The 144,179-nt window shown below is 36.1% G+C and overlaps 10 protein-coding genes, 1 non-coding gene and 1 pseudogene across 19 annotated transcripts; 6 read left to right on the top strand and 6 right to left on the bottom strand.

Moving 5' to 3' along the window:
* Positions 1-3,064: 3,064 nt before the first annotated feature.
* Positions 3,065-6,690, bottom strand: LOC111920173 (heavy metal-associated isoprenylated plant protein 7). Its single transcript, XM_023915771.3, has 5 exons — positions 6,591-6,690; positions 6,351-6,504; positions 5,933-6,138; positions 5,749-5,842; positions 3,065-3,619 (listed from the first exon to the last, which is right to left on the bottom strand). Exons 1-5 carry the CDS (start codon positions 6,597-6,599, stop codon positions 3,186-3,188), a joined length of 897 nt encoding a protein of 298 aa, XP_023771539.1. The 5' UTR covers positions 6,600-6,690; the 3' UTR covers positions 3,065-3,185.
* A 21,012-nt stretch (positions 6,691-27,702) lies between these two features.
* Positions 27,703-29,828, top strand: LOC111920171 (UDP-arabinopyranose mutase 1). The gene is made up of 4 exons (XM_023915770.2): positions 27,703-28,172; positions 28,711-28,961; positions 29,048-29,216; positions 29,316-29,828. Exons 1-4 carry the CDS (start codon positions 27,849-27,851, stop codon positions 29,661-29,663), a joined length of 1,092 nt encoding a protein of 363 aa, XP_023771538.1. The 5' UTR covers positions 27,703-27,848; the 3' UTR covers positions 29,664-29,828.
* A 14,026-nt stretch (positions 29,829-43,854) lies between these two features.
* LOC111920170 (F-box/LRR-repeat protein At5g63520) lies at positions 43,855-46,927 on the top strand. The gene is made up of 10 exons (XM_023915769.3): positions 43,855-44,185; positions 44,283-44,390; positions 44,725-44,817; positions 44,937-45,080; positions 45,314-45,415; positions 45,490-45,529; positions 45,625-45,777; positions 45,881-46,062; positions 46,171-46,289; positions 46,370-46,927. The coding sequence occupies exons 1-10, from the start codon at positions 43,967-43,969 to the stop codon at positions 46,791-46,793; spliced, it is 1,584 nt and encodes a 527-aa protein (XP_023771537.1). The 5' UTR covers positions 43,855-43,966; the 3' UTR covers positions 46,794-46,927.
* A 7,474-nt stretch (positions 46,928-54,401) lies between these two features.
* LOC111920169 (agamous-like MADS-box protein MADS4) lies at positions 54,402-58,095 on the top strand. 2 transcript variants are annotated; one of them, XM_023915768.2, is made up of 8 exons: positions 54,402-54,645; positions 54,804-54,885; positions 56,481-56,548; positions 56,624-56,723; positions 56,957-56,998; positions 57,115-57,156; positions 57,583-57,728; positions 57,810-58,095. In XM_023915768.2, the coding sequence occupies exons 1-8, from the start codon at positions 54,461-54,463 to the stop codon at positions 57,880-57,882; spliced, it is 738 nt and encodes a 245-aa protein (XP_023771536.1). In that variant the 5' UTR covers positions 54,402-54,460; the 3' UTR covers positions 57,883-58,095. The 2 variants fall into 2 exon arrangements, with proteins under 2 accessions (XP_023771536.1, XP_023771535.1); XM_023915767.3 differs by having other exon boundaries at positions 54,403-54,645; positions 57,574-57,728.
* A 179-nt stretch (positions 58,096-58,274) lies between these two features.
* LOC111920138 (uncharacterized) lies at positions 58,275-58,848 on the bottom strand. The gene has a single exon (XM_023915713.3). It carries the CDS (start codon positions 58,621-58,623, stop codon positions 58,414-58,416), a length of 210 nt encoding a protein of 69 aa, XP_023771481.1. The 5' UTR covers positions 58,624-58,848; the 3' UTR covers positions 58,275-58,413.
* Positions 58,849-63,954: 5,106 nt separating this feature from the next.
* Positions 63,955-67,541, top strand: LOC111920168 (CBS domain-containing protein CBSCBSPB1). Of its 2 annotated transcripts, none has more exons than XM_023915766.2 (15): positions 63,955-64,109; positions 64,227-64,396; positions 64,583-64,751; positions 64,830-64,962; positions 65,060-65,230; positions 65,326-65,404; positions 65,515-65,628; positions 65,706-65,772; positions 65,876-65,981; positions 66,061-66,119; positions 66,226-66,335; positions 66,428-66,558; positions 66,642-66,727; positions 66,880-66,969; positions 67,083-67,541. In XM_023915766.2, the coding sequence occupies exons 2-15, from the start codon at positions 64,269-64,271 to the stop codon at positions 67,266-67,268; spliced, it is 1,629 nt and encodes a 542-aa protein (XP_023771534.1). In that variant the 5' UTR covers positions 63,955-64,109; positions 64,227-64,268; the 3' UTR covers positions 67,269-67,541. The 2 variants fall into 2 exon arrangements, with proteins under 2 accessions (XP_023771534.1, XP_023771533.1); XM_023915765.3 differs by having other exon boundaries at positions 63,964-64,122.
* A 245-nt stretch (positions 67,542-67,786) lies between these two features.
* On the bottom strand, positions 67,787-67,868 carry TRNAS-UGA (transfer RNA serine (anticodon UGA)). The gene has a single exon. It is a non-coding gene; the product is annotated as a tRNA-Ser (tRNA).
* A 177-nt stretch (positions 67,869-68,045) lies between these two features.
* Positions 68,046-70,423, bottom strand: LOC111920166 (protein NUCLEAR FUSION DEFECTIVE 4). Its single transcript, XM_023915763.3, has 3 exons — positions 69,990-70,423; positions 68,986-69,896; positions 68,046-68,723 (listed from the first exon to the last, which is right to left on the bottom strand). Exons 1-3 carry the CDS (start codon positions 70,320-70,322, stop codon positions 68,249-68,251), a joined length of 1,719 nt encoding a protein of 572 aa, XP_023771531.1. The 5' UTR covers positions 70,323-70,423; the 3' UTR covers positions 68,046-68,248.
* A 421-nt stretch (positions 70,424-70,844) lies between these two features.
* On the top strand, positions 70,845-72,096 carry LOC111920167 (thylakoid lumenal 17.9 kDa protein, chloroplastic). Its single transcript, XM_023915764.3, has 4 exons — positions 70,845-71,184; positions 71,271-71,385; positions 71,481-71,550; positions 71,747-72,096. The coding sequence occupies exons 1-4, from the start codon at positions 70,871-70,873 to the stop codon at positions 71,965-71,967; spliced, it is 720 nt and encodes a 239-aa protein (XP_023771532.2). The 5' UTR covers positions 70,845-70,870; the 3' UTR covers positions 71,968-72,096.
* Positions 72,097-73,081: 985 nt separating this feature from the next.
* Positions 73,082-96,703, top strand: LOC111920190 (acetolactate synthase 3, chloroplastic-like; annotated as a pseudogene).
* Positions 96,704-98,421: 1,718 nt separating this feature from the next.
* LOC111920164 (protein DETOXIFICATION 31) lies at positions 98,422-103,476 on the bottom strand. 2 transcript variants are annotated; one of them, XM_042900029.2, is made up of 9 exons: positions 102,869-103,476; positions 102,217-102,758; positions 100,279-100,365; positions 100,110-100,166; positions 99,771-100,021; positions 99,326-99,444; positions 99,170-99,256; positions 98,917-99,062; positions 98,422-98,846 (listed from the first exon to the last, which is right to left on the bottom strand). In XM_042900029.2, the coding sequence occupies exons 1-8, from the start codon at positions 103,133-103,135 to the stop codon at positions 98,991-98,993; spliced, it is 1,482 nt and encodes a 493-aa protein (XP_042755963.1). In that variant the 5' UTR covers positions 103,136-103,476; the 3' UTR covers positions 98,422-98,846; positions 98,917-98,990. The 2 variants fall into 2 exon arrangements, with proteins under 2 accessions (XP_042755963.1, XP_042755965.1); XM_042900031.2 differs by having other exon boundaries at positions 99,771-100,009; positions 102,869-103,475.
* A 7,768-nt stretch (positions 103,477-111,244) lies between these two features.
* On the bottom strand, positions 111,245-116,185 carry LOC111920163 (TITAN-like protein). 6 transcript variants are annotated; one of them, XR_006189018.1, is made up of 10 exons: positions 115,776-116,185; positions 115,545-115,616; positions 115,050-115,176; positions 114,643-114,916; positions 114,474-114,523; positions 114,281-114,341; positions 113,480-113,892; positions 113,250-113,361; positions 112,001-112,075; positions 111,245-111,786 (listed from the first exon to the last, which is right to left on the bottom strand). XR_006189018.1 is itself a non-coding variant. In XM_042900023.2 (8 exons), exons 1-8 carry the CDS (start codon positions 116,084-116,086, stop codon positions 113,341-113,343), a joined length of 1,329 nt encoding a protein of 442 aa, XP_042755957.1. In that variant the 5' UTR covers positions 116,087-116,185; the 3' UTR covers positions 113,058-113,340. The 6 variants fall into 6 exon arrangements, 4 of the variants coding, with proteins under 4 accessions (XP_042755957.1, XP_042755961.1, XP_042755962.1 ...); XR_006189019.1 differs by lacking the exon at positions 112,001-112,075; XM_042900023.2 differs by lacking the exons at positions 111,245-111,786; positions 112,001-112,075 and having other exon boundaries at positions 113,058-113,361.
* Positions 116,186-144,179: the final 27,994 nt, after the last annotated feature.

Below are 144,179 nucleotides of genomic sequence, written 5' to 3'. Positions count from 1 at the left end.
CATGTGACATTTTAGGATTCTTTTTATTAAAAGAAGGAAAAGATAAAATACCAAGTCTTTTAAACATATGATATATGTAACATCCCGGAATATCAAGAGTAAAGTTGAAGGGCTAAAAGTGTAATTGGGAAAGGACAACTCGGCGAGTCCACGAGTGGACTCGGTGAGTAGGGTCGCGACTTTGGTCGCGTGTTAAGTGGCCAACTCGGCGAGTCGGCGGCTGGACTTGGCGAGTTGGTGCTAAGTGGAGAAAACCCTAATTTCGGAGGATAAGCCCTATATAAAGGACATTATACCCTCCCCCCAGCCTCCTTACCCTCCCTTGAAGTCCAGAAAACCCTAGAAACACGATTTGTGAAGGATTTGAGTGCATTTGAGCCTTGGAGAAGAGATTTTGGAGGAGATCTTGGAAAGTTAGGAGGCTTGGAGCAAGGGGCTTTGCTAAGATTCGGATTTCCTTGTTGTTGGGGCTTCCTTTTGAGGTATTATCTCGTTCTTGGGCTGCTATTCATCTAGATTCATCATTTTTGGGATGTGTGGGAGGTTTAGCTTGTGGTATTTTGAGTTTGAAGGATAGATCTGAGGTTGCTACCTCAGATCTAGAATGGAGAAGGTCTAGAGTGCATTAAAGTCCCTGTTCTTGAGTGTTTGGTGAAGCCATCTTGTCCCAAACCATAGCCCTAGAGTGTAAAATGCCTAGATCTCTTTGGATTCACGTAAAGTTTGCCACTTTACGTGATGGATGGGTTGTAGGAGGGTAGATCTACGTTTTGGATCAATTGCATGGCCTGGAAAGCTTCTATATGGGATGAGATCTAGAGGCACTTGGCAAGTCACAAAGGTGTACTCGGCGAGTTGCTTGAAGATGGACTGGAACTCGGCGAGTTGGAAGAACAACTCGACGAGTAGGTTGAAGATAGCCTTAGACTCGGTGAGTCTGTTCTTGGACTCAGCGAGTCTGGTCGTGAGGTCCTAATCCTTCTTCAGGGTAAGTTGTGTATTAGTGAGTCAAGGGATGACTCGGTGAGTCGAGTGTGGAAGGACCCAGAGTTGTTGGACTCGACGAGTCTCGGGGTGACTCGGCGAGTTGAGTCGCGGAATGGGGGAAATTCTGAGCATGGGGACTTGGCGAGTCATCGGGTTGACTCGGCGAGTAGAGTCAGTCAGGGGTTGACTTTGATTTGTCTTTGACCAAGGGTGGTTTGGTTATCTTCCGGGGGCATTTTGGTAATTGTTGGATATTGTTTTGAGTTTAGTGTTTTGGTGGTTGGCCGGTGGTGGAGATCATATCAGTGGTCGGAGCAGCTTGGGTTTATCTGCTCAGTCGGCAGTTGCGAGGTGAGTTATCCTCACTATATCAACAGGGTCTAAGGCACCAAGGCCGGCCCTTTATCGGATTGAGATCCGGGTATTTGTTGTCATGTTATGGATTTGTTATGCTTGCATCCTGGTAGCTAGGATGGTATATGTTAAAAACCTGGTTAAGGTTGGTATCCTGTTAGGTAGGGTGATGCTATGCTAGTGACCGGTTAGGTCGGTATCCTGGTTATGATGATGATATGTTATGTGATCTGTTAGATCGGCTTGTTGACTGTGAATTGTTATATGATTGTATGTTTATGTGCATGGTTGTTGGACTGGGGTTGGGTTGAGGCGGGTCTGCTTTGTGCTGTAGGCCAAGATACCCAGGGCGGACCGGTTGTCCCGAAGGCCCAGCGAGCGGTCCAGATAGGCTGTAGGCCCCAAGAGGGCGGACCAGACGTGCCGAGGCTCGGAGAGTGGCCCAGGCCGACTGAAGGCCCGGTGCGGGCGGACCAGTCATACTGTAGACTCAGAGAGTGAACCAGGTGGATTGAAGGCCCGGTGCGGGCGGACCGATCACACTGCAGACTCGATGTATATGGCTAGACTCGGAGGGTGGACCAGGTGGACTGTTGGCTGGTGCGGCGGACCAGTCACACAGTAGACCCGAATTGCATGGCTGTTCTGTGATCGGATATGATATGACATGTTATGCGTGTATGGTATATGTGGTTGGTATTTTGGGGATATATCACTAAGCTTTCGGGCTTACAGTCGTGGTTTAATGTTTTTCAGGTTCTTCAGGAGACCGTGGCAAGGCAAAGGCGTGATCGTACCGCTCCTCATGTTTACGTTTTGTGATGTGATTCTGGGAATACTCTAAATTAATTGTATTGAAAACCTTTTTGCAATAATTTAATGAAATCGGGTTGTTTTTGAAAAATTTAAATTGGTTGGAATTTTTCGGTCGTTACAATATATGGGCGATTATGTAGGCCATATTTATTGGAATTTATATTAAATTACACGTTTTTATTCAAATTTCAATTAAAGATAGTATTTATCCACATTTGAATATATATTTTTTCATTAATATGCAAGATTTTAAAACGGGTTCTATAAGAGATTGAATAGAAGAAAAAAATTTAGGCATTAGAAGAATGTCAAGTGGCAAATGACATGGGGCATTTTAGGATTCTTTTTATTAAAAGAAGGAGAAGATAAAATAACAAGTCTTTTAAACATATAATATTTTAATATTTTTTTTCTATGTGCGACAAACAATTTTGACAAACATATTAAACTACCACCACCGATACACTATCCTAACATTATTAATTGATTATTATATTATTAGAAATTAAAAGGTTTATAGCCTAATAATATTAAATGTTATTTTTTTTTTTTTTTTGTATTTTTAAATCTGAGATTCAAATCCCGCTTGTAACATAAATGGATGAGAAATTAAATATCTTTTTAATTTTTTTTCGTATAAATTCTCCTATCCAATTAAATATTGACATGTATAACATTTAATGTTCATTTAATAAAATTTAATGATATTTTAGTAAACTAATATAACACATGTCACTATTTAATTTGATAGAAGAATTTGTAGGAATAAAAATAAAAGAATATTTAATTTCTCTAAATGGATTTTAAAACAGATTAGAATTAAATTAGATTTGACGTTGACGATTACTAAAAAAACAAAAAAAAAAATGAAATTTAAAATAATGGGGTGATGTATTTGAGTGATTCATAAGAAGGAGGTGAAAAAAGAAATTCAATTTGATTATAAATATTATAATTTTATTTGATTGGTACAATAAGAATTAGAAAGGAAGGGTCAAAATAATAGCATACGAAATGAAGCAGGCTTTTCACATAACAGAACACGCATTAGGATTCTCATCACTGAACAACTGTGGAGCTGCCGGATAACCATACACCGATTCCACGACGTATCTCGGAAGGTTTGTTTGGTGACAATTGAATTCAATCTTTCTCAAATCTACGACTTTCGTCTCTTCTCCACCGCTCGCCGCCTCCTTTGGTTGCGCCGCTACTTCGCCGCCGGCTTCTTCCGGTTTCTTCTCTTCCTTCTTCTTATCGGCACCGCTTTCCTTTTTCTTGACTTTTACATCTTTACCTTTGTCGTCTTCAGGTATGTTGGGCTTTGGATCTTGTTTCACAATCACAATCACAGTCTGTTTGCCTACTTTCTTGGTAACGTATTCCACCAGTTGCTGTGGCTCAAATGCGCCTTTCACCGCCACCTCTGAACTTTTTAGATCGGCTTCTGCACTTTCCACCCCTGCACAAAAGATCTATTGAATTGCAAAGGAGATATACAGCCAATAAATGGAAAAACGTAAGAGAATTCACAGTGGTTAATTTCTATCATAGATTTATTATTTTTGACTTTTTGTCATGTTTTCTACAAATTTCATTTAACAAAAACTAACGTTAACTGTTTCAAAAACCTTTCTCTGAAAATTTAACTAACTAATAATCTTTATTTATTTGAAATACTTTTGTTAAGTATTCATAAATAAATTTTAGTTTTTAAGCGTACATCGTTTTTAATAAGATATTTCAAAAGAAATATTGTTCAGTAAGATTTAAATAATTATTTATATTATAATAGGAGATATTATGTAGTATATAATAAAATGGGTTAATTAGTACAGAAATAATAGATATTTAAAATTTAAGGTTTGGGATTGAATTTTGAAAATAATAATTATTTTTTGGTAAAAGTAATTATTAGATTATGTGGCATCAAACACACACACAAAAAAAAAATGAATTAGCTTAACAAAATATTTTCAAGAAAATGATTATTAGGTTAAAATAAAAACATTATTTTCCTTTTGTCTTACGATGGTAAAAATCATTTTCAAAAGATAATATGGAAAAAAAATCAAAAGGTTGTTATAAGATTAGGTTAATAAAGAATATAGTTTAAGATTTTCTTTTAGAAAATCTTTTGTATTTTAAGGGTGTTTGGGATTGTTTATTTGAAACAATTTATGTTTGTTTATAAAAATGTTTATTATTATTCGGTCTTAAAATCAAGTTAAAAAAATGTTTGAATTAGTTTATCCGATACCAAAACATAATAAGATAATACATTGTTTTTTAGGTCATGTTTAGCAGAGTAACTGAAAAGTTAGTTTATACATTAATAATGTTTGATAAAAAATACTTTATAAACTAGATTGCAAATGAAAAGTTAGTTTATATATTAATAATGTTTGATAAAAAATACTTTATAAACTAGATTGCAAATGTAAAATGACTAAATGGAAATTTAGATATGTAACTAAAAACTAGCATTATATATAATTAAGCGTATATTTGAAATGTTTTTGAAAAAAACTCTAAGCTTCTCAAAAACTGTTTTAAAAGTAACTTATCAAAAGCTAGCTTATAAGCTAAAATAAACATCTTATGGTTTTATAAAAAAGCAAATTGTAGTAATTTTATTTTGGCCAAGAAAGTCTTTGTGTTTGACAAATTTTGTTTATTCACGTAAAATGTCCAAAAAAATACATCTTAGTATATAAAAATGTAGGGTTATGATAAGGTTGGTATGGTAATTTAGTTTAAATAAGTTATAAATTATTTTAGATAAATTAACTTATGAAAAACTCATTATTTATGTATTTAGGGACTTTTATATTTGAACTATCCAAACACTAATAAGTATTAGCAATGTCAAAACATAATAAGTGAATAAACACTTTAATACTTTTAAACCTTTTTTACACTATCGAGTCACTTTGATTTATTTGAAGTTTTGAACTCTTAAAAATACTTTTATGAGGGTATATAGGGTTTTTCTGCCAAAAGATAGACAACTCCACATGGTTTTCTTAATCAAATTTGGTAAAAATGCATAGTTTTGGAGCACTTATCTATAAATATATGAATTTGACAAACTCTCTATTCTATCTCCAAATATCAAATGAGTAAATTTATAATCTTAGCTTACAAAATAAACGGGTTAAAGTGGGTGAAAATGGATATAGGTAGATATTTAATATATTTAGCATATCAAATATTTATATTCTCAATAAGACCCCTATATAATTTAATTTTTAAATATCAAAAGAATCATACGAATACCAACTAGTATATTGGTTTTTGTGATGACATTTAATTTATCAATTAATAATAAAACTTTAACCGAAAGAGAAAAGGCATTGATAAACCAATCCAACCCGAACCTTACCAAACGTCCGACCCGCTCGTTAACGTTTGATTCATTTCAAACTCGAATTGAGCCTAACGTTAATGTAATGGACTTTAAAGTTCAAACGAAATTCAGTGAATTAAAGGCTCAAATCAAAGATATTTTTTCAAAAGATTTACAGATTACGGAAAGGGGGAATTCATAGCTGATCAAAAATTGTGTTGAGAATTTGAAAAAGAAATTACCTTTCATCTTCATTATACGTTTTCTGATTTCTTGTGCACAAGCTTCACAATGCATATGAACTTTTAAAACCACCGTAATCACCTGTGGAGGAGCCTGTGTTTTGATATTATATATAAACCCTAATCAAATAAACTGGATTCAGTGAAACTGAGATTATCAGAACAAATATATTAATTTCCAAACCTCCTCTTTCTTCTCTTCAGGTTTCGACGCCTCTTTATCGTCGACTTTTTTAGGCTGATCAGCCGGAGCTTTCGGTACCGGAGAGAGAAGCTCAACTTGCCGGTGGTTCTTCTTCTGAATCCGTTCTAGAACCTTCAATGGATCTGCTTTCTCTCCCTTCACTACTACCGTTTGCGTCTTACAATCCGTCTTAACATCCTCAACGCCTGATCGGATCACATTATTTTTCAAAAAATTAATCCAATCTATCAAGTCAGCAAGAAGTAGAGAAATTAAAGCCAGATATAATAACAAACAATCAAGCCTTTGAAAATTGAAATATCATTGGATCGAATCACATTATCAGTTAAACATTATTAATCCACTTCTTCAGATTAAAAATAAATAGATAAACGAAGATCAGATACAAATAACAAACCTTCGAATCCTTTGAGACATCGCCGGAGTTTGCTAGCACATCCTTCGCAATGCATGAACACTCTTAAAACAATCGGCGGAGGTAGAGATGGCTCCTTTGATTCCTCTTTACCATCGGCGACCGGTTTTGGCTCTACTTCTGATTTCTGTACTTCCTAAATCAAACAAACAGCATTCAAATGCATGAATATGAAGTTCAATGAAATGAAAGCTTCCAATCAAATGCATTGAACAGAAATACCTTCCCCATAAGCTCTGATTTACCGACTCAAAAATTTCAATCTCGAGTGTAAGCACAGAGTGTTGTGTGTTTGATAACCGTTAGATCTAATATAGGGAGAACTCACGTGCGACAGTGGAGATTGACGTGGCATGAGGGTCATTTCCCTTTTACGTCGTCGTATTACAAGCACGCCTTTATTGTTTGTCATGCTATTGGACTAGATAAAAACGATTAAGTACATAAAACCCATATAAATGGTTTCATTAAAACAATAATTAAGTTTTTTCGGTTTTTTAAAAACTAACCACTATCTTCTGAACATTTCATTTCGGAATAGTTTGGGAAATGGACTTGATAAAGTAATTAACTTTTCGTTTTTTTACATCTAGGTAATTTTTTTTTTTATATATCTAGATAACAAACTTTTTGGAAGTGTTCACATATGCCCATTATGACCGTCTATAGCAGGTTACATCCGGTCATAACCGGTCGTAATGGTCATATGTGAATACTTTCAAAAAGTTTGTTACCTAGATATATAAGATAGTTACCCAGATATGAACAAACCGAAAATGTAAGAATAAATTACACGAATGGTCCATGTAGTTTGGGTAATTTGTGCATTTAGTCCCTAACTTATTTTTTAACTTAGATGATCCTTACCGTTTATTTTTGTTGTGCGTTTGGTCATTGTCTTACCTCAAAAGACTATTGTGCCATTTTTTTAATTTATTTTTTAATTAATTTTCTTATTGATGTATTTATTTTCTATATATTTTAAAAAAATAGTAGACCCTACATATTTGTATCTCCTCACACTAAACCCGAAACCACATGCGAGAAATTTAAGTTTGGTCCCACCAGTCACCATTCTATCTGTCATCCTCCTCAACTTCTCTTTCCTTTCCATCTTTAATGATATCAACGTCTTCATTATCTCTTCTTTTTTCGATCATTCAACTCCGGTGAACCAACATAATAACCATTCTATTGGGTTGTGGTGGTGGAAAATCCAATGAAGAGACAGTGGGTTGTGGGGTTGGTTCGTCGAAGTTGAAGGACCGAAAAAATAAGGGATGATGAAGACGTCAATATCACTAAATATGGAAAGGAAATAAAAGTTGAGGATGATGAGAGATGGGATGGTGACTAGTGGGACCCAACTTAAATTTCTTAAATGTGGTTTCAGGTTTAGGGTGAGGAGATGCAGATTTGTGAGGTCTATTAATTTTTTTTAATATATAAAAAATAAATACATAAATAAGAACAAAAATTAAAAAATAAATTAAAAAGGGCATAATAGTCTTTTGAGGTAGGACAGAGACCAAACGCACAAGAAAAATAAATAGTAGGGATCGTCCATGTTAAAAAATAAGTTAGAGACCAAACGTACAAATTACCCAAACTACAGGAACCATTCGTGTATTTTACTCTTACCTTTTCGGTTTGTTCACATCTGGGTAACTATCTTCTTTTGTACATATCTAGGTAACAAACTTTTTGGAAGTGTTCACATATGACCATTATAACTTGTTATGACTGGATGTAACCTGCTATAGCCAGTCATAATGGCCATATGTGAACACTTCTAAAAAGTTCGTTACCTAGATGTGTACAAAAAAAAAATAGTTACCCATATGTGAACAAACCGAAAAGTTAATTACCTTATTAAGTCCATTTCCCGAATAGTTTTGGTTGAATTGGAGTTGGTGTGATTTTGGTTAGACCTGATGTAAAATTATTTCAAAATCTAATAGCATACATTCTAGACTAACGTTGTCAATGTCAGACTTACATTCCAGATTATATTTAAGCATTCCACACTGTCTTTGTACATTCCGGACACATATTTCGGAATATGTGAATTACATTTCTTATGTTTTCAATCATCTTTTCTATCATTTACCGCCAAGATTTTGTAATTGTATTTTATAATATATGAAAATGAGTTGTCCAGATCGTGATCACAAAAAAAAAAGCTTCATAAACCTCCCCATAACATTCACATAACTAACCTGAAAATTTCACCAATATCAGGGCATATGTTATGTAGCATTTTCAACTATGTTTTGTAGCTCTTGGATATGGTGTAAGAAGCATTTTGCTAAATAACAATTGTTTATTTTCAGTTAATAATTTTGTTACAATTGATGTTGCAAAGAAAATATAGGTTCATACAAGTGTGCATGCTACCAGTGATCTTTATATGAAGTGTCCCTCTAAAAGGGGACTATATACGGTCAATGTTCAAAGTAGTTGCTATGAACGGAAACCATCAGACCCAACCTACAATGTTTTGTCAAGGCATGACAAATAGTGTTAAATCTTGAACCCAGTTCCTGATGAGGTTCAAACAATGTCTCATGAACTTAGGCAAGCAACATTCATAACCACTATGGTTGTTGTTAAAGACTTTCCCTTAGTCAGGTCATCCCAATCTCATATCATGGGTATTGTTTGCGGCTTAAGAATGGTTGAAGTAGAGTAATAGAAGTTTTGTTATGGTGGACATGTAAATCATATATAATATCTTATTTTGAACAAAATTTAGTAAACTAGAAATCTAGAATGTCATTGGATCTTTAGCGAGCAGGACTAAACATGACTGGTTTGGAAATATTAATCATGTGAAATTAACAAATGTCTTTTTCCCTAACATATGTGTAAGTATAGTGAACATTGATATTCCAAGTGTCATTATCATGTTATCGATGGATGAACATAATTTACCAATAATGATGTTCATTAAGGTTATATGTGAGACATTTCAATGAATTTATGTACAACATGGTGATTTTGGATGTAAATTTAGTAGGAAAAAAATAGAAACTTAGTTGCCACATGCCACTTTAAATTTACAACATATCTGTAACACCCTGTTTATAAAATAAATAAATAAATGTATAGAAGCCCTAAAATGAATAATAATTGAGCGAGGCGATAGTTTTGAGGAGTTAAAAGTCATAATTACAGAAGTCAGGGTGCGTTTGGTAATTAATGGACTTAAATTGAAAAGATTTGAAGGCTTAAGATTTTATTGGTAATTTAGGGAGCTATTATGAAAGGAATTTATGGGAGCAGGGTTTAAAAGGTAAGTTTTGGATTCAGTTTCTAAAGATTCCATAGGGAGGGACCAAAATTGTAATTATGGGAAAGTTTTTATATTGGAGGCGAGTATAAAACCTAACCCTAAGGAATGAGAGGCAGCCGTCACCCCCCATCTTCCTTGCTCCAGCCGTCATCGCCGGCCTTCCCTTGTTTCTCTGATCACGAGCCACCTGGTGTGCTGAGCACCGCCATAACCCGCTGTCGGTGAGGTCACGAACAGCTAAGGTAGGACCGTCGAAGGCCGAGTACAGAGAGTTGTTGTCGTTGGTTCCGTTCCGACCACCGTCGCTGCTGTGATCGTTCCAACAGCCGTTGAGCCGCCTCTCCATGTTTCTTTCTTCTTCTTCTATTACTCAGTCAGACATGTCGCCAGTATCGTCAGGATGTGACGCCGCCATGGTCGTGGTGGAGTACTGTCGCCACTCTGCCGTTGCTAGTGGCTTTCATTCAGCGATCTCCACCGCCATCTCCGGCCTTTAGCGTCATTGATGTCGATTCCGTCGATGAAGTGTTTCACTGATTCATGGGTTCGACCTACTGGAGTGTGTTGCTACGAGATTGGGAGCCAAAAAGGAACCATTGCCACCACCGTGAGGTGGTGGCTGTCAACGTGAATCAATTGTTGTCGCCGCCGTATGCCACCAAGGGGAGGTGGCTGAGTTCGTTTTGGCAAGCAGAAATTATATGTGTGTGTGTGTTTATTTCAGTTTAGTGGTGTTTGGGTGTTTAGTCTAGTCTGATATAGCAAGGAAGCCACTACCACCACCATGAGGTGGTCGCTGCCGCCAAGCGCCACCGCCGGCACCATGGTGTGGTTGGGTGTGTGTGTATTAGTTAGTGTGTGTGTGTGTGTTAGTGAGTGTGTGCATTTTGGATTAAAGCCTTGTAATTGTAATTAGCAAATTGAATAATGAAAAGAATCATAACCACCACCGTAAGGTGGTGGCCGCCGCCTCGAACCGCCATTGACCACCACTACCCGAGGTGGTAGTGGGTGGTGCCTCGCTAGCAAACCCTAATGGGCTTAGAGATTCGTTTTGGGCCTATTGGGTCATGCTTGGGTGGAAAACCCTAATTATGAGTATTGGGCCTTAGACTAATTGGCCCACTTGTGGACCATTGGGATTGGATTGTGAACTAAGCCCAAATTATTCCATGCCATTTATCTAGTAGATTAAAGGACTTAATGGATTAAGTCCTTAATGGGCCAATTGAGAAAATACTAATATTTGAGAGATTATCAGCACACACACAAAAATTATTTAATAAGTGAATATTAAATAATAACCATTGGCAAAAATTAATCTAAGCAATAAAGGACTTAATGGATTAAGTCCCTAGTGTGTTAAGTCCTTAGTGGGTTAAGTAAGAAACACTTAACCTTAGTTATCATTTGATGTGAAACCCTAATTTCACTTGGGCTTTGTGTTGGGCCATCCGAGAATAATCAAATGGACTAGAGTAATTAGTTGGGCTTTAGGGTAAGGCCCATATGAAGGATTGGGCCCAATTTGGAAAATTAGGCCATAGATGGGCCATAGTTGGGGCCTAGATGGTTGTATGATACTGGGCCCTAGAATGATACATGTTGGACTGGATTGATCAATTGGGCCTTAAGGGAAGTCCATGTAGAGGTTCGGGCCCAATTTGGAAAATTAGGTCATATGTTGGGCTTTGATCCCTAGTTGACTTTGGGCCTATGGATTGGGCCTTGGGCTTGGGTAAGCCAAGCTAGGGGTAATGTAGTAATTATCCAAAGCATGCATTTTTAGTTATGTGTTAGAACCCAATTATTAATTGGGTGTTATTTGGTGTTGACAGTTCGGGAATCTGTCAGCCAGCAGCTAGGGTGGAGTCTGCGGGACTTCAGCAGTGTGGGATTGTGTCTACGGGACTTCAGCAGTGTGATGTGAGTTTCCTTCCAGTAGGAACGGGTCTACGACCACAATGCCGGCCCGTTTAGTTAGCAGTAGTTCCGTACTTCAGTCCGATGCAGTAGTTCAGTATGCTTGGTGTCTTTGTGATACAGACATAGTATGAGTTATGTGTTCCGGACTATGGTCCGATGCAGTATGAAGTATATATATTTATATTATATGCTATGATTATGTTATGCTATGTTCAGTTAGTTCCGGACCTCGGTCTGATGCAGTAGTTAGAGTGCTTGATGTCTTTGTGATTCAAGCATGTTTGTGTTATGTGTTCCAGACTCTGTTCCGATGCAGTATGCAGTATATGTATTCATGCTAGTTGATATGTTTATGCTATGTTATGTTCAGTCAGTTCCGGACTTCGGTCCGATGCAGGGGACAAGGTCCCAATCAGTTCCGGACTTCGGTCTGATGCAGTTAGTTCCAGACTTCGGTCCGATGCAGAGGGCAAGGCCCTGGTTAGTTCCGGACTCCGGTCCGATGCAGTTTCCGGACTTCGGTCCGATGCAGAGGGCAAGGCCCTGGTTAGTTTCCGGACTTCGGTCTGATGCAGTGGGCAAGGCCCAATAGATGCTTTATATGTTATTGTATGGTATGTGGTAGTTTGGGGGAGCTCACTAAGCTTCGTGCTTACGGTTTTCAGTTTTGGTTTCAGGTACTCAGTTTTCAAAAGAGGAGCTCGGGAAGATTGCAGTGCACACACCGTTTGTTCAGCCTGGGATGTTTATACTCTGATATATTTGACAGTTGTTAAGATATTTTGAGATACATTCTTTATGATTCTTATCTGACGTTTGATGAATATGGTTTTATTAATAATTTTAACAGAAATTTGCAGACTGTATTTTTGGAATGTTACAATATCATCTTAAATTCAATACTCACCACCTACCACCTTCAATTTATCAACTACTAATTTATTTGAGCATTATATAAAATTTTGTAATCAATTTAGATTCTTAGGTATGATGAAGTGTGTTTGGAAAAAATAGGAAGAAAATACTAAAAATTTGTTGATTCCATAGAAATTGAAAATTGGTAGATTTAAGGAACCCTTAATTTATTAATGATCAGAAACTTGAATTCAAAGAAATAATGAATGAGTCCTTGAGTAGTGAAACCTTATCTACCTAGGAAGTAAATAAATTACGAAAAAGTCAACAAAATTTAAAAAGAATAAAATTTTGTCGAAAAAACTATTAAATCACGATTTTTAACCCTCCTGATAAAGGAGTTCTTCTCAAAATGTCATTTCTACCTAAAAATTAAGTTAATCTGAATTTGGTGTTTAACATTGTGAAAAAAGATTGTTTTGATATTAACTCATTTTCTAAACGAACTCAAAATTGAGTCAGATAATTAATGTTCGAACGTTCTAACGGTACAGGTGAAAGAAAAAGAATTATAGGTTGTTGGAACTCATAAAAAGTAAAATCGACTAAGAAGTGGATTCAGGTGCAGCATAGAAGTCATGTTGTTAATTAAGGTGGTTTTAAACATAAGTCGTTGAAATCAGTGATGTTAAAAGATAAACCGATAAATATGTGTATAGATCAGGTTAAATATCGATCAGACATTAACAACCATTTAACACGTACACAAAGTCACAACCAATAAAATCATAATGTCATCAATTTTTGCACTTTACTCTATTCATTACAAAGAAAAATAATTTGAGTTTTAGTTCAAGGGCTATTTTGAAATCTATCAATTAATTTTAAAGTACCTTATTTGTATTCAAAATATTCGTTTTTTTTTCTTTTATGTTGCTTTACCATAAATAAATAAATAATAGTTTAAAAAACATCCTAGTTAAACCATGGTCATGAAATAAATCAACTACTAACATTTTTAGATACACGAATTAAAGTGGAATGTTGCAGAAATAGTAAAAGAAATTTGTAATAGATTAAAATAATATTTTAAATAAGTTATTTTTTCATAATATAAATATTTTTAAAATCAAATTATATATATATATATATATATATATATATATATATATATATATATATATATATATATATATATAGAGAGAGAGAGAGAGAGAGAGAGAGAGAGAGGAAAAATCATTTGAGAACTCATAGTTTTCCGAGAACCTGAGAACTAAGGCGGAACGTTAGATCAAAAAAATGAAAGGCTTGGAGTAGTAATGGCATGATTATAATTATTACTAATTCCAATAACATTTTAGGACTTTTTATGAAAATATGAAGGGTAATATTGGAATAAAAAGTTATTCCCAGAAAAATTATATTAATTACCTTCCCAGTTCCCACACAGATCGTATCCCCTTCTCTCTCTCACTTTTTCTAAGGTGTAACCTAGATTCCGACATTGGTGATCGATCTCGTTCCTACAATGGTCCAGTCTGATGGTGAAGATGGAGACACTAGAACATAATCGGTACAATTCATTTGTGTTAACTTGATGCAAGTCAAAATCAAAGAGAATAATGATCTCTTACACACATATGATTCATCAGATCCCACATAGATCGTATCCTCATCTTTCTCTCACTACATGTAACTTAGATTTCACCATTGGCGATCGATTTCGTTGCTGCAATGGTCAAGTCTGATGGTGAAGATGGAGACACTAGAACAGAATCAGTACAATTCATTTGTGTTGACCTGATGTAGGTCGAAATTGAAGAAAACAATGATCTCTCACACACATATGATACATCGGATCCTTATCTGGACTCCTTCCACTTCGATCGATCACTACACACTCCTTTATAAGACCTATCTCTCTCTTCTTCCTCTGTCCATCGCACATTCATCACAGGAGATCTCTTTCTTACATCGATCTAGTTTGGTGAGCACATTCATCTCCTTCCTCCATATCGACTGTCTTTAAGAGATTCTGAAGTTGCCTCTCCTCAATTTGAAAGAACCGTCGGTCTAAAACTTGATACACTCCGATCACAATAGCCACACTCCTCCCTTTTTCTCGTCGTCTTTAACAACCACACCTCGTTGAAACAACAAGGTAAATTTCATAAGTTTAAAAAATTGTATATGTTTTGTGATTATTTGACTGTAATCATATGTTTGATGCTTAAATGCTTATAGAATTAAAGAAAAACCACATATATTTGTTGATAATAGTAAATTTGCACTTAATCTCAGGTTATTAATATTAATATCATGAATCATCCTACTCAAGCCCTATTGTTATTATCTTCAAATTTCAAATTGTTTGTTTTTTTATTCACTTTCAGAGAAAGTTTTCTTTCATCTCTACAGTTTTCTCAAGAAGATGTCTGGCTTTCTTCATTCTATTCATGTTTGATAAAAAAAAGTACCTAAATACATCCACAACACCCATGTGACATGCATCAAAACATCTTATACTTTCCAACGTATAATATTTTTCATTTTTTGTTTATTTTCAATACGATAAATCAAATGTTGTGGAAGATAAATTCAATGAACCAGAGAAAGAAGACATTAGCATCAAACCATCAAATCAATCCTTGACTTGTACATTGCAAAACAACAAAGATCTTTTAGCTTGTAAAGCTTAATACTACCATCAATGTGACAGAGATCTTTTAGCATGTAAAGTTGAATACTACCATCAATGTGGCAAATATCAGAAATTCTTTGAATTGACTTCAATGTTGTTTATGTGCTGATTACGTGATGAGTTTGTAACAAAGAGGAAACGGCAGACTTAAAGTTCGAGATCTTACATCTGCATTTTAGGACTTTTTATGAAAATATGAAGGGTAATATTGGAATAAAAAGTTATTCCCAGAAAAATTATATTAATTACCTTCCCAGTTCTCACACAGATCGTATCCCCCTCTCTCTCACTTTTTCTAAGGTATAACCTAGATTCCGACATTGGTGATCGATCTCGTTCCTGCAATGGTCCAGTCTGATGGTGAAGATGGAGATGCTAGAACATAATCGATACAATTCATTTGTGTTAACTTGATGCAAGTCGAAATCAAAGAGAATAATGATCTCTTACACACATATGATTCATCAGATCCCACATAAATCGTATCCTCCTCTTTCTCTCACTACATGTAACTTAGATTTCACCATTGGCGATCGATTTCGTTGTTGCAATGGTCAAGTCTGATGGTGAAGATGGAGACACTAGAACAGAATCGGTACAATTCATTTGTGTTGACCTGATGTAGGTCGAAATCGAAGAAAACAATGATCTCTCACACACATATGATTCACATGTAAATCACATATGAATTACATGTGATATACATGTATATAATATCTAATTCACATGTGAATTACATGTAATTCATATATGATTCGCATATAAATTACATGTAATTCACATATTAATCACATGTAAATCACATATCAATTACATGTGATTCGCATGTAAATCACATATGAATTACATGTGATTCACATGTAAATCACTAGTGAATCACATATAAATTAAGTCAATATGCACACATGCATTTTGTGTGAGTGGTCTTTGTTATTTTTTTTTAATTTTCTTGTGAATTTCACATTTAAATCTTAAAAAATACAATCACATGTGAATATCACATTATATAATCACATTTGAATCTTACATGATATAATCACATGTGAATCTTACATGATATATACTTGTGTATTTTTCTGAGTGTTCTTGCATTAATCATTTTCTTAAAAATTTCTTGTAGGTTTTGAAGAATTTGTTGAAAATATTGAAGAGGTGAAAAGTGAAAAATTAAAGAAATTATAAAAATCTTGATATAATGAAATGATGTCACTGTGAATCTTTGTAGTTTTTTTTATCTTTTATTTTGTATCGAATATTATAGTATAAGAAATTTGAATATCTGCATTTGAAAAAATATGCATATATGCATCTAAAACGTTGATTTTTTTGTTAAAAAGATGCAGTTTTGAAAAAAAAAATGCACTTTTTTATAAAAATCACAGTTTTTTTTTTTTTTTTTTTTGAAAAAAAAGCAGTTTTTCAAAAAAAATGTTGTTTTTTGAAAAAAAATGCAGTTTTTTTTTTTGAAAAAAAAAATACAGTTTTTTCTAGAAAAAATGCAGTTTTTTTTTAAAATGCGTTTTTTTTTTTTTTTAAAATGCATCTTTTTAATATTTTTTTTTCATTTTTTTTGAAAAATTCATATTTTCTTAAAAATTAAAAAATCTCTATTTTTTAAAAAAATCAAAAATTATATATATATATATATATATATATATATATATATATATATATATATTAAAATAAATCCGAAATTTTGAGTTATTTTGTTAAATTTTATACATTTATATTAATCTATTAAATAACACAAATAAATTAAACATTAAATGAGATTGGTAAGATGACGATCATTATCTTAACGAATTACTTTTGATCCAACGCTCCATTTTGAGTTCTCAGATTCTCGGAAACTTTGAGTTTCAACCGATCTCAACCATATATATATATATATATATATATATATATATATATATATATATATATATATATATATATATATATATATATATATATATATATATATATATATATATAAAACATGTTATTTTTCTAAAGTTTATATTTAATTTTCATTTTTATTTATCAGGTGACACATGACATCCTAACATATTTTTTTTCAATTATTCAGTTTTTATTTAATTCTATTATTTTCTTTTTAAAAATTTAAATCAAATTAAGTATATATACATTAGTTTTAGCCATGATTTTACACAATATGAATATATAATAAAATGAAAACTTAAATTTTTGTTATCCAGTAAGTTAATTTCATTTTAAACAATTAACATTTTAATTAAAATGTCAATATTGAAAAGTGTAATCAACGGTTACAACGTTAGCATACGTAAATATTTTATTAAATTATTATTATTAACAAATTGTTATACATAAAAAACATATCTTAATAATATATTTTATGTTTTTTTTTTTTTGATACATATAATTCTTGCAAAACATTAGTAACTAGCTAATCAATTTATTTCATTTTGGTATTGAATATAATTTCATTTAAACATTATTCTCTAAATACAGTTTGACACCGAACACTATCTACTCTGCTACAAACTTAAAACTTTTTTTAACGTTATAATATCATCTTACATTGACAATCATTTTTCAATATATTATAGTATTGAATTTTTATTTTATTTTTTAAATTTTATCAATCTACTTTGATTGTCTATCTTATAATAATGGTTTACTCGGTTCTCTCACCTAGTAGAGTTATATAAATAAAATTAAATGATGTTATATATATTGAAAGATATTATAGATAAATCACATGTAAAATCTACAAAGAAATAAATTAACTATTTAATACCTTTTGTTAAATTATATGGTTTTGATATCCTTAAATAAACAACAAAAATAAAATAAAATAGGGGAATTTTATCAACTAAAATGTTGGAAATAAATGTTCAATGTCATAATTAAATTAGTATAATGTTGGGAATAAATACAAAATCCATTTTGGGTTGCCCTCAAGAGCTAAAATAGCTAGAATAGATTTGATAGATTAAGATAATTAGTTAATTGGTTTTAATTAGAATTAATCAGAAATTGATTAAAAGTGTAGGGTGTGAATGTTAATTGTTCAAAAGTTGAACAAGATGAGCATTTCAGAAACCCTAAAGAAGGTGGACGGTTTTTGAATTTTTTGGTTATGAGAGGTAGTCTTCAAATTTAGTTAGGGGCATCTATATTTATACTTGCTAGATAACCTAGAAACTCTAAATTTGAATAATCAAATAATGGTATTTTATTCTTATTCAAATTATGTTTCTTTATCTGACTATAAGGCTTCCAGAAACCCTAAAAGAGCTCCTTATAACCGTCTACCCCTAGGAAAGTTTTAGATCCTCTCATTTTCTCAACTCTTGAATAACTGTAGTCCGATACTTGTACCTCTAGTTAATTCTAATTAGCCCATAACTAATTCCAAATTAATTCTGATTAATTCTCAGTTAACTATTACTATTTCTAATTAACATATTGATCATATAACAGATTAACAAATCATTTATCTAGCTTATTATTAATCCAAGTTATTTCCTAGTTATAAGGGTAACCCAAAAGGACTTTACTTTTATTCATCAAGATTATACCAAATTAGTTAAGACCTTACACTTAATCCAACATGTCCTTCATTAATTTTGTTCCTAGCCTTCCCTACAATTAGAGAATCATATTACTCTAGTATCTTCTCTCCTAAATATTCTAGTGTTTTAGTCTTTTGGATGTGAGCCATTAGAGACATTCTACTTTGGGTGTTAGTCCTTCCAACCGATTGCCAGGAGTTCAAGATCTTCAAGTGGATCAAGTATATATGATTATACATGAGAGGTTAGTAATCATATCCCTTTTGATAGTTCAAATATTTAGTTTTAAAAGTACATTGCTATAATAGTGAAACTTAAATCCTAGGGTGCATGTACATTTAGGATTATTTTTGAATGTTTATGTTTCCTTAATATAATGTATAGTTGCATAGAAAACTCAATAGTGGTATCAGATGCATAATTTTATGTTATATGCACATGATTAAAAACCGACCATTTTCAAAAATCAAAGAAACTTGAATCGCAGGACACACGACGCGCCCTGTCGTGTTTTTGATAAATATATAATGGGTAAAATGGTCTTTTACCCTAAGCATGGATGAAGGATATAGATTTGATTCCAATTGTTAATTGGGTATTATTGGGTATTGATAGTTCGGGGGATTGTCGGACCAACTGTCAGGGATTATCAGTGTGATTCAGCAGTGCGAGGTGAGTCTCATCATTATTCTATAGATCGAGGCACCAATGCCGACCCTATTGGTTTATGTATTGTAGGAAGACTAGGGGGTGGCCCTTGGCATTTGTACGGAAGACCCGAAGGTGGCTCTTGGAAAATTTGTATGCAAGACCAAAGTGTGGACTCTAGCAGTTAAGTAGATAAGTAGTTGTAGATTGTACGTTAGTTGTCTTTGTGATGCTTGCATGGAAGATTAGTAAGTGACTCCCGAAACTTGTCTGTAAGACCTAGGGTTTTGGCCCCCGACCTAACAAGGAAGACCATGATACTGCTTGTGGCATAATGGCGAGACTATGATTGACACATAGCATTTGTTATCACATGTTTGATATGTATAACATGTATGACTCATATGTTATGTATGCCATGTGGTATTTTGGGCAACTCACTAAGCTTTGTGCTTATAGTTTTCAGTTTTGGGTTTCAGATACCTCTTCCTCGAAGGGGAAGGAGTCGGTGCGGTAGAAGCGCATCACATACACACACAGGGTTACACATTTTGAGATTCATGGGAATGTACTATGATTTTATTACTGTTCAATGTTATGATTTTGAGACATGTTTATTATGGTTTTATAGATTGATATGATATCGAAAATGTTTTCAGTAAGTGGTTTTATAAGTTACTTAATTAAAAAAGAAATTTTTGGACTCAAAATTTGGGATGTTACACTTGAAACCTGAAAATGTCGCAGGTGAATCTTTAATAGGAATGGATAAAAATCTAGAAATCAAGGGACGAAGTTCGTTATCTCATGAATCGGATATGGACACCGAAGTTCGGCGGGTTCGGAGATGTTGTCATGAACGAGGCTCAGAAGACTCGATACTCCGTGCATCCCAGTTCAGACAATATGTATCTGGACCTCAAGAAACTTTATTGGTGACATGAAAGTCAAAATCACTGCCTATGTGGGCAAGTGCCTAACTTGCTGCAACAACCAGAGATATCCGAGTGGAAGTGGGAACGGAGAACCATGGACTTCATAACCAAGTTACCCAAGACAATGGGTGGACTTGACACCATCTGGGTGATCGTTGACAGGTTAACCAAATCTGCAAACTGATAGGTTTTGAGCAAAACAACATTTCTATGGTGTTCATGCAAACCCTAATGCTTAGATCTATGTTTTTTTACTTGTACGTGCATAATTGTCCAAGACTTGCATAAACCCTAATCGAAATCATATATAATAAACTAATTAGAAAGTTACCTTGATTGTTTCTTGAAGAACTTGAGCCTTTGAGAACCTTAGCACCTCAAATGTTGTGCCTCTAATAGATCACAAGCACTAAAACAATTGGAGACGGCAAGAGAGAGAGGGGAACGTTAAAAATTGGCTCCTAGTACTCTTAGGGTTATATGTGTAGCCAAAAATTGGTAGCCAAAATGGTCCTTATATAGGTGAGGAGTTAGGGTTTCAGTCAAGCACTTATCCGGTTGCTTAGGCTCTAGCAGCCCAAAAGAATCTTTTGGAATCCATACCTTGGACGAATTCTTAAGGCCTTATCCCAAAGAATTCGTCCGCCCTATCTCTAGGGTTTCCTTACCCTATTTTGCAACTATCCAATAATTACAATATCAGTCCCCTAGGTTTGAATTAATATCTTTTGATAACAAAATTAATTCCTAATTAATTCTTGACCAATATGAACTAAACAATATGATTTCTCTTTTAATATATTAATAAACCATAATAACCTTTTTATATATTATTCATCCAGTCAAGTGGATTTGGTGAAGGCAACCCAAAAGGACCATGCTACAACCGGGTCAAGTACATACCGAATATAGTTATGGGCTTAGACACTTAATCCAACACTCTCCTAGTTGGATAAGTCTAATAACTATAGATGCAAGTATGACTTTAAAATCTGATTAGCAATCGTAGCTCTCAAAATTCGTTGTCGAACTCTGACACATCCTTTAGATAAGGGATCATATAGTCCTCCATTCTCAATATATCCTGTGGACAATCACATGAAACATAGTCATACTTATTGTCTAGCAGTTTGTTTCTCGATCTCTGATTTGTCTGACATAGAACTTAATTGAACACATCAACTCAGTCCTGACCGGGCCCGACACATAAGTCAAAAAAATCATCGAGGGGCCCAAGATATTGCTTTTATCCTCATAGGATAAAAGGAACAGATAAACTTCGACTTATATGCATTTACTATTTACTCATCAAATCATACACAACAATGTGTTTTATAACATCAAGTTACTGATGCGTTTACGCATTATCAATGCACAACCAACTCGCAAACAATAAACCATATATCTAGGTTTAAAGACTATATGATATTATCGTCTCATAATTACTCATGATTAATTACATGAAGTGATTCAAGTGAGAGCGAGTTTAATCCAATACTCAAATCATATTTCAAGAGCATTCATGAACATTGCAGCAAATCTTTGCTATGTCTAAACACTTAGACAATCTACAAACTAATTCATGACAATCTTCTTTCATACCTACTTCCAAAGTATGAGCGATTGTGGATAGTCTAAATAATCTTATTACTTAGGAAGTCAAAACTTGCAAAATGAAACAATAGTAAATAATTGACATAAGATAGTAACATTACTCATAAATAATACTCCTTTATTTAATCATCAAAATGTCAATTATAATTTATCTATTACAAGTTTCTATGGCTATCTAATCACTAAAACTAATATCGTCCTTCAGCCCAATGCTCCTAGCATGTTGCAAGTGCTTAACCCTACTTAGTCCCTTCGTAAGGAGATCTGCTGGGTTTTCTTCTGATGATACCCTCTTTACTACGAGGAGTCACTCTTCTACCCGATGTCTAATGAAATGATATTTCCTGTCGATATGCATGGATCTGCCATGATCCCTCGGTTCCTTGGTTAAGGCAACCGTACCTTCGTTATCGTAGAAAATCTCCATAGGTTCCTTTATGGCTGGCAAAACTCCAAGGTCTCCGATGAAGTTCTTCAACCATATTGCCTCCTTTGAATATTTGCTCATTGCTATGTACTCTAATTCGCATGTTGAATCATCTTTCGGTCTCCTGATTGGAAATTTTCCAAGTCACTACTCCCCCACTGAGGGTAAAGACCCAACCCGACTGAGAGCGGAAGTTGTCTCGGTTGGTCTGAAAATTGGCGTCACTATACCCTCACACTCTCAAGTCATCACTCCCACCGATGATAAGAAACCATTCCTTAGTCCTCCGAAGGTAGGGGTGAGCCAAAACCGCACCGCAACAAAAATTAACCGCAAAAACCGCATAAACCGCAACCGATTAACCGCAACCGCAATAAAAACCGATGGTGAGGTTTTCTTTTTTCCAAAATCCGCAAACTTGCAGTGCGGTGAGGTTATTGGTTTTCAAAAACCGCAAAAAAAACCGCACCGCACCGTATATATTATATACAATTTGTTTTATTAATTATTAACAAGATTAAATATTAAAAATTAGACAGGTTTCATGGATGAAAGATGGATAAATACCATAAGACAAAAGTATTTTACGTTTAACTTTAAAAAAATGGGGAAATTAGACAATTTTAAAATATTTATTGTTACTTACTATTGGTTTGATGTTTTTAAGATATTAGTTGTTTGTAATTTAAGTTAATTTTCTTATACCTTAAGGTTTTTTTTTTTTTATATTATTACAAGTAATATGTTTGAACTCTTAAAACCGTTTAAGCTCTAAACTGTGGTTAAAAACCACACAAAATAACGACACCAAATTCATGCGGTTAATAACCGCAACACAAAAAAAAAAAACAAAACTGCACCGCAAAAATAACCGCCTAACCGCACCGCAAAATAACCGCACCATGCGGTTTTGAAAATGGATTAACCGCATTTGCGGTTAGTGGTGAGGTTTTAGCTAATAACCGCACCGAACCGCACCGCGCTCACCCCTATCCGAAGGTACTTAAGAATATTCTTGACTGCGGTCCAATGTGCTCTACCAGAGTTCCCTTGATATCTGCTGACTATGCTCAAAGAGAAGGCCAAATCAGGGCGAGTACAATTCATATCATACATGATCGAGCCAACTATGGAAGCATAAGGTACTCGGCTCATCTCTGCTATCTTGGCTTCGGTACTCAGACTTTGAGTCTTACTCAATTTGGTATTGCTTTGGATTAGTAACTCCCCTTTCTTGGAATTCTCCATACTAAAATGCGTTATTACTCTATCCAAGTAAGTACTTTGACTAAGTCCTATTACCCTTTTACTTCTGTTTCTCACTATCCTTATCCCAAGAATATAGGCAGCTTCTCTAAGGTCTTTTATAGCGAAACACTTCCCAATCCAGGACTTAACTTCCTGCAGGGTTGGAACGTCGTTTCCTATGAGTAATATGTCATCGACATACAAAACGAGAAAGCTAACTACACTCCCGCTGGCTTTGACATACACACAGGACTCATCCTCGCTTCTTGAGAAACCAAACTCTTTGACTTTTTCATCGAAATAAGGATTCCATCTACAAGATGCTTGTTTCAATCCATAAATGGATTGAAACAAGCTTACACACTCTATTAGGGTGTTTTGCATCAATAAAACCCTTTGGTTGACTCATGCAAACATCTTCAGCTAACTTTCCATTAAAGAAAGCGGTTTTGACATCCATTTGCCATATTTCATAATCATGAAACGCAACTATGGCTAGCATAACCCTTATATACTTTATCTTCGCTACTGGTGAGAAGGTCTCATTATAGTCAACTCCGGGAGTTTGAGTAAAGCCCTTCGCAACCAATCACACTTTATAAGTGTGTACTTTCCCATCCATATCGGTCTTCTTCTTGAAGATCCATTTGCACCCGACATTCTTACGACTTGGTACATTGTCAACCAAGTTCCAAACTTGATTGTCATACATGGACTGAATCTCGTTGTCCATAGTCTCTTTTCAATTCGCAGACTCCGGGCCTGCTATGTCTTCCTTGTAGTTGTTAGGTTCATCCAAATTTACTAGTGTACTATCACTAATAAACGTATCACCCTCACTCCTTATATGAAAACCATACAAGACGGGTGGAACACTAACTCTACTGGAACGTCTAAGAGGTAGGGACTCGTCAATTGGTTCAACCAGAGTTTCCTCCTTGGGTTGAGTGCCAGCATTAGAGGTTCCTTCATCGCTTGATTCTTGAAGCTCTTAAAGATCAATTTGCCTCCCACTGTTCTCTTGGGTTATGACTTCTCACACTCGGAAAACCCCTCTCCTCGCAACGAAGACAACATTGTCACTTGGTCTATAGAAGAGATATCCAAAGGACTTTTGCGGGTAGTCGATGAAAATACACCGCTCACTATGAGGTTCGAGTTGTCGTGAGCCTCTCGTCTTACGAAATCCTTGCAACCCTAAACCTTGATATGTGCCAACGAGGGAGCTTTCCCTATCCACATCTCGTGAGGTGTTTTGGCAACGAGGGAGCTTTCCCTATCCAATCATTATCATAAGCTAATTAAAACTACCGTTGAAGGGATGCCTCAAAGGGGTAGTAACAACAAACACAAACTCACGGTTACGAGTCAAGGAAACTAATAATATTAAGAAAAATATAAATACCGTAAAGAAGTTGGGGAAGTGTGTTCATAAACAATAAAAGAATGCTAGGAAGGTACATCCCTAGTGAATGTTGTAACCGAGTTGCAGATATCCAAACAAATATCCATAGGATACAACAAGATATCATAAACAATTCCAAAGGATGAAAAACATTGGATTAAGGATGAATAGTGAGATATAATATTATATTCATAAACAAAAATTCTACTCGAAAGACAATAAGTATTTTCTACATTATCAAAAACTTGTGAACTCATCAACATTATGTTGACCTTTCAAAAGCCACATATATTCTTAGGAAATCGAAGATTTCATTTCCTATAGTAACAGTTGATTGATGGAACTACTTGAAGTCTACTGAGATGCTTACGTATCAAGATATTTAGTTATGTTAGAATTTTAGTACTTTCACAAGCATCTTACCATGTAATTTATATACTTTACAATGGAAGGGATATTTATGTCACATATTATTTTGTATTGTTCAATGTATGTTTAATGACTGTGATCCAACATCCTAACATCGCGCTGCCTAACGATTTCCACCGCTGGTCGGGGATGTGACACTTCTGGAAACCCTAAAGACGCTCCCAAAACCGTCCATGCCAAGAATTCTTCTGGAAACCCCTAGCGTCTTTAATTAATTTCAATTAATCATGAATTAATTATAGATTAACTCTAATTAATAATTAACTAATTCCATCTATTTCTAATTAATTTGTTATTCATATAATAAATTAACAAATCATTGATTAATAATTTATAATTAATATATTAACAATTCATTTTATGTCTCCCCTTTGATCAATCCAATTTATTTCCTAGTTATAAGGGTAACACAAAAAGGACTTTACTTTTATTCATCAACATTATACCAATTTAGTTAGTTAGAACCTTAGACACCTTAATCCAACATCATATTCTTGAAAGTAAGTATTGCATTGTTAAAAGTCTAATGGATATGACTTTGGAATTCATTTGACAACAAGTCTTATGATTAATGTGACTCCTATTTGTCATGACAGATGATAAAACCACTATGTGATTGCATGAATATCTGTTGGAATTAGTTTTGACTAATGGTCCATTCAGACTATCCACAATACATACTGATTCGACATTCGAGTACATCCAAAGGTTTTGATAAAATGTATTTGCGGACTCATTGCCTTGAACATGTAAACATGAAATACATTATCAAGTATCTAGTTATATTAGATCATGGATACCATTTGGTTGTAAGTCTTATGGTAAATGCAAATCACGTTTATCGAGATAGATGATTAATACATTACTTTGTAATGTAAATATATGTTGGAATTAGTTCACACTAATGGACCATTTAGATAAACCACAATACATAGTAAAACTGACTTCGTATGAACATTTTTATTTGAATAAACATTGAGACTGAAACCTTCTAGGTTTTCAGAGTTTTCATAAAGCGAAGTTTGATAATCAACTAGGAAAAAGAATAAGATACTCATATCTAATAAGATTGGTGAGCATCTTAGTCATCATCTAAGAAATTATGAAAAAGTTTCATAATTGTCTCTGACACTATCACTAAGGCCATTCGTAATGCTCTCCACGAGCAAGGGTCGTGGAGAGCTGCCAAATCAGCAACCACGAACCACCCAAAGAACTGGGGTACTTACCACGACCACGAAGAGAGAGAAAGAAGAGTCGGGGAAGAAGAAGTCAGAGAGAGTAGAAGAGAATGATTGGGCGTTCTCCTTCGTCCTGCCCACCACAATCGACAACGAATATGAAGGATAACGGTGTATAGGGGTGGTGTACACGAACGATTCTCGTTGCCACGTCAACCACGGAGCCTTTCGTGCTCGGTATACCGGAAGGTCGTTGTTAGAAATAGAAACAAATCATTGCTTGATTTGATATTTGACATAATACTTTAGGAAAATTAATAAATTATCATTTTTGTACACATTTAGTTTTTTCAAAACAATTTATCATTAAACTGATATTTATTGCTCAACAACATTATAGCTTATTAAATGTTTAAGAAACACCATTAAACTCATATTTGTTTTCAGGAAACACGCTTACACTTACATTTGTGTACACAATTTACCATTAGCCTAATTTTTTATACACGTTAAATCTCTTTATCTTTTATGGCCATCATCAATTTTCCATTTATCTCACCTCGCCAACATAATACCAGATAAAAAAATATCATTTAGTTGTTCATTTTTTAAAAGCATCACAAAATGACTATATTATATTCTCACCGACGAAAAACCAATCTACATGTTCCTTTTATTAGTGTCATCAATTTTTCTATCACCACACACAATTTTCTGCTAATTTCCCTCTCCTACTTTGTGATAACACCCTATCCGCTACCCCACACGGCAACACCGGTCTGTCACCCTTTTATTCTTGAAATGTATATGTAAACCGCTAAAATTACAATAGTTGGTCAAAATAATAATCCTTTAAAAATAAATATAGATTTAACGATAGATCTTGTAAAAAAAATAACTAAAGTTTCTGATAATCATAGAAGTTTTTCATAAACATAATGTATAAACGGCAACAAGCTCCAAGTTACTAACTAAATAAGTAAATAATATGAATACTATTTGACTATTTCGTACATTTATGCAGTCGGTATTTTTGGTAAAGTTGAAGTATTTTAAAATTCGTAGTCGGTATTTTTGGTAAAGTGAAGTATTTTATCATAAAATTCTTGCCCATAATATTCCTAAACATATCATCGCCCATGTGACCCACATTCACTTCTTCCTCGCTACTCGCTACAGGGTACAGGCTTGCTCTTACACACGCTACCTGCTTTCTCATAAATACCCCCTTCTCAATCACCAAAATTCACACTAATCAACCACCTCCGATCTCCGCCATGTCCGTCCCTGCATCCGTCGTCAAGCCGCCGTTGGTTGACGAGTTGGATATCGTCATACCCACCATCAGAAACCTCGATTTCCTCGAGCAGTGGAGACCTTTCTTCCAGCCATACCATCTGATCATCGTCCAAGATGGAGATCCAACGAAGAAGATCCATGTACCTGAAGGATTCGATTACGAACTCTACAATCGTAACGATATCAATCGGATCCTTGGCCCTAAGTCCAGTTGCATTTCCTTCAAGGATTCCGCTTGTCGATGCTTCGGATTCCTTGTCTCCAAGAAGAAATACATCTTCACCATTGACGACGACTGCTTCGTAAGTTAACTCTAATTTCCCCTTTTATTTACCGAGTTGACTCATTGAGTCCAAAATCTTAAAAAGTCTTCTCTAGATCTCCACCGGAATTCCAGACTACTGTTGCCGATGGCTAGGGAAAATTCAAAATACAATGCCCTCTAGATCAGGTTGTTATCGTAGACTGTCACCAGATTGTGACACGTGCTAAACAGATTGGACAATGAGATCTATTCTTAGCCGTACGATTACCATTTTTCGGTCCGTGGGACCTGAAGTAGATGATTTGATTCAAAAATCAAATAATTTTGACTTTTACGTCCAATTAGGAAAGTACATCTGACTCCAAAAGTGGGCAAAAGCCGCAAAACCCCAAAATTCATTGACCAAGAATAGTAAATTAGCACCAAGTTCAAAGATGTCAAATCCCTAGAACCCTAATTTATGGATCTTGTTCATAAACTACCATAATTCTTTATACGATTAATGAAATGGCATATGTCATTTGAAAGCGATGACTTAAATAAATTACAAATTTTATTCAACTTTAAATTTGAAGGTTGCTAAAGATCCAACTGGGCAAGAGATCAATGCATTGGCACAACACATCCACAACTTGTTGACACCTGCAACACCCTTCTTCTTCAACACATTGTATGATCCATACAGGGAAGGTGCAGATTTTGTTAGGGGTTACCCCTTCAGCTTAAGAGAAGGTGCCACCACTGCCATCTCTCATGGCCTTTGGCTCAACATCCCTGACTATGATGCCCCTACTCAACTTGTCAAGCCTCGTGAGCGCAACACCAGGTATTGATAAAGTGATATGAGAATAAGTTTATGAGCAATTAGGAGTAAATGAGAAGATCTTACTGGATTAAGTCATGTTTTTTCAGGTATGTGGATGCTGTGATGACCATACCGAAACAGACACTTTTCCCTATGTGTGGGATGAACCTTGGGTTCCATAGGGAACTCATTGGGCCTGCTATGTATTTTGGGCTCATGGGAGACGGCCAGCCCATTGGTCGATATGACGACATGTGGGCTGGATGGTGTGCTAAGGTACCATATTTTTAAAAACACCAAAAAGAAGAGGAAAATAAAAGACTTTTTTTTTTTTTTTTTGTTTATAATGTTAATAGAATTATGGTGAATTTGTAGGTGATTTGTGACCATTTGGGGCTAGGGGTGAAAACAGGGCTACCATACATTTGGCATAGCAAAGCAAGCAACCCATTTGTGAACTTGAAGAAAGAATACAAAGGTATTTATTGGCAAGAAGACATTATTCCATTCTTTCAATCTGTTGTTCTCCCGAAAGAATGCACAACCCCACAAAAATGCTACATTGAGCTCTCAAAGCTTGTGAAGGAGAAACTTGGCCCAATTGATCCTTACTTTGAGAAGCTTGGAGATGCCATGGTTACATGGATCGATGCTTGGAATGAACTCAACCCGTTGACTGATGGTGCTACCACTGTCAAGATTGAGCCTTCTAAAACTAAGTAGAGATAGTACACCCGGATCATGTCTACTTTTGTTACTTTTCTTATTGTTGGAATTATGTTTCTTGAATTTGTCATTTTCGGCTTTGGTTATAGTCTGTTTGGTTGAGTTGAGTTTATTGCAGAGATGTAACTTATATTTTTAGCTATGGATATGTGATTTTATCGTTGTTTGTTGTTTTAATTGTTAGTGGGATATATTTTTAGCTATGTATCCATGATTTTTGGGTTTTTCTAAACTGAAAAAACTAACTAAATGACATTAACAATCATAAATGGTCACTGAAACATGTAGTTTATGTGGATGAAATAATTTTTAAGTGGAAGAAGAATCACATCCGTTTTCAATATTCATTGGTTTTAACAACATACTAGCTTAACCCATTAAGTTTATTAAGTTAAAAAGAGACAAAAGGGGAATGAAAATGACATTAAGATAGAATAATACAAATAAATCAACTGTAGAAAGTGCCACCAAGAGAATTTATTCAAATAAAAGAATGAAGACAAGCAAACATAAATCTACGGAATTCATTTCAAGGCCCCTTTGCGTTTTCTTTTGCGATTCCTAAATCATGTGGGGACTAGAATTTGTTCATCTTCACCGCGACACTTGAATGCAAAAATTCCAAGGGCAAATAGCATTACAACTACACATACCATCAATCTTCGAACATAACCACAACTTCCACCGGCGTTCTTCACCATCACCACAGCCACACCCTTCTCCGCCATATCAGACGGTGGTGAATCTGTAAGTTGATTGTAGTTCCCATCATGATTTTCGGAAGCCTTGTAAGAAAACTCTGTACAGACTTCACTTTCGTTGTCCATTTCCGAAGCCTCACCGTGTGTGACTCTTCCTCCACCGTCATCTTCCGAATCCACTTCCCATTCTTCAAAAAGTTTTCTTCCCTTAAACTTACCATTATCGAAATCAGCCTCACGCTCTTTGATTATTTCAATTGCGACTCGATCATGGTGTCTTGAATTCCAGAAGTCCTCTTCTGAAGGCGAATTTTCATACTGTAACAACGACATGAGTTCTTTGGGAGATTTGCCGTACATTTCACAGAGACGGTGGTCGACGGTGGCGACTGAGTCGTTGGTGGAGTTCCGGCGATTAGATCTGGAAATCGATTGTTTGATGCAGTCCCATTCTTCTTCAAGTCTCTTTAATTGTTTTTGAAGTGGGTCGTCGAGATCTTCATCATTGTAAATCGATTTGGGTAAACTTTTCATGGTGGTGGGGTCGTCGTCGTAGTGTTTTGATTTCTTCAAGAATGGGGATATAACTTTTGTAAAGCCGTTTTCATGGAGATTCTTGTGGGATTTGAACTACCTTCCTGAATTTCAAATTTGAATTTTCGTTAAAACTCTATGAAATTTAATTGTGGTAACAGTAACAACGGTTCTCCCCGTTTTTGAACCCTCAAATTGGTTCTCAAAACAGTTTTTTCCTTTTTTTTTTGACGTCACTTGTTTTATAACATGGGTATTTTGTTAAAATTAATCAAATAAAATCGAGAAATTGAGTAAACTAACCGCAATTTGAGTTGTATTTAACCGTATTTTGAAAACCGGATCGGACTGGCCGGTTTAACTGCGAACTGTTTCTGAAACCGGTTCTTAGAGGCCAAAAAAACCGCATGTCAGTGAACCGATAAAAATCGGTCGAACCAGTAAAAACCGATAAAACAGGAAATTTTAATTTTTTTTTTTCATTTTTGTATTTTTTATTTATTTAAAATTAATAACAATGTATTTATGACATCATCTAGTTTTTCCAATTTTTGAGACCGGTCTAACCGGTTGGAAAAATCAAACCATCGAACCGGTAGTAAAAAGGCCGGTTCAGTCTCGAGTCCGTTTTTCAAAACCTTGGTATTAATCAAAACTAATCAATTTTTTTTTTCCAAAAGTAACCACTTGGTCAAGAATTGGTCATTCTGAACCAAGATAACGGGCCCAAGCCGAATATTGTAGCATAATGCTATATATATGGATCCTACTCATAAAAAAGTGGAATACGTGTTCCAGATTCTCAAGTTCCAAAGTTCGTTTTCTCCGCTTTTGGACCTATTTCCGAGCATCGATTCGTTAAACCAAGTGATTTCTACTCTTTAAGTTACTTGCATTTGAGTTTTCACACAAGTATATGTATTCCAAAATACGTTGAACAACTCCATAATGACCAGTTTTTTATATTATTTTGTTGCACATATAAAATATGCATTTAAGTAGTGTATAGTGTATTATACCCGTTTTTTTAGTACAAAATTATGTTTTCTAGAGTATCAGGAATGGTCATGTAGGTCCGGAACATGAAGAACTTATTCCGGAATACTAAGAACGAGTCCAGAATGTCTAGTTTTTGCATGTTTTTTTATGTTTTACATATAAATTCTACATTTAAGTAGCTCTGAGTGTGTTTAGGACCATTTTTTTTAGTTTGGAACTATGTTTTCTAGAGAAACTGGAATGGTATTGTACGTCCATAATACAAAGAACCTATTCCGGAATACCAAGAACTTAATTCGGAATCCTAAGAACTTTATTTAGAATGATGATCTAGAATGACAGGCCGGAATGAAAATTTATTATTTTTGGTGTCTGACATTGTTTAATAACCCATATTAGTCCAAAGACGAATTTGCATGAATGTTGTTAAAAAAGTGGGTTTTACGGACGAAGAAGTTATATTCCATTTACAGAAGCTTTCAAAATTGCGTCCCATAAAAGTAAAAGCAATTAAAATTTTGTTAAAAATGTTGGTTTTATGGTAATGTGTATTAAAATATTGTTGAAATTTTGTTTTTGCATATAACAAACTAGGATGCTGGTTTAGAAATAATAATAAAAAAAAAAAAAAATTAGAAGAAGAAGAAGAAGAAGAAACAACAACAAAGACACCTATAAAATTAAGAAAGAAATCAGAAGGAGTGTTAAAACTTAAATTGAAAGTAGATAGAACTCCGAAGGATGAGACCGGAGCAAGTTTAGACAAACATGTTATTATAAACTAGTTGCAATGTCATTATATTTTTTATGGATATGTTTCAACAAGTTAGTTTTATTATTGGATATGTTTATGCAAGTTGTTTTTAATGCGTATGTTAATATATTTTATTTTCAGTCTCCAACATCCAGTCGATTGATGATGATGGGTTGTCAATACAATATGATACTAGGTGTGACACTCATGTATTAAATGAGTTTATTTAAAAAAAAAACTAAATATAAAATTTTAAACATTTGAGAAGTTTGAATTTATAAGAAAAATGAGAAAAATATTGAACTATAACAATTAAAATGCTTTTTTTCTCTAAATTTAATCAAATAGTTTAGATAAATAAATAAAGGAAATTAATGAAGCTTTAATTTAATAAATTTGAAATTAAAAGGAAAGTTCATTAAGTAAATTAATATGCATTTATTATTGTATTTAAATATTATGTGGAATTTAATAAAATAGAAAAACAAAAAAAATGACATGTGGAATAAAAAATAATTCAAAATAACCACAAAATGACATTTGACAAATTAAATGAGAGTGTGACAAGTGGGAAAAAAAACTTTCATTTATTATAGTAGATACTACGTCTTGAAGACAAGTAACAACGTCTTGTTGATACGACTGCATTATAGTTGATTCGTGATTATCAATGTGCGAAACAACGAATTGTAATACTGGAAAATCCATTACTGGCTTTTACGGCCAAGGAGCGAAGAAAACTAGCATTGTATAATATGCAAATGCTCCTTATTACGATGTCTGGAGATATACGACAGTTTGTGAACACAATTGACTTCACCAAACTCAGACGAACTCATTCTTAACTTATAAACATACTGTCAAAGGTGAAGAATTTTATCAAAATTTATCACAAGTTTGACAACCAATTAATGGATGAAGATGAACAAGTAATTTTGCAGCTGAAAATGGTTGAATACAAATAAAAAAAATATAAGGGTTAATTTTCCATATGAACGTGCTTGGGATACTTTAAAAGATTTTCCATATTTTTAAATTATGTATTTTCTTATTTTTATGTTTAATAAGGTTATGGTACTTCTAAATTATATTTTTTTCTATGTTTGTAATATGTAACAAATATTAGGGAAATAATAATATTTTTCATTAATCACTCCAAAAATCGATTACAAACATAATTAATTGAGATTCCCTTACATAAGGAACAAAATGACCATCAATGAGCCCGATATTTCCCATTCAGATTGAGGGGGGAAAGGGTGCACATTTTGGGTCTGGTAGGTAGTTCGAAATACTTCAGCTTGATAATATATCTGAACCATATCGGCTAACTCAGTGATGTTTGAATAACGTGATGATGCAATAGCACAACTGCATGCTATACCCAAACTGCGTCATTTCCCACATGAATAGGTATGACGGTTGAGATCTACAATACAAGTTATTTTCAAATAAAAAATGCAGAAAATGTCGAAAAGAAACGGAGAAGGGATCTCTAGCGGGATCTTTGTTTTTTGTCACCGAACAAACTTTTGCATCCTTCTCAGAAGCACCATCTATGCATCCGCGGTTAGTACGCCAGTCAACCTCCCTGAAAAGTAAATATTATCATTTACAGTTATTTTACAAGTAAAAAAATTCAATATTTTATAGTATTTTACCTCCCATGAAATTGTGTTCAACAAAAATCCATTGAATGTAGTCATGAATTGCCTCAACAAGTGTTATTATCGGTACATTGCATTGATTAACCGATAACACCAACATAAATTATGGAATATCAATGTTGAGTACATTCCAACAAATATTAGGGAAATAGTCTCTTGCCTATTTTGCATGACTGATGTTGACAAGCACCTCACGTGCATCATGGGTTAGCCGACGGAAGTTTTGCTTAAAATCAGAAATAATATATGAGTTGGATGTCATCCAAAACAAAGGTTCCAATGTTTTGGGAGAAACGTCTATTTTGTGCATATACATGAACACACTTTTAGATGTACACCCATGATATGAATAAAGGAATACATGAACTATTCAAGAACTAATGACATTTTCCATATTGGTTATGAACAAGACTTCCTTAACCACTACGAGAGCTTCCTTTAACCTCATAAGGAACTGTTGGGTTTTCATTCAAAAATTGTTTCAAAAACATAAACATAGCAACGAAAGACTTTAGATTTGAACAAAATAAAACTAGGTTTATTCCCACCAGAAGATCATTTTGCTAGACTTAGAAAAATTAAAACAACCATAGAAGGAAAGCATTACAACCTTTGAAGACTTTGGTTCCTTTAGGCAGTTAGGAAGTTGATGAAGATGGCTTTAAGCTCCAAGAAAGAAGCTATATGTAAGTATCGACCAACATTTAGCCAACTTGATAAGATGTTAGACTTCATATTGTAATAATAACACTCTTAAGTCTTTACGAACAAAACAAAAGCTTTTGTTCTAAAGGAGAGTTTAAGTAAAGTATCAACTTCTTCTTACTTTGATCTCAACACTTTAAAAGAAAAAATTAGAGAGATTATGGAGATGGGAAGGCTAAAATTTCGTGGTTTTGGCTTATGAAAGAAAAGAGAAAACTAGTTCTTTTAAATCCTTACTTTAAGCCTTTATACCATAGGTCTTAGCACTTTAAGACCCATGTTTTATCAAATCAACTATCCATGCTTTCTAAGAACATGATGTGTTGAATAAAATAATCAAAAGAAGTCTTCTTCTTCTTTATGGTCTCCTTGAATATTTTATAAAAAGAAGAAACTTGTTTTCTATAAAAACTCTTCTAATATTTATAACTTATAAAACATATAAATCCATATCAGACAAAAACCCCTTTTGGTCCAAAAAGATATACATGACATAATAAAACATTCCTTATGATATATATTATGATATGTTTTGATACCTCATATTTAAAATTAATATTTCCATGAAATAAATAATTTCCAATTAATTGCAAAAATTATATTTATTTATCAAGGATAAAATTCTTATAAATAATATATTTGCATCAAATTGTTGTTAGTGTGACCATTTAGGATCATATATTATCTAGCAATATCATTCTATAATGACTCTTGGCATATAGATCTTTTAATCTTTCACTTGCAGAAGACTCATCTTAGATTGATACAGACAGTGTTGAACGCCTAGCAACATTTCACCACCCCTAATAATATATGACTTAGTGTCATTCTATCAACATCCAATTCCTAAAAGCTCAAAGCTTCGATTGATGTATAAGGTAAGTTTATCAGTTATCAATTTGTTACATACATCCTGTTAAACAAGAGACTTGGATCGCAATCAATCTCATTTGGTGTTCAACTTTAGGTAACCCGTGTTAGATGTCTAACTCTCAACGCATAATAGGAAAAAATCTGATCTTGACTACATAAGCTTCTCGCATAGTTCACACCATACCTGAAAATGGGTTTTATAACTGCCCGGTTAAGGATCAACATTTAACCATATCAAAGCACAACACTCCATACACTTAAGTCCCACTATGTATCTAAGGTGTTAAGGACACAAAGATAGTGTGACATTCGAAATCTTGAAGAGAAATTGTTGAGAATAAGCTTTATTTGAGTTGAACTCGACGAGTTGGAGGGGCCAACTCAACGAATTTTTGATTGTGACATCTGTCGAATTTTGGTCAACAAAAGGCAACAAGGGTCAACAAAAGTCAATTGTGTGTATATTAGGTCAAAAAGGCGAAATGTGATTTTTGTAACATCCCTAATGTATTATTGAATATTATAATGCTACGTACGCTATTCTAAATCTATTATCAAATAAACGCTTTTATTGCGAAAAATAAACTATCGTAACAAAGTAATTCGATAAAATACACAAATATTACCGGGACTTGGGTAATGTTCATAACACGAGGTTTACGTGTTCACAAATGCATAAACACGATTCAAACATCATATGACCTAGTATTAGTTAAAATTCCGGTGGTTTTTCCGGAAAAATGTCATACATCAAGAAAACGGAAGTTGCCACGATTTGACACTCATATTTTATATAACGAATTGGAAATAATCAAATTATAAGGTTTTAATATTATTGTTAATAATATTAAATAACAATATTTTTGTTAGTTATTAAACCTTACAAATTTCTCTTATTACACTATACTTTTATAAAAATACAAGACTTTAATAAAAAGGGCTAGAAATTTTTATAAAAACCATAAGAAACAAAATGTGTCACCTCTCTCCCAACATTTCCCTCTCCGCCCAACACACTCATGATCTCTACCATTTTAGAATAATACTAGAACCCATGCCTTGAATATTTTATTCATAAGGCTTTACTTGATTATAATAAGCTACAAATCATACTTCTAAATAAAAAATCACACAAACATGCTTCTTCCCTTACCCATGCACACCGCCCCACTCTCCTCCCTCCTCTATATAACTTACGACCGAGAAGGCCTTTCCCCTCCCTCTCTCAATCTTGAAATTGCATACAATTCCCTCTAAAGTGCTTCCAAGGATTCCAAGTTGATTCCAAGCTTTTTGCAAACCATTTGGTGAGTCTTTCTTCCTAATTTTCGAGATTTCCATTATCCATCATCATCTTTTGGTTATTTTTACTCATGATCTTGAATCAAAAACTCTAGGAATGATCTTGAAGTTTCAAGAAGGTGTTACTTGATTCTTACCTTATCTTTCCACCATTTCTTGCCATCTTTTAGGGAAAGCACATAAGGTAAGTTTATACCCCCCATTTTCATCTTTATCCAAGTTTTAGGGGGAGAATACAAGTAAAGTTGTATAATTGTACAAGTTGTTATACATGCATACTTTCATGTTGTGTAAAAATGTTATTTACATGCAATAATGTTATTACCTAGTATTATTAACATTTATATGTGGTATGTTGTTTAAAATATAAATCTATGAAAAATGAGTATAAACATGCTATATGAAAACAAAACTATAAAAACTAGGGTTTTTATGAACATGATATGACTTTTCTAGCAAAAATGGTTATAACTACGATATTACACCATTTTGTGGGATATAAGTCAAAATATGTTATTTTGGACATATGTTATGACACTAATTATAAATACCAAGGATTTGATTTTACAAAAAGAAAACTTAAAAATCTATCATTTTATGTAATAATTAGAGTTTTCTAATAAAAAGTCAATTGTGTGTATATTAGGTCAAAAAGGCGAAATGTGATTTTTGTAACATCCCTAATGTATTATTGAACATTATAATGCTACGTACGCTATTCTGAATCTATTATCAAATAAACGCTTTTATTGCGAAAAATAAACTATCGTAACGAAGTAATTCGATAAAATACACAAATATTATCGGGACTTGGGTAATGTTCATAACACGAGGTTTACGTGTTCACAAATGCATAAACAAGATTCAAACATCATATGACCTAGTATTAGTTAATACTCTGGTGGTTTTTCCGGAAAAATGTCATACATCAAGAAAACGAAAGTTGCCACGATTTGACACTCATATTTTATATAACGAATTGGAAATAATCAAATTATAAGGTCTTAATATTATTGTTAATAATATTAAATAACAATATTTTTGTTAGTTATTAAACCTTACAAATTTCTCTTATTACACTATACTTTTATAAAAATACAAGACTTTAATAAAAAGGGCTAGAAATTTTTATAAAAACCATAAGAGACAAAATGTGTCACCTCTCTCCTAACATTTCCCTCTCCGCCCAACACACTCATGATCTCTACCATTTTAGAATAATACTAGAACCCATGCCTAAAATATGTTGTATAAAACACAAAAATGTTAGATTGACTTAAACTTCACAAAGAGGTAAAAATAAATTTTACAAAGTTTATAATTCAATATTTACCGTTTGGTGACGTAAAAAGGTCAAAACTAGAAAAATGAGTTTATCATACTAGTAGTTCATATACTTGTGTTAGATGTATAATATATGTAATTTATGAACATCTAAACATGTTAACTTATATATATATATATATATATATATATATATATATATATATATATATATATATATATATATATATATGTAACACCTGAAATCAGAAAGGTCAAGAAAAGAAAGGAAAAACCCAAAGTTGAAAAGGGTTGACTCGTCGAGTCCAGGGAGGAACTCGGCGAGTCAGAGCGGGATCCAGGTGTAAAGCAATTGACCGACTCGGCGAGTCGGCAAGTGGACTCGGCGAGTCAGGTCTGGGTTTGGAAACCCTAGTTTCGGGACTTGGTACCCTATTTAAGCATCTTATTCTCTTTCCTAGGGCTCAGTTGCGGCCCTATAGTCCAGAACCAGAAACCCCAAGCCTCCATTGTTGCTCATTCAAGCTTTCTTGCCATTTTGGGTGGTTTGAAGGAAGAAGGAAGAAGGCACACATTGGGGATTCAAGAATTGGCAGTAGATCCGGAGTTGTGAGGTCTTCCAGAGCATTTGAAGGTAATGAGTCGTGACCTTCCCTCTTTTGCATATAGATCAACCTTTATCATGGGATTTGGGGCTTTTAGGACAAGTTCATGAACCATTTCGAGTTAGAAGCCCAGATTTGAAGTTGCTACTTCAGATCTATGTGTATCCTGGCCTAGAGAATTATAAAGCATCAGTCTATGGGTTGATTGTTGAGCCCCTTTTGTTTTAAACCCTAGTTTATGGTGAATGGTGCCTAGATCTCATTCTCTACACGTAAAGTTTGCAACTTTACGTAGGGAATAGGCTTGGGAAGGGTAGATCTGCAGTATGGAGTCCATGCATGACTCAAAAGTCCTCTGCATGTATGGAGATCTGAATAGACCCGGCGAGTCCTTCGAGTGGACTCGGCGAGTAGCTTGAAGATGAGGAGGAACTCGACAAGTGGGATGAACAGCTCGTCGTGTCGGATGAAGTTAAGCATGAACTCGGCGAGTTGGAAGAACAACTCGACGAGTTGGTTGAAGATTGCCTTGGACTCGGTGAGTCTATTAGTGGACTCGGCGAGTCAGGTCGCGAAACCCCAAACCCTTCGAGTTGAGACTCGAATCAGTGAGTCGGGTGGTGACTCAGCGAGTTGGTCAGGTCAGGACTTGGAACTAGTTGGACTCGGCGAGTCATAGACTGACTCGGCGAGTCGAGTCGCGAATAGAAAGACCCTGAGCATATGAACTCGGCGAGTCATTAGGAGGACTCGGCGAGTAGGGTTGACCTGGAAGGTTGACTTTGACCAGGATTTTGACCTTGACCAGAGTTGACCTAGTTGACCTTTGGAGGTCAGTTGGACTAAGTGTTATATGGATATTGACAACTCGGAGAGCTAGAGGAACAGCGGTTCAGGAGATTGTCGAGTAGCAGCCAGAGGTTTATCAACAGAGCTTAGCAGTTCAGGTGAGTTTCCTTCCAATAGAAACGGGTCTAAGGCCACAATGCCGGCCCGTTTAGCTAGTAGTAGTTTCCAGATTTGATCCGATGCAGTAGTTAGCATGTTGATGCCTTCGTGGCTCAGACAGGATTTATGTGTCATGTGAGCCGGGCTACGGCCCGATGTAGTATATGTGTGTTCATGCTAGTGGATATGTTCATGCTATGTTCAGTCAGCTTCGGACTTCGGTCCGATGTAGGGGACAAGGTCCCAGTCAGCTTCGGACTTCGGTCCGATGTAGGGGACAAGGTCCCAGTCAGCTTCGGACTTCGATCCGATGTAGGGGACAAGGTCCCAGTCAGCTTCGGACTTCGGTCCAATGTAGGGGACAAGGTCCCAGTCAGCTTCGGATTTCAGTCCGATGTAGGGGACAAGGCCCCAGTTAGCCCGGACTTCGGTCCGATGCAGTGGGCAAGGCCTAGTATGTGCTTTATATGTTATTGTGTGGTATATGGTAGATTGGGGGAGCTCACTAAGCTTCGTGCTTACGGTTTTCAGTTTTGGTTTCAGGTACTCGGTTTTCAAAAGAGGAGCTCGGGAAGATTGCAGTGCGCACACCATAGTCAGTTAGCCTGGGAACGTTTGACTCTGATAATGATGTTATGTTTTGATTTAATACTCGAGAAATTATGTTATGACTTATGATACGGTTTTTATAAATATGATTTTAGTAATGTTTCAAAAGAAATTTTAGTCGTGATTTTTGGGTCGTTACAATATATATATATATATATATATATATATATATATATATATATATATATATATATATATACAACGAAATATTTATAATAAACTATAATAGGTATAGTTTATGAGTCATTATCACTATTATAACATTTTGGGACAAAACAAATAGTTATATAAAAGTATATAATCCTTATACACTATGTAAATACTATGGAAAAGTGATATTTACACATACAAGAGTTTTCATTACAATAAAACGTAAACTTGTTGAAACAATTATGTGAGACAAAGACTTCACTGTACCTACCAGAGTACACACTAAATTCCTGAATTATAACCAGAATCTCGGTAAAATTATAACCAGAATCTCGGTAAGAGAGCGTGATACTTGTGTATAGATGTATACGAGACTGACAATCCCGCACCTAAGCTGCTAACTATAAATAGATCGGTAGGTATGGGTGACAAATGTCTAACATTCCGACGCTTGAAGAACGTCGCAGCAGGCCAACTTCGGTTTTAGCATGGTTGTAATAACTCACATGGGAAATCAATGATACATTTAGTTTATGGGGTAACATGCGTTTAAATGGTTTTATATAAGAATAAAACTACGTAATACTATTTTAAGTATAGAAATACTTACACATTTTTGGTCTTAGGGTTTTAAGACTACAAATCATTTTAAGAAAATATTGGATTTTCTGGGAACAAATAATATCATTTTTTTATAAGGAAAGAATTATAGATTTTTATCCATATAAAACTCTTATGAACTCACAAACTTAATTGTTGACACTTTTCAAAACTACATGTATTATCAGGAAACCGTCAAACAAGTAGTCGCAAGACTTTTGAGGATGGGACGTTACGATGTCATACTATTCATTTTTGTCATCATAATGTAATTGGTTTTGAAACATACAATACTTAGAAACAATGTACCATTATCAATTATATTTATGATGGTTGTGTTTGCTTTGATCACTATTATACTTTATGTTGTGATATTGTTCATGAAGTCATCCACCCCCAGAGGTTTCCACCATCCTGGTTTGGGGGTGTGACAATGATGGATGATTCATGGGATTAAATGAGCCACCACGACGATTTGAGGTGCCTCAACTCAGCAAGTTGGTGGTTGGGAAGGAAATTCTAATTTTTAGGGACTTACACCCTATTTAAATGCCTTAAGTCCTTTTTATGGCTTCCTTATCAGCCTCCATTGATATCAAAACCCTAAAACGAGTTGTAGCCTCCATTGTCAAGGTTTTTGAGCCTTGGAAGGAAGTTTGGTGTCCATTTTGTACATTGTGAAGGAGTTAGAAGATCTTGAAGTTTCTAGCTTGGAAAAGGAAGTCTTGGTTGCAAAATCCCTCTATTTCTTGCAGTCACTTTAAGGTATCAAGTTCATACCTTGATTTGTAGATGATTAGATCTCCTCATTTTGGGTTTTGTTGTGTTTTAGCCTCTTTTTGGGATGATGATTGAGTGAAGGGTTTGTTCTTTTAGATCTAAGTTGATTTTGGTACCCCTGAGCTTAAGGTGCAAACTTTATGAGGATTTTGGTGTCATGCATGCATTAAGTCAATTATTAAGTCCATTTTAATCTTAAGAGCTTCATTTAGACATGCATAAACGTAACGTTGGCAACTTTACGTGGTTTCCCAGCTTAAGGAAGTCAAATCTATGTGTTTGGGGCCATGTCCTTATGGATTTAGTGCTTAATGTATTAAGTTGTTGGGTCTCAGGCAAACTCGACGAGTTGGTTGGTCAACTAGGCGAGTTGTTTTGGTTTTCCCCATTTCCGAGTTGATTAGACAACTTGGCAAGTTGGGTCAAATAAATTTATATAAGACATTTGGTATCAAAGATTCTGAAATTCTAAAACTTATTGCTAACCCTAGCTACAATAAGTTGGATCAAAGACTAACCATAGGTGTAGTAAACAAATAAATTGCTACAGTACATAATTTCACAATAGTGTTTTATAAATCATTATCATAAAATATCTAGAATCAAAATCGAAATCAGAATCATAAAAACAAACTAAACGAGATATTAATGCCATCTTACCTGATTGTTCCATTTTTATGAAAAAAATAGAATCAAGAGATTCAAAATCAGATGTATCCAAGCTTTGATTTGTGGTAGAATGAAATTGTGGTTTTCAGAATGAGTATCATAATCAGTTTCTTCGGGTTTTTCTTGAGAGATTTGAAAAATTTTTACTGCGAACGAACTTTGAATTGATGAAAAAAATATAATCACGATTTAAAATATGAATCAGATTACTGAAAATCAAAATGAGAATGAATCATAATCGATTCTTAGGGTTTTTGAAGAAACAATTCATAAACAAAATCAAATCGATTCAGTGATTTTAGGAAGAGCAATGTGAAGCAGAATCAAAATGAAAGGAAATCGAATCCGGGTAAGTTCTTAAATCAGGATTGCAGATCAGGAAGAATGATGGTTTTTTGGGTTTGTTGGAGGGCGAGAGTTTTCTGGTGCGTGAAGAATGAATGAATTTGTTTGACTCACGATTGCAAATCAATTAAAAACAAAGTTATGATACTACCCTTCTGTGTCTTTCATTAATCCAAAAGTTTGATAGAATTTCAAAAATTCCACCGCCTCTATATGTTTAATTTTATTGAATCTTATTCGTAGATCATGATAGATGAATGGTCCAGATTTTATCCCAATGTCTCACAAAATATCATTGCATCATATGAATTCAACCCCATATATATATATATATATATATATATATATATATATATATATATATATATATATATATATATATATATATATATATATATATATATATATATATATATCGGCCCACGTTTTTTCTTTAACGGGCCGAATAAGACTCAACAATTGTGGTGAGCGTGTTTGGGATTGCTTTTAAAACAACTTTTAATTTTGACTTTTCAAAAAAGTCTAAAAATAATCAAAAAATGTTTGGTTAATGAAAAAAATATTTTGAAATGATTTTTTATATACAATAGTTACAAAATTCTAACATTGAAAAAAGTAATATCAAAACACCCTCAAATATCTAACACACCGATTTGAACCGACCCGATAAGAGTCGAACAGGTTGGGTGCACCTCAGGGCTAACGGGCGGTAGAGGTAAGTGTACGAAACCCACAACACCACTCCATCGGCAAAATAGCACAATCAAGCACCGCAATGGCATCGCCGTCGACATCGCGGACAGCCCCGCCTTGTGGAATCGCAGCCACAATTGATCTCATCGGGGAAGACCTTCTTCAAAACATAGTCGCTAGGCTTCCGGCCTTCTCTTTCGCCTCCGCTGCCTGCGTTAGCCGCTCCTGGAACCTCGTTTGCGATCGCGTCCTTTGTCGCCCCAAGCTCTCCTCTTCCTGTTCTTTTAGTTCTTCTCTCGAGGTACCTTATTTCAAGCCCTAAAATTTATAAGCATCATTAACTATAACCGAAATCGTGTCATTAGACAATTTTAATGTTATTCCCCAATTATCATTAGGTTGCTGTAGAAGACGTGTTGAATAAAGTACTATCAGAGCCGATTCGTCCTCATTTTGCCATTGCTTCTGTTGGTCCTTTGTTCGATTTGCACCAGGCTCACCAACTCGTATGTTATTCATCTCTTTTGGCCTCGTCCACACTCCAGCACAAATAGAAAATCTACTCTTTTACATTGGATGTCAAACTTGTTACATTTCCACAAAATTGATGTAGAATTTCAAATTCCCGTGTAAAATTATGAACTACATCAAACTTTATAACCATGAATGAGCTGGTGTTTGATGTTATTCTGCAACAATATCAATTTCAATTTTCAAGTAATCAATCATCAGCTTGACATAAAAAATCAGAATGCTGTTGTCTTCCATTCCTCAAAATGGATGGAAATACTTCGTTGTTGCATACTTGAGAGTTTTATTGATTCCATGAATGACATGCAGATTACTGCAAAACTAGGCTCCAAAGTTCCAGTGATTACTAATGTTCCATCTGGAATCATTGGAAGGGATGTGTTTTCTGACGAATTCAAAGAGGTTTACTCTGTCTTCTACTTACATAATTTGATTTTTCTAAGTAAAATTGATTACCAAATGTCAAGTTAGTACTTGTGATTCTCTGGGATTAACAAACTAATGATTTCAACAATCCACAGATTCAGTGGGAACTTACGGAAGAGGATGATGATCCAGGCGTTCCTCTACTTCTATCTGAGAGTGCAAATAGAGCAATCATGCTGATTGTTGGATTTCTACCAGGGCTAAAAGTCGAAGCAATTCCACTTCTAAAGGAAATTGAGGCAAGAAATCTCATGATCTCATCTTTGTTGAACAAGGCATTGCATCTAGAACCATCTTCTAAATTTTTTTACCTCCATTTTTAGATGGAATGAAGAAGATGGTTAACATTTTAAAACATTGTGCTAATATAACTCATCATTATAGTTATATTTTCTTCTATTACTCATATTTTCATCTTCGATATGTTTCTCTTTCTTTCAAAATTAACAAGAGGATACATACATGTTATCAGGAACCACTAGCTGTCATGATAGACAAATTTGTGATAGACATTAGGGAGTACTCAACTTCTATTTCAGGATGTAGATCCCCTGCTGCCATAATAATGTTCAGTGTAAGTCGTTACTCTTTGTTATATACATAAAAAAAATCTTATCTTTGTTCCATTTCTGATGCCTCCATATACAGGACTTTGAAGCAGGCATGAAATCTGTTATGGAAAAGATGGGTGAGTGTTGCAATCAGAAACATAAGTGCTATACTTACAGACTTATATAATATAATTACTTTTTAATCTTTTTTTTTTCTTTTCATTTTTGGTAGATTTTGCCATGTCACCAGATACTGTCATAGTTGGTGATTGTGGTTGCCAGTTTCTACATAGCAATGGAAGTTCAAGGGACACAAGCGCCACAGAAGGACACATGTCTACAGCTGTTGCCTTGGTATTTGCAGTTGACAAGAACAAACGTCATGGTAACTTCAAAATCACATCTTTAGAGATAGATGATTTTCATTTTTCATGCATGATTTGATTATTGCATTAGGATTTTATTTATTTTAAAACATTTTTGAGCAGGCACTGTAGAAACCCATTTCAATGCTGTATTATCAAGCGGTTTGTCACCTGTGGGCCCCACATACAAGGCGGCATCTGTTAGAGAGAAACACCGTGATTCAATGACCTGGCTCACTGCAAGAAGAGAAGGGTTGCGTGAAAATATCGATGGTGAAACTATTTTGAATCAAGTTTATGATGAAGTATGTTCAAATTCTTCTTTACCCTTATTTAATATGCATATAATGCATTATTTTTGTCTCCAAATTGTTTTTTTCTATCTCATTTTATCTGTTTATAATTTATGACAGCTAGGAGATCGAATTCAGTTTCCTACTTTCTACATTGGGGTAACAAAACGAAGAAAATGCTCAATTGGGCAGGATAAAGTGGGATGGGTAACTTCACTCGCATTCCATGAAGTTCTAGGGTAAGATAGTGAATTTCTTCTTGCTCATTTTTAGTCTACAAATTGAATTGATAAATAAAACAAAAATTTGGCCTTTTCAGGGACAACCAGGAGTATCTCTTTGTAGGTGACGTTGGCATAAAAACAGGGGATTTATTTCGCTTTTACCACTCAGATTCCAACACCGCGTTATCTACAAACACCGATGTCTCCAACAATTTAAAATGTTTTAAACAAGGAAGCACCAGTAGAGGGCATAAAAAGGAAGTGTATGGTGGTCTTGTTTTCACATGCTGTGGTCGGGGTGAGTCATTTTTTGGGAAACCGAATATTGACAGCTCACCATTTTTAAACAACTTCCCTGATGCGACACTTGCGGGGACATTTTGTGGTGGGGAAATTGGACGTGGTGATTTGGGTGCGTATGTTAAAGAATCTCAACAACAGAAATCAGTACGTTGTTGCTTACATGTATATAGCGCTGTCTATCTGCTCATGTCTTATACCCCTTCAAAGGGGATTTAAAGATGTTTTCTTTGTTCTGGAGAAAAATGGTAATAACGTTTTTTTGCTTATAGTGTTTGTTGGATGCTTATTTTGGGTGGCGACTTGTTATGTTTGTGCATATATTTCTATTAAGTCTTTTACTTTTTATAAAATTATTTGTCGTCTATGTTTTCTGTATTTTGCTGAATTTGATCTCGGTATTGGAATTTAAATGAAATTTCATTGTTAATAAGAAATTGCCGAGTCTTGTTCCTGGTTTTAGAATGAGTTAAACATTGAAAGTTCTATGAAAGAATACATGTCGTGCTTTTTCTGTTTCAGGTTAATGAAATGAAATAAAAAAAAAACATAAAAACAATAAAAAAATCACAACCTACTGTCTAAGTTATCAAGTTTCGTCCAAATTTTGGCTATAGACTCTTGCAGTGACTATTAACATGTGTTAGAATAAATTATTATTTTGTGCCCACAAGGTAACAACACAGTTGACAGCCACAAATATCCTTTCTGATTTATTGGGCATCAAGTCGGCTCAATTATAGTTTTATTTTTACGAAGCGTGTTATGAAACAAAACCACACAATTCTTCAAAACGTGGTATGTATTTGTCCAATCAGACTTGATTGAGATAATTTGGCTATATATATAATGTATCCAAACTCGATTGAGAAAATTTATTAATATCTCAAAAAGATTATTTATTTATGTATGAGACTTCGCCACTATGTCAATAAGACAACCAGATCCCTCAACATAAAAATCTCACTATCTCAATAACTCAAATCTTATCGTCTAATCTAATATAAAAAAATCAAATCGTAAATCATAAAACATAAAACCATAAATATATAAGTACATAAAAACAATAAAATAAATCATAACCGAATATCAAAATTATCAATCTATTAAAATAATAAAACGAAAAGAAAAAAACAGAAGACCTTCGAATTATTTCAACGAACACTCAAGATCGAATTATCAAATAAGACAGAGACTACCCATACGAATTTCAAAGAGAAATTCCCCACATGATAAAACATTTTTTTCAACTTCAAAAAAGGTTGCAAACTTCCAAAACTAAACATACAAAGGAAAACAATTATTAGAAACCAAAGAACCTTTACATCATTATCAAGAAAATATTATGAACAAATTTAGGGTTTATCGCAAAACGATGAATACTCAGAGCTCTGAACATTGGATATTTTCAGAATGAATACAAACTAGAAAATAAGAGATTAAATGCTTTATATACTAATCTTGTAGTTAACTACCAATCTAGCCCTCCAACCTCTACTTGCTTCCAGCTTTAGTCCACAGCTCCAAGAATTTTCCCCTTTCAACCCCTCAGCTTCCAGAAATTACCATGTTTGCCTTGTAGTTTAACGACTGCACAAACAGTTTAAGTTAGGACATCTAAACACATTTTCATTGTTAAGATTGACTATCCGAATGCAATTTGTGCAAATTATCACCTTAGTGAATACGTTTTAAGTTAATTGGTCGAAATTCTCACCTTTATGTATTTGTGATGATGCAGGATTTCTCATTTCTTAACTTTACCACGTTTATTTATTGTATTCTTGTATATATATATTAATAACAAAGACTCAAAGAGAGTCAACAAATGACATTTGAACCAAGATCTAGAGTGTATTTTAACCTGAAATATAAGAGTAAAAGCGGATACAAATGTAACTCGGTTTCATATCTTTTGAGAATAGTTTCAACTTTCAAATTTCAATGGTATGTTTGAATTTTCATGATGACACTTGTTACATAATTTTCTTCAAATCCAAAAAAATCTTTATTGTTGAGATGTTTAATTCTTTACCAATCGATCGTGTTGTTCTTGTACAAAATCAACCGGCTATTATTTGGTTCGTTAGATTAGATTAAACAAAAGGAAGCAATATATATATATATATATATATATATATATATATATATATATATATATATATATATATATATATATATAAGGTTAGGATTAAATGTGAATAACAATTATTGTGTGAATGTATGACCATTATTGGTCCATTAGATTATAAAAAATGAATGGTTATGATGAATAATGGCATGATGGTAATTAAATGGAAAATTTAATTCTTTTTTAAATTTAAAAAACCAATAAGGGTAAATTTGATATTTTGTTTAAAAATAAATTAGGAAATTTCAGATACTAAATGAAACAAACCAAAATTTCAGGGAAGTTTCAAATAAAAATTTAAGAAATACAAAATAATATTTTTGAAAATTAACTTTTCATGTGCGTTTTAAAGAGATAAATTCAACTCTTTCTTATTATTGTTATTATTTTTGAAGAATAAGACATGGATTACACGTTCAACTCTTTTCTAAAAGATATATTAATAAAGAATTCTTGAAGAGTACTTTTACTTGAAGTACGTGAGAATATACTAACAAATCAAATATTCTTTTAGAATTTAGTATAAATAATTGTTTAACTTAATAACCAATCAAATATTTACTTTATAATTTAGGATAAATAATTTGTTTAACTTTACAATTCAGGATAAGTAATCAGTATAACATAACAATTAATCAAATATTCTTTTACAATTTAGGATAAATAATCAGTATAACATAACAATCAATCAAATATTCTTTTAGAATTTATGATTAATAAATGGTTTAACATGTTTCATATTGTATACACTGAAGAATTCTTGAAGAACTAAAGTTTCTAACTATAATACCACAAATATTTTATATGAATGAAGTAATTCTTGAAGAATATATATAGTTTTTTAACTCTATAACACCACATTTTTTATACAACTGAAGAATACAATGTCTAAATTTTTTTGTCTCTTCGCTTTAATCATCATCACAAACCACTACTATGAACGATTGTAATTCGTGAAGAATTCGATCATTCTTAAAGAATATTTGAAGAATACAATGTCTAAAACTTTTTGTTTTTTCACTTTCTCTTATTGATATTGATTACCATCTGCATCACCATGCTCTCATGACATATACCTGCACAAAAACACGCCATCAACATCACAAACCGCCACCTTCAGCCTCTATAGTTCTTTAAGAATCAAAATCCATTATTTAATAATAAGAATTCATTCAATAATAATATAAGCCAGTTCATGGTAAAAAAATCAGGCTTATTTTTTAATATTGTAAAAGGAAAAACAAGTAAATATACATTGATATTATATAGAAAAAACGTATTTTAGTTATGATTCCACTTCTGTCGATAATCCTCTCCTGATACCTTTTTCATTTTGATCATTACATCTTGATTCTTCATTCTACTCTATTGATGAAAAAATCCACCATGAAGCTCTCCTTGAACGAATTACATTTTTGTACCCCACTAAGAGCGAATTCCTTTATTCCACAATCAGTTTCCACACCTAACTTTGCAACTTTTATCATTTCTTTTACCATCTCTGTCAACATTAAACCGTAAGAATGATAAATAGAATAAACAAAAGCACTAAAATAGAAACAAGAATATTAAGTGAATCTGAGGAATATGAAAAATTAGTCAGATTAGAAGCTTACAGTGGAACAAATCTGTCAAACAAATGTTAATCTACATAAAAGGAAGCATAACTGGTTAGATTAGGACCATACTATGAAGCTGTCAAGTTCAAAATCAAATTAACACCACAAAAATGGTATAAATTTTCTAGCTCATTGGAATTTTTAAAAATCAACATACGTAACACGTAGAAGTTGATATGTATAATGGATAATCAAGTTATAAAACCCGAATCATAATCTGGATTATTCAATTTAGATCCCAAAGTAAGCTTCTAGTTTGAAACTATAAATACATGTTGCAATTTGTATGTGCTAAACAACTAAACTATATAAAAGACTATCAAGTAGAAAGAATAAGATCAATTTTGAGTCATCTGTATCTCTTTCTCTCCATAAATTTCATTCCAGCAACAAGATGATGATATGAAACAATTATAAAATCGGAAAAAAAAAAATCACATGAATGTGAATATAAATCGGATAATCCTTGTTCCAAGTATGATGAGTAGCGAAATATAAATAAAATAGAAAGATCAAAGAAAAAGAATTTTGACACACCATCATATTATTCAGCTTGCTTAATTAGCTTAGCCATGTAGACAAAGATCTCGGGTTCTGAAGTAGTCATGGAGATCGATCTATGAGATTTGATGAATATGATATAAGGATTCAAGGTTTACTTTGTGAATTGAGAGAGAGGTAAAGAGGTAATATCATCTCGATTTTTTTAGACGAGACAACAATTTATCAGAGAATAGGACAGAGACGTCGTGATAACCCTGTCTATGATATAGTCTATGTCGGAGAAGAAAGGTTGTGATAAAGAGGAAACATAAACAATGGTGAAATAGGATACCGGTAGTGGTCCGACGATGGTGTTATGCGTTTGTGGAGATGGCAAGTCGAAGGCGGCGTTCTTCATCCTTTACTTCTTATGTGTGAATCTTAATTTATCCCAAAAAGAACCTCCCAAAATTAGGTCGATATATAGATGGTGCTTTTGAAATCAAATTCCTTGTTAATCTCAATTACCATGATTACAAGATTATCATTTAAAATTAATTAAATGATTTATATGTAAATTACCATGGTACCCTTTTCAATTGATTGGCTGAGAATGCGTCATACGTTCATACAATACTTGTAGGTTATATATGAACCTAGCTCTCTCTCTCTCTCTCTCTCTCTCTATATATATATATATATATATATATATATATATATATATATATATATATATATAGGGTTAGGTTATTTTGTTTTCACTATCTATTGTGTGTATGTATGATTGATTCTGGACCAATCATTTTAGTTATTTTAAGAAAAAGTTTTTAATGCATATTACATGTTGAAGATATAATGGATATTAATTACTTTTTTAAAATAACTAAAATGATTGGTTCAGAATCAATCATACATGCACACAATAGATAGTGAAAACATTTGAACCTAGCTATATATATATATATATATATATATATATATATATATATATATATATATATATATATATATATATATATATATAATGGTAGATCCAAAATAAGATGTTATGAGTAACTCATTATTTTAAGGATAGAATGTCAAAACAATTACATTGCATTGGAATACTTCTCAGAAAATTTTCATTACGAGAAAAAATTTGAAGGGTAGCTTAAGCATAGAGATAGATCCGTCGGTTTATATATACCGAATAGATATTTATAGTATAAATACAATTATATCTATATTAAAAGGCAATGTGTAGTTTCCACCTACATTTGCCCCCCATATACTTTTTAAAGTGACAATTTTTCGCCTTATAGTTTTTAAAACTTTGTAAATGACATTTTCTATTCCTATATTTTTTTTTAAAGTGACGATTTTACCTTTTATGTTTTTTAAAATACTTTGTAAAATGATATCTTTTAATTTTCTATTTTTTAAAATGTCATTTTTATCATCTTTAGTTTGAACTTTGTAAAATGTAATTTTCACCATTTCCATTATCTAAACTTTTGTTTATCCTCATGGTATATATATTATGATTTTCTTAACAAATTTCGTTTGTTAACTAAAAAAATTTAAATTTTTATGTTCTTATTTTAATGTATATATCGGTATAAATTCAAGATGATCAATGTTTCGATGTAAATTTATAGCTTTCGTTCGTTATTTAAAAAAAAACTAATTTTTTTTATGTTCATATTGGTATAAATTTGAATTTGTCTACGTTTTAACGTATTTTTTTTTACGTTTTCGTGCTTATTTTTATGTACGATGGCTACATATGAGTCGGGTCAAATACAATACAATTTTGATTATTTAACTTCCATTTGTTAACTTAAAAAAATAATATAAAACTTACTTATTTTTATCTACATGTCAGTCTAAATTCAGGTTCTTTATGTTTCAACGTATATTTTGTGTATATTTTTGTGCTTATTTTAATATACATTTCCTACATATGAGTTCGATTATATATAATATATTTTCATTACATAGTGTAAAATGGAATTAGTCAATTGTACCGACTTTATATATTTATCAATCAACAAATAAAATGATATCTAACTTTTATCAATATAATTTTAAAACTTTATTTATAAAATGGATTGGTGTGGCGTACGTTGCTAAATATTTAAAATATCATTGAAAACTTCTTCATGTTAAAATAATCAAAAAGTAGGTAATTTTAATAAAACAATAATAGGATAAAAGTTTTTTGTATGAGATTTTTATTTATGGAAAATGAAATGAGTATTAACCCTGGAAGTACCGAAGGGTAAATTATGGAAAGTGATTTTGAAGTGGGAAGTTGCCATTTTCAGTTGACCCATGTAGCCAACAAGTAATTTCCAATAATACCCCAATGGACTTACAGCTCCACTTTCTCACTCATACCAAAACCGGACACTGCATCATCGAGTTGTACAGACTGCAAAACAAAGAACCCAATTGGCATTTTGTTGGAGTGTGGTGGACCCCAGCAAAAGCAAGTACAATGAGTGGAGGATAGAAGCAGAAGCAATCAGACCCAGCAGAAGCGATGTGTTGATCTGATGACACGTAGCAAAGTGGGACCAGTTAAATTCATTAAAATGTCCACCAAAGTGTTAAGGTATCATCTTCCTTTCAGTCACCTTTTCCATCTTCCTTTCTTTTCGCCATATTTCTTTAGATTTAATGCATTTTCATTTCCCCCTACCCCACTCTACTATAATTATTCTACTTTTCTTTTCTTTTCATTTTACACATGTTGCCAAAAGCAATAAGCTAACGAATTAGTAACTTCTTATCTAATCTAAGGACTAAAATTATTAATAATCTATAACTTATTGATTCACATCTCATAAAATTGCTCAAACTTCATTTCTTTATTACTTTATCCATGTACACATTCTTTTGAAAAATCTTATTTGTTGCATAAGATCATCGTGAGATTTAGGCATTGATGGAGAAAGATCTCATCTTTTGTTTCGGTTTATTCACCTTTCTAAAAACTAGCATTTGTTTTCTTATTGATTTCGGAGATGATAATGTACGACGAGAGGAATTGTTATAAACTTGGCCACTTAAACTTTATCATTTATGTAACTTTCATGCTATTTACAATAAGAAAACATATACGGGATAATGTGCACGTTTTGTTTCACATTTTTCTTTAAATTTTTTATGCAAAACGGAAAAAAGAAAACTAGTAAGTTTGATAGTCATGTAGACCTTTTCTTTCAAAAACGTAACGTCCTACCCTCTTGCAACACCACCTTCTTCTTTCCCTATCGGTTCCAATTTCCAACCAAACCAGTCGAAACCTAATTTAACGATTTTTTTTAACCATCAAGGGCATTTTAGTCATTTTGGTTGGTTTAACGTAAATGAAACTAAATCGATGCTTGGATGATATATCATATATATGTTTGTTATCATTTCAACAATTTGGTGTTATTTGAATACATTGTCTTTTATTTCTTTTTCCCAATTAATTCCCATGTTTTTTCATAATATATTTAGGCCATCTTAGAGATAGCTAGAATATATAATAACAATTTTAAAGGAAATAAAGGAATATTTATTTTGAGGTGGGTTTAAGTATTAAAGGTCAAAGTTACCTTTAGGGTTATAAAAGAGAACAGAAGAGATCAGAGAGATAGAATAAGAAAGAAGAGAAAGAAACAATGGGAAAAGGGAGGTTAGAGTTGAAGAGAATAGAGAACAAAATAAACAGGCAAGTCACCTTTGCCAAGAGAAGAAATGGGCTTCTCAAGAAAGCTTATGAGCTTTCTGTTCTCTGCGATGCTGAGGTTGCTCTCATCGTCTTCTCCACTCGTGGCAAACTCTATGAGTTCTCCAGTACCTCAAGGTATAAACAAACCCTAATTATATTATCTTCTTCAAATATTCCTGCAGATCTTTCAACCAACTTTTCCTCTATAATATATACTTTGATTTCGAATCTTACATTCGGGCTATTGGAGCAAAGAAACCCTAATTATCTTGTATGTTCTTTGAAATCAAAAGCATGTTGAAGACACTTGAGAGGTATGAGAAATGCAGTTTTGGGCCACCGGAACAAAGAAAGCCGGCGAAAGAGGATCTTCAGGTATGATCGGTTACCGGTGGTTTTTTTGATATAGTTGGCTTCTTATAAATAATTAAATATCCATTGTATATGTCTATATGAATTTAGACGTAAAGATTATATATTAACCATCAAATATGCAATGTCTTTATTGATTTGAAAACGTTCTTTCGAAAAACTTATATGAAGGAAGCTGACAAGATTATTTTTTAATATGAAATCGAAAAGAAATCTGAATATATAGGGAATGGGCAATGGAGAATAAGGTTTTAAGCGAGGGTTAATTAAATGATTATTTCGATATTTTATATACTCTTTAAAATTTAAGTAATACTTTACCTGAAAGTATACATAAATGATTCAATCTAAGATCGAAACACACAATATTGTAACTTGAACGTTATTTTTTTTTTTTTTTTTTTATATATGACATGGTTCTAATGAATTATGTGTTAAGAATATTTTTTTTTTACTAATTTACATGATAAGATGATTTTTATTAAATGAATTATATAACCAAGATTTTCTAAATAAATGTTCAACCATTAGTATATTGGTTTTATATATTTTTTTATTACAAAAAAATTATTAATAGTTTTATAAAGATAATAATTTTTATTACATTTCTTCTAAATGAACAAAAAAAAACTTTTAGAAACATTTATTTTGATTTTATATTATGTGTGGATAACTTTAATTAATATGCTATAAAAACACTATATTTCCAAATATTTAGTTATTTTGTAACTATTAAATATAGACTGTAATTGTGAGCCATTAATGTATAATTCTGTATAATTATATGTTTAAACTTTTGACATGATATCTAATCGATTCATTTGTCGCTTCTGGTTCATAATTATTTAGCGTATATTAGAAAAACTTTTATATCTATAAAAAATTGCATATAAGATGTTTCAGATATGGGAAGTTCAAAACGTTTGGGTTTTGATCAAATCAACAATATAATTATGAAATAAGGGATAATGCAAATATTTGTAATCTTAAATTTCATTTTTTTTTTTGCTAAAGCCAACTTTCCAAAATTACTTAAATAGCTATTATGTCTATATATATATATATATATATATATATATATATATATATATATATATATATATATATATATATATATATATATATATATATATATATATATATATATATATATATATATATATATATATATATACATTTAAAAAGGTTAAATGTTTTTTTACTTAACAAAGTTTTATATTTTACCAATTTAAGCAGCAAATTCGTTCTCCACAGGGACAATACAATAAATTAACTACTATGTTTTATACGTTAAACATAATATACATAAAATGTCGTATGGTTTTATGCTAATTTGAAATGTAGGCGCGTAATTAGGATATAATCCACACTATTACACAAATAACAGAAAGATAGTAAATTATTAAATAAATAAGCAATTTACCTTTAAGCAAATGTTTTCATAGACACGTTTGAGTTTTATCATCTCCAATAGTATATGTCAGATTTGTTACATGGGTTGATTTACGAAAATTTTAGGTTTATAATAATATATAGACGCATGGGTTTATGAATATGTTTATTATTAATTATTATGCGAATATTTTTGTGGAGATTAGGAACAAAGCAGTTACCAGGAATACATGAGGCTTAAAGAGCGCTACGATGCTCTGAAACAACTCGAAAGGCAAGAACCCTTGTTTGTAGTTTCCACAAATCCATTGTGAACTCGGTTTTTACTTTTTACTGCTGTAACTTTCAGGAATTACTATGGCGAGGAGATAGACTCTTTAACTACCAACGAGCTCGAGTCGCTTGAAAGACAACTTAATTGTTCATTGAAACAGATTAGAACAATAAGGGTACATTTGTTATTTACAGGCTTATTCTTCAAAGTTCATTATCAAATGCTACTAGATATTACGTGACTCTTGAAAGTCAACACCTTGACCTTTTACCATATCAACAAAAACGCGAATCCATATTGGATTCATGGATACCATCTATGTTTCTTTATCTAAGAAATAGAGTAAAAATTTTAACTTTTTAAATTTTTTTTTATTGTTCGTAATTTCCTACCATCTTGTTTGCACAGACTCAATCGCTGCTGGATAAGCTCTATGAACAACAGAAGATGGTACGAACTAATTTTTGGATTTTAAATTTTAAAATATATTAGATCTTGAATTTTATTATCTTAAATTCTTAGCTTAATAGTAATTGCATTTGTAAACGTTTTAATTTTGTTTTCAGGAACACCAACTTTACGAGTCCAACAAGACGCTTCGACTAAGAGTATGCACATATGCTTATCTTTTGGTTAAATGCAAGAACTAAAAATGTACTTTCATTGATTTGTTTATTAATATCCTACTTCCATTTACTTTTTTAACTTTTTAAATCTACCCGGTTATATAATAATGACATATATCGAAAAATACAATGCAATTTTGACCGCTATTTGGTAGATTTTTCAAGGTGTACATGTTTAATAAGATTTTTTTAAAAGTATAACGTTGTAACCGTTAGATTTTCCATAGTACAATATCTTAATATCATATAAACTGAAATTACAATGCTTTAATAGATAGAAATGAAAGTAGATTGTAATAATACACTGAGTAATTAATGAAAGTACATTGGTATCTATTGCATATCTTCCCTTATCTTTTATCTCTAGTTTTCGAACAGTTGAGACTTAGAAACTTGTAGTGGTCACAGTTAGAAGAAGAAAGCCAAGCAGAGGCGCTCCAATGGGATGCACATGCAAATGGCATGATTTATGGGCATCATCAACACCAAATGTCTCAACCCACACGTGACGCCTTCTATCACGCAACTGGCTGTAAAACTACTTTACAAATTGGGTAAGAAAACTCCATTTTAAGATTAATATTTCAAAAAATAAAAAGAAGGATTTTTATGCTTAATATTTCATAAAATTTTAGGTACCAAACGGAACAAATGTCTGGGGTGACCTCTACGAACGTGAACCATCAAATGCAAGGTTGGCCAGCTTGAAATTAACAAGCTAGATTCAGTCTTTTGTTGCTAAATCTGATTTACTACATACGGTGTTGCATGTTGGGAAAAATTTGTTCTATCTAATCTTAAATTTTATATGTTTATGTTTTCTTGTGAGTTTTATCAATCTTAACCGAATTTAGATTCAGTCTATCAAACTGTATTAATTTATGGTGTAACCAATTCGGTTTTAAGGAACATACTTTGCTTTTTCTGATCTTAAAATATATTTCTTAATACAGAAATTGAATGAAAATATGTTTCTTTTAAAGCTTATATAATTACTTTTAAAAAGATTTATCATCTTGCATGTTGTATATCTTTCATGCCAACAATAAGTAGTTGGTTCACTTGGTTGGAGGACGGAATGGAATGATGAAGTAATGTAATGAAACGGTCAATGTAATAGATTAAGGGGTTAAAGAGCACATAGATCATAGATGAAGGGCTTAAAGAGCACATAAAGCAAACAAGTAAGGGGTAAATGTAAATATAATAGTTGATGGTTTAAGGTTAAAGTTTAAATTACTAGCCGGCGTATACATGAACGCCGATGGTGATCAGGAAGAGGGTGAGAATGCCGAAAAAGACAACAGCATGAACGATCACGGCGGCGCCGCTGGTCCGCATGCTGCCGAACTCCACCACCCTGTTGTGACCCGGCAACTGGAACAGTAATCCTGGCGATAATAGCACAAACAGCACCACCGCCACTAGAACCGGGCCCCAATCCGCCATTGCCGCCGGTGAACTTGAGCTTGACGCAGATAAAAGAAACCTTGTGATTTTTATCAGATCTATAGGTGCTGAAAGCGTTAAACTGTAGATTATGATCTGTGAATGAGAGCTTAAATTAAAGATGGGTGAAATTCGGATTCACGGGGAGACATCGTTACGTGGGGTTTTGCGAACTATGCGATGCTTTCACGTGCGATGCCTCTGGTGGTGTGTGACCCTCGAGCCAATAAGTGAACAGAGGCCGACCCTGGCTCGTAAAAAGATGCTGTAGGATGGAGCCTAGAGGTCAAGTCGCAGAGAAAAGAGTGGAGCTTGAATCTAAACTACTACTATTTTTTTTTTTCTACAAATAAATCTTTATATTGAAGCTTTTAGTAACTTTTATTATATAAGGATTAGTTTTATTTAAAGTAAAAGAATAAAATAATCAATGAGGGGTAAAATATTATGTAATGGTAATTAATAAAAGAATAATTATTTTGTAATGATTAGTTTATTTTAAGAAAAAAAATTAAAATGATTATTAGGGGTTCTTTAAAAATGTAAAAGGGATCCACATAACTTGACCTATTAATTTTCAAATATTTTTTATGATAAGAATTGTTTTGTTAAAGTATCTCTTTACAAAATTGTTTTGGCAACAGCGTACTAGAAAACGTTTTCAAAGCCAAATGTGTGTATTCCTTTTAGTGAGATGACATACTATTTCATGAAAAATAATGTTGGGAACAAAAGTAAAATTCTTGATATTTTATGAATTTGCTATATGTATCAAACAAGGCTTAAGGAAGGAGTGATAACACCTTTAGCGACATATCATTTTTTGTGCTGCCACATTTTTTTTTCCTACCAACTCATTAAAATGTTTTGCTACTCATTTCATAAAGAGTGGTGACGTTTTAAATTAATAGGCTTTATTTTGAATTAATAGGCTTTATTTTGAAAATAGAATAAAGAAAAACGTAAAACAATAGTTATAAACCAATCAAAATCCACAAATACATTTTTCTCTCTTCTCTCTCCTCTCGCTAAATGCTTGGCGATCCATTTTTAACACATCCTCCGGTGAATCTTAAGGAGTGGTGTTTGATATTTAACAAATTGTTTGACGAGAGCGGTAGCAAGTCCACTACCTCAAGCCTAAACGGATTATGAAAAAAAATATATCTTTTACAAAAAAGACAATCATTCATGAAAAGTGTTAAAAAAGAATTTATCAATTTATAATAACATAGTTTTTTTTTCAAGGACAAATCAATCTACTCATAAACTACCATATGTCTCTAATAAGACTCGAACCCATAACATCTGAATTGAGAGAGTCACTACTGTTAGATTAAGACGTCTAAGCTCATAATTAAATTGATATAAACTTAAAATTAAATTGGTTATAAACTTATAACCAGAAATAACTAAAAATGATACTAACTACAAATTATGGGGAAATGATATGTTAATGTATTATATGATTAATGTATTAGTTAGAAATATATAAATGATTTGTTAATTTATTATGTGATTAATAAATTAATGCGAAATCAATAATAATTATTTAACTATTAGTCAAAATTAATCTAGAATTAATTCGAGATAATTGAAATTAATTAAAAGTGCAATAAGTGAATTGTAATTGTTCAATAGTTTAATAAAAATAAACAATTTTAAAACTCTCCATGGTATGGACTGTTTTTGAGGGATTCCTAGGGTTTCTGGAAGCCTCTTGGTTGCATATAAAGAAATAATTTGAATTGTAATTAAATCTATTATTTAATCAATTCAAATCTGTATTTGCATGTAAGTTACATAAACTATAAATATGACTTATCAGGAGCCAAAATTCATGTACAACCTTTCTAAGAAGTTTATGAACGAAATTTCCCTCTCTTCTCTTCACACACACACACACACACTCTCTCTCTCTCCATCATCTTCGTTATAGTGTTTCTAGGGTTTTGGGTGTGAGCCATTAGAGACATCATACTTTTGGTGCTAGTTTCTAAGATCAACTATTAGGGTTTGAAGTGAATTGTTTACTTAAAAAATTCAAAGGTATGTAATCCTAACTTGGTATTTTTGATATATTAGGGTTCTTGTAGGTTTTGTTGTTCATTGTATGTTACCTTCAAAGTGTTATCACAAAGATCATTATAGGTTGACTATGCCCATGAGCGGAGCTTTATTAGAGGGAGGGGGACTGTGGCCCCCCTGAATTTTTTGGTAAGAAGTAGTCCATATACTTTAATTTTATACATACTAGGCCCAAAAATATAAAATTTTAATTGTGCCCCCTCCCCTTCCGCTCACCAATTTTTATGCATATTATATTTTCGAACCCCCCCCCCCCCCCCCCCAAATCAAATAATGAAGCTCCGCCCTTGATGTGCCCCTTAAATATTAATTGATTGTCCACATGTCCATGTATTTTGTCTAACATTGATTGTACATGAGATGAATTGAAAAAACAATTTTTTTCTCTAACTTTAGTCTTCCACGATATGGCATGCCTTTTGCCACGGCATTACGCCAGTCTAAAACCGACATTCATGAATTTTCTCGCTAATCTGATTAGTAGGGTTATTTTTATTGATTATTTTGTTTTGATTATGTTGATATATGTAACATCTTGTTTCCTGGCATTTCTTATTTCAGGGCAGTGTGCCAGAAGTAGATTGTGTAAAGGCTATGGGCCTTAAAGAGGTAATGCTTAGGCCTTTTGGATGGAGGCAATAATGGTTGCGAGATCTTAACCTTTAAATTGTGTTTTGGGCCAAAGGGTAGAAAACGGAAAGTCATAGACTGGGATCTTGCATGAAATATGGATTTTGGTTCGAAAAGCTTTTAGTCCAATATATTTAGATAATATTGTGGGGCTCTTCAACACCTTTCGTGCATATAAAGATCGCCAAAATCGAAGTTGGATCAAAGAAGTTGTAGTAAATTGAAAGTGTGTTGAAGTTGGGAAGGAGGCTGGTACGTTGCGCGTACTGGCATAGTGAAGTCGCGCATTTAGAAGCGTACGTCGGGCATACACGACCAGAACCCAAACCCTAATTTTTGGGTTTTGAGCTTATTTAAGGTCCTTAACTCTCCCAATCCCTTTCCATTCTCAGCCTCCAACTTCCCAAAGTCCTCCCTTGAAACCCTAACCCTAGTTTGAGCCTTGTGAGCTAAAGAAGATGGTTTTGATTACCTTTGAAGAAAGGAGAAGGTGGTGATTGTGCTTAGAAGCTTAAAGCAACCTTGGATCTGGAAGTTCTTTTCCCCTAGTCATCTCCAGAAGGTATAAAGTTTATACCTTTATGCATCCATTAATAGATCTAGTTAGAGATAAAAGTTATATCCTTTTTGTGATATAATTTGTCGATTTAAGTGTGAGTTGTTCCATAGCTTGTAAGATACATTTCCACATGTATTTGGGAGCGTTAAGTCATAAAAATGGGAAAATGAAGCCTGGCAGCCTGCCAAAGAAATCTCATGAATGACGAATCCATATAAATGGTGATATGTTTAAATGCTCCACCGGACCCAATAAATGATCCAAACATAATTATAATGATTCAAAGCACCCCAACGTTTTAGATTGTTTAGAGCCCAACCCACAATCTAATTATTTTATAATTTCTAATGTGACGTGTCCTTTATAAAGAAAACCTTTGGTTATATATATAACCCACAATCTAATTATTTTATAACTAGTTTATAACCCGTGGGAACCACGGTTACAAACTTATTTAAACTTTAATATTAAAAACTCAAAATTATTAATCACTTATTTTAAATAAATTATTCATTAAGAGATTTTTTAGTTATATAAAATTATAATCATTGCTTTAAATAAATATGTATAATTATATCACTTTATAATTTGTGTTAATTTTATTTAATTTTCATTATAATGTTATTATTTTAATGTAATTAGAGTGGAAAATTTAAAATTTGAAATTTGAAATGGAGATTCAATAAGTTAGCAAGTGACATGCATTAATTAGGAGATATAATACAGTGACACATGGCAAAAGAAAAATAAAATATACATTAATTATGAAGCCTAATATGGTGACACATGTCAAAAGGAGAATAAAACTATTCTTTTATTAGAATAGAGATTTCTAATGTGACATGTCCTTTATTAAGAAAACCTTTGGTTATATATATATATATATATATATATATATATATATATATATATATATATATATATATATATATATATATATATATATATATAAACATGTAAAACTAACATAGTTTATTGAATATACGGTAGAAAAAACACATAAAATCTTCAAAATTTAAATTTCAAGAATTTCAGCTTTTCTAAATTGACTTTCCGGTATCACCCGTGGGCTTGACATATATCGTATCGGACTTTGTATTAGGGGTGTTTAAAATTAACGGAAACCAAAAAACCGAACCTAAAAGCTGACAAACCTTATCGATTTTTAAGTTAACTGAATTAGGTTTTTTTGATTTTTTTCGGATTGGTTAACTAAATCGCTAAAATATTCGGTTTCTTGGTTCGGTTACAATTTACGTCATTTACATTGGATGGTTAACCGAAAAACCGATTTTTTCATTTGTTATTTTTTTGGGGAATGAAGTTAATTTGAAATTAATAATTATAAAATACAATTTTTATTTAATAATTATTATCAATTAACATTGACCTGTTTAATATATAATTTCCATTTTTTAATTATATTTCATCATCATTAAACATATATTGAGTAACTCTTTATGTTTTTAAAAAGAATAAGATGTACATTTATATATTGTTAACTTATGTATTACTTAATCGAAGTATTTAGGTTTACAATAAAAACGATTATATTATCTATTTTCATTATTAAAACAATTGTCCAAATAAAATCTCAATTAAAAATATATTATTACCATATATATAATTCAAATTTAAGAAATGACAATTATTGATATCACGAAAGATTATTTTTGTTTTGGAAAGTCGTTATGAAGTTTTTTAGTTATGAAACACATTTATTTATTAGGACAGGTTAATTGGTTAACCAATAACCGGAAAAATAGGTTAACTGGTAATTTCGGTTTAATAAATTTGCAAACTGACCACTTCGGTTAATCTTCCAAAATAAAGTTTCGATTCTTCTTAATCATCTTAAACATCGGCCCCTACTTTATATTGGATTTGACCCTTTTTCTACTGCTCCAAAATATCCATTATGAAGCACATTGTTATTTTACCAAAATTATACAAATCGGTTATTTCTTTAAAATGCTATAAAAGTTTCCTCAATTTTCCAAATAAAAATATAACATAATGAAAATGAGTTAATGACTATTTTAACATGATTTTATAGAATTCTTTGTATGTTTTCTAGAGATAAAAAAGCGCCTCATTTCCTCCTCTGAAATTGGAACAAGGATCTGCACATAATTCATGGAGAATTCATGAATACCTTCCAATCAATTGTCCTAAATCTTGTTTATGTGTGAGCGATAACCGATATCAGGTTAATTAATTGTGTAGGTGTTCTTTCTTTTGATGTTATTAACGGAGTACGATATTGTTGTAGTAATCTCATTGTGTCATGTTCCCAAAATTGATCGATTCATGCGATTTCATGTAGGTTAAGGTAAGGAATCCTGATTGACACCTGCCCGTGGTGAAGATGACGACTAGTCATGCAGGTTCTTCTTCACGAAGAAGCATGGCGTTGACAACATCGTCGTCTCAAAGGAGGAATGGTTCTGAAAGGGGAACCCCTGATCGCAGATCCCTTGTTGCTTCTCGTTCCATGTATGCGTTTTTGATTCCGTTGTATCTCGACTCATTTAGATTCTCCAGTTCTTCATCTACATGCATATGAACAAATGAACAACTGAGCATCATACGAACGCCTTTTAATCAACTTAACTTATACTTCAAATTTCAATTCTAATACGCCACAAATATTTTGAGATATGGTTTGAAAAATCTGTATAGGGGACTAACGGGAGAGCGTACAGTGAAGCGTTTACGTCTCTCAAGGGCCTTGACAGTACCTGAAACCACAAGCATCTATGAAGCATGTCGTAGAATGGCTTCTAGAAGAGTTGATGCACTTTTGGTTACTGATTCAAGATCTTTACTTTGTGGAATATTAACAGACAAGGTTAACTTTGTCTTGAATTTTCTTCATTCATCTGGATTCCTATCTTTCACTAATTAGCCATTATAATAACAACCGAAGGACATTGCAACAAGAGTAATTGCTCGTGAGATTGATTTTGAGAACACGCCTGTGTCAAAAGTGATGACGAAAAACCCCCTTTTTGTACTTTCTGATACTCTTGCTGTTGAAGCCTTACAAAAGATGGTTCAAGGTGAGTATTAAACTATTAATCATGAGAAATGAGATGATTTTTTTTTGTAAGATAACTTGCTAATCTGCTTTACTAATTGAAATTCCTAAAACTATAGGAAAATTCAGACACTTGCCAGTTGTAGAACATGGAAAGGTTATTGCTTTGCTTGACATTGAAAAATGTTTATATGATGCAATTGCACGTATGGAACGTGCAGCTGAAAAGGGGAAAGCCATAGCAGCTGCTGTTGAAGGTGTTGAGAAGCATTGGGGATCTTCTGTTTCTGGTTAGTAGTCAAAGTTCATTTCTATTTTTCACTTATGCACTTCAAGATTCATAAATTTTTTAAAAATACGAGTAAAGTGACTTAAATTCAAACAGGTTCCAACACGTTTGTTGAATCACTTCGTGAACGGATGTTCAGACCATCTTTATCTACTATAATCTCCGCGAATCCAAAGTAGGTAATACCTTTACTTAATTTCTTTTTTTTTTTTTTAAATAAATTTCTTCATACTGGATTTTTCTTGAAATGGAAATATATCGATGATTTCCACAAAATAATACCAGGGTTGTCACAGTTTCACCATCTGACACAGTGGTAACAGCAACAAAAAAGATGCTCGAGTGTCGCATGAGCTCTGTTGTTGCAACTATAGATAAAAAACCAGTTGGGATTTTAACGTGAGTGTCTCAATTATATAAAAATTTAGAACAAATAACAAACAACACCATAACATGCTATTTTCTACTTATATTAGATCAAAAGATATCTTAATGAGGGTGATAGCACAAGATCTTCGCCCCGAACTCATCTCTGTTGAGAAGGTAAATTACCTAACTGCCCCTGTTTCCCCGTATCATCTACATTTTTCTTCACAATATTTATGATTTTCAGGTTATGTTTTTTATTTTTATTTTTATCAAGTAGGTAATGACTCCAAATCCAGAATGTGCTACACTTGATACACCTATTGTCAATGCCCTGCATAACATGCATGATGGGAAATATTTACATCTTCCTGTAGTTGATAAAGGTAATCATTAAATAAATAGTTGTTAATGCTACACAATTCATACGTATAATATCTAAAACTAGCAGATGGTTTGGTGTAGAGGGAGTTGTGGTTGCTATTGTGGATGTACTTCATATAACTCATGCTGCGGTAGCCACAGTAAGTAAATAAAGTACATGTATACCCTCAATGAAATTGTGGACGAGTTTTGTTTATTATTTTAGTTTTTTGAATATATATTATAGTGCGATTGCCATGTCTACAGGTGGGGAATACAGCGGGGATAGACAACGAAACTGCAAGTTCAATGATGCAAAAGTTTTGGGACTCTGCCATGGCAATATGTCCGGGAGATGATGATGATGATCTAAGGAGGTTATTGGATGTGATTTTTATTTTAATTACATTATTGCGACTCTAATTCAATGTTGGTTTATAATCTAAATACAATCGATGATATGATACAGTGAGAGCTCTGTGAGATTGGTTTCGGAAGCAGGAACAATGAAAACTCTTCCGTATCCTTCATCAACAATACCTAATGCGTTTGGTTTCAAGATCCAAGATAAAAGGGGTCGGATGCATAGATTTATATGTGGTATGCTTAATTTTTTTTTTTTAATGTTTTAAAAGATATATTTATGGTTTCGTTTAATTAACCGGTTTTTATTTTGGGTTTAGATACTCGAAGTTTGGCGGATCTTATAACTGCAATTCTTCAGAGAGTAGGTGGTGAGATTGACCGCAACAACCTTCCACAGATTCTGGTATGGTCTATATATATATATATATATATATATATATATATATATATATATATATATATATATATATATATATATATATATATATATATATATATATATATATATATATTCAAGTTTTTTATATTTTTTGCTTACGAATGATCCATTTTTAGTATGAAGACGAAGATCAAGACAAGATCGTACTGGTAACAGATGCTGATCTTGCTGCAGCTGTTGACCATGCAAGATTATCCGGATGGAAGGTATGATCCATTTTACCATGATACATAAGACCCAATTTGTTATTTAAGGGAAGAAGAGATGACATTCATACGAATGAGACCCAATATGTTGTTAATGGTGTACATCTATACAGGGTTTAAAATTGCATCTAGATTATTCTGGGGTACCTAAACGTAGAAAAGGGTCTTCCACAAAAGGAGGTATTATGGAGTTTGCTCAAGGAGATGCATGGACCACTGCATATAGTACAGTTGCAGCTGGAGCTGCGTTAGTTGCCGGTTTAGGCATGGTTGCCTTTTTGAGAAGAGCTGGTGTCTAAAGATTATTTTCAACACATTCCCAGACTTTTCTTGAAGCATATATATATCATTGAGAATCGATGATATGAAACAAAGATCGGTTGTATAGTTGTAAATATAGTCTTGAATGTCTCAGCTCTACTTTTGTTATAAAAAATGAGATAAGATTGTATTAATGAATGTGTTGTATGATAATCGATCACTTTGTATCGGGTTTTTGCTCGATGCATATTCTTTTGTAATACTTGTAAGTCATTGCAGCAGCATCAAAGAAACATTAAATTCATTATTCATAGCCATTTCTATCTTCGATTAATACATTTAAATTATCCAAAGAAACATCAAATTCATTATTCATAGTCACATCTATCTTCAAAGATTAAGACATTTAAATTATCCAAAATTGTATGACTATTTGAGTAAGTTGGGGGGACATAGATATTATATAATAAGTGTAGTTTTATATTTTAAATATTCACCTTTTTTTTAATCATAGTTAGTACGATAAAAAACAGAAAAATAAAATTATATTACTTTTCGTCGACAGCAGGGTTCGAACCTGCGCGGGCGAAGCCCAACAGATTTCAAGTCTGTCTCCTTAACCACTCGGACATATCGACGCTTTTGTTTTAATTTGGATTATTAAAGTTAAAAAATAGTTATTACAAATTGGAATAAAGAAACCCACGTAAGAAATCAAGTTTACTAATTTATAAGGTAGCTATTGTTTGTTTATTGTTCCAGAACTAATTTTTTTTTTTTCTGCATACCCAAAAAAATATACCGACGATGAAAGATTAGCTGGTAAACACACATATTTTTATCCATTAAAAACATAAAATATACAATGATATACATTTTATCTATAGCTTTACATACTCTTAACTTATATTTCACAATCGGATCATGTCCGATAAGCTATAATCCCAATAATACAAGCAATATTCTCTTCCAAAAAATAATTCAAGCAATTATTTATAAAGTATAAACATCTCAACTTCTAAGTCCGTGAGGTCCCGTAGAGTTGAGCGTAGACTCCTTTAGTCCTGTAAACAACTGTCACACTCAAAGCAACCGCAATTACACAAAGTGCAGATAAGATCCCACAAGTGATGGAGTAACATATGGTGCCATAGCATGTAAGTTCTTCATTATCTTGAAAAATACGATGGTTTATGGTCATTTGCTTCTTTGCTTCATAGTCATAAATTCCACTAGCAATGACACCAGAAAAGATTAGGGAACCTGTTGGGCTTGCTAGTGCAAGACAATTATACAATGCACCAAAACTCTTCAAACCGAATAATTCAGAGGCAGTTGATGGAAAAATGGCCCAATGGGCTCCATAACAGAGTCCGATCACCACCGAAACAATGTAAATAGCACCGGGTGCGCCGATTGCGTAGTAGAAAAGCGAACCTGCCATTACGACTTGAACTACACCCATTGCAACCGGTCTTGGGTATGCGTACTTTCTAGCATGCAAAAAGATTTATCAACACGCAAATAGTACAATATTTAATTTAATATGTTTAAAGTTATGTTACTCAAATGTACTATAAACTTGAAGGTACACTCATCAACAAACTTAAAAAAAAATCAGGTAACCAAAAAAAAAAAAACAAAAACTTGACTTCAACATTCAAAGTATCTTAGAGTTTTTAGGTTCTATGTTTCGAGTCATTTTACAAATAAACATTATAACATAACAGTTTTAACAAACATTTTAAAACGTACCTTACGATTACCTCGGAGACGTATCCACCACCAACACGACCAAGAAAGTTCCAAATACTAATCATGGAAACAAATATATGCGGATTTTCATAACCAAGCGATTGGCACATTTGACCAAGGTTATCAATTATGGTCAAACCGGATCCTGAAGCCAACACTAACGAAAAAAACATGAGCAAGAAATCAGCTTTTACCAACGCCTGCATTAACGTAAAATCCTCCCCTCTTCGTGGACCCTTCTTCCGCCGCTTCACCCTCACAGCCCCATCCGCCGCCGCCTGCACCAGTCTCGCCTGCAAATGAGAGATTCTCTTTTGCCTTTCGTAGGCAGAAAGCAAGTCTACTTCCGATGTCTTCTCATCTTCCATCTCACTCATTATCATTTCATTTCCATCTTTCTTTTCATCCTCGTTAAGCAGTAGCCTTTCCTCCGGTAGATTCTCTGAGAAAAAAACCAAAAAAACGGGAATTGCAATCGGAAGCAATACGAGGATCAACAGCCCAACGGTGAGCAAAGTCACGGTTATCTGGTTCAGAACGATCAGATCTTGTAAAATCAAAATTCCGAGGAGATAAGCCGCGAGAATGAGGCAAACACTGTAAAGAAATACAAAGCTTGTGTCATCGGATTCTCGAACTTGTCTATGGCCTCCGACAGGTCTAACCATGAACATTACCGATAATATAACGATCGTGGGACCCACTGCAACCAAGAAAATGATGGAGGATTGATCGGGAAAATTGAAGATTGTATAAACTTGTGTCAAAATCGCACCACTTAACCCGGCAAAACCCTTTAATATTCCGACGACTGGACCACGGTTTTTTGGGAAGTTCTGAACTCCGGATACTAAAGCTCCGGTATTGAAGTAGGTTTCTCCGTTTGTTCCGACGAATATACAAACACATAGCTGAAAGTATATATATGCAAACGCTTATAGTGAATTAAATCGATGATCAGATGAGTGAAGGGGAAAGAGGGTTAGAGAAAGTGAGAAACTGACCACCCACAGAGGCAATTCCGGCAAGGTGTGTGTGGTGGTGAGCCAAACCAGACCATATCCGACGAAGTTTTGAACAGCTCCAATGAAAAGAACCACCCAAATGGGAGCAATTTCGCATAAACTACCAGGAATGAATCCGATTGCATCACCGATATCTTTAGCCACACCCAACATGGCAATCTGCCGCTGATTGTAACCCATGGATTTCTTTATCACCGGCGATATGCTGCCGAACAAGTACCCAAGACCTGAGCAAGATTGAACCCACATTGAAGCTACAAAAACCAGCCATCTGTTGTTGAAGAAACTCTTTGTTTTTTCATGTAACCCCATGCTTCTTCGTTTTCAGTTTGCACTTGGTAAGTGTGTATTAATGTATTATGGATTGGTTGAGAGAGTGGTGAGAGATGGTCCAAGAAAAAAATCATTTTGTTTGTGGGTACTAATTCAAAGATATTTCCTACATTTTTATCGCTACTTGGAGGATAAGATCCAAAAAATAGTTTCCAGGTGGATTATAAGTTTGATCCTTTAAGTTTAGCAAATTTTTTCTGTTTTGGTTCTAATTTTTTTTTTTATTAGCTTACATACATATCAAAAAGAAAGTTTTAACAAACCAAAAAATGTTTAATATACGTTATTTGGATTTAACAGGATACCAAACCAATAAAATTTATAAAGCTATTAAACCAAAATTTATTCAGTTCGTTTTGATTAACAATTTAAATTTTTTTTATTTATTTATCTTAACTTTTCCTTCCAAACCCATAAAATTTTATTTATTTATTTATTTTAGCTTTTCCGTGTTTTGTTTTATCATTAACCGGAGCACTATCAATATATACATGCGACCCACAAGTGAGCCCAAGTTATTGATCACCATGAGTTTCGGTTTAACTACACACCTTCTCCCTCCATTTGCACTCAAGAACACCACAACCACAACCACCATCAAACAATCCCCAATTCAATCATCAACATTATCAGCTTTCTTCTCGCAAAACCCTAATCCCAAAAAACCATCTCTTTTATCAAATCATCTGCTCTCTGTAGCCATTGCCCTCATCACCCTTACTTCACCACCGCCCTCCATTGCACTCCCTTCTCTCAGCAACTCCCTTCCGCCGCCCAATTTACCCCCCGCCACCACCCCATTCTCTCAATCCAAGAACCTACTCACCGGATTAGACAATGGGTAATTCTTTCTTCACATTTGTTTGTTGAATGTCTACTATTTTCTTCATATGATTTGTTTAATTTAGAAACATTTTTGTTTTGCAGGAAAATCAGACCGTGTCCATCGAACAATCCTGGGTGTGTTTCAAGTAACCCACAGTCATCATCTTTTGCCTTCCCTTGGAGAGTCCCAGACAAGTCTATCGATAATGCCCTCCAGGTGTTTGATATTTTGTCACTTCTATATACGCTTTTTCCTTTTGAGTCTAGTAAAAGCAGGTTGTGAAGATTTGATTTTGTGAACCTTTATTGCAGCAATTGCAACAATCAATTCTAGAAACACAGAAAAATGCCACGATTGAGATCGTTGAGGATACCCCAGATGGTAATTTTAGTCTCAATATTCGAAATATAGTGTTCAGATTTACATGCCCTTAATCAAGATGAGATAATCAAGTGTTAAAAATCACAATACTCTTGTACATCTTTCTCTATAATCATATCCGTTTAGTTTTTTTTTACTATAAATAATCAGAAAAATCATTGGTTATTGATCTTTGTGCAAAATCTATACCCAACAGGCCAATATTTACAGGCCACGGTTGATGGAGGATTTGGGCGAGATGTTCTTGAGTTCTTGGTGAAAGGAGATGTGGTCTCTTATAGGTGCATGGCCACAAAAGTTACATATATTTACCCTTTTACCACAGCCTTAGGGGATTCAAAGGGTCAAGAAGAAAGAATAAGGAAGGTTGTTGACCAATTAGGGTGGGATGCTCCTAGCTTTAGTGCCATGGATTAGGGTCACTATGAATGTATATATACACATTTACACAATCCTGTTCATTATCTTCACTTTGTTTGTGTCTACATAATTTGAATATGAGATAGTACTGTTCGATTCATTCAATGATTTTGTTGTGTTTACTTAGTTGTTTATGTATTTTTTCTAATTTGTATTGTTTTAGGGTAAAACACCTATTCATGAAAAGTTTTTTCTAATTTCTTACTGGTTTATACAAAGAAATAGATTTTTTAACCCATTTATGTAGTCATGTTTTAATTTGTCAGCCAATTATTTTCCCAGTTAATGAATTATTTTACTAAATTGGTTGTATATGTTGGTTTGGGATTGAAAAATGGTTGCATAATTGAGTAAGAAATCATGTTGTGAAAATCTAGTTCAAGTAGGAGCTTTTAGGTTTTAGCCTATATGTTTTATATAATTTTACATCTTTCAAAAGGTTACAATTATTTTTTCCGAAAACTTCTAAATAAAAGATACCACTTCCTTATAGTTTCACCAATATACCGTATGTTTAGAATATTTTTTTGTAAGGCAATTGACTTTTCCTCAACGTCCATGGTGGAGATAGCAAGCAATGTGCACAATGTCATAAATGTTTGGGGTTGTTTACAACACGAGGAAATTTGCGCTTTTAGGATTGGGATGTAAGTATTTGTATTTTTATTTTTAGTTAATTTAATTGCACTATAAATGTATTTTAATATTCTTTTATGCTGGTAGGGTGTATGTAAGAAATTTGGTATTTTATCGGGACTAGATCAAATGCATGAACAAAGCACATAAATCATGAGAATTGAGCAGTAGTAGCTCGCGACACCATATTTAGCGGAAATATAGGTAATAGCGTGATACTAATGTCTTATAGCGACGTACTAATTTAATAATCATGCTCATTACTTTTATATATAAATAGGCATAAACATATCTTCATCAAAACGATGTACTAAACTTTCCAACTGTATACAACCCTAGTTTCAACCGAACCTTTCTTAATGATCCCTCTTGGGATGTCAATTTCTTCCCCTAATTAACCTTGCATGCCAACCATACTACTACTATATATTTTCCGAACCATGTAATCTCAATATTAATCTCAATATCTCATTCCTTGTTCAACAATGGTAGTTTGTACATTACACCCAACTTCCATATCCTCCTAACCACCATCTTTCATTCCACCATTTCAGTCAATTACTGCAATACTCTTCTTCCCTTCATCAAAGTCATCCATCGATTTCGGTCCCAAACACGATTCCCTCACCTACACACCCAGACCACCACCGTGTCTCATCAGCACCAAAAACTTTTCGTTTCTCGCTCTACCATCAATCAACCAAGAAAAGGTTCAAACATACTTGTGGAAGCCCTTGAGCGCGAAGGCGTCACCCATGTCTTTACCTATCCAGGAGGATCCACCATGGACATCCATCAATCCTTAACACATTCATCCATCATACGTACCATACCACCACGTCATGAGCAGGGTGGAGTGTTTGTTGCAGAAGGCTATGCTCGTGCCTCCGGTTTCCTTGGTGTCTGTATGGCAACATCAGGCCCTGGAGCTACAATTCTAGTGATTGGAATCGCAGACGCAATGTACGATAGTGTCCTAATGATTGCCATTACTGGCCAAGTACCACGAAGACTAATTGGCACTGTTGCCTTCCAAAAAGCACCCATTGTTGAGTTGACTCGTCCTATTACTAAGCATAATTACCAAGTTTGGAAAGCAAAAGATATCCCTGAAATTGTTCGTGAGGATTTCTATCTTGCTAAATGTGGTCGACCTGGACCTGTTTTAATTGACATTCCACACGACATATTGCAATAATTAGTAGTGCCAAATTGGGATCAACCTATGTGGGTGGTGTGTAGCACCTGGTTCCTGGTACGTAAATCTTATTCGAATATTCTCTTCCTTTTAGCCTTGGACTCGGCGAGTCATAGGCCCGACTCGCCGAGTAGATACGGGACCTGGGACACGTTTAAGTTGGTGACTCGGCGAGTCCATATTCCGGACTCGACGAGTCGCTGCTGTTGGATGAAACCTTAAGTTTCATGGGTTTGCACCCTATTTAAACCACTTATCCGCCCCAAGCTAGCCCCCATTTTCCCCCAGAGCTCCCAACCCTCGTTCTAAGCTTGTTCATTGAGAGTTTGAAGCAAGTGTTGTGTGTTCTTGAAGGTTTTGAGGCAAAAGAGAAGTAGATCAAGAGGAAGGGAAGGAATCCAAGCATCTTTGTGCTCTCTCAGCAGTTCCTTTGAGGTATAGCCCATTTTCCCCCTGTTTCTATGCTTATTACTTCATTTAAGTCATTCTTGAGCCAATCCCCAAGCTTGTATGTGCAATATAGGTCGTGATACGTTGATTGGCCTTTAGATCTAGGCAAGATTGAGCTCCAGGAGCTCAGATTTGTTACCTTTATGGACCCATGTGGCTAATTCACCCTAGATCTACCCTTTTGAGGCATTTTGAGCCCTAAATCCCTCATTGGTGAGTATTTACACGTAAAGTTGGAAACTTTACGTATCTTTCATGCTCTAGGAACCCAGATCTGTAAATGGCATGGACTGGAATCGAGCAAAATCGCGCATATAGTGATTGCATGGCGATGACTCGGCGAGTCGTTCATCAGACTCGGCGAGTCTGCTCGCGAGTCTTCGAGTTGTCCCCTTTTCCGTAGAGTCGAGTGTGAGCAGTGAGTCACGGGGTGTGACTCAGTGAGTTGGGAGCTGAACTCATCCACGGAGGAACTCGGCGAGTCAATGCCCTGACTCGGCGAGTTCAAGGCAATCTCCTTAGATCAAGAACATACTCGGCGAGTTGTTCATACAACTCGGCGAGACGCAACATAAGTGTTCATCGGATGAAGATGAACTCGACGAGTTGTTCATACAACTCGGAGAGTAGGATGAAGGACTTGAATATCAGTTTAGAAGGAGAACTCGTTGAGTCATCGCCTAACTCGACGAGTAGAAACGGGATTCAGGACAATCGTTTGGGTAGGGACTCGGCGAGTTGGAGAGCCAACTCGGCGAGTCGGGTCAACTGAAAGTTGACTCTGACTTTGTCTTAGGGAATGATCAGGGGTAAAATGGTCATTTTACCCAAAGGACAATTAGCAGTGTTTGATTGTGTATGTTGTGGGATTTGCAGCCGGAGGATTTCCGGAGCAGCAGCAGCAGCAGTAGACAGTCAGTTCCTGATCAGATCAGTAGCAACTTCGAGGTGGGTTACCTTCCAGTAGCGGTGGGTCTACGGCCACAATGCCGGCCCACCAGCAGGAGTCGTATGTTAGATGATTGTCTTTGTGATATCATCTAGATTTGCTACTACCTGATATGTTATATGCTAGCATGATATGTTATATGAGATAGAAGTAGAGATCGGTTGATAGGACCGAAGGGTAGTTCAGACACCCCAGAAATGTCTGACAGTACGTGATGATATGTTTGCATGTTGGCTTGTTATGTTATATGCGATAGAGGTAGTAGGAGGGGACTAGTCCCCGAGGATCGGTTGTTAGGACCGATGGGTAGTCAGTACCCCAGAATGGCTTGACATGGGTATTCAGCACCCCAGAATGGCTTGGCACGGGTAGGACGACACCCCAGAATGGCCGCACGGGAAGTTGGCACCCCAGAATGGCCGTACCGGGTAGTCAGGCACCCCAGAATAGCCTGGCAGTATGTATGTTATGTGTTTGTATGGTATGTGGTACGATGGGGGAACTCACTAAGCTTTGTGCTTACGGTTTATAGTTTTGGTTTCAGGTACCTCTTCATCAAAGGGGAAGGAGCCGGCGCGGTAGCGGCACATCATGCACACACACTGGTTTCCGCATTTACGAGATTTCTCTGGGATTACACTCTGATATTTCGATTGGTTGTATGATTTGACTTTTAGACATGGTTTACGTTGTGTTCGATCAAACAATGTTTTTAATTCTTAATGTTTTCTAAAGTAATGTTTTAAAACGAAATTTTCGGACGTGAAAATTGGGTCGTTACTAGTTGGTATCAGAGCCTTGGTTTGAGGGATTCGGACTCACCTTCAGGGGTGTCTGAACTCAAATCGAGGGATTAAAAGATTTTCTAAAGAAAATGTTTTCTAAAATTGAGAAAAGAGTTTTGAGAAAGAACGAAGTGTGTGATGTGCGCGACCGGCTGAGCTCAAGTAAGTATTCCCCAAAGTACCCATACAAGTTTATGTTATGTTTATCAGCTTTTGTAGAACAGCATGCTAGAATAGGACTAAGGATCTAGGAGTGATGCCTTATGTGCCTGCTTTATGTGTTTTAGTTGTATGAGAATTGCATGCTAGTTATTGAGTAGACAACGGTAGGATAGCCTGATTAGGTTATGCCTGATAGTATGAGCTTAGCACTTTATGCTAGTGCAGTTCCTGTAAGCAGATAGAGTCGATTGAGATTGTTACCCTTGTCTGAATGTTGCTTGCTTCGTGCTATGTGGGACTCTGAATAATGGGAATTAGCCATTAGGCGAATACGTCACGTCACATGTGATCAGGGTTGAATAATCTTAGAGTACCAGATTTGATCCTACTGCGCAGCTCTTGTTTGAGTCCAACCGTTGTAGAGACGAGTCGGGTACTTGAAGGATTATCTGAGCCTCGTCACGTGTGATGGTATTTGGGTAATGGCTAACTGGCATTACAAGGAGGTCTGCAGTAGCTGAGGACTGGATCGAGTAGAGTCAGAGATTTCCTAGGGCGAGCCTAGGATGAATATAGTAGTGATCAGCCATAGTGAAAGGGATCTGGTGGAGTCGAGGCAGTCCTTGAAGAAGGTACGGATAGATGTGGAAGGTAGTATGGGCCCGTACTACTAGAAGTAGAGGATCCGTACCCGAACCAAGGAAGGCCAAGATAAGACCAGGGAACTTGTAAGTAGTTGTGATCCCTCAGGAAGTATCAGTATCACTAATGATTGTTGTGATGTATTGCAGAATGGTGGTACTTCGATCGAGGCCGGTAGATGGCGGTTCAGGAGAGGGGTCAGGTTCGGGATCAGGTTCCAAGCAGGTAGATGAGGGACTACGCGAGTTCATCGCGTCAGAGATCACCAGGGGTATCCTTGAGTCGACTCCCATTATCTTCGGGTCGATCAAGGAAGGGATCATCGAGTTGATGGAGGATCGCCTCAGGGCGTTCAGGAGCGACATGGCATCTGGCCAGTCGGGTCCTCACACACTGTCCTTTAAGGACTTCAGGGGCAGTGGTGCACCAGATTTCCACGGGGTGAAAGACCCCATTGCTGCCAGGCGATGGATTGCAGACATCGAGTCTGCACAGTTGACTAGCTTCTGCCCCGAGGGGTCGAAGGTGAGGTATGCAGTAGGGTGTTTATGGGACCGAGCCCGAGATTGGTGGGAGTTAGTGGATGACTCGTTGGGAGCCTAAGCTATCGAGGCTATGACCTGGTCGGACTTTGTGACCAGGTTCAGGGCAGAGTTTGCGCCGGCTGTCGAGCTTCAGCAGCTGGCCAGGGAGTTTCTAGACATGAGATAGACGACGGAGACTGTGGCGGAGATCACCGCCAAGTTCCGGGAGAGGGCTTTGTTGGTGCCCCAGTATGCTGGTGATGAGGATATGAGGAGGACCCGTTATCATGATATGCTACGAGCTGACATCCTGGAGCATGTTAGCTTTTTGGCTTGCCCTACCTTGGACTCTATGATTGCCAGGGCGAGGGAGAGGGAGATAGACTTGGAGCACATCTGGAAATGGAAATCAGAGGAGGGACAGGCAGTAGGGGCTTCGGGGAAGAAGCCCAATGGATTAGATGGTAGGCCGAAATGCCAGTCAGGACCGAGCCGCTGCAGGAAATGCGGCAGGCCGCACGAGGGGGTGTGCAGGTTGGGATCATCAGGCCGCTACAAGTGCAGCAAGTCTGGGCACATCAGCAGGGATTGCACTGCTCCGGCAACAGTTATTCAGACATCAGAGTTGTTGTGTTTCCACTGCAACCAGAGGGGCCACAAGAAGGCCAATTGCCCCCAGTTGACAGTTTCAGCGCCGGTGAAGGCGCCAGCTCCAGCGACCCTGCGGATCACGGATGGCCGGCAGGGCAAGGCAGAGGCTCCGGTGGTGAGGAACCGAGCATTCCAGTTGACTACCGAGGAGGCACGTGTCGCACCTGATGTGGTGACGGGTATGATTCTTTCCCTCTATTTTATTTTTATGATGTTATGATATTGATATGTGCTCCGTATGTATATGTATGCATTAGGATCGTTCCATGTGAATGGCATCCTAGTTCAGGTGTTGTTCGACTCGGGTGCATCCCGATCGTTTGTTTCTCTTGCGCTTAGCAAGAAGTTTCATGAGACTTCGGGCGAGTTAGATTGCCCTTTAGAGGTAGAGATTGCTGATGATCGATCGGTGCGAGCATCGATGGTGTTTCGAGATTGCGTTCTGCGTTTGTTTGAGGAGCGTTACTTGGTAGACTTGGTTCCCATTCCGTTGCGCGGGAACAAGGTGATTATAGGCATGGATTGGTTGAGCCCTAATGGGGCGGTGATAGATTGCGCGCAGCAGCTAGTGCGGGTCAGGAACCCAAGCAGGGGAGAGTTAGTGATTCATGGTGAGAGGCCACAGTGTGGACCCACTGTATGTTCAGCAGCGAGGGCTAGGCGCTATCTTCAGCAGGGATGCGCAAGATATGTCGCGTATGTGATGGATACCCGGGAGGCGAGTAAGGCGACAGTGAGCGAGGTTCCGGTGGTTCGAGATTTGGCAGATGTTTTCCCGGAGGAGCTACCTGGGATACCTCCGGAGCGACAGGTGGAGTTTAGGATTGACCTCGTTCCTGGTGCGGCTCCGATAGCCAAGGCACCGTATCGGTTGGCTCATCCCGAGATGCAGGAGTTGTCTACGCAGCTGCAGAAGCTGCTAGACAAGGGATTCATTCGACCGAGTAGTTCACCCTGGGGAGCCCCGATTTTGTTCGTGAAGAAGAAGGACGGGTCACATCGGATGTGTATAGATTACCGGGAGCTGAACAAGGTAACGGTGAAGAACCGTTACCCGCTCCCGAGGATTGATGACCTCTTTGACCAACTTCAGGGAGCATCTTGGTTTTCCAAGATTGATTTGCGTTCGGGATACCATCAGATGAGGGTCGGGGAGGAGGATACGCAGAAGACCGCGTTTCGGACGCGTTATGGCCACTATGAGTTCGTGGTGATGACGTTTGGGCTCACCAATGCTCCTGCCGCTTTCATGGACCTCATGAACCGCGTATGCAGACCGATGCTGGACCGGTCTGTGATAATCTTTATCGATGACATCTTGGTTTATTCCAAGACTCAGAAGGAGCATGAGGAACATCTGAGAGAGGTGTTAGAGACCCTAAGGAGGGAGAGCTTGTATGCCAAGTTCTCCAAGTGTGAGTTTTGGTTGCGCGAGGTGCAATTTCTCGGACACCTCGTCAACCAGAACGGGATTCTGGTCGATCCAGCCAAGGTCGAGGCCGTGATGAGATGGGAGGTTCCGAAGTCTCCATCTGAGATTCAGAGTTTCCTGGTATTAGCAGGCTACTATCGGAGATTTATTCAGGATTTCTCCAAGATAGCTGTACCCCTGACGCGGCTGACGAAGAAAGTCGTGGTCTTTCGGTGGGAACCCGAGCAGCAGGCTGCATTTGAGACACTGAGACAGAGATTGTGCGAGGCGCCGATCTTAGCCCTGCCAGAGGGCGTAGAGGATTTTGTGGTTTATTGTGACGCGTCCATTTTAGGGTTGGGCGCGGTATTGATGCAGAGGGGGCATGTCATTGCCTACGCCTCGAGGCAGCTCAAGCCTCACGAGGCGAACTACCCGACGCATGATTTGGAGTTGGGGTGGTGGTTTTTGCCCTCATGATTTGGCGACATTACCTCTACGGGTTTCGATGTACCATTTACACGGACCACAAGAGTTTCAGGTACCTCATGGATCAGCCGAATCTGAACATGAGGCAGCGTCGGTGGTTGGACGTGGTGAAGGATTATGATTGTGAGATCCTTTACCACCCGGGGAAGGCCAATGTGGTGGCTGATGCGCTTAGCTACAAGGCGGCGCCGATCAGGGACGTATGCATGAGGATGACCGTGGTGACTCCCCTGTTGGAGCGAATTCGGGAGGCTCAACAGGAGGCTATCAAGGAGGAGCATCGGAAGAGCGAGCGTGTGGTGGGTCAGGTTTCCTCCTTCGATTATGATAGCCGAGGACTTTTGACACTACACCGTAGGGTGTGGGTGCCGTATCACGGAGGCGTGCGCCAGATTTTGATCGAGGAGGCGCACAAGTCCCGATTCTCTATTCATCCCGGGGCGACGAAGATGTATAGGGATCTTCGTCTAGATTATTGGTGGCCCTGCATGAAGCGGGATGTGGCATGGTACGTTGAGCGGTGCTTGACCTGCAGGAAGGTGAAGGCCGAACATCAGAGACCGCATGGCAAGATGCAGCCATTGGACATTCCACTGTGGAAATGGGAAGATATCACGATGGATTTTATCACAAAGCTTCCCAGGACCGCGCGTGGAGTGGATTCGATTTGGGTCATCGTGGATCGATTGACCAAGAGTGCTTACTTTATCTCGATTCAGGAGAGCATATCGGCCGAGAAATTAGCCGACATCTATATCAGGGAGATCGTGGCGCGGCACGGGGTGCCAGTATCGGTTATCTCGGACAGGGATGTGTGTTTTACTTCCAGATTTTGGAAGAGATTTCATGACGAGTTGGGCACTCGTTTGCATTTTAGCACCGCCATTCACCCGCAGACGGATGGTCAGAGCGAACGGACCATCCAGACTCTGGAGGATATGTTGCGGGCGTGCGTGCTAGACTTCGGTGGTATCTGGGATACTTATCTTCCCTTGGCCGAGTTCTCCTACAACAACAGCTACCACGCGAGTATTGACCGTCCCCCATTCGAGATGTTGTACGGTCGGAGGTGCAGGACCCCGATATGCTGGGGTGAAGTAGGCCAGAGAGTCCTAGGGAGCACCGAAGTGGTGCTCAAGACGACCGAGAGGATCCAGCAGGTTCGGAGCAGGCTTCAGACTGCTCAGAGTCGACAGAAGAGTTACGCCGACAAGCGTCGATCCGACTTGGAGTTCCAAGTCGGGGATATGGTTCTCCTGAAGGTGTCGCCTTGGAAAGGCGTCCTTCGATTTAGGAAGCGGGGCAAGTTGGGCCCGAGATTCATCGGACCGTTCAGGGTTGTAGCCCGGATGGGCAAGGTGGCGTATAGACTGGATCTGCCAGTCGAGCTCAGCCAGATCCACAGTACTTTCCATGTTTCTCAGCTGCGGAAGTGCCTAGTGGACGACTCACCAGTAGTGCAGTTAGAGGATATTCAGGTTGATGACAGCCTGAATTACATTGAGCGCCCAGTTTCAATCCTCGACAGAAAGTCGAAGGATTTGAGGAACAAGAGGGTGGAGCTAGTGAAGGTGCAATGGCAACACCGCAAGGGTTCGGAATGGACTTGGGAGCCGGTGGACGAGATGATGGAGCATTACCCCGATCTGTTTCAGGATCGAGCAGCAGACTTCGAGGACGAAGTCTAAAATAAGTGGGGGAGATTTGTAGCACCTGGTTCTTGGTACGTAAATCTTATTCGAATATTCTCTTCCTTTTAGCCTTGGACTCGGCGAGTCATAGGCCCGACTCGCCGAGTAGATACGGGACCCGGGACACGTTTAAGTTGGTGACTTGGCGAGTCCATATTCCGGACTCGATGAGTCGCGCTGTTGGATGAAACCCTAAGTTTCAGGGGTTTGCACCCTATTTAAACCACTTATCCGCCCCAAGCCAGCCCCCATTTTCCCCCAGAGCTCCCAACCCTCGTTCTAAGCTTGTTCATTAAGAGTTTGAAGCAAGTGTTGTGTGTTCTTGAAGGTTTTGAGGCAAAAGAGAAGTAGATCAAGAGGAAGCGAAGGAATCCAAGCATCTTTGTGCTCTCTCAGCAGTTCCTTTGAGGTATAGCCCATTTTCCCCCTGTTTCTATGCTTATTACTTCATTTAAGTCATTCTTGAGCCAATCCCCAAGCTTGTATGTGCAATATAGGTCGTGATAGGTTGATTGGCCTTTAGATCTAGGCAAGATTGAGCTCCAGGAGCTCAGATCTGTTACCTTTATGGACCCATGTGGCTTGTTCACCCTAGATCTACCCTTTTGAGGCATTTTGAACCCTAAATCCCTCATTGGTGAGTATTTACACGTAAAGTTGGAAACTTTACGTATCTTTCATGCTCTAGGAACCCAGATCTGTAAATGGCAAGGACTGGAATCGAGCAAAATCGCGCATATAGTGATTGCATGGCGACGACTCGGCGAGTCGTTCATCAGACTCGGCGAGTCTGCTCGCGAGTCTTCGAGTTGTCCCCTTTTCCGTAGAGTCGAGTGTGAGCAGTGAGTCACGGGGTGTGACTCAGTGAGTTGGGAGCTGAACTCATCCATGGAGGAACTCGGCGAGTCAATGCCCTGACTCGGCGAGTTCAAGGCAATCTCCTTAGATCAAGAACATACTCGGCGAGTTGTTCATACAACTCGGCGAGTCGCAGCATAAGTGTTCATCGGATGAAGATGAACTCGACGAGTAGTTCATACAACTCGGCGAGTAGGATGAAGGACTTGAATATCAATTTAGAAGGAGAACTCGTTGAGTCATCGCCTAACTCGACGAGTAGAAACGGGATTCAGGACAATCGTCTGGGTAGGGACTCGGTGAGTTGGAGAGCCAACTCGGCGAGTCGGGTCAACTGAAAGTTGACTCTGACTTTGTCTTAGGGCATGATCAGGGGTAAAATGGTCATTTTACCCAAATGACAATTAGCAGTGTTTGATTGTGTATGTTGTGGGATTTGCAGCCGGAGGATTTCTGGAGCAGCAGTAGACAGTCAGTTCCCGATCAGATCAGCAGCTACTTCGAGGTGAGTTACCTTCCAGTAGCGGTGGGTCTACGGCCACAATGCCGGCCCACCAGCAGGAGTCGTATGTTAGATGATTGTCTTTGTGATACCATCTAGATTTGCTACTACCTGATATGTTATATGCTAGCATGATATGTTATATGAGATAGAAGTAAAGATCGATTGATAGGACCGAAGGGTAGTTCAGATACCCCGGAAATGTCTGATAGTACGTGATGATATGTTTGCATGCTGGCTTGTTATGTTATATGCGATAGAGGTAGTAGGAGGGGACTAGTCCCCGAGGATCGGTTGTTAGGACCGATGGGTAGTCAGCACCCCAGAATGGCTTGACATGGGTATTCAGCACCCCAGAATGGCTTGACACGGGTAGGACGACACCCCAGAATGGCCGCACGGGAAGTCGGCACCCCAGAATGGCCGTACCGGGTAATCAGGCACCCCAGAATAGCCTGGCAGTATGTATGTTATATGTTTGTATGGTATGTGGTACGATGGGGGAACTCACTAAGCTTTGTGCTTACGGTTTACAGTTTTGGTTTCAGGTACCTCTTCATCAAAGGGGAAGGAGTCGGCGCGGTAGCGACACATCATGCACACACACTGGTTTCCGCATTTACGAGATTTCTCTGGGATTACACTGATATTTCGATTGGTTGTATGATTTGGCTTTTAGACATGGTTTACGTTGTGTTGTGGTTCGATCAAACAATGTTTTTAATTCTTAATGTTTTCTAAAGTAATGTTTTAAAACGAAATTTTTGGACGTGAAAATTGGGTCGTTACATGGTGGTTGTTTGGATTCAAGTGATGAGCTTCGTCGGTTTGTCGAGCTTACTGGATTCCAGTCACAAGTACTTTAATGGGACTTGGATCATTCCCAGGTTCTGATGATCTATCACTTCAAATGCTCAGTTTGTATGATAATTATTATGCAAATTATTCTGTTGATAAAAGTGACTTATTGCTCGCGTTTGGGGTTAGGTTTGATGATCATGTAATAGGGAAGTTCAAAGCTTTTGCTTGTAGAGCAAAAATCGTCCATATCGACATCGATCCTGCAGAACTAGGAAAGAATAAGCAACCTGATTTATCAATCTGTGGGGATATTAAGCTCATTTTACAGGGCCTCAACAGGATGTTGGAGTATGAAAAAGGAAAGACAAAACTGCACAAACGGTCCCTATGGTTAGCTCAAAATTTTCACTTTGGTCCAAAAAAGTTTGGACTAGCACCATAGGTCCAAACTTTTCATTTTGTTGCGAGTTTAGTCCAAAAATCTTGAAACATTTTGTAATGACAGATTTTCCCTTTATTATTTTATTTTATATTTTTCTTTTATTATAGCAATTAGAAAACAATTAAAAATAAAACAAAAATAAAATTATATCTCTCTCTCCTCTCTCTTATGTTTCTTCTTCGCCTCTTTGCCTCATCTTTCCAACCGTAGTCTTCAGTCAGAAGCTCAAGTCTCTGATGTCCTCGGACGAGAACAGATCTACGCCGGTGAAGTCTGAAAACTTTCTTCAGATCTATTGATCTGAAAACCCTCCTCCTCTTCGTATCTAAAAACCCATCCCACAGTGGTAGCTCGATTTTCAGAGATGAAGCTCGATGAAGAAGGAAATAGAGAGTATCAACAGATCGAGGAAGGTCGAAAAAAGAAGCGATGACAGAGATTGTGTTCAACCATCGATGTAAGGTGTTACCCAAATCTGTTCGTCGTGAGATTTTCGTCTGAAACCCTAAACGACGTCTAAAACCCTAGAAACTAGAAGGACGGCAGATGAAACCCTAATTTGTGAAGCTCCTCGAATTATCTCTCTGTAACAGTGACTTGCAAAGAATCAGAATAGATTAGATGACGAAGGAATAGTGGTTCGAGGATGCGCTTACGAACGATTCAATATTTATTGGGGTTTTCAGATCGGACCTACTGAAGGCTGAAGCCACCTTTGCAACGATCAGGTTTTGTATGTCTTCTCCGCCCTAGATCCGTTTTCCATCTCCCTCTTTTCTCTTCTTCTCGTCAGACGACCACCATAGCAAAAGAAGGTGCGTCTACGTTGAAACAAGGGTTTCTTCCAGGAAGAAGATGACATCCACAGATGGGTTTACAAAGATTTTTCTTGATTTTGAAGTTACAAATAAGGAAAATGTAATGTTTGAGTTTTCAGATCTGGAAAAAATATGTTTGCATTCATCAGATAGTGGTGGTAGTTCTTGAGTTTTAATTTGAAATTATAGATCTGGAATTATATGAGTGTTTTGGTATTCAGATATGGAAACATTATGTTGTTATGGTGTTGGTGGTGACCGGAGGTGGCAGTGGCGGTTGTTGGCGACCAACGGTGGTGGTAGCAGTGGTGGTGGTGGTGACTGAGAGTGGTGGTGGTGGTGATAGCATAACTGGTAGTGGGATAAGAAAGAGTAGGGGGAGGGTGGGGTAGGGATAGGGGTAATATTTTCTTTTTTGTTTTATTTTTAATTACGAAAATTCTAAAATGTTTTTAAATAAATAAAAAACAACTAAAAAAATAAAAAGTAATGGCAAAATTGTCATTAATAAAAAGTTTAAAGCAAACTGGACCAAACTCGCAACAAAATAAAAACTTTGGACCTGTGGTACTAGTCCAAACATTTTTGGACCAAAGTGGAAATTTTGAGCAAACCACATGGACTATTTGTGCAGTTTAGTCAAAAGGAAATCTTGATCTTGATTTCTCTTCATAAATCCACGAACTAAATGAGAAAAAAACAAGTTACCCATTGAAGTTTGCAACGTTTGGCGATGCAATTCCCCCTCAGTATGCAATCCAAGTTCTAGACGAGTTAAAAGGTGGGAATGCGAGCATAACTACTGGTGTAGGGCAACATCAGATGTGGGCTGCCCATTATTACAAGTACAATAAACCTTGACAATGGTTGACCTCCGGTGGGCTAGGGGCTACGGGATTTGGATTACCTACTACAATGGGCGCATCTCTCGCAATGCCAGATGCAGTCGTCGTTGATATTGATGGTGATGGAAGCTGATGGGTTTTATGCATAAGAAACAATCATATGTGCTCATACAAACCCTAATGCTTGGATCTAGGTTTCTCTATTGTACATGCTTTGATTCCAAGACTTACAAACCTAGATCTGTCATATATAATTCGAAATTATCATAAAGAAAACAGATCTAAGTGGTTTACCTCTTTCAAGTAGCTTGAATCCTTGTAATCTTCTTGATCTTGAGCTTAGAGTCACAATTGTAACTCCTCTAATGGTTTACAAACCCCACAAGCAAGAAGGCAATATGAGAGAGGGTGAGAGATGCTAGAAATCAACCCTAGGGTTCTCTTAGAATGAAGTGTAGCCGATTTCCATAGCCTAGGGGTCATATTTATACTTGCAGGCTACTGGGGTTTCAGTCTAAACCCTAATGGACAGCTTAGCCACCAAGCAGCCCAAGGAACCTTGTACAGTAAGGCCTTGGACGAAAATATGATGGATCCCCATCATAATTTCGTTCCCCCATAAGTCCATTAGGTTTCCTTAACCCAAAACTCAACTATCATACGTTTGACTGTTTATACCCCTTTATTTAATTAATCTCTTTTAGCCACCAAATTAATTCCTAATTAATTTATGACTAATACTAATAAAATAAATATGATCTCTCCTTTAATATATTATTCTTATAATATATTAATAAACCATAATACTCTCTCTCTCTCTCTCTCCTTAAATTACCTTGTTAAGTTGCTTTGGAGAAGGCAACCCAAAAGGACCATGCACAACTGGGTCAAGTACATACCAATATAGTTACGAGCTTAGACACTATTCCAACAGTCTCCCTCTTGGATAAGTCTAGTAACCATATCTCACATATGACTTCAGAATCAGATTAGCAATCGTAGCTCTTATACTTCGCTGTCAACTCTGATCAACTTGTCCTTCAGATAAGGGATCGTATAATCCTCTGTTCTGGATATGATGCTGAAAATGCTTATTGTCTAGCATTTGTTCCTCGATTTCTGATTTGTTTGACACACATCAACTTCATTCTGACCGGGCCTGACACACAAGTCAAACCAAATCATCAAGTGGCCAAGATATCACTTTTATTCTCATAGAATAAAAGGAACAGATCAACTTCGACTCATATGCATCTATTATTCACTAATTGAATCATGCACAATAATGCGTCTTATAACATCAAGTTACTGATGCGTTTACACATCACCAATGCATAACAAACCAGCAAACAACAACCATATCTCTAAGTTTTAAGACTATATGATATTATCGCTTTGCGATCACTTAAGGCAAAACACCACGAAGTGATACCAGCAAACGCGGGTTTACTCCAATGCTCAAATCATATTCAGAAACACTCATGAACTTTGCAGCAAACCTTTGCTATGCCCAAAACCTTTTAGACAATCTACAAACAATTCATGACAGTCTTCATTCATATCTACTTCCAAAATATGACCGACTGTGGACTGTTTGAATAGTCCTATCATTCAGGAAGTCAAAATATGCAAAAATGAAACAATAGATAAATAACCAACACAAGATAGTAGCTTTACTCATAAATAACACAATTTTATTTATTCATCAAATGTCAAGTACAAACTATCTATTACACGTTTCCTATCTAATCCAAACTTATATCATCCTTCAGCCCAATGCTCCTAGCATACTGCAAGTGTTTGACCCTACTCAGTCCCTTCGTAAGGGGATCTGTTGGGTTTTCTTCTGATGACACCCTCTTCACAACGAGGAGTCCCTCTTCTACCCGATGTCTGATAAAATGGTATTTTCTGTCGATATGTCGAGATCTACCATGATCTCTCGGTTCCTTGGTCAAGGCAACCGCTCCTTCATTATCACAGAAAATTTCCATCGGCTCCTTTATGGATGGCATAACTCCAAGGTCTCCAATGAAGTTCTTCAACCATATAGCCTACTTTGACGCTTCGCTCGCCGCAATGTACTCTGATTCGCACGTTGAATCAGCTACGGTCTCCTGCTTGGAACTTTTCCAAATCACTGCTCCTCCATTTAGGGTAAAGACCCAGCCCGACTGCGATCGGAAATTATCCCGATCCGTCTGAAAACTAGCGTCATTGTACCCTCATACCCTTAAATCATCACTCCCACCGAGGACTAGAAACCATTCATTGGTCCTCCGCAGGTACTTAAGAATATTCTGAACTCCAATCCAATGGGCTCTACCAGGGTTCCCCTGATATCTGCTGACCATGCTCAAAGCGAAGGACACATCAGGGAGAGTGCAAGTCATAGCGTACATGATAGAGCCTACTGCGGAAGCGTAACGTACTCAGCTCATATCAGCTATCTCTGCCTCTGTACTCGGGCTCTAAGTCTTACTCAGCTTGGTATTGCTTTGGATTGGCAACTCCCCTTACTTGGAATTTTCCATACTAAAACGCTTTAGTACCTTATCCAGGTATGTATCCTAACTGAGTCCTATCAGTCACTTTTCTCTGTTTCTTACTATCCTTATTCCCAGAATATAAGCAGCCTCTCCGAGGTCCTTCATAGCGAAACATTTCCCAAGCCAAGACTTGACCTCCTGCAAGGTTGGGACATTGTTTCCTATGAGTAGTATGTCGTCGACATACAATACGAGGAAGCTCACTATACTCCCACTGGCTTTGACATACACACAAGATTCATCTTCGCTTCGCAGATAGCCAAACTCTTTAACTTTCTCGTCAAAACAAAGATTCCATCTGCGAGACGCTTGTTTTAATCCATAAATGGATTTCTCAAGCTTGCATACTCTATTTGGATGTTTCACATCAACAAAACCCTCTGGCTGATTCATATAAACATCCTCATCCAACTTTCCATTAAGGAAAGCGGTTTTTACGTCCATCTGCCATATTTCATAATCATGAAACGCAGCTATTGCAAGCATTACCCTAATAGACTTTATTTTCGCAACTGGTGAGAAGGTCTCATCATAGTCAACTCCGGGAGTTTGAGTAAGCCCTTCGCAACCAATCACGCTTTATAAGTATGCACTTTCCCATCAATGTACGTCTTCTTCTTGAAGATCCACTTGCACCCGACTGTCTTACGACCCGGTACATGATCAACCAAATTCCAAACTTGGTTGTCGTACATGGACTGAATCTCGCTGTCCATCGCCTCTTTCCATTTCGCAGACTCCGGGCCTGCCATGGCTTCCTTGTAGCTGCTATGTTCATCCAAATTTACTAGTGTACTATCACTAATAAATGTATCCCCTTCAGTAGTAATATGAAATCCATACAACTGGGGTGGAACACTAGCCCTAGTGGAACGTCAAAGAGGTAAGGACTCGTCAACAGGTTCAACAGGAGTTTCCTCCTCAAGTTGAGTGTCCGTGTCAGAGGTTCCTTCATCGCTTTGATCTTGAATCTCTTCAAGTTCAATTTGCCTCCCACTGTATTCTTGGCTTATCAATTCCCTTTCTCGGAAAACTCCTCTTCTAGCAATGAAGACAACATTGTCACTCGGTCTATAGAAAAGATAGCCAAAAGACTTCTGCGGATAGCCGATGAAGTAACACTTCTCACTACGAGGTTCGATTTGTCGTGAGTCTCTCGTCTTACGAAAGCCTCACAACCCCAAACCTTAATATGTGCCAACGAGGGAGCCTTCCCTGTACACATTTTGTGAGGAGTCTTGGTAACCTTCTTGGTGGGAACTAAGTTAAGGATATGGGCAACAGTCTCTAAGGCTTACCCCCAGAAAGCTATTGGTAACGAAGTCTGACTCATCATAGAACGAACCATGTCCAACAAGGTCCGATTACGTCTCTCAGTCACACCATTCAATTGTGGCTTCCTCAGAGGCGTCAATTGCGAAACAATTATGCATTCCTTTAGAAAGTCGTGAAACTCAAGACTTAGGTACTCTCCTCCTCGGTCTGAACGAAGCATCTTGATTTTCCTACCCAGCTGATTCTCCACTTCATTCTTAAACTCTTTGAACTTTTCAAAGGTTTCCGACTTTTGCTTGATTAAGTAGATATATCCATATCTGTTATAATCATCTGTAAGAGTCATGTAGAAGCGACAAGCATCCCTTGTGGTGGATCTAAAGGGCCCACACACATCGGTGTGTATGAGATCCAATAGACCCTCACCCCTTTCACAAGTGCCATTAAAGGGTGACTTGATCATCTTCCCAAGTAAACAAGATTCACAGATGTCATCGCCCCTAAGGTCGAATGACTCCAACACTCCATCCTTTTGGAGTTGGGCTATGCGTTTCTTGTTGACATGTCCAAGGCGACAATGCCACAAGCATGCTTTTTCTAGACTAGGATACGAATCAATATTCAAAACATTATTTCCTAAATTATCAACAACCATCACAGATTCATAAATCCCATTACAAGGTAATGCATTGAAATAAAAGACACCATTCAAATAAACATTAATAGAACCATTACTATTATCAAAAGAATATATGAAACCTTGTCTAAACAACCCATGAAATGAAATAATGTTTCTTGCCATATCTGGCGAATAACAGCAATTGTTTAAATCTATCCCTAACCCATTACTCAACACTCAAGAATAAACACCGACTTTGGTCACAGGCGATGATTTTCTGTTTCCCATAATCAGGTTCATCTTTCCGTGTTCCACCTCCCTACTTCTTTTTAGGCCCTGCATATAAGAACAAATGTGGTAACCACACCCTGTATCAAGAACCCATGAAGTAGCAAATGATGAGTTATCAGATTTAATAGAATACATACCTACAAAGGTGGGCTTAATCTTCCTATCCTTTATATCTTGCAGATACTGAGGGCAACTTCGTTTCCAGTGGCCCTTTTGGTGACAATAGAAGCACTCTGCTTCCTTGGGATCAGAGGAGGGTTTAGCAGGGCCTGCTTTGGTCCCACTTGAGGATGAACCATCACGGGGCTTCCCCTTATGGTGGCTCTTACATGGAGCCTTCCTCTTTTTACCCTTTCCTTGACCTATTGCCATCACAGGAGCGACCATAGCAGGGGATGGTGCAAAAGATTTGTCTTTGAGGTTGCTCTCAGCAGTCCTCAAGAATCGTTGGAGCTTGCTCAAGGAGACCTCCTCCTTGTTCATGTGGTAGGTCATCCTAAACTGGTTGTAGCAGGAGGGCAAGGAGTGAAGGATTATGTAGATAACCAAATCCTCATCAAACTTAACATTAAGTTTGAGAAGACGATCAACATACCTCTGCATTTTCTACAAATGAGAGGTTAGGGATTCTCCACTCCCCATCCTAGCGGTGATCATGTTAGTAATGATCTCATAGCGCTCTTGCCTCACGCTCTGGTGATACATGTGTAACATCCCAAAAATACGAGCCAAAAATTTCATTTTTAAAACATATACTTTGCAAAACATTAAAAATAAAACATTCACCGATCATATCATTTCATAAAAGATGGCGCGTGTCTGGAAACCATTTTATAAAACATAATAATGTCAGAGTACAAATCCCCAGGAAGATCTCATAGTGCGGAATACAAAGCATGTATGTGATGTGCCGCTACCGCGCCAGCTCCTTCCCCTTCGAAGAAGAGGTACCTGAAACCAAAACTGTAAACCTTAAGTACGAAGCTTAGTGAGTTTCCCCACTGTACCACATACCATATAACCACATAACATACATATATTGTCAGGCATAACTGGGTGCCCGACCTACCCCTTCGGTCCTCTCGACCGAATACTGACTAGCATATTTGGGTGCTGGCCTCCCCATCGGTCCTCTCGACCGGATGTTGACTAGCATATCTGGGTGCTGGTCTCCCCTTCGGTCCTCTCGACCGGATGCTGGGGACTATTTCACCCCCTACTACTACCACATAACACCTATCACATAATCTATCTAGCATGGCTGGGCATGACCGCCCTTTCGGCCCTATCGAACAATAATCTGGGGACTATCTCCCCCTACTGTCACTAGCACATAGCATCATATCATACTAGCACATAAACACATCACAGGTAGTAGCAACCCTAGATGAATATCACAGAGACAATCATATATCATACAACTCCTACTGGTGGGCCGACATTTTGGCCGTAGACCCACCGCTATTGGAAGGTAACTCACCTCAAAATAGTTGTTGATCCACGTGGGAACTGACTGCCTTCTGTTGGTGCTGCCCCGGAAATCCCCCGACTATAATTCCCACAGAACACTTAGTCAAATACTGCTAACCGACCTCAGGGTAAAATGACCATTTACCCCTAACCAAGCCAAGAGTCAAAGTCAAAGTCAACTTCCAGTTGACCCGACTCGCCGAGTTGGCTCGCCAACTCGTCGAGTCCCTATCCATTCGATTGACCATAATCCCGTCTCTACTCGTCGAGTTAGGCATTGACTTGACGAGTTTTCCTTCTAAACTGATTTCCAATAGTCCTTCATCCTACTCGCCGAGTTGTATAAACAACTCGTCGAGTTCATCTTCATCCGAAGAACATTCTATGCTGAGACTCACCGAGTTGTATGAACAACTCGCCGAGTCTGTTCTTGAGGCAAGAAGGTTGTCTTGGACTCGCCGAGTCAGGGCATTGACTCGCCGAGTTCCTCCATGAGTGAGTCTGGCTTCCGACTCACTGAGTCACCCCCCATGACTCACGACCCCACTCAGCAAACACGAAAAGGGGAAAACTTGGGGACTCGCGACTCAACTCGCCGAGTCTTTCACATGCAATTACTATATACTCGATTTTGCTTGAATCCAGCTCATGCCATACATAGATCTAAGTTCTTAGGGCTTGATTAACACGTAAAGTTTCCAACTTTACATGTAAATAAACACCAATGAAGGTTTTAGGGTTCAAAATGCACTAAAAGAGTAGATCTAGGGCTTTCATGCAATATGGCTCCATAAAGGCAGTAGATCCGACCTCCTGGAGCTCAATCATGCCTAGATCTAAAGGTTAATCAACTTATCACAAACCCTAATTCATAATCAAGCTTGGAAATGGCTCAAGAAGGACTTTAATGGAGCTCTAAGGGACTCTTAGCATGAAAACATAAAAAAAAAAAAAAAAAAAAAAAAAAAAAAACTGAGTTATACCTCAAGGAATCTCTGAAATAACACCAAGAGGCTTGGCCTCCTTCTTCTCCTCTTGATCTACTCTCTTTTTTCTCTCAAAATCTTCAAGAAATCACACCAAAACATTTCAATCTCACAAGGAACGATGTTAGGACGATATAGGGAGCTCTGAGGGTGAAGGGGGCGAACTTGGGGGCGCATATGATGGTTTAAATAGGGTGCAAACCCTTGAAATTAGGGTTTCATCAGACAACGAGGACTCGCCGAGTCGCCAACTTAAACGTGCTCATATCCCGGCTCTACTCGGCGAGTCGGGCCTACAACTCGCCGAGTCCAAGGCTAAAAATGAAAAATACTTAGATAAAATTTTCATACCAGGAACCAGGTGCTACAAATCTCCCCCACTTATTTTAGACTTCGTCCTCGAAGTCTGCTGCTCGATCCTGAAACAGCTCGGGATAATGCTCCATCATTTCTTCCACCGGTTCCCATGTCCACTCTGAACCCTTCCGGTGCTGCCATTGCACCTTCACTAATTCCACCCTCTTGTTCCTCAGATCCTTCGACTTCCGAACGAGGATTGCGACTGGGCGCTCAATGTAATTTAGGCTGTCATCAACCTGGATATCCTCTAACGGCACCACCGCTGAATCATCCACTAGCACTTCTGCATTTTCTACAAATGAGAGGTTAGGGATTCTCCACTCCCCATCCTAGCGGTGATCATGTTAGTAATGATCTCATAACGCTCTTGCCTCGTGCTCTGGTGATACATGTACAACAAATCCTGATGCATTTCATATGGATACATGTCCTCATAGGACTTTTGGAGTTCGAGGTTCATGATGGCCAGCATGATGTAGTGAACTTTCATAGCATCACGCTCGTGGGCCTCAAAGGCGGCCAACTCTTCAAGAGTAGCAACATCTGGGATGATCTTTTCAAGCTTTTCATCGAGGACATATTCTTTGTCCTCGTAGCGTGTGATCATGCGAATATACCTTATCCACTCGTTGAAGTTTGACCCATCAAATGTCACTTTCTGACACAGGTTAATCAATGAGAATGACCCAGAAGCGTTGTTGTTGCTGTTGTTGTTGTTTGCAGACATCTGAAAAAGAAAGGAACAAAGTTTGATTAGAAATGAATCCTTAATTAAACACCCAAATGAGAAATTAGGGCTAGGATCCAACAACATTATTTACAACTTAGAAAGGGATGTCGTACTCTAAAAGTAAATAATTTGAAGGTAAGTGAATGACGATTCACTAATTCTCACCATCAAAAACGAAAAAGAAATTTAGGTTTTAAATGTATTGAAAACTCCTAGATCTTTGAGATTCATTGTACTTTTCCATGGCATGTTTAAATCTCGATATGCATTTCAAATTTGCGACTGGGATACCGAGGATCACAAACAAATTGTGAATAACCATGCGAATCAACATGGTGCACTCAATGTCTCTATCACCTAATCAATGTGCCGGTAAACCACACACGCTCCATTTATCTATGACAAACATCGAGTCACCCTTCGCTACCAATGTCATACCCAAATTGATGTGCCGGTTAACCACACGCACTTCACCAACGTTTGACAAGGGTACGAAGTGTAATTCCATGGATTAGCATCATTTTCACATTTTACCCTAAAGTAACTAAGATTGGGAATTTGTAAAACATGTAATTACTTTGTATCTTACATTATACTTTTAATGAGGAGAGGGTTGCTCTATCCTACCCGTTCGGCTAACGGCCCTTCACCAGTCAAGCAAGCGGTGGGTGTGAGTGTACACCCATTAAGCGTCATTTATAGGCAGCAACCTTATACCCACCTTATAGACTGGCTTCGTGAATGTGGCCTACTAACGGTAAGACTAGCAGTTTAAGTTATACATATATATATATATATATATATATATATATATATATATATATATATATATATATATATTCAGCATGTAATAATATATAATAGTATAGGGTTGAATTTTAAACTTGTAAAATTCTAAGGGTTTGAAATTTAAATTATTCAAAATTAAACTTTCAATCACAAAATTCAATTTTCAAAACTTGACGGCAAGTTTTGAACTTTTCAAAACATAAGGGATCAAATAACAAATAATTTAAATTAAACAATTAATTTCATAATTATCTATATTTGACCTAATCTTATTTTAGTCATTAGATAATTACCAAATAATTTTAAATAATCCATATTTATCATATAAACAACCAATATTCAAAAGATTTGAAATTATCTATTGTTTTGGCAAGGGTAATCATTTAATTAAGATAAAATTCGGATTTTAACTTCAAAAAACGATTTAGGCATCAAATCCAAGACAAAACAGCAACTAAATCGCGAAATACCCTCTGCCTGACGCACGAACTTGCCGAGTCAGCTCTGAACTCGCCGAGTCCAGATACTGACTCACCGAGTTGAGTCGGGCAGAGGCAAGAAAACTCGATTTTCAGCATATAAACAGTTAAAGCATCACATACAATTGAAACCAATCAAGTCTCTGATACCACTGATGGGTTTTATGCATAAGAAACAATCTTATGTGCTCATACAAACCCTAATGCTTGGATCTAGGTTTCTCTATTGTACATGCTTTGATTCCAAGACTTACAAACCTAGATCTATCATATATAATTCGAAATTATCATAAAGAAAACAGATCTAAGTGGTTTACCTCTTTCAAGTAGCTTGAATCCTTGTAATCTTCTTGATCTTGAGCTTAGAGTCACAATTGTAACTTCTCTAATGGTTCACAAACCCCACAAGCAAGAAGGCAATACGAGAGAGGGTGAGAGATGCTAGAAATCGGCCCTAGGGTTCTCTTAGAATGAAGTGTAGTTGATTTCCATAGCCTATGGGTCTTATTTATACTTGCAGGCTACTAGGGTTTCAGTCTAAACCCTAATGGACAACTTAGCCACCAAGCAACCCAAGGAACCTTCTGGAATAAGGCCTTGGACGAAAATATGATGGATCCCCATCATAATTTCGTTCCCCTTTAAGTTCTTTAGGTTTCCTTAACCCAAAACTCAACTATCATACGTTTGACAATTTATACTCTTTTATTTAATTAATCTCTTTTAGTCACCAAATTAATTCCTAATTAATTTATGACTAATACTAGTCAAATAAATATGATCTCTCATTTAATATATTATTCTTATAATATATTAATAAACCATAATATTTTCTCTCATTTCTTAAATTACCTTGTCAAGTTGCTTTGGAGAAGGCAACCCAAAAGGACCATGCACAACCGGGTCAAGTACATACTAAATATAGTTACGGGCTTAGACACTATTCCAACAGAAGCTTCATGATAAATCATCAAGAACTTGCCACCATTCGTGCCGAAAATCTACCGGTGAAGTTCATGCTTCTTAACAACCAATATTTGGGCATGTCGGTTCAATGGGAGGGTATTTTGTTTAAGAGACATAGGGCACACACATACTTAGGAAACCCAATGAAAGACCCTGAGATCTTCCCAAATATGGTGAAGTTTGCAAATGCATGTGATATCCCAGCTAAGAGGGTTACCGGAAAAGAGAAAGTTCGATCTGCCATTAAAGACATGTTGGATACACCAGGGCCTTGCTTGTTAGATGTTGTCATCTCGCATCAAGAATATGTTTTTCCAGTAATCCCGAGTGGAGGAACTTTCATGGATGTGATTACCGAATGGTAGAAGAAAATATTAGGATTTAAACATGTATTTGCATTTTGCATGTGATAATTGATATGTTATAAAAGCTTGTTATCAAATAAGAGATTTGATTACATAAGTTGGACTTGTACAACATGACCTGCTACTAAATTACTAAACAAATTGATGTGTTTTAAACATCTAAACACGATCTCTTATGTATTCAATATATGTTTAGGTTTACCAGTGTTGCAGAAATCGACCTTGGCGGCCGATTAATCGGCGATTAATCGATTGGCGGCCTTAAACCGATTACGATTAGGGTGCTTGGCGGAAATTGGTCAAAATCGGTCAAAATCGGTCAAAGTCGTCCTTGGCGGTTTCGGCGGTCATAGGTGGGAATTTTTTAAAAAATTCGAAAAAAATTAATTTACAAATATTAGACCAAAATTTTAAATTTTCAAATTTTAAGCTTTCAAATTTTAAAAAATTAAACTAAAATTTTCAAAATTTTACATTTTCAAATACTTAGTTTTTTAGAGAATATTAATTTTTTAAATAATTTTATTAACAATTAAGGGTCCCCGATTAATCTCCGATTAATCCCCGCCTAGTCCGATTAATCGTTTATCGTCAATCGACCGTCGAGCTACCGCCGAGCGATTTTTACAACCTTGAGGTTTACTCATTCTCCATAAGGATATTCATAATATATTGAACTCCATAGAACTTAATGACCATTGTTACATCATTATTCTATATTCCATACAATTCTATTATTATTTTTTTCTGCAATGCATTGAACTCTTTTTTTCTGCAATGCATTGAACTCTACAAAGTTTAATTGTACATATTTAAATATTTTTTAAGTATTAGAAATCTTTCTTTTTTCCCATTGAAATGTTCAATGACCATTAAATTCTAAATTCATTGAATTTGAAGGTGGCATCTTATAATGTTATAATTTTATCCATTAAATGACAACAAGGTTCGATATCTCATTCAACTCTTTGAATCTCAATTGTAGATGCTTAAAGGATTTTTTTAGAGAGATAATCTTTGGCGCGCGCGCGCACACACACACACACACACACACACACACACACACACACACACACACACACACATATATATATATATATATATATATTTGGAAAATTTATAAAACTCCATAAGCGTATCAAAAGCTATTTCAAAGTAGTTTATCAAAACTAGCTTATATGCTAGTTTTGTGGTTTTACCAAACAACAAATTACAATTAGTTAGTTTATTTTTGTCAAACATGGCCTAAACCCCCCATTTTCTATCTTCGTTGAGCATCGATCTCTAAAAATGAGTATTTTTAGTGTAAATGTGTCTCACATCATCTAAACGTAATATTTTATGACTTTATATATGTTTGGGTCTACCCATGCTTTGTAAGGATTCTTTTAGAAATACGATCTTGTACTTTACATATATGTTAATTGACAACATACAACATCTTGTGGTCTGGCCTTCCTTTATGCATCTCCCCCCTTTAAAACCTTTATACCATTTCCTTATGCTTGGATAAAGGGTTCAGACTCTATAAAAAGTATTAAGTTAAAATGAAATTTCTAGCAAAACCAAGACAACTCAACTCAACTCAATAGTTGACATAAAACAAAATAAGTATCCCTAATTTTACTAAATTTTTTGTAGAAAAACTCAATAAATCAAAAAACGGTTCCCTTTAGAACCAGTTCAATATGAATAGAATTGAAACCTTGCACTAAACGTATACAAGAAATCTAATCTATTTCTCAATCTCACATATTACACAGAATATTTGTACTACACTCGTACAAATACAAACAACACATCTCTAAACTCTATGTATTGATAAAGAAGACAAACAAACTACATAGAGATCTACGGTTTAAGATGAAAAAGACGAACTAAGAACAAAATAAGAGAGAAAATATTTCTCAAAACAACACTATTCTCTATTTAATAACATTTATATAGTGTATATGACACCTTTGAGAACAATACACCATCAATATAGGAGAATATGTATGCACACATCCTAATTGTCTTTCTCCCACTGTCGTCCACATTTAGTCCCTCTACAATCTTCATTCTCAGCCCCTCTATATCTAAAACATTCTCAAACAGCCCTCCAGCTTCAATATTCTACTTGAACCCTTTTCAATTTATAAACCTAAAATACAAACAAACCAAGTTAGAAGTATTTAAATTCACCTTCAAAGTATAGATTGAGAAATGTTCACCTTCTTTTTAACACTTTTTAATTGCTCTCTGTCGACAGACCTATTTTTGACTGGCCTTAACGACATTAAACCTTTTATTTCTCTCCCTCCACCGGTTTTGGTTTTTTACCTGACCATTGTTTAATTCTGTTTTCTGCCATGGATGCCTGCAATTTACATCAATAAAATCCCCCTATTATGTTTATTTTTAAAAGAAAACCAAAAAACAAATGACATTTAAAATTTTGATTATAAATTATATGATGAAAAGTACCTCTTTTTCCCAGTTGGTTGTATAGCAAATCCAAACCAATACTAAAGTTTGTATCACAGTTCCAATCATCATCCCTATCCATATACCCTGCCATATTCGCAAATATCAACTTGTAATTCGGTTGATTTAAATATGATGGAACAAAAATGTACGGACCTTTACACCCCACTTGGCTACAAATCCGAGAATAAGACCCAAAGGGATGCCAAAGATGTAGTAGCAAGTAATATTTATATAAGCAATCACGGCTTGCCACCCTGCACCAATTGCCACCCCTACATTTTTAAACACATACACATGCATATATGTTAGTTCCCCATTAATCATACATTTATTAAAACAATAAATATTAATTAACTTGCATAAAACGATTTTTATACAAGATATAATTCAACATTCGAGTTTTTGGTAAATATTTAGTTGTATAAAAGATTTAATAATTACAGAACGTATGAACACCAACAAAAAAAATCAATATGGAACAAGAATTAAAAAAATATATATATTTAATGTTGAACTTATTTTAGTGTCGGTCAGAGTTTATTATTAATATAATTTGTGTAGATTAGTTTTGGATTTTAATATTATATATTTAACATACCGGAGAGCACGGGTTGAATATTGTTAATGACAATACAAGCTGCTAGCAATGAAGTAAGAGCATAAACGGCATGTTGAACTTCGATACTTTCAACAAATATGGCTGGATACTGATGTCGAAAGATGATAAGAATGGCAGCCATTAAAACACCCATGAGAAATGCTGAAGTCACCACCACCACCACTGAGAATTTAGCTGTTCTTGGATGGGATGCCCCTAATTCATTTGACACCCTTACACTGTATCGATTTCTGATTTTAATTATTAATTCTAGTGTTGCTTTTGATTATATATGTTGGATTTAAAGGTAGTTGTTATTTATATTAAATGCTAGCTAACCTGATAGCTGCATTAAATCCAAATGCAACCATTACCACCCACCCAAGAATGTTGGTGCTGCAACATTTGTTACAAATTAATTAATTAATAACAGGAATTAATATTATACAACAAATTATATAGTAAATATTGATAATTAAAAAAAAAAAAAACAATAATTAACACTCACCAGATGGAGAGTGAATCAACTGCAACTTCAGCATTCTTTAGATATCCAGCAAAAAGTATCAATACCATAAAATACCATATTTCCAAACTGACCAAAATTATAATTTTGAACGTTATTTTCAACTTAATCAAATTATTTACATTAACACGTTACTTTTCTATAGTCCATGTTTTTTTTTGGTTTGTCTCAAAATAATAATTTATTTCTAAAAATAAATATCATTTTTATCAAAATACTCCTCATTATTAGTTAAACTATCATGAACTTAAATGGTAAATGGTACAAAAAACACTGTTTTTACACAGAAATTCGATTTTGACACAGAAATTCGATTTTGACACAGAAATCCAATTTGTTACAATTCTGACCACTTGACCGGTTAACCAGGTTATATGCTGACGTGACATGATGACGTGTCAGTTTTGATGACGTGGCATGCTGACATTATATGCTGACATGTCAAAATTGAATTTTTTTCTCACAAAAAACACTAAGTTTTCATTTTTTTTCGATTTTGACACTAAGTTTAATTTTTTCTTTCAAATTTGACACTATGTTTGTTTCAAATCCAACATCATTTTTTCCAATTTCGTTCAATGTTGACAATTTTCTATTTGAAATCGTATAAATATTTTTTTAATACATTTAAACCGTATAAATATGTTTTTTTTTTCATTTAAAAACCATAGTTTTGTATAAATATATTTTTTTAAACTCAAACCATATTTTTATATATAAATATGTATTAGTTATATAAAAATTGTATTTTATATTAAATATGCAACTTTAAAATGTTTTTGGAGGTTTAGAGGCATGTAGTCGATCAAAACTCAGATATCAAGTTTGCAACCCATCAATTTTTTACATCTTATTAGAAGCTTATGGTTAGTTTGATTATAAATAATATAACTAATGCTTTGAATATAAGAAAAAAAACACTTTGTATTTAAATAAAAATGTGGTTTTTGAACGAAAAAAATATGTTTATATGGTTTAAAATGTAATAAAAAAATATATTTATACGGTTTCAAATGGAAAATAGACAAAATTGAACAAAATTTGATAAATGATGTTCGATTGGAACAAAAAAAAAAACATAGTTTCAAAATTGAAATAAAAAATTAAACTTAGTGTCAAAATCGAAAAAAAGTGAAAACTTAGTGTTTTTGTGGAAAAAAAAATCAATTTTGACACGTCAGCATATCATGTCAGCATGCCACGTCATCAAAAACTGACACGTCATCATACCACGTCAGCATGTAACCTGGTTAACCGGTCAAGTTGTCAGAATTGTAACAAACTGGAAAACATAGTATCAAAATTAACACAAAAAAAAACACGGTGTCAAAATTGAATTTCTATGTAAAAAGAGTATTTTGTGTGTCATTTACCCGAACTTAAATGCAACAAAATGGTACAGCTGTCATTTTATTTAATAAGGTTAGTGATAATTAATATTTTTATTTAATATGTGTTTTTTTTATCTGTGGATAATTTTAGGATGGAAGGAATATATGTTTTTTTAACTATTAAATATCTAAAATACGTCTTGATAAGGTAACATTAAGAATGAGACAGATCACAATAATGATTTTATTACTTGTTTACATTTCTTATATTTGTCAAATAAAAAAAATGATAGACCTCATCGGTTCATGAGGCAAGTCAATCACGGAACATTGACAATATTTTGTCAGCAACCGTATTCATCTTTGCCCGGTGATAAATAAAGCATCCGCATCCCTTTTGATCTCTCAAAAATTTTATAAAACCAACTTTCTAGGAACAAGCTATTTGTTTATCAAATTTATGTCATTTTTAATTTGAAGTCAAAGAGAACATATCACGTGTGAATGTAATTAGTTCATGAAAAAAAAATACTACTACTATTATTTTAGTTAAGGGGTAAGATGGTAATTAATGGTGTTAGTTACATACCACATCATGACAGCTGACGCCATAGACAGCTTCACGAAGCCCCAAAGACCATTGAAGGCGTCCCAGCTAAACCCTGACCATGCTCGACCACAGGTCCCGCTCAGAATATAAATCATCTGAGCGATCACCATCATCCACCATGACAGGTTCAGCACCAAAGCTCCGCCAGCTAACCCCCATCCCAATTTCAACATGAAAAGCCAGCTAAAAAACGTATGAACGATCAACGTTCCCGCCGATATGTAAGCCATCACCATTATCTTACTCTGCGACTGAAGAAACTTGGCGATCGGAAAGTTGAAAGCGTAAGCGAAGAGCTGCGGAATCATCCATATCGCCACCTTCCCTGCTGCATGAGATATAGCTTCGGTTTGTCCGATTAAGAGGAGTAATGGAGTCGCGAAGATGTAGAAAAACATCATGATAAGAGCAGAAACGAAGAGGATAACCCACGATCTCTGCATATATATTCCTAACATATCCAACTGCCCTGCTCCATATGCTTGCCCACACAAAGTCTCCAGTGCACTCCCCATTCCCATCTGTCAATTTCATACATCGTATTCGATTTCGAATTTCAAAAACTTGTAGATCGATCGATCCATTAATTATCTGAAACAAAGTACGATAAACTATACTATACAGAACTAACCATGATTCCAAAAGAGAAGTCACCAATGACTGAGTTTTCTATAGAGAAAGCTGCGAGATCGAGAGTTCCAACATGACCGGTGAACGTTTGAGTGACTGCGGCGAGTGAATACTGACACACAGAAGTGAAAATCGCAGGAGCTGCAAGGTACCAAAGCTTCTTTGACTCGATGCCAAATTGGACAAAGAAGTCATTTACTCCTTTGATCGGACCGATATCTTCGACGTTGTATGTGGTAAGAAGCGGCGATTCTGCGTTGCCCTCCATGGAATTGTCAAACACAAAGAGAGCTGTGTGAGAGAAGGATCCAAATAACTTGGTACTTATTTACAAAAAATAATTAATTTTTTAAAAGATTTCGGGGTTTTTAGATCAATAAATCTCAGAAAACACGTTGAAGGATGAGCGATCGGTGGGAATGACATGTTGGAATGTAATCAGCTTGAAATCCGTTAATGCATTCTGATTACAATCAATCAAAGTTCATCGGAATCTATGCCCACCAACTTACTTTATTTATTGTCGTAATCGTAGACGAAAAAATTTTAATTAGTAAAACTCATGATACACGTTGAGGGATATATAATTGAAGACAAAAATGCAAAATTAGTTCTTGTTAAAAAATTGTGGTTTTAGATTCAAAAAGTTTGGTGGTGAATATTTCAGTTTTAATACGTGTGGTTTTTGTTTTTATGGTTGTCGTTTTTTTTTAATACCCAATTTAAAATGATAAATATGTACTTTAAAATGACAAATATGTTTTTCATTAATTTCTTTTTATTTTTTTCTTATTATTTTAATTGAAAAACAAAAAAGAAATGTCACACTCACACCACCCCACCTCACTTCTCTCTCTCTCTCTCTCTCTCTCTCTCTCTCTCTCTCTCTCTCTCTCTCTCTCTCTCTCGTTGTCGGATATCACCGGCTGTCAGACCATCGCTGTCTGTTGAAGCACCGCCGCCTGCCAGATACCACCATTTGTCAAACCATCACCATCATCAGACCACCACCGACTGTCGGATCAACCATAGAAAAATAGATAGTCCAAAAAAACACATCATCTTTTTCTTTTTCCCATATCCAATTAGCATCTTCGATCCTACTTGATCCACTAGAAAAATGGTCATGTGAAGAGGTAACAGTGCAAAGCCATCCGTCGGAGAACCAATCTAATTGAGGTCGGAGGTGGTGGTGGCTGCATGCTACCTCTGTCGTCTGTAACATCCGTAGATTCGGGTTAAGTCAATTAAGGCATAATAAGCGTTAAAACTGACTTTTTAATAGAAGATTATTTAGGATAAATAAGCATAACCAAAATTATAGTATATGTGACAATGATTTTGTACATATAAATAACGTTGAAATCTGGCTTCGTATTAAGAAGTTATGTTTTTTTCGAAATTTCCCGATTAAATCGACACGACTATGCGTATTGTAAAAAAGTGAATATTTGATCAATTGCTTTTTAGCCTAAGATATCTAAAAAAATTGTAGTAGTCGTTAAATCGAGAACGTGTATATAAAGAACGTTCAAATCTGACTTCGTGAAAGGAAGTTATAATTTTTCGAAGTTTTTACGTAGCAGTGCAGGCACAGAAATCGAAATTCAAATTGGTATGTTGTTATCCGAAACAATCTAAATGGAAATTGAATATCTCGTGAATATGGACCCATCGATATAAATACAGTCGACAACGGAGTTCGTATGCAGAAGTTACGAATTTCACACGGACTTTAACAGTCTCAACCGGTCTAAATATAAATTTTGTTAGAGCAAGAAATAGATGTTGAGACCTTAATGAAAGTTATAGGGCTTGTCGAGAGGAATATGGGGATATAAAGAACGTCGAAAATGGAGCTATACGAGAAAGTTATGGCTGTTTGAAGATCTGCGAAAAATTAGCTATGTTGATGACGTGGCAGCACCGAAGTGCACTGTCGAATTAGTGTCTAAGTCCATAACCATATTTGGTAAGTACTTGACCCGGTTGTGCATGGTCCTTTTGGGTTGCCTTCACCAAAGCAATTTGACTGGAGAAATAATAGAGAAAGAGGTTATTATGATTTATTAATATATTATAAGAATGATATATTAAAAGAGAAATCATATTTGTTTAATTAATATTGGTTAATAATTAATTGAGAATTAATTTTGTAATCAAAAGTAATTAATTAAACTAGAGGGGATGAATTGTAATTATGTGATAGTTGCAAATTAGGGCAATGGATGCCCTATGGATATCGTGGACGAATTCAAAGTGATAGGGCTTTAGAATTCGTCCAAGATAAGGATTCTAGGCTTATCTTATGGGCTGTTTGGTGGGCAAGTAACCAGATAAGGATAAGGACTGAAACCCTAATCTCTACCCTATATAAAGACCCCTTAGGCCTAAGAAAATCGGCCACTTGATCCCAATAAGACCTAGAGCCGATTTTCTGCCTCTCCCCTCTCTTTCTCTTTCCATTCCATTTGCTCTTGGTGTTTGTGAGCCATTAGAGGTACTACACTTGTGGTACTTGCTTTTATAGACAAGGAGATTAAAGATTTGAGTTGTTATTACAATATAACAACAAGAGGGTATGTGATTCTTTCTACCATCTAAATTTCGAAATACCTAGATGCATGCTAGGGTTCTTCTTGTGTTCATAATGTTGTGTATCTAATAGTGAAAACATAGATCCAAATCTAGGGTTGCATGCACACATAAGACTGTTTGTATAAAACCCATCAATGGTATCAGAGCGTATGGTTATTTGTTTTCAATTAGAATTATACAATTGTATGAATTTGACACTTTAGGGTTTATGGCCAATAAACCCTAGAAGGCAAGAATTTCGAAACTAGGGTTCTTGAACCCTGTTTTTCGAAAATTTTGATAAGGGTTATCAAGCCCTTTTCTTTGTGCCCAAGATTTCGAATTCTAGGGTTTGCCAACCCTTGAAATCGAAATTAGCCTCCTCCCCAAGATAAGATCCTAAATTTTAGGGATTTGGATAATCCAATATCTTGTAATTATCTTTTAAATGTTTAAATATGGTAATTAAAGATTTTGAATGATCCCATCCCATGTTTTTCGAAATCTAGAGGGATTTAAGGGATTAGGATAAATTAATTGTTTAATTTAAGGTAATCCTTTATGATTTAATAATTCAAATTAATTGTTTAATCTAAGATAATTATTAAATCAAGAGTTTTAATATTTAAAATTTTAATTTAAAAAGTCTTAAATTTCGAAAATTTTAACATTGAAATTAAAACCCTAGTATTTTGAAGTGTTTAAAATACACCCTATACTATACATATATATATATATATATATATATATATATATATATATATATATATATATATATATATAACTAAAATGCTAGTCTTACCGTTAGTAGGCCTCATTCACGAAGCCGATCTATAAGGGGGTATAAGGTTATGGCCTATAAAATGGTCGTTTAATGGGTATCCACTCTTACCCACCGCTTCCTTGATTGGTGGAGGGCCGTTAGCCAAACGGATAGGATAGGGCAATCCTCTCCTCATTAATAAGTATAATGAATCTATATAAAGTAACTAAACATTTTTTACAAAATTCTCAATCTTGGTTACTTTAGGCAAAAGTGAATAGATGCAATCCCATGAAATTATACTTTGCACCCTTGCTAAGAAGTTAATGGAGCGTGTGTGGTTAACCGACACATCGAATAGGTGACTGTAACAATGAGGGCACCATGTACATTTGCATGGTTATTCACATCCGCTTTGTGATCATCGGCATCCCAGTCACAAACTAGAGGGGCATATCGAGATTTAAACATGCCATTGAAAAGTTGAATGAATCTCAAATGAATCTTGGAATTTTCAATACATTTAAAACTTAAGCCTTTTATGTTAGTGGAGCGTGTGTGGTTAACCGGCACATCGAATAGGTGACTGTAACAATGAGGGCACCATGTACATTTGCATGGTTATTCACACCCGCTTTGTGATCCTCGGCATCCCAGTCACAAACTAGAGGGGCATATCGAGATTTAAACATGCCATTGAAAAGTTGAATGAATCTCAAATGGATCTTGGAATTTTCAATACATTTAAAACTTAAGCCTTTTATGTTTTTCATGGTGGAAAATTAGTGAATCGTCATTCACTTACCTCTAAATTATTTGCATGTTGGATTACGGCATCCCTTTTCTAATGTGTAAATAATGTTGTTGGATCCTAGCCCTAATTTCTCATTTTGGGTGTTTAATTAGGGATTCAATTCTAATCAAACTTTGTTCCTTTCTAATTGCAGATGTTTAACGCAAACGTGAACAACGCTGCTCCTGGTTCATTCTCGCTAATGAGCCTATGTCAAAAAGTGACGTTTGATGGATCGAATTTCAACGAATGGATTAGATACATTCGCATGATTGCTCGTTACGATGACAAAGAATATGTCCTCGACGAGAAGCTTGAAAAGATCAATCCAGAAATCGCTACTCCCGAAGAAATGGCCGTCTTTGAGGCCCACGTGCTTGATGCAACAAAAGTTCATTGCATCATGCTGGCCACTATGAATCTTGAACTCCAAAAGTCCTATGAGGACATGTATTCATATGAAATGCACCAAGATTTGCTGGAGAGGTACCACCAAAGCGCAAGGCAAGAGCGCTATGAGATCATCACCAACATGATCACCGCTAAGATGGGAAGTGGGGAGTCCCTAACCTCGCATTTGAAAAAGATGCAGATGTATGTTGATCGTCTTCGCAAGTTAAATATTAATTTTGGGGAAGATTTGGCAATCGACATCATTCTCCACTCCTTTCCCTCGTGCTACAACCAATTTAGGATGACCTACCATATGAACAAATAAAAGGTCACCTTAAGCAAACTCCAAGGGCTCCTAAGGACTGTTGAGAGCAACCTCAAGGACAAGTCTGTTGCATCAACTCCCACTCCACCCGCTGCTCCTGTTTTGGCCATTGGGCAAGGGAGGGGCAAGAAGAGGAAGGCTCCTTCAAAGAGCCACCACAAGGGAAAGCCCCAAGATGGTACCTCTTCTAGAGGAACCAAAGTTGGTTCTGCTAAGCCCAACTCAAACCCAAAGGAGGCAGAGTGCCACCACTGCCACAAAATAGGGCATTGGAAGAGAAGCTGCCCGGAATATCTGCAAGCCATCAAGGATGGGAAGATCAAGCTGTCTTTCGCAGGTATTTACACAATTAAATCTAATCATTCATCACATGTTATTTCTTGGGTTCTTGATACAGTATATGGTTTTCACATATGTTCTGATTTGCAGGGACTAAGAAGAGATAGGGATGTGGAGCGTGGAAGAATAAATCTAATCATGGGGAACAGAAGATCGTCATCTATCACCAAGATTGGAGTGTATTCTTTAGCGCTTAGTAATGGATTAGGTTTAGATTTAAATAATTGTTGCTATTCGCTAGAAATGGCAAGAAACGTCATTTCATTTCATGGCTTGTTTAGACAAGGATTTAGATATTCGTTTGATAATGAGAAATGTTCGATTTATGCTTATCTAAATGGTGTTTTATATTTTGAAGCATTGCCTTGTAATGGAATTTATGAAACTATTATGGTTGTAGATAACCTAGGAAATGATGTATTATGTTTGGATTCTTCCAATAGTATGGATAAAGCATGCTTGTGGCATTGTCGTCTTCGACATGTCAATAAGAAACGCATAGCCCAACTCCAAAATGCATGATAAAAGCATGACATTCCTGATTGTTCAAAGCATAAATATATTTTAACCATGACTATTATTCTATGAAACATTCACCAAACATTCAAAAAAATCATACCAACTGTTCAAGATTAAAAAGATAACCAACATTCAAACAAACAAAAACACTACCATATCATACATGATCAAAGATTTCTAAATCTTCCGGAAATTTTATTCACATCATTCTAATGTGTTCCTTATATCGATCAAATCCCTCACCATTTTTAATGAGCCTCCTTATCAACCTTTCCTTATTCCTTTGATTTGTTAATTTTTTTTTTGTTCTTGTGCTTGTTTATTGTATGTATATAATACTTTGCAGCATACATGCAACATAAAATATGTAAGCTTCTTATTCTATAGAAAACCTTATTTACCTAAGTCAAAATTCCACATTTTCGCTTACTTACATGTTACCAAAATACTTTTAGATCTGTCACATTAACAATACACCATAATTGGTTATAAGTTCCTTGGATTACTAAAGCAAGTTCATCCTACTTACTGAAAGTAACTTTGCTATAATGTATTTTAATAAAATTACATTATTTCTTATTTTCTAAGAAAAACCATACACTAATCAGTTATAGTTACATACATATTAACCAGAAGACTAACAAAATATATGTTCTTAAAAAAATATCTTAAATTAACAACAAACATTAATCATCGTAACATTCTACTAATATTTACAAGCATAAAACTCAGAATAAATATCTAGTGAGATATAATGTTGTTAAGTCAATCGAATATGAAACAAGTTAACTCAGACTAATTGCAAACATAAAAAGTCAATAACATTCTAAAGCTTTACAACAAACAGGAGATTCCATTAGTTACCAAATCATGAAATATAAATCAATAATCCATGATTCATAGAAATTGAAATCATATAGAAAGAAAAATCATATAAACATTGAATTCATAGAAATCAAACTCATAAAAAATAAACTAAAGGATATGTTAGTTTCATCTTACCCGATTGTTAAAATATTCATTCTTGATGATCATAATCGGAATAAAGAGATCCAAAATCAGAGGTATTCAAGATTTGATTTATGGTAGAATGAAATCATGGTTTTTAGAAGAAGAACCAGAATCAGTTTCTTAGGGTTTTATTGAGGGGTTTTGGAGAAAAGTATCATACTTAAAATCGCAATCGATTTAATGATGACAGGAAGATCAATGCAAAGCAAATCAAAATCAAGAATAAGAAAAAGTTGAAAGGTATTCAGTTCTTCCATCAAGATTGCATATCACGAAGAAATATGATTTTTAGGGTTCGGTGGTAGGTGAGGGTTTTTCCAGAGCTTGAAGAATGAATAAAACTGTTTGAATCACAATTGCAAATCAATTAAAAGTAAATTTATGTTACCACCCCTCCGTTTTTTTCACTAATCCTAAAGTTTGAAAAAATTACATAAATGTCACCGCCTCTTTATGTTTTGTTTTGATTTAATCTCAGCCATAGATCATGGTGGTTGAATGGTTTAGATTTTGTCCCCATGTCTCACAAAATATCATTGTCTCAATTGAACTCAACCTTATATATATATATATATATATATATATATATATATATATATATATATATATATATATATATATATATGAAATTTCTATTTACTCACCATGTTTCTCAACCTGACTCACTCATCTTCTTATATCACAAGTAGCAGTACAAATGTACATGCATAACAAGAGATTCAAGGAGATAGAAATGTAAATTGTTAGTCTAAGGCACTGTAAGGCGTGTTTGTTTCGTGTTCATGTTCACAAATCAACATGAAATTGACACAATTGAGCATGTGTTTTTCGTGTTTGCCGTTTTTGTCGTGTTATGTTTCATTAAGTATGAATTAAATAAACTAATGGTTATGTAATGTCATCTTTATCGTGTAAAGTCGTGTTATTGTGTTTTAATTGGTTCGTTTTTGTGTTAGTGGAAGAAAAAAACACGACATCGTGTCATGTCGTGTTCATATTACATAAAATTTTATCGTGTCGTGTAGATAAAAATACGAAACAACTGCCCAATTTGACAGCCTAAGAATACCTATTTTTACTTAAATCTAGGAAAATGATGCTTACAAGTACCTAGAAAAGGTAAAAGTTTAATTTAGTCAACTTACTTGCCATAGAGAACAATTTCTGCGAACTGGAAGTTCCGAAGTTGTAATAGGCATACATCACATCCACTATTTCTCAATCTCCATGAAAAAATGTTATTTTCTTTGAAACTAGAAAAAAAAATCTTAATCCTTGTTTTTTTAGGAAAAATTGTCTGCAACATTAGAACAAGAGTTGTTGAAGTCAAATTCCAATTTCACCAAAGAAAGTATATTCTAAAGAAACTGTGAAAAACATTCCCATAAGACTTTTGATTTCTTTAGCTAAATCATTAAAAAACAAGGTTTTCAGCCCAGTTCGTTTTATTTATAGCTTAATGTTTCAAGTTTATCGGAATATAGTAATAAAATAAGTTCTTGTTTAGTGCTCAAAAATGAAAGAAGAAGGTTTATTCATCGATAATCAAGCGTATTTATCGATTCATTGGGATTTTAATAAGTCCAATATGATGCATTCCTGACATCAAGACGTGGACGATTGTAATTCAAGGACAATGTTCAGCCAACAAAGTCAATAAAGCTCTGATCTTTTCTGTAAATATGATCGAGAAACTGTTAGGCTGATGCAAATCTTTTAGATGTTTTAGTAAACGGACTTTTTGCCAAAACATGACCATTGGCGCACACACACAAGCCACAAGGTGCTTGTTGAAATGACCAACACATGTGGTGTTAAACCGTAGCAGGCGACTTACAAGAATTTGATTCAAAAGTAGTTGATGGGGAGGAAAATTGGGGAATCTTTTAATCTCTTACTGGAGCAGCAGAAAGTAGAGCATCAAGTAGTGTTGTCCAAGAGGAGGAGGTAGTTGAAAGAGGATCAAATTATGTTAAAAGATCATCATCACCACCGGATGCAAATGATGGTAGAAAAGATGGAGGATGAGGTAGTTGACCATGAGCATTCATTTGTGTTATCATATAATGTCTCATAGCAGCGTGTTTGTAGAAAAGCCGGATCTTGAGAAAATGAATAGAGGCCCCAATATAGTGCATAACCAAGTGCAGTTTCTACCAATTATTTGCCCAAAACCAGTTTACCACATTGAATTGACGCCTATAAAAAAAATAGAAATAAGATATTTGAATGGATAATGATGATGTTTTTTTTTCTGGAACTAGATAAAATGTCTTAATTTGAGCAAATGACCATTGTACCCTCATATACATTTTTGTTTTTAAAATAAGATATTATCAGCTTAATAATTATCATATATGATTATATATATGATTATACACAAGAAAAAAAAACAAGATGAATTGCATGAAACCTTTTGCACGCTCTATTTAAGTTGATAATCTCTTTCGTCTAGAATTTCTGTTCCACCTTCAACAATTTCTTGTGTCTAGAATCATATATGACAATTATAAGTTTATAATCTCTTATTTTATATATATATAAAAAAAATCAGACATCATCATTACATATTCAGATACGTATTCCTAATTGCTTTTGCAAGCGTCAATTCAATGTTAATAAATTGATTTCAGGAAAACACAATTGACAGAAAATTGTTGTTGGTTTTGCAATATATTATGACCTCTATCCCTTTCTTGCAGAGCACGTAGGGTCCAGGTTTCGAACTTCCAACAAACACGTTACTATGGGACATCATATGATAACAGAAATGAAAGTTAATGCTTAACTATCTCACCCTCCACCTTTTCTACCACTACTTGCTCCCAATGATGGTGGCGGTGATCTTTTAGCACAACTTGGTCCTCTTTCAAGTACCTCCTCCTCCTCCTCCTCCTTATACAAGTGTCGGTACCACTTGATGCTCAACCTCCTTTTCCACTTGATACTCGTGCTTCAGCCCAGATGCTTGTTGAAACACGAGTATCCAAACTTGGGGGCGATTCATGATGCTTTGGACTTTTTTACTGAGTTGAGTTATACATGAAGTCCTTTGGTTTTGGCTTACAAGAATGTGTTTAAGGGTTTTGTTGATGAAGGTAGAGAATTGGAGGTGGTATGAGGGGTTGGGAATGATTTATTAAAAGGGTTAGTTAAAAAATAAAAATAAGAATAAGAAAGGAGTAAAATGTTACTTACAATGACTTAAGAGTAGTTTTAATGGTGTTAAACAAAACTACCAACCATTTAAGGAATTAGAATCATAAGAGGAGTAGCACTCAAAACTGTCCTGGACTTGAGACTTTTTTGAAAACCACATGGACCATTTAACACACACCCCGTTTAAATCCTGCTTCCAAACTATTCAAACACCTTGATGCCTTTGGGCCAAAGGCCTTTTGGTAACTTTGTCTTGTTAATGTGCATTCTTTGTTATTTTATTAATATTCAAATAACTTATTAGTATCATGTGTCTGAAATGTGTTTCCTAAGATTCCACATTTACATTTTTAGACTTAAAGTCGTCTCAAGTTATCAATTGTAAGGGCTTTTTTTTATTTGACCCAAAAAAAGCTTAACCCCATTAGTTATTACATAATGGACCACAAATATCAATATGACAATTGACATAGTTTTTTAATTTACTTGCAATATGTACGTACCCTATGAGTTGTCAGTTCCAATCCACCAATTTCTCATTTTGCCTCTGAAATTTATACTCATCAAAATACAAAGTCATCATAGCAGAAGCAATCATTCATTGGCTTCTCTGCGCTGCAAATCATAACACCAAAGGAAACAAGAAAGACATGAAATAATAATTTTCAATTCATGAAGAAATAAATTTTGAATCAGAAAGCTAATAAAAAACATCATAGATCTATAAACTTACCATTCGTTTGCTTATATAAGGCTGCAATTGCAACGATGAATCATCAGAATGATTTTTTTCATCCTTGAGAGGTTTCTTGGTTTCCACCTGAAATTCTTTCCGGGAGTCTTTTCTGCTTCCTGATTGCCATACTCTACCGAAATTTGGAAGCCAGCTGCCATCAAATCTCTTAGCAGGTAGTTCCCCATTTCTCTCCATCTCCATTTCTATCTTTCTTTTTTCAGCCCAAGCAGCTCCAACCCTTTTAGGATTTAACTTTGATTTTACAGGTTTTATCACAGGATCTGTTTCCATTCCAGGATCAACATGAATTCCATTCTTTGCATTAAACCAAGGAGGGGGTGCTCCGGAATGCACGTTTCCGGTGTCCGTTTCATGGACTGTAGAAGAAATTCGAGTGAGCTTCTGCAAACCTATCACAAAATTAATAATATTTTAGGTGGCATGTGGTTCTACAACACTTGTTGTAATAGTAATATAGAGAAAGGTTAAATGTTTGTTAATGTAACAACATTTCACCTCTTTTCCCCAATTTAAGCAAAAAAAGAAAACGTTTTTGTTATGAAATATGCAAACCACGTTTCATTCTAGGACCAAAATATGCATAATTTTATCATTAACATGTTTAACCAGTAAAAACATGGTTGTATAATTCGTGTCAGTTGCATGATTGGTAAAAAGGTGAGACATTGTTGCATAAATTGGTGAAGAAAACATGGTTGTATACTTGTGTCATTTGCATTAATTGGCAAAAAGGTGAAACATTAAGAGTGGCAAATAAAGTGAAATTGTAAATGATACCTAATGAACTATCATCCCCATTAGCTTCCCTGTTATGTGCATATACCTGGCATATCTTCCCCTATCACATTAGTGTGTGCCAAAATAATGGCAAAAAATGAACCCAAAGAACAAGCAGAAAATAAACCAATTTTGTCAAAACTATAATATGTTGTCACGAAAATAACAGGAATTATGCTCATTGGAAACATACCGGTTTATTGTCAGGATAACCTTCATTTAAGCAGCTTTTGCCTGCATTACCTGAGTAGTAACATTACATGAGCACAAAAGAAAGTTTTAATAAGACTATATAAATCATGAAAGTAAAATAACAAGGGGTAAATCAATAAATTATGTATTATGGACAGACAATCAATCACCTTTTAAGTTACTTGAACGCTTTGCATTTGAACCCAACAGCAACAATTTGTCATCATAACCTCCAGACATATCTGAATGGGATACCTGATATTTCTCATTTGTATGATATTGTAAAGGTGAAACACCATTTAGAAAACTTGAATTATGTCTGTCAAAGTTATCTACATAATCAAATTTCAGTTCATTGTGGATATCATTTGAAGGTCCAATCATAGGGCCATGAGATTGTTCATTAGCACATTCCTTCTTCATTGATATGCACTTCTTTTCATACTGCAAAAACATGTAGACTGAAGTCATAAGTGTCTGTAAGGTTCTACTTATAAATCTGTCTATTGTCTATTTTTGTAGTGTAAGGCATAATATAAACAAGAAGATTTAGCTTAAGAGGCTAAAAAAGAACTACCTTAGCAATATCTGCCTCTGAAATCCGGAAACCATCAATTCGATCCATTCCCCCACCATGTTTCCACATAAAACTTTTTAAGTTTTTCAAGTGATCTGCACTTGCAAGATGGCTAATTGCATTTTCACTGACAAAAAGAATTTGAAATGAAATAAGATGACTGTAGCTAAACACGACTTTATTTATTAGCTTGAAACATGGTTTTGTTGATTTTCCATTGAAATTGTTCGTGACTGGCATCACAAAGGGCATGAACTTCAAACTGGGTTCTACATGAAAATTTGTTTCTCAAAAATGTCTGACAAGCATATGAATACATAAGGATGTCTAGATGTGCCCCTTCAAAGTGATTATTGCCTAAAATCAGATCAAACGGTTGATTGAGTTATAGGTACATAATTAATTTCCTACTATATCACCAACTTCCTATAACTTTAAGCCTAAATAATCAAAATCAAACACTGGAAAGGATTAATTTGAGAATTTTAGACTCACATCCAAAAATCCGCTAACGTTCTACAGCTTTGTTCGTGTAAATGGTCAAGCCCGTCTAGAGTCACTAGAATGCTACACCATTAAAACCTAGGAGGTTATAAACGATAGAACTTATAACCAGAAGATACGATATTCTGGTTCTACTTAGATTTCTCAATGAAAAAAGCAGATTACGCCTGCTTAATATGTGCATTGATGTGTAAATGCGTACGATGGTGGTAACTTGCTCACCAGGCAAAAGAACTGTCGTTCTCCGCAACATCAGAATCGCAAAAGACGCACCAAAACCTATTGCGAGACGCAAGCTCTGGACGAAGTAAGTTAGGGTTCTTAAGAAAAAGCCGTACATCGGAGAGTTTGGACTGAAATCGAGATAGGAAAGTTGAGAGCGATTTGACGTGGTTAGGAAGGTAGTTATGGCGGCGACCTAGATTGTGATTGAGCTTGCATACTTTACAAAACTCAAAATTGTTGTTCTTCCCTTTCGTTTTCGAGTTCCTTTCCGTGGTGTTAGGGTGCTTCGTCTCCGATGGTTCTTTCATCGCCTATGATACGAACCAAAATTTCGATATCCGAATTCCAACCCTCCCAAACGAAAGCATACTTCTTGAAAGAGACGAAATATTCCTGTTGTGTCAATGCCGATCAATGTTTTAAAATCCGGGTCATTGACCGGTGTGATGACAAAGGGTTCATGGATCAACCTGTTCAACCGGTTACCGGGTTAATCAGGTTTATGGTTTTTTTCTTTTTTTTACTATTTTTACTTTCCAGTATAATGAATAAACATATAAAACCAATAATTTGATATCCACAAAGTTCAAATGGCTCGTTGTTTTTGCGTTCGCTACTTATATCCAACTATCCAAACCTTATTAAAACGGGTCAATCCGGTTTTAACCGGTTCAATATAAGCGGTCGAACCGCGGTTTAGGAGAAACCCGGCCGGTTCGATCCGGTCCGTATTTTACAAAAAACCGTTCTTAATTGACCCGCCTTCTACCCCGGGTCACGGTCCAACCGGTTTAACCGGCCGGGTTGACCCGGGTTTTAAAACATTAATGCCAATTGAATCAATGTTGTGAATTTGAGTGATAGGCCAATGCTAAGTGTTCCATGTCGTTGGATAGTCGTTTATGAGAAAACTCCAAACATGGTCCCTATGGTTTGCAATTTTTTTACTAAGGAATAGTGATGAGATTTAAAATCGGAAAAATCGAACTAGAATCGGAATTGTTAGAACCAAAATATGTCGAATCGATTCGAGTTTCAGGTCTAAAGAATGGGTTTATCATGGTTCCATGTAATTCGGGTTTGGGTCTGTCGGGTCCAGGTACACTGGGTTTAAGAACCGGAACCGGAAGCACTTTTAGGGACCGGAACCGGTTTGTATGAAAAATTTAAAGCATGCATATCGCATTCATTTGAAGTCGGATTGACATAAAGGTTTTTCCAACTTGTAGTTTAGAGTTTGTAAATAAGTTTATACTATAATTTTGACATTTTTGGTTTAATATTTAATAACTTACAATCCCCCAAAATTGAGATGTCAAAGCTGAAAATTTTCAACTTTTCAACTATTTGTTTTTCTACTTTGTATTATGTGAAAATTTTAAAACATGCATGTCTCATTTTTTTTAAGTCGGATTGACATTTGGTTTTTCTCAAAGTGTAGTTTAGAGTTTGTAAATGATTTTATACTATAATTTTGTCAATTTTGATTTCATATTTAATGACTTACAGTCCCCCGAAGTCAGGGTATCAATATAGAGATTGTTGAATCTATATGCCCAAGAATCATTATTGAGTGACATTGCTTATAATATATAATTCTATAAGGTCACACATTTATCAAGTTGACACATTTTGTATATTTATTATTAATACGATTATTAATAAATAATATTAATTCTTGTATTCTATTAGGTAATAATTATTGTTTTGTGAAAATAATAATTATAAAAGATTATAACTAATTTTATTTCATATGGTATTATTAATAAGTCATGCACAACCTTTTCGACTAGTTGGATTCTTTTGTCTTTTACCTAAATACAAAGTTTATATTTTATAAACTTTAAGTTTATAAAATTTTAAGAATTCTTCAATGCCACAACCAAAGGAACCCCACGGTACTTGCCAACGGCCCAAAACAAAGGTCTAATGGTCCCACGAGGCCCAACTGAAGAAATCCCCTCCATGGCCCAAACCGAGAATACTAAGTCCATTTTGCTCATATGATGAGTACGTGGGGCGTACTCAGCTGATACGCTTAGTGTACCCACTCCGAGGTCAGTACGCGCATCGTACTAATTGGGTACATCCAACATACTCCCCAGGTTCCTTAACAATTCTATTAAGCACTTAATTCGTTCAACCATTACTTCATATTCTAGAGCTAATTTCCTTAAGGTGACTTATCACGCAAAGTTGGCAGCTTTATGTGCATACATGGCTTAATGGGGGCTCTAAATCTCAAAATAACTTAACAAGGGGGTCTTAACACATGCATGAGTCCATAAACACCTCCAAGCTTGCATTTTTATGGACAATGGGACCCTAAAATGCTCAAATCTACAGGGTTAGGCTTCTAAAACGACCCTAGTTGTAACACTTCGAGATTCAGGTGCATTTCTTTCACCCTTATTCTTTGTCAATTGGTCATGATTAGTCATTGAGTGGAGGGAAACTAGCAAGTGAGTATGTTGGGCGTACCAGAGGGGTACGCTGCGCGTACTCATGCGCTTAGTTTGGACGCGGAGTCGCCAAGGTACGCTGGGCGTACCCAAAGTTACGCCGGGCGTACCCGGCCCAGGAGCAAAAACCCTAATCCGTCTTGTGCACTATTTAAAGGGTGCTAAGGCTCATTTCTCAGCCTCCATATCAGTGAGTGAACCCCTAAGAGAGAGCCTCCCATCGTCCTTAGAGTGTGTGAGTGTTGTTGGAGCTAATTGTGTTTTGGTGACTTAGTGAAGAAGAAGGAAAGGAGCTCTTGGAAGCTAAAGCTTGAAGTGCCAATTTGGATATGAGATCTACAGAGAAAGGGGCTACATTTAGAGGTATAAAGTTCAAAACTTTCCTCTTCTTTTGGTTGCTGTTGCATGTGCCATTTCTAGGGTTAAAAACCCCAAAGGTGGAGACTTTTATGAGTGTAAGGTGCTCCATGGTCCGAGATCTGTCCATTCTCAGTGATATTAGTGATTTAGAACCATAAAGTTTCCATCTTGGTTGTTAGTTTGAGGTCATGCTTGAGTAATAAGCCTTTTAGAGTTAGAGGATGGAATATTATAGGAGTTGGTGGCTTGTTCAGCCATGCAAAGGCTTAAAGTCATCAACTTTATGGATTAAGAGGCTTAGATGTGGTCAGATCTAGAAATTGGACGTGGGTCTTAACTGTTTAAGACCTCAAGAGCTAAGGGGCTGAAGTCAGGGAGTACGCCGAGCGTAATCCCAGTACGCGTCGCGTACTGGGTGGCGTTCCCTGATTATGAGAGGCACCCGGGTACGCTCAGCGTACACATCTGGTACGCGCAGCGTAACCCGGAAAGTTGACTTTTGGTTGACTTTTAGGGTATGGTCTATTGTGGGGCCTTTTGAGTTATGAGAGGGGTAAAATGGTCTTTTACCCTTCTGAGAGTGTCATAAGAGGACATAGTCTAGCCTTTGAGAGTTATATTAAATAGGGTATTTATTTCATATGATTAGGCGGAGGCTAGGCCAGCGTTTACCGAGACAGAGATTTACCGAGATACCAGAGGTAAGTCTTCTCACTATACTTTACCTAGCGTGGTAACAGAGTTATGTGACAGTGTATTTCAGAGTTATGTGCCAGTGTATTTGCATGTTATTTATGTGTTGTGATTATTGTGATATGTGATATGCATGATTCAGAGTTTACAGAGTAGGACCAGTGGGTCCATAAAGTTAGGACCTTCGGGTCCATAGGGTTAGGGCCAGAGGGCCCATAGAGAGTTGGGGCTGGAGGGTCCCACTGAGACACTTTGACCAGAGGGTCAACAGAGTTATAGCCTCGAGTGGCTAATACATGTTAGAATGGTATTTTGGGGAACTCACTAAGCTTTATGCTTACAGTGTTACGTGTTATGTGTTTTAGGTACCAGTGATGACCGCGGGAAGGCGCCGGCATGATTCGTACGCGCACACACACATGGGATTTCATGTATTTCGATCTTGGGGGATGTTTTGTGAAACAAGGATATGATACAATGACATTTTATTAATAAATGTGTTTGGAAAATGTGTTTTAAAAATGCGAAAATATGTTTTAATTTTTACGGTGTTATAAGTTGGTATCAGAGCCTTGGTTTGAGGGATTCGGGTGCACCTTCGGGCGTATCTAAACTCAAACTGAGGATTAGAGGAAATTTCGATAATAAAATAGTTTTCAAAAGAATAAAAAGAGCTTTCGAGACAAAACATAGCAGAGTCGTGTGTAAAAACATCCAACGCCCGAACGATGATTTCCCAAAATACCATTACAATAAGTGTTATGAGATATGATATGATATGATATGTGATGAGTTATATTATGCATGTTAGAGTAAACTAGGTATTCTTATTAGTACTAGAGTGGCCTGATATGTGATGCCTTAGTCTAGGAGTCTTGCTGCTAGGGATGCTTCAGAGTGTTTAGATAGCAGCGAGGAGGTTATGAGAGATCTGCTAGCGAGTATCATATGATTTGAGAGAGTATAGTGCTTGGGATTGGGACTCTGGGAGGAGGACTTGGGGTGAATGTTGATGTGGTGTGGACGGTAGTATTGGGCCCGTACTACTGAAGACACCGGGTCAGTGCACAATCCAAGTAAGAATCCTTTGAGTACCAAGAAACAAGTAGGGTGGAGTAGTCGAGTGTGAGTATACTTGAGCAAGTCCCTGATATGTTTTCATGTTGTGTTTCAGAGAGAGAGGGATCATGGTTGGGACACGCCACACACCAGAGAGCAACGGTACGAGTGACGAGGATATCCGTAGGATCATCCACGAGGAGGTGGTTGCGGCCATCAGGGCAGAGATACCAGAGATGTTCGGGTCTATCAAGACCACACTGTTAGAGACATTTGATGAGAGATACGCTGCTCTTTCTGAGGATGTTGTTGCTGCGGCCACTGTAGCTATAGCTGCGACTAGGCCGCAGGGTGGTGATGCGTTGCTGTTCCGAGAGTTCAACAACACAAAACCACCGGAGTTTGACAGGACCCACGACCTGATTGCGGCGATGAGGTGGATTTCAGACATAGAGGGGTGTTTCTTTACTTGCTCATCTCCAGAGCATTTGAGAGTCCGGTTCGCGCTGAACCAGCTTCGCTTGGGAGCGAAGGATTGGTGGAAGTTTGTGACGGCACACTATACGCCTGCTGAGCTTGCTGTAGTGACCTAGGAGAGGTTCACTGATATGTTCCGAGATGAGTACGTTCCCCAGGTGGAGAGGGAGTGTTTGGCCGAGGAGTTTCTGACCCTCAAGCAGGGTACTGAGTCTGTTACAGTGATTACGAGGATGTTCCATGAGCGGGCGATGTTCTGCCCAGAGCACGTGTCCTCCGAGCAGGCACGTATGAGTCGATATCTGAGCATTTTGGGGAGGGATATACGAGAGTTCGTGGCGAACTCGACGTACCGGACATTTGCCGAGATTCAGGCAAATGCCCGGAAGAGGGAGATAGAGCTGGAGACCCAGGCTAGGGAAGAGGCTGAGTCTCAGGGGAAGGATCGGCGACCGGTGTAGTCTTAGCCGGTAGCCAAGCGGGCCAAGCCCGCTGATCCAAGACCAGGGAGTCAGAGGGGTCGCACTTGTGGCAAGTGCGGCAAGAGCCACGATGGGGTGTGCAGAGCAGGGTCTTGCTACAAATGTGACAAGGAATGGCATATGGCCAAGGATTGCCCCAAGGGGTTTGCAGTATGTTTTCACTGCAACCAGACCGGACACCGGAAGGCAGAGTGTCCACAGCTGCGGGGATCAGCACAGGGAGCATCTCAGGGATCTGCCCCTGCTGCTATCAGAGCTACTGAAAGTCGGCCAGTGAAGGCCGAGGCACCGAAGGCACGAGGGAGAGCCTTTTAGTTGACCGCGGAGGAGGTCCGCGCAGCGCCCGATGTCGTGGCTGGTATGTATTCTTTCGTGTATTTATTTTGATGTTGATATATTGTGCTTATATTATGTTATGCGTAGGTACTTTTCTTGTGAGTTCTGTACATGCCTTGGTGTTATTTGACTCGAGTGCGAGTCGGTCTTTTGTATCTTTGGCTTTTAGTCAGCACATCAGTGTTAGTCATGAGGTGTTGAGTCGACCTTTGAGAGTTTCCATAGCTGACGAGAGGGCGGTGTATGCCATAGAGGTGATCCGAGGGTGTGTACTCGAGATTTTCGATGTTGAATTCCCGATTGATTTAGTTCTTATTGCGATGGGGGATGTCTGTGTCATCGTGGGCATGGACTGGTTGAGCATATTCGGAGTGGTTATCGACTGCAAGCGACAGTTGGTGACCATACGAGACCCTAGTGGGGGAGTTCTTACGGTGTACGGCGAGGGTACACGTTCTGGGTCAGCATTTTGTTCGGCCGCTAGAGCGAGACAGTGTATACAACAGGGCTGTAGGGGCTTTGTAGCGTATGTGATGGATACGAGGGTTGATTCAGAGAGACCGAGGTCAGTTGATGAGGTTCCGATAGTGCGTGAGTTTTCGGACGTATTTCCGGAGGAGTTTTCGGGTGTGCCTCCCGTGAGGCAAGTGGAGTTCAGTATCGATTTGGTTCCGGGGGCCGCGCCTATCGCCAAGGTGCCCTATCGCCTTGCGCCTCCAGAGATGCAGGAGTTATCCTCGCAACTTCAAGAGTTGCTGGGGAAGGGGTTTATTCAGCCGAGCAGCTCGCCGTGGGGAGCGCCTATCCTTTTTGTCAAGAAAAAGGATGGTTCACACCGGATGTGCATTGATTACCGGGAGTTGAACAAGCTGACGGTCAAGAACCGTTACCCGTTGCCGAGGATCGACAATTAGTTCGATCAGTTGCAGGGAGCATCTTGGTGCTCCAATATCGATTTGAGGTCTGGGTATCATCAGGTGAGGGTGCGAGATGAGGACATCCAGAAGACAGCGTTCAGGACTCGTTATGGGCATTACGAGTTTGTAGTGATGCCTTTCGGACTCACCAATGCACCGGCGGTGTTCATGGATCTCATGAACAGAGTGTACAGGCCGATGTTGGATCACTCGGTGATCGTATTCATCGATGATATTTTGGTGTATTCGAGATCCAGAGAGCAACATGAGAAGCATTTGAGGGAGATCCTCGGAGTTCTGAGATCGGAGAGGCTTTATGCCAAATTCTCCAAGTGTGATTTCTGGTTGCGAGAGGTCCAGTTCCTAGGGCACCTCGTTAACCAGAAAGGGATATTGGTCGACCCGGCCAAGATTGAGGCAGTGATGAGTTGGGAGGTGCCGAGGTCACCCACCGAGATCAGGAGTTTCTTAGGGCTGGCAGGCTATTATCGGAGATTTATCAGGGATTTATCCAAGATCACCGTGCCACTCACCAGGTTGACCCGGAAGGGTGTTGCTTTTTCATGGGGCCCAGAGCAGCAGGCCTCCTTCGAGACACTTCGCCAGAGACTGCTCGAAGCCCCAGTTTTAGCCCTTCCGGAGGGGGTGGAGGACTTTTTGGTGTATTGTGACGCGTCGATATCAGGTTTGGGAGCTGTACTGATGTAGAAAGGGCATGTGACAGCATACGCATCGAGGCAGCTGAAGCCTCATGAGACGAGGTATCCCACCCACGATCTAGAGTTAGGGGCAGTGGTGTTCGCCCTCAAGATCTGGCATCATTATCTATATGGGGTTCGGTGTACCATATACACGGACCACAAGAGCTTGAAGTACTTGATGGATCAGCCCAACCTGAATATGCGACAGAGAAGATGGTTGGATGTGGTAAAGGATTGTGACTGCGAGATTTTGTACCACCCGGGTAAGGCTAATGTTGTAGCCGATGCACTAAGCCGAAGGGCGGAGAGCGCCCCGATGCGAGAGGTTTGTTTGAGGTTGACAGTGATGACTCCGGTGTTAGACACCATTCGTGGGGCCCAGGCTGAGGTCGTGAGATCAAAAAACCAGAAGAGAGAGCGAGTTGTCGGGTTGGTATCGGAGTTCGTTACCGATAGCTGGGGGCTTATGACATTTCAGGGTCGTATATGGGTACCGTTTGTAGGTGGGACGCGTACCATTTTGATGGAAGAGGCTCATCGATCGAAGTTCTCGATCCATCCTGGGGCCACTAAGATGTATTTGGACCTAAAGAGAGATTATTGGTGGCCCTGTATGAAGAGGGATGCCGCGTGGTTTGTTGAGAGGTGCTTAACTTGTCGTAAGGTTAAGGTCGAGCACCAGAGACCGCATGGTAAGTTGCAGCTGTTAGAGATTCCCGAATGGAAGTGGGAACAGATTACCATGGATTTTATCACCAAATTACCAAGGACTGCTAGGGGAGTCGATGCAATTTGGGTGATTGTGGACAGGTTGACGAAGAGCGCCCACTTCCTTGCTATCAGTGAGAGCTCTTCCGCTGAGAGGTTGGCAGAGTTGTACGTGAGAGAGGTGGTATCGCGGCATGGAGTATCGATCTCGATCGTCTCAGATCGAGATGTGCGTTTCACTTCCAGATTCTGGAAGAAATTTCATGAGGAATTGGGTACGAGGCTGCATTTTAGTACCGCATACCACCCACAGACTGATGGGCAGAGCGAGCGGACGATTCAGACGCTCGAGGACATGCTTCGGGCATGTGTATTGGACTTCGGAGGGAGTTGGGACACGTACCTACCTTTGGCAGAGTTTTCCTATAACAACAGCCATCATTCGAGCATCGGTATGCCGCCTTTTGAGCTGTTGTATGGGAGGAGGTGTCGGACTCCCATTTGCTGGGGAGAGGTAGGGCAACGTGTGATGGGTAGTACAAAGATAGTACTTCAGACGACGGAGCAGATTCAGCAGGTCAGACAGATATTGTTGACCGCTCAGAGTCGCCAGAAGACTTATGCAGATAGGCGTCGGTCCGAGCTTGAGTTTCAGGTCGGAGATTTTGTGCTCATGAAGGTATCTCCTTGGAAAGGAGTGATCCGGTTCAGGAAGAGAGGCAAGCTAGGGCCCCGGTATAGTCGTCCGTTTAGAGTGATCGCAAGGGTGGGCAGGGTAGCATATCGTTTAGAGCTACCTAAGGAGTTGGGGCAGATTCATGACACTTTCCACGTGTCGCAGTTGCGGAAATGTATAGCCGATGAGTCGGCAGTGGTGCCATTGGAGGATATTCAGGTGGATGCGAGCCTGAATTATGCTGAGAGACCGGTGGCGATCAGGGATTGAAAGATCAAGGTTTTGAGGAACAAGGAAGTGCCTCTGGTTTTGGTTCAGTGGCAACATCGGAAGGGGTCCGAGATGACTTGGGAGTCAGAGTCATAGATGCGAGGGCAGCACCCAGAGTTGTTCGAGGAATGAGACTTCGGGGGTGAAGTCTGGTTCTAGTGGGGGAGAATTGTAACACCCTGAGATTCAGGTGCATTTCTTTCACCCTTATTCTTTGTCAATTGGTCATGATTAGTCCTTGCGTGGAGGGAAACTAGCTAGTGAGTATGTTGGGCGTACCGGAGGGGTACGCTGCGCGTACTCATGCGCTTAGTTTGGACGTGGAGTCGCCAAGGTACGTTGTGCGTACCCAAAGTTACGCCGGGCGTACCCGACCCAGGAGCAAAAACCCTAATCCGTCTTGTGCACTATTTAAAGGGTGCTAAGGCTCATTTCTCAGCCTCCATATCAGTGAGTGAAACCCTAAGAGAGAGCCTCGCATCGTCCTTAGTTTGTGTGAGTGTTGTTGGAGCTAATTGTGTTTTGGTGACTTAGTGAAGAAGAAGGAAAGGAGCTCTTGGAAGCTAAAGCTTGAAGTGCCAATTTGGATATGAGATCTACAGAGAAAGGGGCTACATTTAGAGGTATAAAGTTCAAAACTTTCCTCTTTTTTTGGTTGTTGTTGCATGTGCCATTTCTAGGGTTAAAAACCCCAAAGGTGGAGACTTTTATGAGTGTAAGGTGCTCCATGGTCCGAGATCTGTCCATTCTCAGTGATATTAGTGATTTAGAACCATAAAGTTTCCATCTTGGTTGTTAGTTTGAGGTCATGCTTGAGTAATAAGCCTTTTAGAGTTAGAGGATGGAATATTATAAGAGTTGGTGGCTTGTTCAGCCATGCAAAGGCTTAAAGTCATCAACTTTATGGATTAAGAGGCTTAGATGTGGTCAGATCTAGAAATTGGACGTGGGTCTTAACTGTTTAAGACCTCAAGAGCTAAGGGGCTGAAGCCGGGGAGTACGCTGGGCGTAATCCTAGTACGCGTCGCGTACTGGGTGGCGTTCCCTGATTATGAGAGGCACCCGGGTACGCTCAGCGTACACATCTGGTACGCGCAGCGTAACCCGGAAAGTTGACTTTTGGTTGACTTTTAGGGTATGGTCTATTGTGGGGCCTTTTGAGTTATGAGAGGGGTAAAATGGTCTTTTACCCTTCTGAGAGTGTCATAAGAGGACATAGTCTAGCCTTTGAGAGTTATATTAAATAGGGTATTTATTTCATATGATTAGGCGGAGGCTAGGCCAGCGTTTACCAAGACAGAGATTTACCGAGATACCAGAGGTGAGTCTTCTCACTATACTTTACCTAACGTGGTAACAGAGTTATGTGACAGTGTATTTCAGAGTTATGTGCCAGTGTATTTGCATGTTATTTATGTGTTGTGATTATTGTGATATGTGATATGCATGATTCAGAGTTTACAGAGTAGGACCAGTGGGTCCATAGAGTTAGGACCTTCGGGTCCATAGGGTTAGGGCCAGAGGGCCCATAGAGAGTTGGGGCTGGAGGGTCCCACTGAGACACTTTGACCAGAGGGTCAACAGAGTTATAGCCTCGAGTGGCTAATACATGTTAGAATGGTATTTTGGGGAACTCACTAAGCTTTATGCTTACAGTGTTACGTGTTATGTGTTTTAGGTACCAGTGATGACCGCGGGAAGGCGCCGGCATGATTCGTACGCACACACACACACATGGGATTTCATGTATTTCGATCTTGGGGGATGTTTTGTGAAACAAGGATATGATACAATGACATTTTATTAATAAATGTGTTTGGAAAATGTGTTTTGAAAATGCGAAAAATTATTTTAATTTTTATGCTGTTACACTAGCTCACAAGAACCAACCAAAAGGGCTAAAATAGCCATAAAAAAGTCCAAAAGAAGAACCATATAAGGAGTTGTCAAGATAAGATCTTTATACTTCAAATGACTTGCAAAAGGAATGATGATTATGGATCTCTAGGCTTCACACCAAGCAATGAACCTTCAATCTTCTTTTATCCCTTCAAAAATGAGTAATAAAACACCAACTTTTCTTCTCACGAGATCAAAGACACAAAATGATAGCTAAGGATCGAAATTTAGGGTTTAGGAGATATGGAGGTTGGTAAGAGGCCAAGCTCATGGGACTTAATGAGCTTATATAGGAGTTAAACTGTAACGACCCAAAAATCAAGGGTAAAAATTGTTGGATTAGTGTCTAAGTCCATAACTATTTTGGTATGTACTTGACCCGATGGTGCATGGTCCTTTTGGGTTGCCTTCACCAAAGCAACTTGATTGGAGAAATAAATAAAGAGAGAGGTTATTATGATTTATTAATATGTTATAAGAATAATATATTAAAGGAGAAATCATATTTGTTTAATTAATATTGGTCAATAATTAAATAAGAATTAATTTTGTGATCAAGTGTAATTAATTAAACTAGAGGGGCTGAATTGTAATTATGTGATAGTTGCAAAATAGGGCAATGGTTATCCTTGTTAAAGGATGGACGAATTTAAGAATAAGGATATCCTTAAAATCGTCCAAGGTCCAAGAGATAGGGATTTTCAAGGCTTATCTTATGGTTGCTTGATGGGCAAGTAACTAGATAAGGATAAGGACTGAAACCCTAATCCCAACCCTATATAAAGACCCCTAAGGCCTTATGATTTCGTGTACTTGATCCCTAGAGCATCTAAGGACGAATTTCTACCTCTCTCCTCTCTCTTTATACCTTCTCCACTTGCTTATGGTGTTTGTAAGCCATTAGAGGAGTGACACTTGTGACTCTAAGCCTTCCAAAGTCAATTCAAGAAGGAATTAGGATTGTTATTACTACATAACAATCAAGGTAATATCTTAAACCATATATATGTTAATATTGATTCCCATATGCTAGAATTAGGGTTTATAGCATTGGATAACTTGCATGTACAATAGAGAAACCTAGATCCAAGCATTAGGGTTTGTATGAGCACATATGATGTCTTATGACTAAAACCCATCAGTGGTATCAGAGCCAAGACTGGTTTCAATTGTATTGATGCATTACATGTTCAAAAAATTCGATTTTTGGGTTTCTGGAGGCTGGACTCGCCGAGTCTATAGCTGAACTCGCCGAGTCCATGCAGACTCGACGAGTCCAATCCTGACTCGACGAGTCAACTCGTCAGATGGAGTATATCTCGGGATTTCTTGTTGTTTTTGCTTTGGGATAGTTACCTTATCATATTAGATCAATATAAATCCGATTTTATGATATATTTGACTGTATTCTTGATCTAATTGAAGATATTTATCAATCAATAAGATAATTGTTTCCTTATGTGATAATTGATTAATTATTTTGACCAAAATTGATAAATTGTTTTGCAAGAAATCATTAAATAAATCAAATATGGATAATTATATGATTAATTGTTAATTTAGATTATTTGTTATTTGATCTTGTGCTTTAAAAAGTTTCATATTTCCCCCCTTTAGGTTTTATAGTTTAAATTTGAACCCAAAAGTTTTGTTGTTTTGAAATTTAAATAGTTAAACCCTAATGTTTTGAAAAAGGTTTCAAAACTTGCCCTCAAGTTTTGGAATTTAAATTTTGATTAATAGTTTAATTTTGATGTATATTTAAATTCTAAACCCTAATGTTTTGAAATGTTTCAAAACTTGCCCTAAAGTTTTGGAATTTAAAAGTTGATTAAAACTTTAATTAGGAATGTTAAATTCTAAAAACCCTAGTATTGTTTGAAAAGTTCAAATTACACCCTTATGGTTTTATTAATTAATTAAGGAGTATAATTAAAAGAGGTTTAATAAATCCATAAAAGTTTAGGTTTAAAATTTAATTGAATTAAAAGTATAATTGTTAAATTTGACCACCTAATATTTTAAAAGTGTAAAATACACCCTATTATATATATATATATATATATATATATATATATATATATATATATATATATATATATATATATAACATTAAAAGCCTAACATTATATATATATATGTATGAGTAAAAGTCAGTCTTACCGTTAGTAGGCCTCATTCACGAAGCTGGTCTATGAGGGGTGTTTAAGGAAATTGCCTATAAAATGGCGATTGAATGGGTATCCACTCTTACCCACCGCACTCTTGACTAGTGGAGGGTCGTTAGCCGAACGGGTAGGATAGGACGAAACCTTCCATTATAAGTATAATGAATTATTAAAGTAACTAAATGTTTTCATAAAATTCCCAATCTTAGTTACTTAGGCAAAAGTGAATTGATGCAATTCCATGAAATTACACTTTATGCCCTTGCAAAGACGTTAGTGGAGCGTGTGTGGGTTACCGGCACACTAAATGGTTCTAAGCAAAGGTAGCAAAGAGTGACTCAATGTTTGTCATAGTTCGGTGGAACGTGCGTGGTTTACCGACACATCGAATAGGTGACTGTAACATGTGAGGGCACCATGTAAGTTTGCATGGTTATTCACACTCGCTTTGTGATCCTCGGCATCCCAGTCACAAACAAGATGGGCATATCGAGATTTAAACATGTCATTGAAAGTTCAATGAATCTCAAAGGATCTAGGAGTTTTCATAGATTTAAAACTTAATTTTTTTTTTCATTTTTCGTGGTGGAAATTAGTGAATTGTCATTCACTTACCTTCAAATATTCTGCAATTAGGGTTACGGCATCCCTCTCCCGAGTTGTAGAATATTGTGTTGGGTCCTAGCCTTAGTATCTCATTTGGGTGATTTACTAAGGATTCAATCAATCAACTAACTTGAATTTGTTTTCTCCCGTTTTGTAGATGTCAAAGTTCAACAACTATGGTCTTCCCAAATCCCGTGGAACAAGCATTCCACATGAAGATGATATTCCACGATTCGATCGAGGAACAAGAGATCATACTGTTGGATTAATGTCTAAGTCCATAACTATATTTGGTAAGACTTGACCCGACCCGGCATGGTCCATTTGGGTTGCATACCATCATGCACTTGAATGAGAGAAATAAGACACTTATGGTTATTAATATATTATAAGTTCTAGTATATTAATAATAAGAATAATAAGATTATTTAATTAGTATTGATCAAGAATTAATCTAGGATTAATTAAGTGATCAAAAGAAGACTAATTAAATATATGGGTCGATTGTGTAAATCATCCATACTTGTATAGTGGGCTAATGCTCCATGGATAATCAAGTTGGGCTAAAACCCATAGGATGGTCCATGGATGCTCCATGGTGTATTTGTACCCATGGATCCAAGGAAATGGAAAGCCATGACAATTAAGAGTTTACCCTAATTGTGTAACTATATAAGCATCTTATTATTGAGGAAAAATCGGCCACTAGTAGTATTCAAGAAAGGGCTAGCCAATTTTGGTGAGTGTAGAATTCTCTCAAGTCATTCTAAGTGTTTTGATGATTGTGATTCCATTTGAGGTGTCACACTTGGGGCACTAAGCACTCAAGCTTCATGAAGACTTTCTACATCAAGAGGTATGTATTCTATCTTGTTACATTATTGTTTTGTATGCTAGATTAGGATAATACCTTGGAAGTTCTTATTTGCATGTATAATAGAGAAAACATAGATCCAAGGTATTTAGGGTTGCATGTACACTTAGGAAGTGTTAGAATGCTCAAAACCCTACAGTGGTATCAGAGCCACGGGTTGTTTTCCGTTATATTGATGCAAATATTTTATTTTCAAAGTTGAAAAAAAAAACCATGAAGTTTGTCAAATTTTAAGATAATTACTTGTTCTTGTGAAAAACTAATTATTTGTAAAATTTGAATAATTTGCTTTATGAGTTGAATTAGGTCAAATTTAATAAAAGATAAAATAATATGATTATTTTATTAGTTTTAAAAGTTTGATCTAAAGAGTTTTATTTTTTTGAAACCTCCATAAGTTATGGATATGAAAAGGTTTTAAAAAAAAAAAAATTGATTCAAAGTTTTTTTGGAGTTACAAAATTTGGTGTTAATGTTTTAAAGGATTCCATAACTTAAGAATAAGTTATGGATCACCAAAAGTTTTTTGTGTTACCTTGTTTTATGAGTAAATTTAGATTAATGAATAAAATTATGTGATAGTTGGTTTTAATCCAAATTAATCTAAGAATTGATTCTAAAATGTGTTTTTGTAACTTGTCCTCAAGTTATATGAAAAGTCACATTTAAGAATCATAAAACTCATAAAAATTGGCAAAGGTTACAAAAATGAAGAGTCTAGTTCTAATTAAATGGTTTTATGACTCCATAACTTGTCCTCAAGTTATGGAGGACCAAGAGTCTCTTCATTTAATAAAATAAAATAAATAAAAAAAAAGGTGTAACCTTAATTAATTCCATAAGTTATAAAATAAAGAAAAGTTAATTCTTTTATTAGTTTAAAGTCTTCCATAACTTGTCCTCAAGTTATGGAACTTGAAGAGTTTTTGGATTAAAACTACTTTAAACACATAAGTTATGGAATTAATTAGTTTTGAATAGTTTCAAAACTTGCCCTCAAGTTTTGGAATTTGTAAAGTTTTCACTTATGAATACTTTAATTCCAAGTTAGCCCTTAGAATTTTAAAAGTTAAAATTCAACCCTTATACTTTATAATATTATAAGTTAATAATATATATATGTATAAGAGTAAAGTCAGTCTTACCGCTAGTACGCCTCATTCACGAAGCCGGTCTATAAGGTGGGTATAAGGTTGTTGCCTATAAAATGGCAACTTAATGGGTGTCCACTCTCACCCACCGCTTGCTTGACTGGTGGAGGGTCGTTAGCCGAACGGGTTTGACAGGACTAGAATTCTCCCTTCATTAAAAGTATTAATGAAAAATACTAAGTAACTAAACTCTTAATAATACCCAATTTTAGTTACTTAGGAAAAATGTGAATAAGGTGCTAATCCATGAAATTACACTTTACACTTTGTCTAAGTCGTTAGTGGAGCGTGTGTGGTTAACCGGCACACTAACTTGGACTTAACAAGGTAGGTAAAGGGTGACTTAATATTTATCATAGTATCGATGGAGCGTGTGTGGTTAACCGGCACATCGATTGAGGGGTAATTTATTAAGGGTACCAAGTGATTTGCATGGTTACTTCACACCTTGTTTTGTGATCCTCGGCATCCCAGTCACAAAACCTGAAGGGCACACTCGAGATTGAAACATGCCATTGAACAGTTCAATGAATCTCAATAGATCTAGGAGTTTCAAAACCAATTAAAACCTAATAATACATTTCGTTTATCTTGGTGGAAATTGGTGAATCGTCATTCACCTACCTTCAAATATTTTATAGCTTGGATTACGGCATACCTCTTCTAAGTTATAAAATAGTTTGTTGGGTCCTAGCCTTAATATTTCATATTGGGTGTCATATTAAGGACTTTAAAATCAACTATCTTGAATATCTCCCAAAAAGATGTCTGGTTTGGACACCTATGATCTTCCCAAATCTAGTGAAACAAGATTTCCTAAATGAAGATGATGTCCTTTGGAAATCATACTTCTTTCACCTCCTCCAATTATTCTCCCCAACCCACAAGTTCTTGAAAAGTTTAAGGTCACTCAAGCCCTATTGGCAAGGAAAGGTCTAGGTGTGAACACATCTTGGAGATGTAGTCACATATTGACAAGCCGGGAGAGTTGGGTGTCAAAGTCTTGAGAAAGTTGGTGGTTCAATCACTTTCTAAGTCACATAGTGAGTTCCTTTGGGACACTTATGAAACAGACTATGACAAGACCCTTAATGATCTTATCTATTTGCTAAGATCAACTTCCTAAAACTTTATGGACATTGATAATGACATTGGTTATCCAGTAAAGCATTTTCTTCCCAGTGGATAGGGATCGGCCATAGTCAACTCGGTTGACCAAATGGTAAAGAGAAAAGTTAAGTCTGTGATAGTCCCGTGTACCATTATCAAAGGGTCCATATGTTTATATTGCCAAAAGAAGGGGCATTGGTTGCGAAGCTGCCAAATTTACCTAAGGATGTTAAAGTCAATAAGTTTGACTCTACTTCAGGTAAAGTCCACTATCTAACTCTGTTAAGTTTCTATTCTAAGATTCTTGATACATGATGTGACTGGGTCACATGGTGATGTTTAAGAATCAAAGAAAAGTGAAGAAACTTAAAGAAAGAATATGTTGAATCTGATCGCGTAGATGGATTTCTATCGCGTAGCTTGAAAAATCGGATTCGTGAGCTACTTCTCAGGAGTTATGTGATATTGCTTAGGAATAGATAACAACAAGTTTTCATATGGATTGTAAGGATAAGTTTTTCCGCAAAGTTTTAAAATAAAAAGAAAATTTTTGATTTTATTTATTTTAAAATATCCTTACAATGGCATTTGGAAAGAAAATTATTGCTTATAAGATTCCATTAACAGCAAGAGTGGAAACATGAAATTGATTCTTTCATTTGTGGTAATGTCTAAATTTACCAAATAAGGAAAGATTCTCATCACCCAAGTTTCAAGTGGACCGGAACTTGGAATCATGCAAGTTGTATAGCATGATGAATGAGAACTTTCAAGTTTTGGAAAATTAAGACTAATTACTTGTTCACATGGATGTGTGAGTCAAGTAAAGGACTTAGGGATCGAGTACACATTCTTGTGCACTGATTAAGTCCACCACTAAAGATCGATAAGAAGAATCAAATAAGGCAGAAGGATAAAAGTTTCTCAAATCTGAAAAGATGGGAGAGTACTTTAGTATCAGTTTTGTGATCATCTTAATGATTAAGAAACCATAGCACAATTAGTTCTCTAAGGAATTCTTAGTGCATTCTTATGACTAAGAAGAGGAACTTGAATTGTTGAAGTGGTTAAATCAAGAAGATGAATCATACTTCGTTCCAATACAAGTCTTAGAGTCATACTCCAAGATTGTAACTTGAGTGACATGTCTTAAAGAAGGTTTAAAACACTTGTCAAATGTAAGAGTAAAAGTTTTCTACTCATGTACATTTGAAATTGGTAAGTTGTGATGTTTTGGATAAAACAAAGATCAACTTAGGCCAATTGTGTGAAGTGTTTGTCTTGATTAGAATCCACACTATCTCTTGGATATTTGACAAGGGAGTCTTATAGGTCAAGAGGACAGTGGGAGTCTTAAAGGTCTTGAAAGTCTCAAGAACTAATCAAGAATAAAACCTAAAGTTCTTCACTAGCACACAACTTGAGGTTCATAACCTATCGTGTTGACATATTCTGTGCCCATTCCAGTTAAAGTTGGCTTTGCATATGAGTTCTTAGAGTTCTCAATTTGTTGCACAACAACTTGGAAGCAATGGCAGGCCCTTGAGCTGCCAAGTGGCAAGAAGTTAAGATTGAGTTCAATCCATATGGTTTTGGAGTTGTCATTATCTTTGTCTTATGATTATGGTTTTGACAAATTCATATGGGTAGGAACTCATACACCATATAAATCTAAGTGTCATAAGGTTTCTCTCCGATTCATGAAAATGATGGTGAGGAAACACTTTCACTAAGTAGATTTTAGCTAGATAGCAATTGTGATATTTGCATTCTCAAAGTCGTTAGTGGAGCGCGTGTGGTTAACCGGCACACTAACCTGGACTTGTGAGAAGTGGCAAAAAGGTCTAAACATTATGATTACGGAATCCCTCTTCATAATTGTTTAGATACACAAGTGTGCTATCTAAGGGAAGGTGTATGATTTTGATAAAGACTTATCAAAACAATCTAGTATCAGAAATCTGAACTTTGGTAAGAAAGTCAATGAAGTATTGATTTCTAGAAGTCCAGCTGATTTCTGAGAACATGTCAAAGCTAGTGGGAGCATAAGTGTTATGCTAATAATCATCATGTTAGTGGGAGCAATGATAATTATGTTAAGTATTGCAAGCTAGCAATGTTAATTATAGAAAACAAAAGTCTCAATTGGGAAAAAGTTGTTTTGCTATAATTAAGGGAGAGGAAATTATACTTCATCTCAAATCTATAAGCTTAGATTGTGAGGTTTTAATCATTTAGTCAAGGATATATATGAATTTCATGTTGGAATGGCTCAACATAAGGAAATTCTGTATACGGGTCCATTATTTGCGTTCTAAAATTCGATTATGATTACGGCATCCCTTTTCATAATCTGAATTATGAGAACTTGGCAAATTGAAATGGAAATGTTATAGCAAAAGACTGGTTTAGTCTTTATGTGAGACATCATGAATCGTGTCCCATATGCTTCGGATATAGGATCGATTACATGTGCTATAATCATCCGTTCTAAAATTTTCCAAATGCCTGGGGCATTAAGAAGGGAAAAGGTTTAGAACTGGATATGACTAAAAGGATTAAACAATTGTCGAGGACAATCTAAGGTTTACCAAAGATTGGTTGCTCAAGGACAGTTGGAAGTATAGTGATAATTCTGGAAGGACCATATTGACATAATCTGTAAGGAGGCAACTCTTGTTCAGAAGTGACAGTCAAAATGGAATCTGGAAATGTTTCAAAGTTAGAATTTTCAATCTGTTTAAGATTAGGAAACTTAATGCAAGAAGGATGTTTCCAAGGAGCTGATCTCCTTTGGAATACTCTGTAATGATTGTTGTCAAGTCTTTCTGACTTTGTGCATAATCGTTACAAGAGGATCAATGCATATAAGTTTAGAATCTAACAGATTTCTGTAAATGGCATGAATTTGGAATTCTCGCATTTGCAGTAAGGATTTGGGAGTGTGAAAAGAGAATCATTGAAGTTATGTTCAATTGATCTAGTTCACAAAGTAAAGATCATAGACAAACATAATATGCATACTTGGTGTGTGGCATGACTAGTGTTTAAGAAAACATAATGTACATGCTTGGAGCATGGGACAACTATTGTTTTAAATTCAAGAATAAAGTTGATAGCTGAAACAGTATACAATGAATAATGTGTAATCATATGGTGATAAATAAAAGGTGTTTTATTTATGTTCAAAGGGTTGATACCATATTGGATTCAATTATTATTGTGTTTTATTTTGCATGTTTTGACTTCCCGAATAAACTGGGTTATTCTTCCGGAATGACTAAGTTATTCAAACCATCCACAGTCGGTCATATTTTGGAAGTAGATATGAATTAAGACTGTCATGATGGGTTGTAGAGGTCTAAGGTGTTGGACAAGGCTACAACAATCATGAGTGCTCATAAGTTCTGAGTATTGGATTCAACCCGCGCTCATTGGAATCACTTCATGGATTTTATCACGAGTGATCATGAGACGATAATATCTTATATTCTTCAAACCTAGAGATATGAGTTGTTACTATGATTTGATAGTACATTGATTGCACGAAACCGCATTTGGTAACTCTGTGCTATAAAACGTGCTTTTGTGTATGATTCAACAAGTAGTAGAACAAGCCATATGAGTCGAAGTTTATCCGTTCCTTTTATCTTCAGGATAAAAGCAATATATGTGGGCCCCTCGATGATTTGATGATGACAAATGGAAGTGCTCGGCCGGGCCAGGACTGATTTGATTTGTTCAATTAGTCAGTCGTCATAAATCGGAAATCGGGAAACAACAAATGGACAGAGAGAATGATTATAATCCATGTCTCAGTCCATATGATATCTAGAATGGAGGAATATATGATCCCTTATCTAATGGACAAGTCACTGACAAAGGTCAGAGTTCATCGACAAGGTCAGAGTTCGACAGAAGCTTTTGAGAGCTACGATTGCCGGTTGGTTCCTGAAGTCATACGCAATAATAGTTTTAGACTTATCCAAGTGGGAGACTGTTGGATTAATGTCTAAGTCCATAACTATATTTGGTAAGACTTGACCCGACCCGGCATGGTCCATTTGGGTTGCATACCATCATGCACTTGAATGAGAGAAATAAGACACTTATGGTTATTAATATATTATAAGTTCTAGTATATTAATAATAAGAATAATAAGATTATTTAATTAGTATTGATCAAGAATTAATCTAGGATTAATTAAGTGATCAAAAGAAGACTAATTAAATATATGGGTCGATTGTGTAAATCATCCATACTTGTATAGTGGGCTAATGCTCCATGGATAATCAAGTTGGGCTAAAACCCATAGGATGGTCCATGGATGCTCCATGGTGTATTTGTACCCATGGATCCAAGGAAATGGAAAGCCATGACAATTAAGAGTTTACCCTAATTGTGTAACTATATAAGCATCTTATTATTGAGGAAAAATCGGCCACTAGTAGTATTCAAGAAAGGGCTAGCCAATTTTGGTGAGTGTAGAATTCTCTCAAGTCATTCTAAGTGTTTTGATGATTGTGATTCCATTTGAGGTGTCACACTTGGGGCACTAAGCACTCAAGCTTCATGAAGACTTTCTACATCAAGAGGTATGTATTCTATCTTGTTACATTATTGTTTTGTATGCTAGATTAGGATAATACCTTGGAAGTTCTTATTTGCATGTATAATAGAGAAAACATAGATCCAAGGTATTTAGGGTTGCATGTACACTTAGGAAGTGTTAGAATGCTCAAAACCCAACACATACTTCACTTCCTCCCCCTCCTCCTATTGTTCTCCTCAACCTACAAGATCGAAGAATTGAAAGGTTCAATATCACTAAGGCCCTATTGGAAATGAAACATGAAGATGGTAAACCCATGTGTGCCCACGTTCTAGGAATGAAATCACACATTGATAGGTTGATAATGTTAAGTGTGTCATTCCCGGATGAGTTGGCTGTAAATCGGGTTTTGCAGTCACTTCCTAAATCATATAATGAGTTCAAAAGAAAGTATTATATGATGGATCATGACGACAACCTCATTGACCTAACTTACATGCTCATTGCTGCTGAATCAGAAATGATTTGGCGAAGCAATGGAGCGTATTTGTTGGAAAAGTCAACCGACCATGCTTTCGAGGACGTTCTAAGAGAACCGGCCTGCGTTTACTGCCAAAAGAAAGGGTGTTGGATACAAGTCTGCCCAAAGAGCCTAAAGAGTCCAGAAGATGGGAGAGTCAAAGAGTATGGTTGCGCTTCAGGTAAAATCCACTATCTAACTCCATTAAGTTCCTATTCATTAAATCTTAATACATAATGTAATAAGATTGCATTTGAATGTTTTACAGGATCGGTGAAAAGAAAGGAAGCTTGGTGAAAGAGCAAGATGAATCTAATAACAAGGAATGAATTTTGATCGCATGGACTTGAAGATTAGATTTTGAGCTTAGATAGTTATGATAGAGTTGTTAGAAAATTTTCTTTTGAAATACATAGTTTTCAATGGATTTTGCATTGTAAGGACAAATGTTTTCCGCTGCTTTTATAAATAAAATAAATTTTCGTTTGACTCATTTATTTGTTTATTTCCTTGCGATGAAATCGTTATGAAAATTGGTGTTTGCATATTTCTACAACAAATGGATATGATTCTTATTTATGGTGTTTATGGAAAAGTCGAGAATTTACCAAATAGGGAGAGTTTCTCATCGCCCAAGTTTCAATTGGACAGAAATTTGGAATCATGCAACTTGGTTGCACGATGAATGAGAAATTTCATATTTAGAAATTAGACTAATTCATTGACAAAGTGTCAAGTGAAGGACTAGGAGATCGAGTACACAAAGTTATGTGTTGATCAAGTCCACCATAAGAGTAACAAAGATATTCGTCATGATTTACTAAAGTTTAGTAAATGTGATTATACTTACAAGATTAAGTGTAATTCTAGATTGATTGAAAAAGGTTTAAATCAATAGTAAACGAATAAGAAGAATCAAGTAGGCAGAAAGATAAAAGTTTCTCCATTCTAAGAAGAATGGAGAGTACCTTTTATGCTTTATGATGGGTCTTAATGATTAAGAACCATATCTCAATTGATCCTCTAAGTGAGTCTTAGTACAATTGTATGTCTAAGAAGAGGAATCAAGAATTGAAGAAATGGTTAAATCAAAAAGTCAATCATACTTCGTTCCAAAACAAGTCTCAGAGTTAAGATTGTGACATTGAAGTGATAAGTATAAAGAAGGTTTATAACATTCATTAAATGTGGAAAGTTGTGATGTCTTGGATAAGACAAAGACCAACTATGACCAATTTATGAAGTGTTTTGATAAAAGCTACATTAACTCTTGAATATTTGTTTGTTAAGAAATGGTTATTGACAAGAGAATCTTATATGTCAAGGAGTCAGTGGGAGTCTTAATGGTCTTGAAAGGTTTCAAGAACAAATCAAATAAACCTTATCGATCATCACTAGCACACGAGTCGAGGTTTACAACCTATCGTGATGACATTATTTTGTTTCTGTGCCAATCCAATCGAGTTAATTATGCATGTGAGTTCTATGAGTTCTCATTTTGAACGCATAAAAGGCAAAGCACCTTAATCAATGAAAGGTACATTGATAGGAAAAGGTGAGCTGCTTAACTACTTGGAAGACATGGTGGGCAGCTGTGCTACCATAAGGCAAGAAATCAAGATTAAGAAAGTTCGATCCATATGAGTTTGAATTTTTCGTAAACTTTGGTTTTGACAAATTCACATGGATAGGAATAAATACACCATTTAAATCTAAGTGTCATAAGATTTCCTCCTTCATGAAAATGATTGTGAGGAAATGCTTTCACTAAGAAAGATTTTAAGAAGATAGTGATTGTAAAATTGCATTCTAGAATTCGATTATGGTTACGGTATCCCTCTCCATGATTTGAATTGTGAGGTTTGGCAATTAGTCTTAATTGTTTAGACACACATATGAACTATCTAAGGGAAAGGTGTATAAGTTCAAGAAGCATTGATAAAAGATTATCAAAGCACTAAGTATTAGAAACATGAACTTAAGAAATTCAATAAGTATTGTTTGTCAGAAAGTTAAGCTGTTTCTGAATACATGTCGAAGCTAGTGTGAGCATAAGTGTTATGTTTATAATAATCATTATGATAGTGGGAGCATAAATGTTATGACTGTATGATTATTAAGGCACGTATTGCAAGTTGACAATATTAATTATAGAAAACAAGAGTTATACCTTGCAAAGTCATAAGGTTTGTAAAGTTGTTTTGCTATAATTAAGGGAGAGAATATTATGTTTCATTTCAAATCTAAAGGATTAGGTTGAGAAATGTTAATAAATTTAGCCAAAGGTACATAGCGTGTTCTTAAAATTTCGATTATGATTACGACATTCCTCTTCACAATTCGAATTTTGAGAACATAGCAAATAAAACATTATGCGTCGTGTCCCATATGCTTCGGGTATAGGATCGATTGCAAATGCTTTAATGTTTGACCATTCTAAAATTTTCCAAATGTCAAGCGCATTTAGAGGGAAATGGGACTAGAATTGGTTTTGACTAAAATAATTAAACAGCTATCAAAGGACAATCCAAAGTTTGACGAGGATTGGTCGCTTGTGAGTAGTTGGAAGCATGGTATTGAATGGACCATATCGACATTATTATGAATAGAAAAGATTCTATTAAGAATGAGTTGTCATATGGAAAGTATGGAAATGTGTCCATATTGGATGGACCATATCGACATTATTATGAATAGAAAAGATTCTATTAAGAATGAGTTGTCATATGGAACATATGGAAGTGTGTCCATATTGGGAATTGAATATTGAGAAATCTATGACTAGATTAGAAACTTCTATGCAAAAGGATGTTCAAAGAATTTATTTTGAGTGAGAGACATCACGTCTATGGAATTGTCTTGTAACAATCTCCGATAGAGGACTTTGTAATATCATTGGCAATAGTCTTTGTGACTTTGGTGTAGTGACATTACAAAAGGATCATTGCATAAAATGTTAGAATCTAACATATTCTATAAGTGGCAAGAATTTGATATTCTTACACTTATGAAAAAGGATTTGGAGTTGTGAAATGAGAAAGATTGGAAATGTGTTCAATTTGGTCTATTTCACAAAGTAAGAACCATAGGTAAACATTGTGTGCATGCTAGGAGCATGGGACAAGTGTAATAATTCAAGTAAGAAGTTGATTACCCGAAACAACAAATAATGAGTAATCGATATGGTGATCAATAAAAGGAGTTTTATTTATACTCAAAGGTTTGAGGCCATATGGGATTGGTATTATTCTTGTGTTTCACATTTGCATGTTTTGACTTCCAGAATAATTGAATTTATTAAGAATAATCGAATTATTCGAATGGGCCACAGTCGTTCATATGTTGGAAGTAGATATGAATGAAGACTGTCGTGAATTGGTGTGTGGATTGTCTAAAAGAGTATTAGACATAAGCAAATGTTTGTTGCAACGTTCATGAGTGCTTATGAATATGATTTGAGCATTGGATTAAACCCACGCTCACTTGGATCACTCCATGGATTGTATCACGAGTGATTGGTGAGACGATAACATCTTATATTCTTGAAACCGAGATGTGTGAGTTGTATCTTGCAAATCGGTTGCACATTGATAATATGTAAACGCACTAGTAACTTGGTGTTATAAAACATATTATTGTGTGTGATTCGGTTAGTAAGTGCAAGCAAGCATTGTATCAAAGTTTATCCGTTCCTTTTATCCAAAGTAGGATAAAAGCGATATCTTTGGGCCCCTCGATGATTTAGTGATGACAAACGTAAATGCTTGGCCGGGTTAGGGCTAATTTGATTTGTTCAATTAGTCAGGCGTCATAAATCGGAATCGAGATATAGTACAAAGAGAATGATTTGAAATCATATCTCATATGATATCTAGAATGGAGGAATATATGATCCCTTATCTAAGGACACGCGTATCTGATAGGATCAGAGTTGACAGCGGCTTTGGAAAGCTACGATTGCAGATCAGGATCTGAAGTCATACGCAGAATAGTTGTTAGACTTATCCAAGTGGGAGACTGTTGGATTAATGTCTAAGTCCATAACTATTTTGGTATGTACTTGACCCGATGGTGCATGGTCCTTTTGGGTTGCCTTCACCAAAGCAACTTGATTGGAGAAATAAATAAAGAGAGAGGTTATTATGATTTATTAATATGTTATAAGAATAATATATTAAAGGAGAAATCATATTTGTTTAATTAATATTGCTCAATAATTAATTAAGAATTAATTTTGTGATCAAGTGTAATTAATTAAACTAGAGGGGCTGAATTGTAATTATGTGATAGTTGCAAAATAGGGCAATGGTTATCCTTGTTAAAGGATGGACGAATTCAAGGATAAGGACACTACAAGAAAAAGACCCTTTTACGACGCGCAAAACACGACGCTCTTTGATTTATGTTACGCATTAGAGAGCGACATTAAAAAAGTGTCATCTCTTCAAAAATCTTAAGGATTTAGGTCGCGCATTACTGAGTGCCCTTAAACTAGTGTAATATAAAAAAAAAATTAAAAACACGGAGGGCGCTATATCTTAAATGTGCGCCCTCTATAAGTGTTGCTTTATAATTTTAATGAACGCGCCTTTAGTAGATACGGGGGAAAATGAAATCCCCAAAATTTTGAAAACCCGCCTTGTTCTTTTCTACCTTCAATTGATTCTCCCCTCTCCCTCCTCTCTCGTCCCCGATCTGCTTCTCCGCTACTTGCTAATCTTCTCATCGGATCTCTACTCGATCTCCTTCTTATCATTATTATCAAACAACGCGTTCGCCGCCCGCCCTATCTATAAGAAACCTCTCTCTCTCTCTCTCTCTCTCTCTCTCTTCCATTACCCACCACAAATGGTTTTTCAAACACAAATCAGGGAAAACCTAGGTCGATTCTCCAGGTTTTAGTAACAAATTTGTGGACATCCATATACATATTGCGATTTCAAAGTCATTTTATGAAATCAACATTCCCTCAATTTTGATTTGATACAGGTAATACACGACCAACTACAAGTCTCTTTCTCTCTCTCTCTCTCTCTCCTATATATACATATACATATTGCGTGTGTTTTTGATTTCTGATAACATCGATATAACACACAAACTAAAAACTGGTAACGGAGGTGAAAAATATTCTAGTTATGGAGCTTTATATCTTAGAAAGTTTACGGTAAAAGGTACTGACATCCATAAGGTTCGTGTATTTCCACATTCCTTTACTTAAAGTTGAATATTCGAAGCAATTTCTACCAATAACCCCTGTTTCTTGATTTTTCTTCTCCCTTCTCAATTGTTGGACCATCTCGGTTGTTGGACCAAGAGGCGTTGAGGAAGTTTTATAATTAAGAATGTGATACTTAGAGTGGTAGTGTGATTATATATATTTTACTAAGTGGGCTCCAAATAAGCCTCTTGATTCTGTTGTGGTATCTCTTGAATGTTGGGATCATTAAACCCCACCATATGCAATCTCCTTACCTTATCCATCTTTCCCAATCATATTTAATTAATAATATTTACCTTGTCCATTTTTTTCGTATCATGTTTGTTTAAAGCCTAGTTTTTTGTTTCGTAATTAAGATGATGACCAAAAGATGCATTATCCTCCTTCGACTCTTTGCAGGTAAGATCAGTTGGATTCACTAAGCTCTGCAGTTAAGTCTTCTTTGAAGCCATGGAAGTGCAAAATGGAGATGAAAAATGAAAAAGAACCTGATTTCATACTTCAATTAGATCTTACTTCTGACAAAATTTGAGAAGTTCTTTTGATTATCTTCTAGAATCCTCAGATATATAGAAGTAAGTTCTTGTTTATATGGTAGTTATTTGTCTACAATTTTTGAGTTTTCATTATTCTTGTTACCGATGATCAGTCTTTAATATTAGATACCTGATATATGTAATAGGCATGATCAGAAGCACTTTCCAGCTGGACATCAGAATAGCTGATAGGGGATCGACTATATAAGCATGTATTTGCTAAAAATGGCTGGAGTTTTGTATTCTGGATACATTTTATTACAGGTTAAATATATTTCCTTTGTATATATAATGTCAAACTGTTTAAATTATCCTAATGTAGTATTTCTTACGAAAGAACTAAACCCTACTTGAGAACAATTCAAACCTAGATAATCATCTATAAAATGTTTTGTATCTTTTGTGAGATAATTAATGAACTCGAATCCATGTTTTTATATTATTTTTCCCTGATATCAGATCCGGGAAAGCTGGAAAACTTTCTTTCTTAAACAGTCAAAAAAAGTGTAATGATTTAATCACTATAGAAAATAGGAAAGTATCAAAAATAGTTTAAATGTTGAAAGCACACTAATGTATGTCTAGAGTAAGTGTTGTATGAACAAAGCCTGTTTCTTTTTTG

The sequence above is a fragment of the Lactuca sativa genome, chromosome 1, assembly GCF_002870075.4.
Source record: "Lactuca sativa cultivar Salinas chromosome 1, Lsat_Salinas_v11, whole genome shotgun sequence".
NCBI lineage: Eukaryota > Viridiplantae > Streptophyta > Magnoliopsida > Asterales > Asteraceae > Lactuca > Lactuca sativa.
This window is presented reverse-complemented; position numbering and strand designations above follow the sequence as displayed.

Excerpts from the sequence above, each read along its gene's own strand:
- LOC111920173 (XM_023915771.3), bottom strand. Across the intron at positions 5,843-5,932 it reads CTGAAGAGAAGAAAGAGGAG|GCTCCTCCACAGGTGATTAC; the intron begins GTTTGGAAATTA and ends ATCAAAACACAG. Across the intron at positions 3,620-5,748 it reads ACGTATAATGAAGATGAAAG|GGGTGGAAAGTGCAGAAGCC; the intron begins GTAATTTCTTTT and ends TCTTTTGTGCAG.
- LOC111920171 (XM_023915770.2), top strand. The coding sequence starts at position 27,849 with ATGTCCGTCCCTGCATCCGTCGTCAAGCCGCCGTTGGTTGACGAGTTG. Across the intron at positions 28,173-28,710 it reads CCATTGACGACGACTGCTTC|GTTGCTAAAGATCCAACTGG; the intron begins GTAAGTTAACTC and ends TTAAATTTGAAG. Across the intron at positions 29,217-29,315 it reads GGGCTGGATGGTGTGCTAAG|GTGATTTGTGACCATTTGGG; the intron begins GTACCATATTTT and ends GTGAATTTGTAG.
- LOC111920170 (XM_023915769.3), top strand. The coding sequence starts at position 43,967 with ATGGCATCGCCGTCGACATCGCGGACAGCCCCGCCTTGTGGAATCGCA. Across the intron at positions 45,081-45,313 it reads CACTTCTAAAGGAAATTGAG|GAACCACTAGCTGTCATGAT; the intron begins GCAAGAAATCTC and ends ACATGTTATCAG. Across the intron at positions 45,530-45,624 it reads ATCTGTTATGGAAAAGATGG|ATTTTGCCATGTCACCAGAT; the intron begins GTGAGTGTTGCA and ends CATTTTTGGTAG.
- LOC111920169 (XM_023915767.3), top strand. The coding sequence starts at position 54,461 with ATGGGAAAAGGGAGGTTAGAGTTGAAGAGAATAGAGAACAAAATAAAC. Across the intron at positions 56,999-57,114 it reads TCTATGAACAACAGAAGATG|GAACACCAACTTTACGAGTC; the intron begins GTACGAACTAAT and ends TTTTGTTTTCAG. Across the intron at positions 57,157-57,573 it reads ACAAGACGCTTCGACTAAGA|TGGTCACAGTTAGAAGAAGA; the intron begins GTATGCACATAT and ends AGAAACTTGTAG.
- LOC111920138 (XM_023915713.3), bottom strand. The coding sequence starts at position 58,623 with ATGGCGGATTGGGGCCCGGTTCTAGTGGCGGTGGTGCTGTTTGTGCTA.
- LOC111920168 (XM_023915766.2), top strand. The coding sequence starts at position 64,269 with ATGACGACTAGTCATGCAGGTTCTTCTTCACGAAGAAGCATGGCGTTG. Across the intron at positions 64,752-64,829 it reads GTGGAATATTAACAGACAAG|GACATTGCAACAAGAGTAAT; the intron begins GTTAACTTTGTC and ends TAACAACCGAAG. Across the intron at positions 66,728-66,879 it reads ACAACCTTCCACAGATTCTG|TATGAAGACGAAGATCAAGA; the intron begins GTATGGTCTATA and ends ATCCATTTTTAG.
- LOC111920166 (XM_023915763.3), bottom strand. The coding sequence starts at position 70,322 with ATGGGGTTACATGAAAAAACAAAGAGTTTCTTCAACAACAGATGGCTG. Across the intron at positions 69,897-69,989 it reads CGGAATTGCCTCTGTGGGTG|CTATGTGTTTGTATATTCGT; the intron begins GTCAGTTTCTCA and ends ATATACTTTCAG. Across the intron at positions 68,724-68,985 it reads GTCTCCGAGGTAATCGTAAG|AAAGTACGCATACCCAAGAC; the intron begins GTACGTTTTAAA and ends TTTGCATGCTAG.
- LOC111920167 (XM_023915764.3), top strand. The coding sequence starts at position 70,871 with ATGAGTTTCGGTTTAACTACACACCTTCTCCCTCCATTTGCACTCAAG. Across the intron at positions 71,386-71,480 it reads CTATCGATAATGCCCTCCAG|CAATTGCAACAATCAATTCT; the intron begins GTGTTTGATATT and ends CCTTTATTGCAG. Across the intron at positions 71,551-71,746 it reads CGTTGAGGATACCCCAGATG|GCCAATATTTACAGGCCACG; the intron begins GTAATTTTAGTC and ends TATACCCAACAG.
- LOC111920164 (XM_042900029.2), bottom strand. The coding sequence starts at position 103,135 with ATGGAGGGCAACGCAGAATCGCCGCTTCTTACCACATACAACGTCGAA. Across the intron at positions 100,022-100,109 it reads GGATTTAATGCAGCTATCAG|AAATCGATACAGTGTAAGGG; the intron begins GTTAGCTAGCAT and ends AATTAAAATCAG. Across the intron at positions 99,257-99,325 it reads TAGCCAAGTGGGGTGTAAAG|GGTATATGGATAGGGATGAT; the intron begins GTCCGTACATTT and ends CGAATATGGCAG.
- LOC111920163 (XM_042900023.2), bottom strand. The coding sequence starts at position 116,086 with ATGAAAGAACCATCGGAGACGAAGCACCCTAACACCACGGAAAGGAAC. Across the intron at positions 114,917-115,049 it reads CAGAGGCAGATATTGCTAAG|TATGAAAAGAAGTGCATATC; the intron begins GTAGTTCTTTTT and ends ATGTTTTTGCAG. Across the intron at positions 113,893-114,280 it reads TGGGGATGATAGTTCATTAG|GTTTGCAGAAGCTCACTCGA; the intron begins GTATCATTTACA and ends ATTTTGTGATAG.